Source organism: Myodes glareolus, chromosome 15, assembly GCF_982192425.1.
Source record: "Myodes glareolus chromosome 15, mMyoGla1.1, whole genome shotgun sequence".
Taxonomy (NCBI): Eukaryota; Metazoa; Chordata; class Mammalia; order Rodentia; family Cricetidae; genus Myodes; species Myodes glareolus.
In genome coordinates, this window is record NC_142040.1 from 52393430 (window position 1) to 52526020 (window position 132591).

At 39.3% G+C, this 132591-nt stretch overlaps 1 protein-coding gene across 1 annotated transcript; it reads right to left on the bottom strand.

Annotated features, from left to right (window-relative positions):
- Window positions 1–60404: 60404 nt before the first annotated feature.
- LOC146891563 (uncharacterized) lies at window positions 60405–121450 on the bottom strand. Its single transcript, XM_085676949.2, has 3 exons — window positions 121239–121450; window positions 81834–81942; window positions 60405–62952 (listed from the first exon to the last, which is right to left on the bottom strand). Exons 1-3 carry the CDS (start codon window positions 121433–121435, stop codon window positions 62893–62895), a joined length of 366 nt encoding a protein of 121 aa, XP_085533075.2. The 5' UTR covers window positions 121436–121450; the 3' UTR covers window positions 60405–62892.
- Between the last annotated feature and the right edge of the window lie 11141 nt (window positions 121451–132591).

The following is a 132591-nucleotide window of genomic DNA, read 5'->3' on the forward strand; positions in this document are numbered from 1 at the left end:
TCCCCCCACTCCCTCTACTCCTCCCTCTCCATCCCTAAGAGCAGTCAGGGTTTACTGCCCTGTGGGAAGTTCAAGTTCCTCCCCCGTCCCTCCAGGTCCAGGAAGGTGAGTATCAAAACAGACTGGATCCCCAAAATCCAGTATATGCAGAGGAAACAAGTCCCAGTGTCATTGTCAATGGCTTTTCAGAAAGGCTCCGGGCCAGCCACATTCAGAGAATCCGGCCACATTCAGAAAATCTGGTTGGATCACGTCCTCGTTCAGTCCCAGTCCAACTGGCCTTGGTGAACTCTCATTAGATCAGTACCCTTGTATCAGTGGGTCATCGCACCCCTCGCGGTCCTGATTTCCTTTTTCATGTTCTTCCTCCTTCTGCTCCTCATTTGGACCTTGGGGAACTCAGTCCGGTGCTCCAATGTGGGTCTCCGTCTGTATCGCCATCCATCGTCGGATGAAGGTTCCCTCTGGTCTTGCCTTCTTGCTCACGTTCTCTTTCCTTCTGCTTCTCATTTGGAGCTAGGGAGTTAAGTCCAGTGTTCCAATGTGGGTCTCTGCCTCTATCTCCATCCATCGCCAGATGAAGGTTCTATGGTGATAAGCAAAATAGTCATCAGTATGGTTATGGGCCGAGGCCGGTTCAGGCACCCTCTCCTCTGTCCAGAGAACAATCTGGGGATCTCTCCTTGGACCTGGGATCCCATTTATAATCAAGACTCTTGTAAACCCTAAAATGACTCCCTTAGTTGAGATATATTCTTCCCTGATCCCATATCCATCCTTCCTCCCTCCCCCCCATCCCAGTCCCCCGAGCTTTCCCCATTCCTCCCCTACTCCCTACTCTCTAACCCTCTCCTCTTCCCACAACCCTCCCACCCCTCATGCACCCGAGGTTACCTGGCACTATTGTCTACTTCCAATCTCCAGGAGGATAACTATATGATTTTCTTCAGGTTCACCTTCTTATTTAGCTTCTCTAGGATCACTAATAATAGGCTCAAAGACCTTTAATTATGGCTAGAATCCACTTCTATGTATGAGTGAATACATACCATATTCCTCTTTTTGGGTCTGGCTTACCCATTGTGATGGTTTCTGATACAACCGAGCAGGTTCTGGCCCCAGGAGGAAGACAATAGTGATTCACATCAGTGCAGCTTAGCAAGCAGCCACGAATAGACACTCAGACAAACATTCTGAGAGTGAAGCTTGCAAAACATGGACAAAAGAATCCATGAGCTGGTGATACCTAGAGATGAGTATTCTGCTGGGGAATATCACTGTAAGATGTATTGCTTTTGTTTATGTTGCATTATGTTTAACTCTGTGAAGCTGTGTTACTGAGGCTGTCTAAAACACCTGATGGTCCTAATAAAGACCCAAATGGCCAATAGCGAGGCAGGAGCAAAGATCGGTCAGGCTAGCGGTCAGAGAGTATATAAACAGAATTAAAAATGAGAAAGGGAGGGGGAGAAATGAGAGAACAAGGGGAAGAGGTCATTAGGGGTCAGCCACCCAGCCACCCAGCCACCCAGTCACCCAGCCACCCAGCCTCCGAGTAAAAGGGAAAGTAAGATATACAGAAGAAAAGAAAAAAGCCCAAAGGCTAAAGAGTAGAGGTAATTTAATATAAGAAAAATTGGCAAAAAGCAAGTCCAGTTAAGGCCAGGCATTTATAACGAAGAATAAGGCTCCATGTGTGATTTATTTAGAAGCTGGGTGGCGGGCCCCCCAAAAAGCAAATAGAATAAAAAGAGCAAAAACAACCAACTACAGTAATCAGCCCCAGACAGTATGTAGTAGGTATAGGGCCTGAGCTCCCCTGTTTAGTTATCAACTAATGATATTCTAAATTAAAGGATTTTTTTTCTTTTCAATTCAAAATAAAGACAAAAGTCTAATTGTCAGAAGTGTCTGTCAGTGACAGACACTTTTAATCTCAGCATATGGGCTGTTGAGGCATGAAGATTACAAGTTTGAGGCAATTTTAGGCTCCAAAATGCAAGCATATAAAAATAAATCCTCTAATCCTAATACTCAGGAGACAGAGGCAGGTAGATCTCTGATGAGGTCAGTCTGGTCTACAAAGAAAGTTTCAGGAACCCAGGGCAACACAGAGAAATTCTATCGTGAATGCCCCCCACAATATATGTTAATATATAATAAATATATTAGTATTAATATTAATGAGAATACCTTCAACCCTATTAGTCAGTCATCAAGTAAATACAAGTTAAAGAGGCACTCAAAGACATGCACCAACAGGAAACAGTTGAAACTCAGATGTGCGTGTATGGCCATGCATGTGTGTATCCATGTGTGTTCATGAGCATGCATGAGTAAGTGTCCATGATAATGCCTGTGAGCATGTGTGTTCATGCACAAGCACATGTGTGTGTTTCAGGTAGATTTAATGAAGAAGTTGGTGTCCAGGCCACATCTAAGAAGAAAAATTTAGTAAACAATTGATAGAACTTCCTTCAGCTATCAAACTTACTGCAAAGTACTGTGGCATTAAAGCAAAAGGAGAAAGACAGACGAGAAAAGAGAGAGCAGACAAATACGACAGCATCCTAGTTAAGTACACATATGGAACCAAGATGTGCACATCCAAATGCCAATAGGGAAGGAAAGTACCATCAAAATTTTCATTTATCAATGACATCCTGAATTACACAGCATGCTATTTTTCTCTTTACAAAATTACTCACATATATTTTATTTTGACTGTATTCACTCTGCATAGTACTCCTCAACTCCTTTTCCCTCTGAACCCTATGTATTCTCACTCTTCCTCTCTCTTTTTTCTCTTTCTGCCTTTCTTTTCGGTCTCTGAATTTAATTATGGGTACTTGCATGAACAAATGTAGCAGGTTGATTTCTTTTTCTGGAGCTTGGGAAACATAGCAGGGGCTATTTCGCAGAGGAAAATCATCACACACACAAAGAATAATAATCATACTTCATAATAATAATACATTAGCTTTCAATAGCTCCTCAAGAAGGGGTGGAGCCTCATGGTGACATTCACACCCACCCACAAGCCCCAGTCAGAATGTTGAAGGTCCCAATTTTATTCAGGCTTTGCTCTGAGATCCGAGCCTGTTCTGTGCTCACAATTGCAAATGGTTGTGCTGTGATCAGGTGACAGGGACCCCCACACTCACTTCTCCCCATCCTCTGGCTCTAAATTCTTTCCGGCCCCTCTCCTGTGATATTCTTTGGGCTTGGAGGCAGTGATATTGGCATCCGATTTACAGCCGAGCTCTCAGCAGTCACTTGTTCTTAGTATTTTGATCAGATATAAAGTTTGATTTAACTGTCGTCACCCACAGCTAAAGAGAGGCACTCTGCCAGAGGCTGAGAGCAATACTAGTCTGTGGCTATAAATGAAAACATTTCAAAGGGAGACCGACAACATGACATTTAGAGAAACAACAGTAGTGGGCTGGACTCCTAGAACCTATAACCTCCCGAGCCTAAGACTTTCCAGCAGGTTTATGTACTAACAGGCCTTACACTCTGTCAGCAAGTCATTGACAAGCCAAACCTGTCATGATACGCTTGCACCAGAAGACTCATCATGCCTGGTAGGTTGGTATTGTGACTTTAAGATCTGCACAGGTAAGACTGTTGATGAGTCTTCTCCTCCAGCAGCCTGCACAATACCTCATTATGTATGCTAGTGAGCAGTGAAGAAATGTCCAGCACAATTCCAGACGGATTGATGCACTTATCTACATATTATTTATCAATATAAAATCAGGAGTCAGATATAGAGATATGAACCTGAAAGATCATAGAGCAGCCACCTTGACCTCTTAGCTCTTCTGCTTCTCCATCCAAAGGGTCCAAATCTTCTCTAAGCCCCATATTACTACTTCCTCAGTCTTCCAAAACCTCTGTGATTCATTTTGGTCAGCTGGTGGAGAACTCCACCCTCTGCTTCAAAACAAACTTTATTGCCAGGATGCAATCAAAATATCACACAGATTTACTTTTCTTTTTATTTATTTATTTTTTATTTTATGTACCAAACATAAACCTCCCTCCCTTCCTTCTGCTTTCTCTCCCACCTACCCCAATCCAGGATTCACTCCTCAGAAAAGGTAAGGCCTCCCATGGGGAGTCAACAAGACCTGACACATTTGGTTGAGGCAGGACTAAGACTGTACCCTCTGCCGCCTCCTGCACACATCAAGGCTGAGCAAGGCATCCCGCCATACGGAATGGACTTCAAAAAAGACAGCACATGCACTATGGATAGAACCTGATACCATTGCTGAGGGCTCACAGACAAGGCTACAAAACTGTTGCCCACATGACATGCAGAGGGCTGAGTTCAGTGCTATGTAGGCCAACCAGCTGTCGATCTATAGTGTGTGAGATTCCACAAGTTCTGGTCTCTGTGGGTTTCCTTGTCATGATCTTGGGCCTCCTTGCTCCTCCCTCTTTTTGACTGAATTTCCATAGCTCGCCCTGGTGCTTGGATGTGAATCTCTGCATCTGCTTCCGTCAGGTACCAGATGAAGGTTCTATCATGAAATTTATGGCAGTCACAGGGGAAGGTCAATTCAGGATCCCTCTCCAGTATTGCTAGGGGTATTAGCTGGGGTCATCTTTGTGAATTCCTGGAAATTTACCTAGCACCATATTTCTCCCTAACCCCATGATGACTCAAACTATGAAGATATCTTTTACCTTGCTCTCCCACTTCATCCCTTCTCCAACCTAACCATCTCATCCCTAATGTTCTCATTCTACCATCCCCTCCTGCTTACTGGTCTCACACCCCCAGTTTACCCAGAAGATAATGTCTATTTCCCCTTCCCAGGGTGATCCATGTATCCCTCTTGGGGTCCTAGGTACCTAGCTTCTCTGGAGGTGTGGATTGTGGCCTGGTTATCCTTTGTCTTTCTGAGTCTGGGTTACTTCACTCAGGATTATTTCTTTCTAGTTCCATCCATTGACTTGCAAATTTCCTGACATTTTTTTTAACGGTGGAGTAGTACTCTGTTGTGTGTAAATGTACCACATTTTCTTTATTTGTTCTTCCATTGAGGGACATATAGATTGTTTCCAGATTCTGGATGTTATGAATAATGCTGCTATGAATATTGTTGAGCAATTGTCCTTGTGGTATGATGGCACATCCTACGGGTGTATGCCCAAGGGTATTTAGATATATTGATTTCCAATTCTCAGAGAAACCATCATACTGATTTCCAAAGTGGCTGTACAACTTCACACTCCCCCTAGCAGTGCAGGAGTGCTCCCCTTACTCCATATGCTCTCCAAAATAGGTTGTCTTTAGTGTTTTTGATCTTAGCCATTCTGACAGGTGTACGATGGTATCTCAGAGTCTTTGATATACATTTCCCTGATGGCTAAGGATGTTGAGCAATTCCTTAGAAGTCTTTTGGCCATTTGAAATTCTTCTTTTGAGAATTCACTTTTTGAATCTGTACTCCATATTTTAATTGGATTATTTGGTATTTTGATGTCCAGGTTGGAGACCAGTCACTTACCATTGATTTGTGTAATCAATGCAGTCTGTGTCTCCGGGAGTCACTGATCCTGCAGGGGATGGTTCGAGTTTGGGGTAGGGGGTAGAGTGGGACTTGTAGATTACAGGGTCAAATGGAAAACAATTGATTTTTCAGTATCCTATAACCAAGTGTCTGATATTTTTATCAATAGGATCATATCATATAATTTAAGTGAACAATCAGGAGCAATTGCAACAGCCTGTATTTTGGGGGAGCAACCCTCTCAGACAACAATTCATAGTGAGATATTCTCAACCTTCTGCTGGAAATTTCATTTAAAAGCCCGTGATTTTGGGGAACAGAATTATTCACCCTTCAGTCCCACCATTCCAAGTTCTTTTTAAAATATGTATTTTTAGTTTATTTGCCAAGTAGTAGATTTCTAAGCTTACTCCAAGTCGTCCTTCTTCCTTCCCCCAATCCTCTATACTTAAGTCTTTCATACATGGTATTCTAGCCTCCCTCTACTTTCATAACCAATCTACAGAATACGGTGATAATTGCCAGTTATGCGTCTGACAAAGAACTGATGTCTACAGTATACAAAGTACTAAATAAACAAAACATTAAGAAAATAAACAAACCATTAAAAACTGGGCTGTGAAAGCAGAGAGTTCTCAAAAGAGACAGAGGTGGCTAATAAACACTTTAAATTTTTAATGAAATCCATCATTAGACATCAGGAAAATGAAAATTTAAACTATTAATATCAGAAAGAGAAACTATCATGAAAACCTCAATTCACAACAATGCCGGCAAAGATAGACATATTCACAGCAAGGGCAAACTGTTGCAGCCACTATGGAAATCAGGATGGAGCTTCCTCAAAAATCTAAAAAAATAGCATGCATGTATCCCACCTATATCATTCCCGGTGATATACCCAAAGGATTCTGGAGTCTACTGTAGAGACACCTGCTTGTCCGTGTTCACGTTTATTACTGCTCAATTCACAACAGCTAGAAAGTGGGATCAACCTAGGTGTTCATCAGCTGATGAATGGAAAATGAAAATGTGGTACATACACACAATACAATACTATTCTATCATAAATAAGTAAAATTATTATTTTTTGGGAAATTGGATGGCAATATAAAATATGACTCTGGGTAAGGTAACTTAAACCCAGAGAGATATATATCGTATGCTCTCCTCATAGAAACTTTCTGATTTATTTTAATTTTGAAGTTTTAGATTTCTGTGAACAAGTTTGAATGAATAACTGTAAGTTCAGGAAGCAAGATACAAATTGAGGGAGGCCTTAATGGAAAGGGAAAGAAAGATCCTAATAAATATTTCTAGAAATTTTTATTTTATCCAACTAATAAAATGGATGCTGCCCCATCATGTTTTAATTCTAAATAAAAAATGCAAACATTAGTAGTCATCAGATTAAAGTGAAGAGTAAGGTTTGTCTTACCTTATAGTACAATTGATTTTCTTTAATAAAATAGAATCCGCCTGAAATAACGTAAAAATCAATATTTAACAACATAGAATTTAAATTTTCCTCAGGTACCCAAAGTACTATATAAAAATATGCCAGATGCTTTTACACAAACAAACCAATAACTCCCTTCCAATAAAGAGGGTTTACAAATTGATTACACACAGACAAACACACACACCAATCTGTTTAAACAAATATTTGAAAAAGTAAACAACCTTATTATTTGTAAAGGAAGTATAAAAAAATGAGATGACATTTTCACATCAAAATTAGTCTAAGGCAGTTAGTCCTTATTCATATGATATGTACTTTCAAATATGTAAGTTGAAAAATACCTTCTGTAAAGAGGTATTTTTAGAAAATATAAATGTTTTTTAAAGATGATAGTATATGAATTACTAGTTATTATTATTAAATATAATATATTAAATTATATTATTGTAGCATTGACAAGAACAATCTTTCTGGATGGAGCATGTAAAAATAAAAGCAGAAGTGTAGAGGCTCTGAGTGTAGAGAGTATAGTGTGCACAGTTACATGATCTTAGCACATGGAAGCTTCAGATATGAGAAAATTAAGTTTGAGTCCATCAGAATTGCATAGTGACATATGCACAAAAAAGATAACCAAAAAACTTGTCAATTACAATTACTAAATTTTTTAAATGATGTATTTTTGCTGTAGAATATTATTACACTATTCAATGGTATAATCTCCAAATTGTAAGCCAGTTATTTGAAAACCAGGAACATGCATGCACATGCATGCGTGAGTTTACAAAATGCACGCACACATAAAAAGCACACACTCACTTATGCACACATGCACTTGTGCACACATGCATGCATATGCACACACATACACTTACATATACCGCCTCATGATTTGAACATTGAGCTTGGAGCAACTGCCTTTGAAACCCTTTTGATGTTAACTGAGTCCACGTGATTTATGCAGGCTTCCATCTTCAATAAAGATCTAGTCTATGACCCACACGACAAGATGCTAATCTCAAAAACACAGTATAATCCAACTTGTAAGAGTCTACTCAAACTTTCCCTGAGAATTCTAATAGTGCTGGAATTAAAAGACAAGATATTCAATCTCTTTATTGTAGTACTTGAACCCATGATCTAGTGTGGCCCTCAATTCTATTGAGAAAAGAATGGAGCTACTGTGAGGAGGGTGAGTCACAAGGAAAAGATTCTAAATTTGGTTGGGTGGATTTTCCATCATTAAAAAAATTATGCTTATTGATTAATGTTTATATATTGTGAAACCTGTACCTAAGAAAGTTGAAAATACAATAATGTTAGATGGTTTATACTGATTGCCTTGGTAGGTAGAAGTGGAAGGGGCCAAGGGAAGGCTATTAAAGTAACAGTAATGGTACTATTAATACAATGTTATATAAGTATAATCCTGCTATATCTTTGCTAAAATAGTGTAGTTTTAAATTATTATTAGCACATAAAACATTTGACCTTGAATTCAATCTTATAAAAGATGCAAATGATTAATTTTGGTAATAAATCACCAATTCTGCTATTGAAACTGGAATATAAAATTCAAATGCAAGTTCAAGCACAAAGTTTCTTTCCTTGCTTTAACTTTAAACAAGAAAACACATGGCCAATAACCAAACGTTTATCTCAATAGCAGGATTACAATTAGAGTATTCTGAAATAGTTGGTCTCTTTTGTTCCAAATAAAACATTTAAAGCCCAATGATCCCAGCCTGTGTAGCGTGTGGGATTTCAAAAGATTGCTGTAAAACAGAGGTCATAGCCGATTTTTAAATTCAAGAAGGAAGTGAGGGTGAGGTGACCTAGGACTCTGCAGTGCCTGCCAGGGAGTCTGCACTTCTTCCTGAGGTTAATGGGGAGCTGGGGAGCTGAAAGGTTGAGCAGTAGAGAGGGTCATGGGGAGATGGAAAGCTCCTGTGTCTGTGTAGAGAGCTGTCCTGGACAAAACCAGACCAGACTCCCTACTGAGTGGACCTGAACAAGATTTCTGCTGCACTCAACTCTGATTCAGTGCCAAAATTGATGTAAGTGAAATTTTGAAACACTTCCATGTGTCAACAGCTATTTCTCCTGGGACTCAAATTATTTTCTGTTTTTATATATAAAAGATGTTGTTTTGATATTAAATTGCTGAAATCACTTGTGCCTTCCTAAGTGGAACTATGTGATCAAAGGCATAATTGTTGGTGCTCCTTGTCCAACTCTCCTGGTTCTATTCTCTCTTTTTTAAATCCATAACAATATTAGGAAACAATTTTTGTAACTAAATTCCAAGTTCTCTACCTATTTATTTATCAGTAAGTTATATATTACAAGTAATTCTGCTCTTCCCTTCAGTGTCTTGACCACCAAATAGAGGCATTAATATTTCACTAGACCATTTAATACATATATAATACAACTCATAATTGTTAGGGTCTAGGATAGAAGGTTCTCTTAAAAATCATTTCTCTCATTTATAGCTGATCCCTCTAAGGTGTCTTATTAGCTACATGTTGACAAGTGTGTGAGTATCTTAACTGCCATCGACTACAAATGTAACCTCTCTGATGAGGGTTGAGAGAAACATTAAACAGAGTCCCCAGCTCTAGAAGGGACATTTATGTCACATACCTTTAACCCACACCTTGGGGATCACCAAAGAAGAATGGCAGAAAGACTTCAAGAGCTAGAGATACTGGACACCTGCAGCAAAACAACATTGTGTGGACATGGCAGAGCAGTTGCACCCTTGACCTCACAGAAGGTGGGACTGCTTATATAAGGTGGACACCAGCTCAAATCAGTATGGAAGAAGAACAGTTTCTCAAGTCTCACCTCTACATAAGAACCTATTTGCAATTGATGGCTCCAGGGTGGGGGGAAGCCATGTTGGGTGAGCCTCTGAAAGACTTATCATGCTCCAATAGATGGTCCTGCTTTACACCCAAGTACACACAAGTAGTATGAAGTGGATTCAGTGTGAAGAGAGACAGAGAACTAGAAGAAATATGAGATTGGGAGAACAGTAGTGAGGTAACAGGAAAAGAACTGGAAGGGAGGGAAGGGGGTTGAATTTGATCAAAATTATATACATCTGTGAAATTCTCAGTTTAAAAAAAAGAAGCATCTGGATGAGAGCAGGAGAAATAGTCAGAGTAAGAAGTTGTAGTGATACTTTGTTTGTGATCTAACAAATGAAGCTTATCTAAAGATCAGAGTGTGGAGTTAGCCACTAGTTATACATAGAGGCCAGGTACTGGTGGTACACACCTTTAATCCCAGCTCTCAGGAAGTAGAGACAATCAGGACTCTGCGAGTTAAAGGCCACCCTGGGCTAATACACAAGATGGTTTCAGTCTAAAAAAAATCAAAGCCAGGCAGTAATGACTCATACCTTTAATCCCAGTTCTTGTGAGTCACATGCCTTTAATACCAGCACTGAGGAAGTGGAGACAGAAGGGATATGGCTGAGCAGAGACAGAAATACAAGAAGGAAGGAGACAGGAACTCATTGCATCTACTCTAAGGGTTCCTAGAGACAGGATATTTCCTCCTTGGTTCTGAGGATTTCACAGAGGTAAGAACTAGTGGCTGTCTGCTCTGCTTCTCTGATCTTTCAGCTTTCACCCCCTAATATCTGATTCTAGTTTTTATTATTAAAACCAATTAGAATTCATGCTACAAGAAACATAGAAATTAGTTATCTCTTACCAAATGGTCAGCCCTGACAACATACAAACAAGTAACATTACACAGATTGAGCAGATTATATTTATGTATTTATACACATGTCAATGACAACAAATAATGAAAAATATGGGCCATGGATTTGAAAAAGAGCAAGGAGTAGTGAATGGGAGGGTCTGGATGGTAGAAAGAGAAGGGAAAAGTGGTATAAATACATTATGATCTAAAAAATAAAGTAATTTTAAAAGCCTGATTTTCCTCTTTTTATATGTAGAAGAATTGGACTTCCCAGTCACATTTGGTTATACTGTATGTTTTGTTGCTGTTGTTGTCAATGGACTAGATCCTAGAGTAAGTAGAAGAGACACCTGCCCCTTCTGGGAAGTCCCCATCCAGAAGACCCTGATCTAGACAGTACATTGTGATTGATATTAAGAGTCTTCTATTAACATGAATCCCTAAGGAACTATATGAAAACTAGAGGTCCCCTTCCTGCTCCCACTCCCAAACGTCACTGTAGAAGAACTAGGAAGAAGGAAATACATCCTCGCTTATGCAGTCATCAGTATCCCAGATTCTATTTGTTATTGCAATATTCCTTGCTTACTCTGTGTAATCAAGTTTTGAAGTCTTCTTTGAAAAACTTAATGGCTGTTCTGTGTCCTCTTGACAGCTAGTTTCACAAGCATTTTGTATGAGAAGTATGTATAATTAGTGACAGCATATGCCAGTAATCCATCTATTCCAGAAGCTGAAACACACAGCAACAATACAAGGGAAACTGTGTCAAATAAAATAAAATAAACATATGAATAAGCCTCTACCCATATATCAAAGATTAAAGAATGTTTATCTCTTCATTCATACAAAATGATTGTGTGCATACATAGGAAATGTTGCTTATGTTGTAATTATCCATTAGCTAAATAACTTTGGAAATAAAAGCTAGTGAATACAAGAAAGCATTGAAATTACATGAAACTCATGGTCTGTCAGTACCCCAGCTTTGACCACAATTTCCCTTGCTGCCTGTAGGACAGGAGGACACATCTGGGCACTTACTAAATGGACGAACTTCCTATCGAAGAAAGTGACATTACCTGCTCTACCTAAGAGTTGATTAGTGAGCCGAACAGGAATCTTTCAGCTTGTTGCTTTGCTTACTCAAAGAAAGTAACTTTTTCTCTCTCAGAAGAAGACAGCGAGTGCTCTTCAGAGTCAGGCAGAAACACCTTCTTGACATCAATAGGCTCTTCTCGGAAACTGTTGGTGAAGGAAGTGAAAAGTATCAGAACCCTTAAGGGGATTTAAACATTGAGGGAGAAAAAAAAAAGTGTTTTCTGAGAGTGTTTTCAATTTGCCAACTGAATCTCAAATATTTATCTCATACTTCTGTAGTATTCACTAGAGAAATCAATTACAATTCACTAGAGAAATCAATTACATTTATTTTCGGTGTAGTTTACCAGCTAACACAGGAATATAACATCTGACTCCCATACCCTGTATCGTATGTGTCCCTATTTTGACCTATACTATAACCACCTCTCCGGCCTGGCATCCATGTCTGCTCTTGCCTCCCTTTAGAGCTCTCCTTTATTGAAATTCTTGCAAAGAAAAATGCAGGCTCACCCATGGCTGAACAGAGCAAGGCAGAACTTCCTGCTACCTAATATTCTTCCTCTCACTTATTGAGCTGTATGTATATCTTAGTTTGAATGGTGAATGTCCCTCACAGTCTCTGGTGTTTGAATACTTAGCCCCCAGTTGGTGGCACCATTTGTGTAAGTTTTATTTTATTATTATGTTTTATTGAAAATAGATTTATTTTCTCATATTATATATCTTTATTACAGTTCCCCCCCACACTCCTCCCAATTACCTCCCACCTCCCTTCCCATTTGAGTTTAACCTTTTTCTGACTCTCATTAGAAAGCAATCAGGCTTCGGCAGGAAAATAATAAAATAAAAACAAAAATAAGCACATTGTAATAAAACAAAACAAACAGAAGGAAGAGACCCCAAGAAAAGGCACAAGAAACAGATATAAAAGCAGGGGCCCACTCATTTGCACCCTCAGGAATCTCATAAAAACACAAAACTGGAAATCATAATTTATATAGATGGATCTGTAGGGTAAAAGAGAAAGAAAGAAAGGAATAAAAGAAGATAGAAAGGAAGGAAAACTGGGAAGAAGCAAGGAAGGCAGAGAAATTTAGCCATTGATCTTGATCTTAGCCATTCTGACAGGCGCAAAGTGGTATCTCAGAGTCATTTTGATTTGCTTTTCCATGATGGCTAAGGATGTTGAACATTTCCTTAAATGTCTTTTAGGCATTTGAGATTCTTCTGTTGAGAATTCTTTTAGCTCTGTGCCTCATTTTTTAATTGGCTTATTTGGAACTTTGATGTCTAATTTCTTGAGTTCTTTTTATATTTTGGAGATCAGTCCTTTGATGCGGGGTTGATGAAGGTCTTTGCCAATTCATTAGGCTGTCTTTTTGTTTTATTGACTGTGTCCTTTACTTTACAGAAGCTTCTCAATTTCAGGAGGTCCCATTTATTTGTTGTTGCTCTCAGTGTCTATGCTACTGGTGTTATATTTAGGAAGTGGCCTCCTGTGCCCATGCATTGAGGGCCACTTCTCACTTTCTCTTCTATCAGGTTCAGTGTGGTTAGATTTATATTAAAGTCTTTAATCCATTTTGACTTGAGTTTTGTGCATGGGGATAGATATAGATCTATTTTTATCCTTCTACATGTTGACGTCCAGTTATGCCAGCATCCCCTCAACCGAAGAATGGATAAAGAAAATATGACACACTTACACATTAGAGTACTACTCAGCAGTAAAAAATGATGGCATCTTGAATTTTGCATGCATATGAATAGAACTAGAAAAAGACATCCTGAGTGAGGTAACCCAGACCCAGAAAGATGAACATGGTATATACTATCTCATAAGTGGATACTAGCTGTAAAACAAAGGATATATGAGCCTATAGTTCGTGATTCTAGAGAAGCTAAGTAATAAGGTAAATCCTAAGAAAAACATACATAGTTCTACTGGAAAAGGGGAAATTGACAAGATCACCTGACAAAATTGGGATCATGGGGGTGGGGGAGTAGGGAGGATGGAAGAAAAAGAGGAGAGAAGAAGGGGACAGGGAGGAGAACTTGAGGGGATGGGATAGTTCAGATTAAGGACAGAGATGAGGGCAAGGAGAGAGAGATTTTGATTGAGGGAGCCAGTATGGGTCTAGCAAGAAACCTTGCACTACAGAAATTCCTAAGACTCCACAAGGATGACATCAGCTAAGACCCTAAGCAATAGAGAAGAGGGCACCTGACCTGGTCTTGCCCTGTAGTCAGATTGATGAATATCTTAAATGTCACCATAGAACCTTCATCCAGCAACTGATGAAAACAGAGGCAGAGACCCAAAGTGGAGCCCTGGGTTGAGCGCCCTAAGTCTAGTTGAAGAGTGGGAGGAGTGAGAATATCAGCAAAGAGGTCAAGATCTTGATGGGGACACACACTGAAACAGTTTACCTGAGCTAATGGGAGCTCACCAACTCCAGCCAGACAGGAAAGAAAACAGCGTAAGTCAAAACTAGTCCCTCTGAATGGCGGTGACAGTTGTGTGACTGGGGCAGACTGCGGGGCCACTGGCAGTGGCACCAGGATTTATCCCTACTGCTTGTACTGTCTTTTGGGGAACCTATTCTCTTTGGATGAATACCTTCCTCAGCCTAGATATAGTAGGGAGGGCCTTGGACATTCCCCAGAGCAATGTGTCTTGCCCTCTCTAAGGAGTGGATGGGGGGGTTCGTTGGAGGGACGACTAAGTGGAGGGTAGGGGAGGAGAGGAGGGAGTGGGAACTGGGATTGGTATGTATAATGTTAAAAGCTTGTTTTCTTTTTTAAAAAGGAAAAGAAAATATTATTTTTTTAAAATAAGAGTGGTTTATTTCTCCAGTGAGACTCCCTTGGAGAAGAACTAAATCTTCATTTTCAAGTGGTTATCAATTGGAGATGCTTCTGGGTTAGGAAGCGAGTGTGTGCGCACTTGTCACTTCAGCTTTAGGACCCTACCTGGTGCAGAGCCACACAGGGTTGTGCATGCTTCCCAGTCTCTGCAGGTATACATGTGCACTGTGTGGGTTTCACAAACAGCCTTGTTGGAGAAAGCGTGTCGCTAGAGACGGTAGGCTTTGAGAACTTATGTATTCAATCTTTTCTAGTTCACTCTCTCTACTTCTTGTTTGCAATTCAAGATGTGAGCACCCAGCTTACTGTGCCAGCCATCACATCTGTTGCTTCCCCATGATAGGATCTTGTCTCCCTGGAGTCATAAGGCCAAACAAACCCTTTCTTTGGTCAAGTTGCTTTGGTGATGGTGTTTTATCAGAGCAATAAAAAAGTAATTGATACACTTGGTAGTAGTTGTCCCTCATTATGCTACTGCATTGGTTTTAGGAATCACTTCAGACACTAAAATACATAGTTGCTCAAGTAACTTAAATATAATGATGTAGTATTTGAATGTAGCCTGTGCACATCATTTATATACGTTATCTCTAGTGTCCAAATACAGTGTAAGTTCAATACCATGTAAATAGTTTTTACAGTGCAATTTATGGAAAGCAGCCTCACCATAAGGAAGCACTGGGTAAAGTCATCCATGTTTTCCAGGTTTTAGGAAACACAACTTCAATTTTTAATCCTTGACAATAGTTGAGTTTTCACGCATATTTCATGAGGCTACAACCACAAGATATGATAACCTTGCTTAATGTCTTCCTACCTTCTGTTATTCTCACAGATTTTAGGCGATACATATTTTATCACATTCAATTATGTTGATATCGCTGGATGAGGGAGCAGATGCCTGTAATCCCAGAATTGAAGATTCAAAGCCAGTATTGCTCCAAGTTAAGGCTATCCTGAGCTGCATACCAAGACCCACAGACCTTATTTTAATTCAATTAGAGATGGCCAATTTCAACAGTATTTACCTATGTATTAATTCTTTCCTACATCCTCCCTCCCCACTGAAGTTTTTGCTCTCAGCAAAGCTTATTTTCTCCTACTTTAAACAGCTCTTTTATTTTTTTGTTGTTTAGTTAGCTATTGATGACAAAATCACAGAGGCATTACTATAAGGATGGTCGGGCTCAGTAAAAAGAAGTTGACAGTTAGTCTCATGGTATCACACATTTTTGTATGTGTGTCAGGCAAATACGATATGTGCATTTTAAATTTTCATATTAGTTCTTTGAGAATTTCACACAATATATTTTCATCATACTCACACCCTCCCAGGCCACACTCATTTTAAGTGTAGCTGGTCCTGGGCCTGCGTGTATTGCTTTTGGAGACATGACTACTCACATATAGAAAACATTCAAAAAAATGCGTCTGTACTTCACACCACACACACACACACACACACACACACACACACACACACACACTTTTCATTGTTATTATTTCCTAATCAATGAAACAGCTTACACGGCACACCTTGTGGTCAGTATTATAAGTAATATAGAGAATATTTAAATTGCATGCATAGTTGTGCAGAGATTATGTGCCACTACTGAACCGTTTTACAGGGAGGACCTGAGCATCACAGATGTTTGATAGTAATCTTTAGAATATACTAAGGGATGATTGCATGTATGTGTGCTTCATTAGCACTTTAAATAGGAAGCCAACTGTCAGTATTATTGTGGCCTTTTTTTTCTGAAGTAAAAGTGTATTTTCTTTTTGAATGATTGTCTTTTTTTGTTGTTACTATTGGGATTTTTTTTTGAGACAGGGTTTCTCTGTACTGAACTGAATGTATTGGTATTGTTTTTTTTGTTTTGTTTTGTTTTTTGTTTTTTTGGTTTTTTTGACCATTGGGATTTTTATGGTCTGAATTCTAGCCAGTTGAAGTTGCTCTATATGAATGCAATTCTGTGCCAGAGGCTGATACTGTGGCTCTCAAATCTCCCTGTGTATGGTCTGAGATCTTTCATAAGTTTTGCAAGCTCCTTTACTATTATTGCTTCCAAAATTGCTTCTGCCTTTATCTGTGTCTTATTCTTCTTTTAGTAAATACGATTATGCGTGTATCAGAATTTTGAACAGAGTTCACAACTCATGTTTTTATCCATTTACCCTCTTTAGGTTTCCACCTCTGTGTACACCATTGGCTATTTTCTGTAAATGTTGTTCAGGTTTTTAGTCCTTTCACAATTTTATAGGACCCCGGGCTTTTCACTCAATAAAGATATGGTAAGCGTTTAGTTCATGACTAAGTGTGATAATAATCTTGCTGTTGTTAGTGAGAGTATATACAAAAATGCATTATGGAGGTTTTAAGCATTTGTATATGTTATATGCATTTATGCAAAGATTCCAAACAGTCTTCCTTGTTTTTATGTATAACATAAGGTTTTGACTGCTTCACACCCATGGGTAGTACGTTCTGTTTACTTCCACCTCCTACTCTTCTTTTCACACTTCCTCCTCCCTGTGCGTCCCTTCCCACAGTCATACCTTTTCATTTTGTTTTCTAATGAGCTGGTTTTAGCCAGAACTGTCTGTGTTAGCAAAGGCTTGTAACTATGCATTGGAACTTGGTAGGCTCTCTCTTTCTCTCTCTCTCTCTCTCTCTCTCTCTCTCTCTCTCTCTCTCTCTCTCTTTCCAGGGTACAATCAAAGACGACAATTGACCATACTACCCCAAGAATCCATCAGTAGTCAATAGTTAAGTAGAGAGGGAAGGAGATGGTCTATGAGCACCCCCATGGCCAATGATTTGTTATTGACAGGCCTGTCCTATACAGGATCAGAGCAGATATTAAAATCTGTTAGGAGGACCATGTCTGTACTGGCCAGGTCACTCCTATAATGGTGTGTTATGCTTCAGTTTCACAGCCCTTTCCCTGTCTTTCAGGCCTTACATTCTTTCTGACCCCTTTTCTATGATGGTCCCAAAGCCTAGGAGTAGAATAAATGTCCACTGTGCTTCTATTAGATCTCATTGTTTCTATGATGAGTTTAAAAGTATGATTTACCTTTTCAGTTTGGCTGCTTTTCTACTTGATGTTAATGAGAATATTGGTATGCTGTGACCTGTTTAAATCTCAGTAAGAAGTGGAAGTTTCTATAGCTTCTTACTTATTATAAAATGTCATAGAGTGAGTGGAAACATTTTTGAGAATGCTCATTTCATGTACACAACACATTATTCATACTTGCTTTCATCTTCCCCAAAATAACTATCATCTTGAACTGTACTTTGCATAGAGAAAAATTAAGCTATAATCTACTCACTCTATATTTTTTTTCCAACAGCCACTAATGAAATTATTCTCAGCAGGTAGGTTTTGCTGTTAAATCAAATAAAAACCTCATCGGTCTACTTTTGTAATGTTATAATATATGGTTTTCCTCTGAATTCTCTGATGGTTCTCTTTTATCATCTGTTTGATAGAGCCCATGCCAGTCTGTATTTGGTTTTTATTTCTAGCTCTTCACACTTAGCATTCGCCTATGTGATTGGGAAAATGACTCTTCACTAAAAGAAAAAAAGTGAAAAGCAGTCCATTAAACCAGTAATGAGTATCACAACCCTGTACTAAGAAAAGGTTAGGCTAGCACTCAAAGTATGTTTTGTCCATGTTCAAAGGATGAAAATTAACAAAGAGAATGGGCTTGGTATCAGAAACAGATTAGGATGCTAAAACTCCCTAAGTATTAAACCTCACAAACAAACCAATTGCATTCTGTTTCTACCTTCTTTGGTGACCTTAAATCAGCTAACATTATAATGATTATCCAGTAAAACCAGAAAATGTTAAAGGGAGCTTACATGAATCCATGTCCTGTGCATAGATAAAAAAGGAAACATTATCATCATTATCATGAAGCTTAAAATATGTACTTGGCTAAAAAAAAACTAAATGTTCAACTTTATTGTGGAGTACTCGATATTTTTTTCCACTTAAAACCTCACCTCATGGGTTTTGAACTTAGGCTCAGCAGTTAACAGTACTGGCTTCTCTTCTAGAGAACTCAAGCTCATTCGCTAGCTCCCACATGGTGGTTCACAGCAGTTTATCTTTTTCTGGCCTCTGAGCGTATAGCACACACATGGTGTTAGACATACATGCAGAGCACCCCACACATACAAAATAATAGTATTTAAAAATAACTTTAAATGTTCCTTATAAACATTTATTCCTTATTATCAGCGGGACGTCATCATAGAGGAGTTAGAAGGTTGGAAACATTGACTGCTTGGGCCTGGCTCCATGAATAATGTGTGTGTGTGTGTGTGTGTGTGTGTGTGCACGCAGTGCGTGCATGTGCTCATGTGCGCACATGTGATTTCTATTAACTATATAATAAGCTTTCTCTTTTGCTTGGTTATGTCCCTCTTTATAGTATTATTCTCTATTTTTCCATCTTTGTTTTTTATCAAACCTTTTTTTCTTTTTCTTTCCACTGTTTGGCACTGTATTTTATTGGTTTAGTATTTTACCTTTACCTAAAATAACTTTGCACATCACAGTTTCTCTGTTAATTATTTTTCCATTTTCTGTTCTATAGTAACTGATGGTATATTAGTTATCCTGATTAACTTGAACAATCTCTGTATCTCATCTCTTTCAGCAGCTAGGCTAGTTCCTTCTCTCCTCTGTGAATGAGGAGAAATAGGAAGAGATCCTTTACCTAGTCCATAGGTTTCTGTCTAAGATAGCCAAGTAAAATGGAAAATGTATTAGTTTGCTTTCTATTGCTGTGATAAACAGTGGGGACAGAAGAAGCCTGGAAAGGAAATGGCTTATTTCGTCTGACAGCTTACAATGCATCATGAAGTTAGGGCAAGCATCAGGAAGCAAGACCATGGGGGAAGGCTGAATGCTGACTTACTCTCCTTTGTCTGACTTGCTTTCTTATACAACCTAGAACCACCTACCCAGAAGTGCCCCAGCCCACACTGGGCTGAGCTCTCCCACACCTATAATTACACAAAAAAATGCCCCCTTAGACTTGTCTATAGGTCAATCTGAAAGAGGGAATCCCTCAGTTAAGGTCCTCTCTTCCAGATGACTCTAGTTTGTGTCAGGTTGACATAAATTAGTCAGTATAGACGTAGACATCCATACTCAGGAATGTGTGAATTACAAGACAGGCATATAAGAAACAAGAAAAAGCAAGTCAATATGATGCCCCCAATACATCATAGCATTTCAATTGGAAACCCAAATGTGCAAAAATGCTTGAAATTTTGAACAAAGAATTTAAACATTTACCCGCAAAAATAACCAATGATTTCAGGGCTGGGGAGACAGCTCAGAAGGCAAAATACTTGTCAAAGCACAAGAATTCTGAGGGATTCAATCCTCAGAATCTATTTTAAGAAACAAAATAACCCAGATGTGATGACACTGGGGAAACAGAGGCAGATACCTGGACCTCTGGATAGCCATCTAAACTTACTAGGCAACTCCCAAACCAATGAGATATCTTGTGTCAGAGAAGAGATAGATAGCCTCCAATGAACAACTTGAGTTGTTCCTCTAACACACACACACACACACACACACAGCTACTCACACACTCACATGCAATGATTTCAAAAAGAATAAAAACAAGTAGATGAATGAGATGAGAAAAATCAGTCCAGTTTCTGGATAAGAAAGTCAACAAAAACAGATTAAAAGCTCAGCATTGACCTGTGGGCAAGTCAATGGGGCACCTTTTTTTTTATTAGTTATTGATGTGGGAGGGCCCAGTTCACAGTGGGAGGTACCAACCCTGGACAGGTGGTCTTGGGTTGTATAAGAAAGTGGGCTCAGCTGACAGTGGAGATCAAATGTGAAAATTCTTCAAGTAAACAGATATTTGCAAACCAGAAAGAAATGTTGTCAGTGAGAAGATAAATATAACAAAAAAAAAACACAGTGCAAATATTCACCAACAGATGAGATCAAACAAAAAATATGTAGTACGGAAGGAAAATGCAAGGGGTATTCTGACTTTGGAAATTAACAAAGACAAACGTGTAGTAAGCATGATCACAACCCATTTCTAGAAACTCTAGGATATAATGGAAAAAGAAAAATATAAAATGCAGAGGGTAGAAGAAAGTTTCTTTTTTAAAGGATTAAAAAATCTATTTGGTTAAGTCAGAACAAAATTTTCCAGTCTGGAGAAAGTCATAGACATCTAAGCATGAAGGGCATTTAGAAACCCAAATTTTTATGATCATGGAAAGAGCCTTGAGACAAGCAGTTAAAATGTCAGTGCTAGAGAACAGAATATGCACAACAGCTGGGAGATAGATTTGCCAACTCACCTAAAAAGCAAACACATCTGAGCAACACCAGACCTGTAGACATAAAACTTAAAACCCAAAAGCACATGAGATGATACGTTTGATAACCAGAAAGTAAATAACTGGTGGTGAGATGAATATGCACTGCAAAGTTATCTTTTCAAATCAATCAAGATGTAAAGATACTCAAATTCAAGCATAAGCTAATTTACGATACCAAGTCAATTTTCTGTAAGATACGTAAAAGAGCCCAAAACAGAGAAGAGCAAGAGCAATCTCAAACATGAGAGCATGGAAAAACAAATTTCACCAAAGCCATAAATGAGAAAAGAAAAACTAAAACTCAATCATGTCCAATTCTGTTTATTTGGAAACCTATAAAAACAAATAACAAAGAAAGGAAATAAACCAACTAGTCTTCAAATCAACAGGAAAGAATGATGAAATTATGAGAATAAGAAAATTTTAAAAACTACCTAAATTTGAACCAAAGAGATGTTTAGCCTTTAAAATAGCCAGTCACGCAAGCATCACAACCTCAATGTGATCCCTAGAACATATATTTAAAGTAAAAAAGCCAGGTGCAGTAGCACACACCGGTAATCTTCATAGCCCTGGGGAAAATGGGCAGTAGAGAGAGGAGGCATGTGTGGAAGCCCATGGACCAGTTAGCCAGGTCTGTGCAGGCACATCAGCAGAAATGGGGAAGATCTGAAATCAACAGCATAGGAGAGAACCAACTTCTAAAGCTCTCTTCAGACTTACCCACACTAAAAGTGTGCGTCCACACATATATGTACTCACTCTCACACACACACGTACACAATACACTATTTGTGCCTATACATATTTGTATGTATGTACATTATGTATATGTATATATTATGTTATGTATAAATCGAAAGGTAAATGACCTTTGCTCTCTGTATTGGTGACTTTTCTCATTGCTACTACTGAATAAGTGACAGAAGGCAACTTAGGAGAAGAAGGGGTAATTTTAGCTTACATATTGAGGGGACATACAGTCTACCCTGGCAGAGAAGACATGGCCACAAGTTTGAGGTTGGTGGTCTTAACATGTCACCCAGTGTATAAGCAGAAAGCAGACAGGAGAAAGAACTAGATTGTAAAACCTCAAAGACTTGCCTCTAGTGAGTTACTTTTTCCAGGTTTCATAGGGACTGCCTAAGACTGTTCTGCATAGCAGATATTTACTTCCATTACGACTCATAGCAGTAGCAAAATGATAGTTATAAAGTAGCAACAAAAATTGTTTTACTGTTGGGGGCCAGCACACCATGAGGAACTGTATTAAAGGGTCACAGCACTGGGAAGCTTAGAGAGTTCTGTAGGTAAGTTCCTAAGGCAGTACTGCCAGCTGGAGCACCCCCAGCTCCTCTAGCTCAGCTTCCTTCCGCACACGTGACTTCTCTTTGGGACAGGCTCCATTCTGTGTCAGTGGCTTCCTTTACCTGCCATCTCAGGCATTAGTGGTCTATTTCACCTTAGGATTCAACTTTTCACTCTTGAGATGGTCTCTTGAGTACTTCTTACCAGTTAACTAAGCCTGCCACACAATGCCTGGCCTCAGCAGCTTTGTTGGGGAAAACAGTGTTAAGTCTTAACGTTCCCGACAAGGAACCTCCACAGCATTATTCAATCTTGTACCATTCCTGAAAAACTAGTTGCATGTGGACAGTTCTACCAAGTCCTGGCAGCCCAGTAGGCTCCAGCGGACTCCTTGAGCCACAAACGCAGAGGCACTTTTGTACAGGACACAGGAAATGACTCATGGTTAGTGTTGATATTGGTGGTGGTGTGCCATCGGCTTTTGTCTTGTCTTTTATATTTTGATCAGGGAGCCCTGTCAGCAGCACTCTTGGGCTCTTTTTATATTTCAAATGAATTTGTATTTTTGCATGGTAGAGCATCAAAGGGTAGAGCATTAGTCCCACATTGTCTTCATACTCTTTCATTGAAAATGTAGAGGTTTTTCTTTAATGGTGTTGATATCGTCAACATTTACAACTGTTATGAACTCACCTTCTACCCAAATGAATAAAATAAGAGAAGAAAAATGAGATATTATGAGGGACACTACTCAATTCCAATGAATTATTATGGAGTATTTTGAAAATGTATATGACCATAAGTTAGTAAATACAGAAAAATATATATGAGAATATATGTTTATCAAAATTGAATCAAAGGATATATAAAGTCCTAGCCAGAAATTATTATTATCAACGAAATTGAAGCAATAATAAAGAGTGTGCCAACAAAGAGAGGCTCAAGGCTAAATTGGATACTTACTGACCTGTGCCAAAACTTTAAAGAAAAATTAGTAGCAATGCTTTTCAAAATATTTCATGAATTACAAAAGTAAAAAACTCTTCCTCTTTCTATTAAATCATTTCCTAATAACAAATAAAACTACACAAGGAAGCAATACTAAATAAATATATAGACAAACAAATAAATAAAACTACAACTGGGTTTCTTTGATTAAACACAGTAATAAAATTTCTCAATAGAATACTTGCAAACCAAATTCAGCAACTCATTAAAAAGATACACCGTGTCCAGGTTTATTACATTCCGCAGATGCAAAGAGTAGTTCAACATATACAATTCAATAAATGTCATAGAGACCATAAACTGATCAAGAGGCATAGGTCACATGACCACTCGATAGCAACATAGAAGGCCTTTGACAAAGTCCATGATCCCTTCATAATAAAATCCCTGAAGAACCAAAGAACAAAATGGATACAGTTCAAAATAATGAAAGCCCTGCCTGATAAACCCAAGGCCGATATTATACTAATATAATATAAAACTTATGTAGCAATCATGGAAGTAAGACAGTAATTCCTCAGAAATCTACAGGTAAGGCTCCCATGTGATAGAGATACCAAAACTGAACATGTACCTCAAAGAATCTAAGTCAGCACACACAGCCGGACATCTTCGTCTGCTGCAACATGACATGCAATACTCGAGACATAGAGCCTCAAGTCCATGAACAGATGAACTGACAAAGAAGCTGCCACAGTACACGTGAACACTGGGATTACAGAATTAGGCACAGAGAGGGACAAAAAGGTGGCACAGCAAGGGAAATGGATTAAGATGGAGATTATCATGTTAAATGAAATAAGCCAAGATTAGAAGACAAATAATTTTCTCTTCTATGTGGAAATATTTACATATGCAGTATATAATATATACATATATATGTATCTGAATGTGTGTCTCTGGGTATGTGTGTGTGTGTGTGTGTGTGTGTGTGTGTGTGAGAGAGAGAGAGAGAGAGAGAGAAATAAGAGTAGAAGAGGGGTAACCCTTTTGGGAAGAAAACGGGAATAAAATGAAACAAAGTAATAATAATAGTGCAAGACACGAAGAAAAAAAGCAATAGGCAAATTGTGATCATTTTTATACAGAATCTAGATATATGTGTTAAATAAAAAGCAAAATGGCAATTGTTAGTGAGGAGTAGGAAACCACCAGGAGGTAATGTTGGGAATGTAAACAAAGCATATTGGTATCCATGTATGGAAATGGTGAAATTAAACCACTTACCTTGTATTCTAGCTAAACATATTAGCTAAGAAGAAAACAGACCAGTGGGTTTTGAAAGCTGACACTGTGGCTCTGGGTGAGTGACAATCCTTCTGCTTATGTCTCTTCTGAAAAGTAATAATAGGTTGAAGCTCCCATATGTGCACACTTGGGTGGGTTACTCCATAATAACTTACCCAAAGTCACATCCCTGATAGAAAATAAGCCAGGATTCCTACCCAGATTTCAAAGTCCATGCCTCAGTCAAATATCCAAATGCTGATTTACATTAGATTATAGTATTTCTGATACGTTTAGTTAAAAAGTGACATATATTTGCTTTGATTTCATGACCTTCTCTGAAGTAGTATGGAATTCTCTCATTGTTTTTGGTTTATTGAGTGTTTATGACAAAGAACGAAATATTTAACAATTAAGAGCTGTCAATACCCAGAAAAGGCACCATCTATAGTTATACAGAGTATATTGACTCATTTCCACAGGACCTTGTTTTTATGGAAAGAATACATTCAGACACTAGACTCCTCCCTACAGACTGCTCACTTCACATTAAAAAACAAACAAACAAAAATATAGTCTTTCTCCTTTGCCCTCACAATCTGTTTATAATATCATTTATGATTTTGACATTTAGAGTGGCTGTCATTTGTAGTAAATGATAAGATTATTCTGTAAGGAAAGACAGGGGAATGATTTTGGTGTTATTTATTCTTGTTTCTTGTACAAAATCAGATCTGAACTGGCAATAAAACCCCAGCAACTTGAAGAGCATGGAACACTTTCACAATTCTGTGTGTTTCAGTAACGTTGTCTAAATTTGTATGGAAAAATTCTAGAAGCCGGTGCTCTTAAGACCAGGTCTGTCAGGATCTCCTGAGTAAATTGGGAGCATGGGAACCTTGGGATAGGGTTGAAGGGGGAGGGGAGAGGCAGGGAGTGGAGCAGAGAAAAATGTAGAGCTCAACAAAAATCAATAATAAAAAAGAAAAAAGAAAAAAGAAAAAAGACCAAATCTTTGTTCACAATCACCAATGACACTGACTCTTCGATAGCTAACATTACGAAGGAACAATGACAAACACAGTGTAACTGATGAGGCCATCATTGCTGCAAGGAGGCCATGTAAAAAACCCACTAGCCTCCTCGTATGTACTATATTGTCTGCAAATACCCAGACCTCCCTTGAAAGATAGTAGACAATTTAATTTCCAATTAATCCCCTACTGCCTCATTCCCTAAGCCTGGTTGTCTTTCAGATACCACAACTGGTGAGGAGAGGGTATCAATGATACAAATAATGATCTTATGGTGTGCTCTCCAGTAAATAGTGTTCATGGAGAAGAGTGGGGTCCTTTCTGATCGAGATAAAGTGAATCAAGTGCACGAGACTGGAATAGATCCCCGTAGTTCCTTACAGAAGCTCCAGAGGAATCTTTGTACCCTCCCATCTCTCATTTCCGTCTTTTCTTTATTGTAGTTTCCTCTGTGTGATGTTACATATATATGTTTATATTACTAAATATGTATAATGCTATATATATGTATATATACATATATATATGTATTACTACACAAAAGAAAAGAAGGAAGTGAGTGATGGGAGAATACACAGATCCCAGTGGAGCATCTGCAAGAAACTAGAGATCTATGTATCAGAGGGTCTGCTGCTTCTGCCCCCTGAGTGCTGAGAACAAAGGTGTGCATCAGTACTGCTTGATCTAAATTTTTATTCTTAATGGTTTTTATTTTTTAATTAATGTGTATGATATATGTATATCCATGTGTGAATATATATGTGTGTGTTTGCATATATTATGCATGTATGTTTTCAGGGCTTGCCATTTGATATATGACTTAACTAACCCTAGGTACTTCTTGAGAACATAGTGAATCAATTAGAGAGGCTTTTTAATTGTTTCGGTTTTGTTTTTGTCAAGGTACTTGTTGCCACTACAGCAGCTTTTGGGTTATAGTGTCCTGCTGGTCATTTGTGGTTCATGAGTGTCATAGTTGGGTAGAGCTGTAGGCTGGTTTCTTCTTGCAGAAGCTTGCATGGTGCCTTTGGCTGAGGCTTTCAATACAGTTACACCTCAGGGGACTCTGGACCCTGTTTCTGAAGTACATGATGTCTTCGGCAATAGGGGCTTTCTTCTCACCTCTCAGGGACAACCAAGGGCGGTAGCGATATAGTCAAGAGATGCCGGCTCCTTGTTTCTTTACCCTATGCAATGCGACACCCATAGTCCAGACAAGATTCCTCGTAAAGCATCTCCTCATAGATGAAGGACAGCCTGTGGAAACACACAGCAGAGTTTCCCACCTCTGATGACGCACTTACTGTAGGAATTTGCATTTCATAGGAATCATATGTTTACACAATTAAGCAACGAGTATTATTATTTTTCACAGAATCTGCCAAATAGTACTCAAGAATTAGCTGGTATTCTCCTTCTTTTCACCTCACCCTATTCAGTCCTTCCCTAGCAGTACCAAAATCAGTTTATTATCACTTGTAACAGCTTTATACCCATACTCCAAGGGGCACCTGCTACACGTGCCCCAGGTAAAGGGTAGTTGCCGGATAAAGAGATAATGCAGCAAAAAATATCTAAAGGTTTCTTCTATTTCTCTTTATTCCTTCATCCCGCCCCCTTCCTCTTTCTGAAATAGAATCTGCTAATGTTTTAATGAAACAAAAACTCCCAAAAGACTGCATTTGTTCTTGATGCAAACATATATTTAATTGATATTGGCTATACTGGAGGCAGAGGCATACATGAGTCGGCTCTTCTACCACATACTCTGACTCTTTTCAGCTTGAAAATGTTCTAATTCTTATAAAAGTGACCTGCCAGCCCAAATGATTCACAGATTTTTGGGCTTTTAGATGGGTATTCTTCAGAAAATTTAAATTCACACTTACAAATTTTAATGTTTACATTAAAATGAAAACATCATTTTAATATTCTCTCTACACATTTTTCTTCATTCAGTTCTGAGTTGTTTCTAGTTGTTTGCTCTAACATAGAAAAATTGCTTCTTATCTACCTGGGAAAGTAGAGAAAACCTTGTTTACCTGGAATTACTTTAGCTATGCACTACTATTTCAAAGACTTCTTGAAAACAACCTAAAGTAAAAAGCTTTTGTGCTAGGCCACCCAGAAGCCTTGACATCAGATGAGCCTGTGGATGCCGTAGCAACCACTGCTTTGTTGTCATGGTAACAGCCTTGTGCTCCACAGGCAAATCCAATGAGCTTTGAGCATCACTACATCCTAGCTAAGCTTCCCTGACCTTATCAGAGAGCAGAAAGACCTGTCTGTTCTTCCAAGAGCACGTGCTTCTCAGTGAGAAGAGGAAAATGTTCATAATGTACCTGACATAAATGTCATACTTAGATTATTCAACTCAGTAAACCCTTAGTCTCATTTAATTCAGTAAGCTCTGCAACTTTTGTGAAGTACACTGTTGATTTCAATTACTCATGAGCATTACTACAAAAGCACAGTATAGAGCCTTACATTGTGAACATCATTATAACTAAATATTTTACAGAAATAAAAACATTTATGTTTGCCTTTAGTTTCACAGAGTGGAAAATCCAAGGGACTTTGGAAATAAATTTTAAGTGTTTTGATAAGTGTGTTGCCTCCCCTGCAGAAGTGTAGTAAAGAACAATAAAACCTTCAAATTTATGTGTCACTTCAGGACCGCAGTAAAACGGACTTGGAATTCAATCTCACCTGACTTGATTGAGCATATTATTTCTGCATAATATATACTTTCTCAAACTGCGCAAAGGGGCTATAACCCTCATAGGTTCTTGTTCAGCATTCTCAAGCTTAAAAACATACAGTGAGCAGCAAAAGCTGAACAAATCTTTCTTAAAAGGAAGTAATACTCATTAAACTAATTAGCAGTCCATAGGTCCAGCATCTGTGATTACTTAATCCCGTATACAAATGTATAATGGCAAACCAAATGGGTTTTTCAGCAGCACAATATTTGATTCTCATTTGCTTGAATCATCTCATACTTCGGGGCATATAGTTTTATGACCACTGACACATGTCAGTAGGACAAATCGCTGAGCCCCACTGTAGTCTTTCCATGAAGTATGGATATATCATGCTTTGATATGTCTACTCCTTTCTGCTACTTCTGCCATTATTCATGTCCTTCTCAGATCCTTTTCCTCAGTATTTATTAATTAGCCTGTGGTGTCCGAAAGGAGGGACATTATCATCTTGTTAGAGGGTAAGTCCATTAGATATATATTACACACACACACTTGCTTCTAAAATAGCAAGAAGGATTACAGATGACTTTTTAAAAATATATTTAGTCTTATTTTTCCTGTTATTCTATATTCCCTCTTCTACCTGTCCTCCATTCTTGAGATCTTATTGGGATGTCAGGTTGTGTTCTTGTCTTCCAATTAAAGGAGCAGAGTTGTCTATGTCTTGGCAACTCAACTCCTCAGTTTGTATAAGACAAAGAAGTAGTTCTGGTAAATGCGGTGGTACTGTCATAAAGAGGGTAACAGGGAAGAAAGCTTTGAGATGTTTTGGCACACATTTGGTGAACTGAAAACAAAAGTCCAAGAGGTGAGTTATTCTTCTACATGTTGGGCTGATGATAATAAAGATAAAGCCCATATGAACACAGCACTGAGCATACTCTTAAATATTATCTGATTTAATAAAGGCTTTCTTTGGACCCTAGAACTTTAAGGATCAAAAGACCCATCACTTGGCATTTTATCATCGACTAATAGGTCGATCAAAGGATCCATCACTTTGCATTTTATTCAGTGACCAATAGGTCATTGCAATCATTTCCCTAGCTGGTGACTAGGAACGTTTTTACAAACTTTTTGTTTTATAAACGTACGAAACTGATATGCCTAGAGTGGACAGTGTCACCTAATACAACTTTTTTTTTGTAAATAAAGTGACCAGAGCTGGTAAATTGCCTTCCAGTTTATAATCCCAGATTTCCCTAGTTTTTAATGACCCAGACAACCTGAGTAACTGATCTGGTGACAGCTCCTGTCCAGCAAAAGACTGCATTTGACTTGCCTCTTGTTTGCTTTGCTTCCTTTCTCACTGCATTTTTCCTGTTCAGTTAATTTACTTTTAACTAGCCCACATCAAGGGATGATTCAAGTTCATGGAGAGCCATTTAAAGCACCATCAAGAGTGGTGACTTGTCCTGACAACGAGTTGGGACACATGGGGACAAAATAGATAATAGCATCAACAAACGTTTTAAAATATGCTGAATTTTTCAAGTCTATGTTGTTTTTCTCTGAGGTTCCCTTTCTTTTCTGATGAACAGCATTCTGTGTGCTTGATGTCTAGTAATTTCCCTTATTTATCTTTTAAACTCTCTTAACCTTCTATAAACTGATCATTTCTAGGAGACATTTCTTCGCCTTCAGTTCGTGACTAGGATATGAACTCATCGTTCATATCTGATGCTGCAGGGAAATTTACATGACAACACTCACTAACACTGGTAACAGTTCATTGAAAGGAACAAATCTATGTAGATTGGAAGAAAATTTGTGATTAGAAAAATTTTGCCTCAGCACATCACGATACCTCCATTCTGCCTGAGTGCTCGCCTCAGACTCGATGAGCATGTCAACCATCCCCCATCCCGTCATCAGCACCACAGTCTCTTCACCCCTAGTGCCCTGTGTCCTAAGTTTCCCCCGGCCCCACCATCTGAAATGTACTTCCTCTGAATAATCTAGTCTCAAGATCCCATGTATAAGGCTAGCTACAATTTTCTAAACTATTTGTCTGGAGACATTAATGGAAGATAATGGCTCAATATTCATTTTCAAAGGACCCTTCAGTCCTTAAACCTGAAAGAAAAAGCTGGGAATTTCTAATTCTTCTGTAGGCTGGCTGGGGAAGTTTTAAGGATTCTTTCTCTGCTGTGTTCTTTAATTCATTCAGTGGTTACTTACCGTCCATCATGAGCTCGGCCTAATTTACCCACCTTACACCCTTATACCTAGATGTTCCAGAGCCTGTAACAACTTCTGTGCATCAAGGATCTGTTATGGATCCATATTAGTTTTCCAAGGCTGCCTCAAAAACATGCCACAGACTAGGTTGCTTACGCAACAGAAATTCATTTTCTCTGAGTTCTGCAATCTATAAGTTCTTGGTGTCTGCCTGATTTGTTTTCCTCTAAGGCAGCGCTTCTCACCCTGTGGTTCTCAACTCCTTTGGGGGCAGGGGTCGAACGACCCCTTCACAGGGGTTGCATATCAGATATTGTTCACATCAGATAGTCACATTATGATTCACAACAGTATCGAAATTATAGTTATGAAGCAGTGACAAAAATAATTTGATGGTTGGGGGTCACCACAGCATGAGGGATTAAAGGGTCGCAGCTTTAGAAAGTTTGAGAACCACTGCTGTAAGGCCTCTTTGGTGTGTGAGTTGCCTTCTTCAGGCTAAGCTCTCTCAGGAGTCTTCCTTTTACTCAGCATGGGGATGCTCCAGTCCTGTTGTAGGCACACTGTCAGTTGATATTACGCCCCATGTGTTTCGGCTTCCAGTGCCTCTTTAAGACTGGGTCTCCAAATACATTTATATCACGATTCACCCCTTCTTAGAATTTCATAACAATTTAACCAATTATACACCTGTATACCCTATTGAATAGTGTGTCTGTCGTCACTAATAAATTTCTTCAAATCTAGAGAAGTTCGTTATTATTCAAATCTTTCTGTTGAATAAATGTGTATCAAAAAGTATCAATTTTCAAAGTCGTGTAACCGGTAGGAGGTAAGAGTGGAACCTGAATGGAGCTTCCAGCTCTAAAGCCCATTTTCTGTGTACCACTCTGCCTCCAGCTAAGCTTTAGAGCCAGTCAGTGTAGCTCCAAAATACATTGATCATTTTTCCTAGAATTTTTACTCCGTGGGAGACTGAGAGGCTTAATTGGAATGTGGGCATAAATTCTCCTAGAGACCGTGTTCAAGAAACAGAAAAACTGGTATTTCATCATAACTACTTTCCTTGTCATGACAAGTATTTTTAAATATATTGATTTTTTGTTAGATTTTGACTGATTGATTGGTTGATTAATTGATTGACATATTCATACGATGGAGTCCATACTGGCTCCAAACTCACAAACTCCCGGACCTCAGTCTCCCACATGCTGGAATCAGAGGCATGTGTGCCAGAACCAGCTCAGATTTTAGGTTTCCCCCCCACACAAGTAACAGTTTTAGAAATGTGCATGAAGCCATAAAATCTGAAAGAACAAGTTAATTATGATGTATTTTCAAAATCTCTAACCCACCAGCTGGGGCAAACTGAATGGGTTTGAGATCTTGAATATCTTATGACACAAGCAAGCTATAAAAATTTCAAGCTTTTCTCAATTCACCATGCTTTTGGAGAGCAAAACTTCTTGATACATGATCCAAACTTCTATGCTACCGTCTCTTTATGTCACTGGAAATGGGAACAAAGCGCCTTCTTGATTATTCAGTTTTTTTATTTTCCTCATTTTTTTATTTTTCATGACAAAATTAATGATTTTATTATAAGTCGGTGATTCTCAAACTTCCTAATGATGTGACCTTTTAATACAGTTCCTCGTGTTGTGATGACCCCCAACCACATAATTATTTTTGTTGCTGATTTATAGCTAATTTTGCTACTATTATGAATCACAGCATGAATATTTTGGAGATTGCCAAAGGAGACATGACCTACAAGTTGAGAACCGCTGTTATAAAAGATCATCTGTGACAAATCAATTTTGATTAATTGTCTCAGCACAAAAATGTTTACATAAAATGGATACTTTAAGCAAGTAACAAAAGAATTACAATTCTTAAATGATAATAATGAAATAAAGTTATTTTGTGGTAGTCTATAGTTGAAAATGTTAAGTCTGAAAATGAAAAAAAAATGAATAGAAGAAACAAAAAGTAGAGTTTAGTTAGTAAGATGTGAATTTTAAGGTATATGAGGCTGTTGAAGCTGTGACTTTCAAAGGTCTTTCTTTCTAATCTTAGGCCTTTTGTGGTAAAACAAAAGAAACACACTGTCAGTGGCAATACTTAAACAATGTCACTTTGCTGTGGTGCAGTTAATTCTAGACAGACACATTGCTACTGAAATAAATAATCAAGAGCCAGGTCTAACTTGAGAAACATCAGTTGGATTTTTCCTTTTTAGGCCAAGTGCCATAGTTTTATTATAAAGAATTCAGACAGCATGGCAGGAGCAACAGAGACTAATAGTTACCTTAAAGCCAGCTAACCCAATAGGCACTATTGCTTGCGGACCAGCTGGCCTCTCTTTGTGTCTTTGACATTGACCTTCCTTCTAAATCTGATTAGGCAACTTGATATTGGATGCTTTTAATCTCCAGTGACTGGGTAATACTCAAGAGTTAAGTAAATAAAATTCCATTCATAAAAATTACTAAAAAATATTCCTAATATCTAAGTAGTGGAAGTCAATGATATATAGAAAATCATCGTCTATACATCCATTCCCATAAACATGTAACACATAAGACAAGAGATTTCTCAAAATTCTGTCATGATGATGCTGTGTCAGTATCATAGATGCTTATGTATTTCCACAACCCCATAATTTACTGAATATCAATAAGCTCATAAGGTATATAGATTTCATTGGCTACAATTTGCACAAAGTTTCAGTTTCTCTTTATAGTTGATATTGACAAACATAGTGTATTTTATTCTGTTCTGAATTAGTAACATTCACACCACATATCACAAGCCATACAGTATCTATGTGTGCATGTGGAAAGTGTGTGTGTGTGTGTGTGTGTGTGTGTGTGTGTGTGTGTGTGTGTATGTATGTGTCCGTGTGTAGAAAGAGAGATTAGCAGAAGGACTGAAGAGGCCATATTAGGCTAACGTGGTTCAGAAAAAGCAGAAAGGTACTTGCAGAGAGCTGATATAGATACAAAGAGTAGTCTTTAGATATTAATGAACCCAGTGGGAGAGATACTAGAGACCCAGAGCCAGCCTATAAGATATGCAGGTCAGAGAGTTGAGCAAAGCCGCAGAGTTGAGCAGACCATGCAAGACCAAGGTGGCCATGAAAACAAGATGCAAGTCCACACAACCATAGAGTCAAAGTGCATGACCTGATCCAGATAAATAAATAGAAGGACTTATGAACAATGGTATTTATAATAGGCTATGTCTACATTAGAAGATGAGCTGAACATATATGCCCTGAGATAGTCAGTTCTTTGTCCACATATTCCTAGATATATTACAGTGAGTGGTCACATGACAGGCCAATGGAGGCCATTCCCATGGTGGTATTAAGTGTCTTCCTCTTTATGAGATGGGTTCAAGTGAGAATGTTTCTCCTAGGTTTGGTATTCTCAGGCTCAATAGAGTTTTCATGTGACAGTGTACTCATATGCTCCCATTCTATTTTGAGGCTTTTACAGTGTGGTATTGGTCCCTTTCAGAATGAGTTGTTCATCCATCTTGACCTCATGAGTGCTGTTAGACAGGTAGTATATGGAACCAGATCTGTACGTAAAATGGAGATATCCAGGACAAGGCACAGCATGAAAGTTACTGTTTGGTGCCAGCCTAGTGCCAGTGTTTTCACAGGGTATGGTTTGACAGCAAGGGGATAGAATGCATGGGCTTATTTGCTTCTGAACAAAATTATGAAGTTTCTGCCTTACCGCCCAGTACTTGAATAGGCAATTAATGCAAGAGACTTAGTCTTCGCAATTGAATTGAAAGCATGGATGTGTCTCATTACAGCTAGTTTTGTGCCCAGAAATGAGAACCATGTGAAAAAAGAAGCACTTAGAAATCAGCTTCATTCAATCAATAATTAATTGATTGGCAAATCACAAGGTGGCAATAAGTTAGTTTACACTGAATAATAATGTTTAATCTGCTTCAGGTCTCAAGTACATTCTGAAGCCATGAAATGTTTTATTCAGCAAACATGAAGCATCTAGTATTTTTTATTTTGTGCATGCATGTGTGCATGCATGTGTGCTTGTGTGTGTGAGTGCTTGTATGTGTGTGTGCTTGTGTGTGTGTGTGTGTGAGTGCTTGTATGTGTGTGTGCGTGTGTGTGTGTGTTGCTAGAAACATCAAAGTCATCTTACATCGAGGCATAAATTTCCATTGACCACTCTGTTATTCATTATTCAAATATCACCATTTTGGGACGGGGAAAAGGCCTATTAGATGTCTATACAACACACCCGTCATGAAAACGACAGAAATGAATGTTATTTCATCTCACCCCAGATGAAGCAAAGTTGATCTGCTCATGAGAAAGATTGCATAAAAGCAGTAACTGTGGACGCCTCCTGCTGAGGTGGCAGTAACAAAACTCTACAAAGCCGAATACATAGAAGAAAGAGGAAATCCTTTCTGTGGTCTTAATGTTTGAGCTCTATAAGGATTGAAGATTATATCACATCCTTATAACATGATCCAGATTCTCAACTTGCTAACGTAAATCAAAACCCACATGGCATCATTCATTCACCAAATAATTTTTATAATAGTCAAATATTCTGACAAATCGTCATACACTGTATGTGATTTCTAGAAATTTAAAGATTGAATTCACCAAAGGCATTTACAATTTCAGTTATGGTGTTGGTTTTTTGTTTGTTTGTTTTTGTTTTATTTGTTTTTTTTCTTCTTAAATTATTGAGAAGCCAGCCACAGTGGTACATGGTTTAATTCCAGCACTCAAGGAAGTTGAAGCAGAAGGGTCACAAGTTCAAGGCCAGCATGGGCAACATAATAAGATCATATCTCATTTAAATAAATAAACTGTTTAACTAAGTAATTTAGTACACAAAAGAAATTTCAGACATATCCTTTGAAATGTTTTTTTTCAAAGTAATTTAAGAAAGCTCATTTAAAACCTAAACAAATAACTTAATTGGACTTCTACTACAAAGAGGTCATTACCTATAAAAACCAACAAAGCTTATCCTCATTCTTAATGAACTCATGACTTTCTTGGAAAGATAGGGTAGATAGTAGAAGTCTTGAAGACCTGGTTTCAAATTCTAGTCTGAAAAAGCACTGCTTTTGTCCTGGGGTGAGCTCATAGTACTTTCTAAGGTTTCTCCTTCCATTTTTTCATCAGAGAAAAAAAATAATTATGTCTTATTATTATGGAATGAAAAAGATGAAATGTTAAAATATCTTAACATGAAGTGTGAGGTGACAGTTGTTACAAATACTAAAACAGACATATTAAAATAGTGTCGTGTCTCAAAGAAGGATAAACTATCTGGTGGCCGGCAGAGAGAAAAGAACAGGTTCTGTAAGAGAGCTCAAGTGTGGTTGTGGGGGAGGGTGATAAACTCCTAGAAAGATGGCTGGAGCCCTGAAAGTTTGAAGAGGATTGAGTTTGGGGAAGATACCATGCCAGCTGGGAACGTCACATGAGAGTACAGAGTAGATGCGCCTTCTTCCAATGATGAGTGAAAGGATTTGGCTTTAACAAAAGGCTGGGGGTTAAAGTGGAAATTTTGAGAAGGGTCTTGAGTCATGCGACTATCCAGGGATTGCGAGGTTTCTGAGAGGAGATGACGTATTTCAGAAAGAGTCCTCACATCATCGAGCTGTAGAGAATAAATTATATTGTAGGCAAGGGTGGTAAGAGACGGATGATCTATGGCTCTTAACTGCAAAAATCAATATTTATCGTCAGCTCTGCCGATTATAGAATCACACCTGGAAGGAACTCTCCAGATTAGATTGGCCTGTGGAGGGACCTGGGAAGAATTATCTGGATTAGGTATTGAGGTAGAAAGGTACACCCTAAGTGTGACACTACATTCCCTTGCCTTGGGTCAAGAAGAGGGGGGTGGAGAACCTGACTGAGCCCGTGCATTCATCCCTGTCCCCTCCACATACAGAAGGAGGTGAGCTGCATGAGCCCCTGCCACTGCGCCTTCTCTGCCTCAAACTGTGAGCAAATTAACCCTCGCCTCCTTAAGGGACTTTGGTCAAGCACAAGAAGAAGAGTAGCCAAGGCATTAATTTGAGACTGTTAAGTATAAAAATTGATGCTAACAGCATTGAAAATAACCTTCGTTTGCATGGTACCAATGGAACCAAACCAATGCTAGAAGCATCAAGACTAGAGAAAGAGATTACCCGAAGGTGGTGGTTTTGAAAGGTACGCATTAAAGGATTAACCATGACTTATAGCATCTTAAGAAAGCAAAGACACCAGGATCAAGGTAAACTAGGGAACAGATTTTCTTTAGCAAGCAGGTGAGCAGATATTCATTTTGAGATCTTTAGCTCACAGAGTCAGGAGAAAAATTTTGAGAATGCTATATACAACTGGAATTAAAGTCAAACTCAGAATTGGTGATAAAAAAATTCTTTAAGAAGAGTGTGAGATTTGTGCCATTCTGAAGAAAAGAAACAGATTATGGGTGTGCCTCCATCTTAGGGACTGGCAAACACTGCTATTTGACTTGGCACTTACCATCTCCAGGAAAAAAAAAAAAACCTGCTAGTTGCCAACTACCAGCACCTGCACATTTTACTTGACATCGTTCCTGTCCACTGGACTCTCGTCAGCCTACGTGTGAGGTGAAACGGAAGTAATAAATAGCAATCAAGCTCCCCAACAGCCCTCAACTGCTGACACAGAAGAAATTCCTTTGGCTGAAGTTATTCTGTGGTGTGTGCCACATTCTTTCCCCCACAACTCCCTAGTAAAATTCGTCTGCACAGTCTCAGCATGAAAATTTTTCTTACTGGCCCATCATACATGACCTCCTGTCATTTCTCATGGTGCCATGTCCTATGTGTTCTTCCGGGTAGAAAGTACCGCCTTAATAAACACGAGCACCGAGATCCTGTTTCCACGGTTGGTCTTAAGAAGCCATCTACTGGGTCAATAGGACCTCTCTGCCGCACGTGTTGTCCTGCGGAAGCTACTTCCACTCCTTCAGCCAATAGCCGCTGAGAGACCACGCCTCAATGGGCGGCTATTGGCTGAAGGAGCGGAAGGAGCTCCTGCAGCAATGTTGGTCAAGGTTTTTGCCACCGGGAGTATTCCATATGTCTGGATTATATCTTGCTCTTCAATCTACAACATATGTATTTTTTTTCCAGAAAGGGAACAAAATAAATCAGTAGGGGGCAGCATTAGGTTAAATGCATAGTGCATGGTGGTATATGTAATACTTAGGTGACATGACCCAACACAGAATGGAGGCATGAGTGTGTTCTAGATCCCAAGGACAAAGGTGAAGCTAGAATTGGGGTACACATTCTATGGAGTGGTAATAACCATATTGTAAACCCAATTAGATGAACAATTAATGTACTCTTCATCAAAAGTAGTACACACACACACACACACACACACACACACACATCAGATCAAACATGAAAGATGAAGAAAGTAATTAGAACCAACACAGGCTAATGGAGTTAAGAGAAAGAGCGCTCTATACCTCTGAATCCTAAAAACTTCCGTGCTGGTCTTTGAACAAAGTCGGATTCCTAGGTGACCACTGAATGTTTGAAGGGTTGCTGGAAGATCAAGGAACTGGGCATCTGCTGTCATTTCTCTAAAACCTGACTGTTTCTCCCACGCTCCTCCTTGTCTCAAGAAGAAATAATTGAAGCCTTTCCAACAGCAGCCTGCTGTTTGCTCTGCTTGGTTTCTGTGCTCTTTGGGGCCAGTGTTTCATGGGCTGGAAGACCAGGTCACAATCAGTTGACTCAGAGACTTGGAAATTTCTCAGCTTGGTATCATTCTTGTGGCCCTGCCTTATTCCCTCAAGCTCAGTAGCATATTGATGCTCACCCAACTGAGCCAAGGATTTTATACTTACCTCTAGACCAAGACTTGCTTCTCTGGTTTAACTTGTTGGTCATGGTCTTTGGCAATAGATATTTTCCACGTAGCTAGTTCATATACTATTTTTTTCAATCCACAGTGTATAATGTTTTCCCCACCCCCACCACATTTTCAGATTTAGAGACTGCATATTTAAAATTCTATAGTGAATACTACAATACCATACTTTCCCTGATAGCACCAACAGAAAATATTTGAAATCAACATCTAGAATGGAAAACAAAAATGTGTTGTGCTGCTGCAAATGACACCGTCTCCCTTTCTCTCTGAGGCCAGGATCTACTTTTTGTGTGACCCAAGTTTTTGCACTTTCTCACATTTTCAACTTGGGGAAAAAATAATGTACAGAAAGAACAATAGCAGATGTCATCTTACCAAGCAAATCTGTTTGTTTTTCAAATGTCAAGATTTTGTCTACTCATGTTTCAGTCTCGTCCTTTAAAACATCCTGTACCTGACTGTCTCAACAAAAGACAAAGGTTCCCGATTTAACTCCTTAGCTGCTCCTAGGGAGCTTTTGAAGAGAGTTGAGTAGTTTGCTATTGGTTTAACAATTGTCAACATTGTTTTTAAGACTCTGTTAGGAGATGAAGATCTGGGAATGTGGATTTGAAGTCTAGATATTACTGGGGTATTGAATGTTAACAGACAATGCACGACACTGAGGTACAGCATTCTAATGGAGCCTCAGAGGGTTATAGTTGTTGACTAAAAGATTACATAAATGTCTGCTAAGAAAACCCTTATTCAACAAAAAAACGTGTTTCTGGTATCATATTTCTACGTACCATACTAAGAACTGAAAAACAGATTCTAGCTGAAAAAAAATTAAACTGGAAAAATTTGAGTTGAGATATAGTTTCATTCTAAACATTTTGAAATGGAGTCAGTTCTGATGATAAAAAGATAGGTAGCAAAGAATTGACCCGAGGAAGTAGGTCACGTACAGATAGTATTATTGAAGCATGCCTACTCATGCTCGGTGCACACAAGTGTATATGTGTGTATTAAACTAGAGTGTACAAATAATTACACTAGTCAATTAGTTGTGGTAACCTTGGATTTGTCTAAAACTGTTCTCAAGCAACTTTAGGGAGAGTGAGTCTGGAAAATCTTTATTCTACAAAAGGCCTAATTACAATATCTTTTTTACATTGGATTACAACGATAATTATGTAATAATTGCATTTACATCTAAAAATAAGCAAAAAGCAACGAATAAACTTGTCAGAGAGTCAGTGAGTACATCCAAACTATCTTAAAATCTTTAGTACCTTTGTTGTAATTGAAAACACACTTGGATTCAGAACAAAACCATTACATGGATGACATTTAGGGCTACATTAATGTTAGTTCACATTAATACAGGTAATATCACACAGTAACACTAAACTATGGGATACTGGTACTTAGTAGGTCTTGCTATGTGGGCATGGAACTGAAGACTCAAACATGCTAGACAAATACTCTACTATTGAGCTACACCACCAGCCCGGGGACTAATTTCTTAATGAAGCTAAAGTAAACTATATTCCTGCTTTCAGGGGAAAAAAAATCTTATAACATTATGAAGAGGCAGATCATCAGTGGGCAGGTCGAATAGGGTCAGTGAACCATTAGTATTTGGGTGTTCTTACAATGCAAAAAACCCTGTGATATGTGATTTTAAGATCAGGCATTCCCCACTTAATTTAATGGAATGTGAATCAAGGTAAGAAGTGAAGTGTGACAAACTTTATGGGCAAAAGGAATTCTTTCAAAGGATAATTCCTATAATAGGACCAGAGACAAGGAAGTGATGAGTGTAAGGGTCAACCCCTGATTGGTAGCACAACGGCATGGCTGGGTTCCATTGCTTCCTAACGTCCATCGGTGCACAGTACCTTAGAGCCAATGTGACTGCTCAAGAAATAATTGCCTGCTGTGTGTCAGATACTCTGCTAAACTCAGGAAATCATTGCACTACTCATTAATCCTTAAAACTGTGACGATAAGAACAATGACATGGTTTTAAACTGAAAACTAAGTTGAGATTAGGTAAATAACCTGCTTGAGATCAACCAAGTATTAAGAAGTGAAAACAGGCTTTAAATCCCAGTATTTGGCCTAATAGCCTGCACTATTAAGTCTGTACACACAGCTCCTGGAATATTAGTTCAAACTAAGTTTGCTCCTGTGTTTGGAGCCACTGTGGAAATGAATGCTATGAAGCAGCCCAGTGCTGCTTGGTCGTTTGTATTAGTGGCCATTTTTTGTTGTTATTGTTCCTTTTTAAAGTGGTCTGGTCAGTGGGGTCCAGCAAAGAACCACTTATGTGGATATTGATAAAAAAAAAATGAAACTTTGGCATCAAGCAACTTAGGAGCTCTTTTGGAAAAGGAAGTCACATAGTCACACAAGTCCAAGCACAGACTCATATGACATGTTGGCCTTAGGCTAGGAAATCAACAAAGGATTATGGATTAGGCAGGATAATTAATTTTTCTGATTAATCTTATGTGTGCCGTGCATAATGCACTAAGCCACCATCAGATTATAACATGCCAAACTATAATAAATGCAACTCATGTATGGGTGACTGTAAATGAATAAAATTTCTAGACATGACCAAGGACTTGACTCTTGTAGAGCTTATGGGGTCTGCACCTGAATGCTTCCTAGTGGACAAATATCTTATTTATATGTTTCCTTTTTTAAATAAAACAATAAGTTGAGGTACATTTAACCTGTCAGCATGGAACAGTTCCAGTATGTGTTTGGCATTTGACCATAATCATAACTAATTCAAAATTCGTTTTGAACACATCTGACATTTTGTTCTTAATCATTGATCTATCTGATGAGATTAATACTAAAACATATATCAATCTCAAGAGAATATTACCATGGGTGAATGATCAAAACTTCAATCTCAGCAATACTTTTTGAAAAATTAGAGATGAATATACATTTCAGAGTTCCTCATTGAAAAGACAATTCAACCTGGTGCCAAGTACAGAAGTCTCCATTGAAAACTGAGAAAATGTTCGTTATACCAATCTTCCTGTGACCAAAAGTCATTTTTAAAAATCTTTATTTATCTTTCAGAAATGAAAAGAGAGCCAGGCATAATGGCTCATACCCATAATACTAACTATTTAAGTATTCAAGAGACTGAGGTATATTCAACAATAGCCAGGCCTACATAATGAGTTCAAAACCACTGGACAACTTAATAAGACCATATCTCAAAATAATAAAATTTTATGTGCTGAATGTGATATAGCCCCATTGACAGAATCACTTGCCATGCATATGGAAGGCTGTAATGAATTTCCAGTACTGACTAAAAGGAATAGACACAGAAAGCCAAGGAGACAAGAACAACAAAAAATCCCAAATGTAGAAATGGAGACTCAACTAATTCAACACAGCTTAGTGGTATCAAATATGTTTCAGGAGGCAACATGGATGCGTAGAAGTTCTGCTTCTGAACTATAATGGTGTGAATGTAAACATCCCCAATAGGTTCCTCGGGAGTACGATTATTAGGAGATATGGCCTTGTTGAATGGATGTGGTCTTACTGGAGGAAGTGTGTCCCCAGGAGCAGAGTTTGTGGTTTCAGAAACTTAAACCTGGCTCTCTCTGTCTCTGTCTCTGTCTCTGTCTCTCTCTCTCTCTCTCTCTCTCTGTGTGTGTGTGTGTGTGTGTGTCCATCTTTCTCCCTCTCTTTTTATCTCCTATCTCCTATCTCCTCTTTCTCTCTCTCTTCTGCCTGACAATCCAGATGTGGAATTCTCAACTACTTCTCCACCACCATGTCTGCCTGAGTGTCACCATGCTTCCTACCATGATGACAATGGACTGAACCTCTGAACTATAAGCCAGACACTACTAAATGTTTCTCTTTTTAAGAGTTGCTGTAGTCAAGGTGTCTCTTCGCAGCAATAGAAACCCTAAGACATTGGACTTTGATATAACCTACCATGATAATGTTCTCACTTAAATCTCCTGCTTCTATTATATGCCAAATATTCTGACTTTTGCCTGAAATAAAACAAAGTAATAAAATATAGCAGCAAAAATAAATGAATAAATAAAATTTGCTTGCTTGGGGACATAAACAGTCTATTTCTTTCTGTATTCTTAGTAATAAAAAATAAATCTTAAACCTTTGAAAAATGTGATAAATTTACAAATTTTATATATCATATTTCAGGAAGATTTATATATTCAGTAACAAGAAAGCTAATGTAATCAAATTTCATGTACAACATTTTTTGGTGATGCTTCTGATGACAAAACATAAGCATTATATTTTGGGAGGATAGATGTCAGTTAATCAAGACAGTCATGAAATCCTTAAGAATATAAGGGACAAATTACCTTGTCCTTATATTATATTATATTATATTACATTGTTATATTATTCTATTTTTTCCAATTTATATCCTTCTTTTGCATATGCTGATCCAGATTTCTCATAGCTATTTGTTGAATATGCTGTCTTTCTTCCAGAGAGTATTTCTTGCATCATTGTGACATAACAAAAGATAGAAATTGTATGCAAAAAAATCTTCACCTATCATTTAGTCTTTAAATATAAACCTACAACTTTATAGGAAAAGTTAATCACTATACACCACCTAAACAAGACATTGTCTTCTTATCATATTGACAGAGAGAGAGAGAGAGAGAGAGAGAGAGAGAGAGAGAGAGAGAGAAAGTTTCATTTTTGTAGCTATATTACAAAGTAAATAAATGCAATTAATTTACTAGAAGCCAATATATCCAAAAACATTGCTTCACATACAACACTCTCCACTTTCCAGTACTCAAATACCCAATGAAGCCAGAAATTACTGTATTGGAATCTTGGTCTAGATCCTAATTCTTTATCTAAATTTTCAAAGCACCAGACTTCTTGGGTGATTCTAAAGAATCATTTAAGAAAATGTTAATTATTTTAAAGTATTTTATTGATATAATGCAACCAAAAGTGAAACTCTTGAGACTCTGAAAACTGTAGGAAGATATACAGAAGGGGAAGCTCTTTGTGCCACAGATAATAGAGAGAAGGGAAAGGAAAGCAGGCAGAAGGAAGTGGGAAAGTGTATTATAAGTAGTCATAAGGAAAAAAGAATTAAAATGTGCTTAAAGCAGAGGTGTCCAGCCAAGTAATTTGATGACTAAGTCACCACAAGATATTATTCTGGTTGCAGAGACAATTGCGGATATGTGTAAATGTGTTTGATTAAAATGAATGAAAAGGGCGTTTACACTATTGTTCAGACGTTATGATTAATTCATTTTGGTGTAGTGCTGAGACTTTAATGAAGCTTGGCTAAAAATAGGGTTGTGGGTTTCACCAGCTCTTGTGCTGGTAGGACCTGTTATCATTCTATGAGTAAAGATGAAAGGAACATGGAGGGCTGTCAGAGTGGGAAGAAAAGTAGCCAAAAGGTGACCGTCTGCAATTTCCACTCAGGATGTTCAGCTCACAAATCATGCTTTCTGTTTCCAAATCCTGTATCTCTTCTGGAAATAAGTTAGCTAAGGTGCAAAGTGGAAAAAGAAGGAAAAAAAGGAAGAAGAGAGTATATTTTTAGAAAAACAGGCTAACTGGCTGTATTCACAGATAATTGATAATTCTCATGGACTGGGGTGTTTGGTTGATCTCATACTTCTGTTACAACCCTCAAATAATTTGAAAAGGTGTTATTGTTTATAAAATGCGAGGACTTATATTTAATCACTATATTTTTCATATATAAATTAAGATAGTAATATTACCCATTTCACAGGTTTAAGTATTAAATTAGATAGCAATTCACAGAGTATCTTAAACAGAGCAAGAATTTCAATTAAGCAGTTTGTATCCAGTTCACCTAATGTTATTTCTTCAGTGCCAATAACAAACATGCCTAACAAGTAGTAAATGGTCAATGTTGTTCATATCTGGTAGTCAAGCAGAGTGATTGTCATGGAAAGCATGTTGGTTGTTGTGGTTTGTGCCTGAAATGTCCCTATGGTGGTCATTTTTCAGTTGTTGTGACATAATTCCTATGCAAATCAGCTTAAAGGCAAAAAACTTTATTTTGGCTTAGGGTTTCAGTTCATGTTTGCTTAGCTCCACTGCTGCTGGACCTGTAGTAATGGAGAACAATCCTAGCAGGGAACACATGATAAAACAAAACTTGGAGCATGGGAGCATGAAGAAGAGAGAGCAAGAGGACATGGATCCCAGGATACAACATAACATTCAATAGCAATAACCTCCAAATAGCAATTCATCTATAAAAAGTCATAGATTAATACATTAAGTCGTGTCATCTTGAACTAGTCACCTCATGGCTAGCGCAACCGTTTGGGAACCAAGTATCATCAGCCTCTTGAGAACATATCAAAGGTCTAAACCATAATAGTGCCTAAGAAGGGCACATTAAAGAGTTGATTCTCAATGTGTGTTCAGAACCCTTTGGGAAGGGTTTGAATCATGAGTACTCTTACTTCATTAATGATCAACCTGTCCATGAATTTATAACTCAATGGGCTCTTGAGAGTTAGTGGAAACACCATGAGTGACCCCTTAAGACTGTACCAAAGAAGGGTAGAATTTTGTCTCAAGTTCATTCATTCTCTCTGTTTCTCTGTGTCTCTCTCTGTATCTCTGTCTGTCCCTGTCTCTCTGTCTGCCTCCTCCCTTTTACTCTCTCTCTCTCTCGCTCTCTCACTCTGCCTCTCCCTCTCTTTCTCTCCCCTCATGCCATTCAGCCATGAAGTGAGCATCTTTGCTCTGTGATGGACACATTGATTTACCATAAGTCTGAAAGACTAAAAGCAATTCAGTCAGACAGCTTTGGATTAAAATCTCTGATACAGTGAGAAAATAACCCTTTCTTCCTCTAAGTTGATTTATGTCAAGCGTTTTGTCACAGTGATGGAAGATAATCACATCAATCACTAACACAGACTAGAAAAGAAGCTTACCGAAGGTTGGAGCCTAGGAATGGAATATAAACGTATGGATAAGTAGTGCCTAACCTTTGAGGGTCATTGAAGAATCCAATGAATAATTTAAGACAGACTAATCATAAAATCTTAGATGTATGTCTACACAGATAAGAAAGATCAGCAAGTGTTTTGGTGACTCTTGTGTTATGAATTCTTGCTCAGGAATTTATCAAATACAAAAACAATTAAAGCAAGAAGAGTATTATCATATCTCAAGAGCTCAGATTATTTTTCCTTCATTTTTCTTCTATAAATGCAGTTTAAGTCAGATAGTCCTAAACCAGGAACCCTGGACTGATATTCCAGAGTACTTGGTTAACATGACTGTAAAATAAATAAAGACAAACTTTTAAATAAAAAGCCACAGAAACCCAAATTTTGCATGATGAAGCCCTAAAACAGAGATGTTAATTTATCTTGTAGGTAAGATGCTATATTAAGGTGAAGTCTTAAATTAAAGCGTAGCCTTGGAACAAGGAAAGTATTAAGGATTCCAGTCACACATGAAATGCAGCCCTTCTTTGAGCTAGAGTTTTGAGTGATGGATGCCAAGCTTTTATGGATTTATGTATACTTTAGAACTGTTTGCGAGACGTTGTCCACACTGCTCTGCATGCTAGGCTTTTTGGATTCATGTGTACATTAGAAATGTTTGCTGGACGTTGTCCATACTGCGATGCTCATAGTCTGTCCTTGTCCTCCTTGTCCCTAAGTCTGTGGTCTGCTAAGTATCAGAAAAGCATGTTGTTTTCTAGATATTACAATATGAAGGAAAGATTATTATCTGATGTTATTCTTCCAACCTTGGGAAGGTCTTGTCTGACCTCAAGTGATTCATGGCCCCTCAAGGTTTATTGACTCATTTCCCAGTGTGGTTTACTGATGAGATACTTGAAAATAATATTTATAAATTTCCCTCTTAGAAGTGACCTTGGTTCTTGAAGAAGACAAAGTACTGCTCAAAAGTGTTGGTGGAAAGTAGAGAAAAGATGAAAATGATGTAATTGTATTTTAATTTCAAAAAAATTAAAAACATTAGTGACCTTGAACATCTTTATCGTATTTCCATGGATAACAAATTAGTACATCTATAAAGATATTCTTATGCTGAAGGCCATACTTTTCAATCATTTTCAAAGTTATACATTAACAGTTGTTTTGGGAGAATGTAAAAAGATTAAAGGCATGGTCCCTACTTTGAAATTAGTAATTTGAAAGTTGCCATTGAGATGACTATTCTGAATACAATGGTCCTTAGGGACACAATGGTGCCCTATTGGGTGAATTAGACCAGTACCCTAAACAAGTTTATAGTTCACCAAAGAAACAAATAAGCAAGTGTGTGTTATGTACTAATATGGAGAACAAAGGGGGAAAAGGAGCATAGAATCTAGGAGTCCTAACTAAATTGAAGCTTTCTCAAAACTTAAGTTTACTTGAAGTTCCTACAAATCAGTAGCAAGCCCTTTAGGTCAGACCACATACTGAGAGAAAGAGAAGGTCAATGAATATGTAGAAGAGATAAATGAGTCAGAGTTCAGATGGAATTTGAGACTTTTTTGTTGAAGGAGAAATATTTTGATAAGCAATGAGTAAAATTTTTCCAGCAATAAAATGAGGTTCAAGAAAGAGGACTTTAAATTTTTAATATATATATATATATATATATGACTATATTTACATATATATTAGTTTTTTAAAAAAATGACCAGTCTTACAAGGTGAAAAGAGGAAATCAATGTCTAAATATATCAGAGATGTACATGTGTATTCAATAAAGATTCTTGAAAATTCTTAATAAATTTACAAATTCACCTGCTGAGAAAGAGAGAGGCACCCAAGACTATAAATCAAAAATGATAAAATAAAGATGTTAAAAATCATCAGGTAGATCCTATTGACCAATAATGAATTTAAGAATGTTATATTTGTATCATATTTTACATAACTTGTAATAGAAGAATCTGGCATGTGTAGATTTGAAAGGCTGAGTATCCAAATTGTGAGCATTGTAAACGTGAAACAATACCAGGCTAAGGAACCAGAGCTCTCTTTGATTTATTGCCTGTGAACTAAACAATTCACCCTTATTCTCACTGTAGCTTCCTTTCCAGTTAGATAGAGGGTTTAATGGGAGGACCACATTCGGTGTGGGTTTGGAGAAGACAGAATAAATTTAGATTTCAGGCAGTTTTGAGTTTGCAACTTGTTTTCTTCATTAGTTCTTTGCTATGAACCTCTGCTGAGTTGCCATTGTTTGACTTCCTATGGCAACTTCCCTGAAGAACACATGAAGTTGTGGGAAAGGCAAGTGGTCACTTACTGTAAATGAAGCTGTAAATTTAAGAAAAGAAAACAAAACATCTGATCATCTAGAGAACCCTTCTAAGACACAATTGAATTAGTTTTGTGCTGCGTAGGAAATAGTGAGCCTTTGGGGAATTTTTTCCCATGTCAGTATATCATTCATATGTCGTATGAATTTCAGCAAAATTAATTTAATCAATATTGAGCTAGCACATACTTGCTCATTGGTACTTGCCTCATGGTAACTCAGAATGTAATCATTTCTAGGAATGAGACCTCTAGGATTTCTACTACATAAGAAAGGGTTGTCCTATTTGTGATTGTCTCTGTGTGAAGCATTTAAAATTTCATGAGAAGTCAAGTATCATTTTTGAATTTATTTTATTTTTAAGTGTGTCTTTTAGTTCTTTGATAATTTTTTTCAAATAGTTGCCCATCTTTCTCAACTTTCCCTAAAATTCCCTTTCCTATTCACTCAATGTTGCATTCTTAATTCTTGTTCACTAAATTCATTTAAAAGATCATAAAGCTTTCAGACAAAAAAAACCAGCTACATTTTGTATGTTGTTCTTAACCAATTTTAAACCAACCAAGTCCAATATGTGTTGCTCATGCATTCTTGGATGTACGGCCTTTCTTTGAAGTATGGTCAACTTGCTAGAAGCCCTCAATTGCTAAAAGCGCCTCAGCTAGGGCTGAGACTTTATGCCCAACTTCCCTCTCCAAAATAGGACTTGGTGTGACTTGAACTTTCCTTGTGTATGCTGTCAAAAGCACTGAGTTCCTATGTTCAGGTGCCCTGCTTGCCCAAAGCAGGTATACATTCCTGGTATACATTCTTTCATAAGCTCTGGTTTGCACATCCTTTCTGCACCCTCTTCTTGACCGCTGAGCTTTGGAAGAAGGGGATGTGATACAAATTGCACTTGCAGTTGAGCATTGTAGTCTCTTGTTCTCTATACCTTGACCAGTTGGGAGTCTCTGTTTTAATTAATATCCACTGTAAATGCCAGAATGTCTGATGAGAGTTGACAGATGCATGAATCTATTGGTTTGATGATAGCACATTGGAGGTTAGTTTAGTACCGCTTCCATTTAACAGAATCGTGTTAGTAGTAAGAGCAATCTGGCCACATCAGTCAACTGACTGATCACTAAGGTTGATTTAGTTGACCTGGCTGGCAAGGTTGGTATCCCCTTCCTACATCCATTTTTGTCTCTTCTGAGGTTGAGCACTGGATCAAAGTGACCTTCCCAGAAGAGAGGAGTAATAGTCTTCAATAAAGACAATACAAGCAGGTGTGCTACCCAGCTAGAACCTCCAAATAAGTTCTCAAGCTTCAAGAGTGCATTTATAGTGCCAGGTTTCTTGCTAGCCCCATAATGGTTCCCTCAATCAAGATATCTCTTTCCTTGCTCTCTGTCTCTGTCTTTCCCCCATCTTGACCGTACCATTCCCTCAAGCTGTCCAGGAATCCACAAGGATGACCACAGCTAAGACCTTAAGCCATAGTAGAGAGAGTGCCTGAGCTGGCCTTGCCTTGTAGTCAGATTGATGACTATGTTAAATGTCATCATAGAACCTTTATCTACTAACTGAAGAAGCAGAGGCAGAGATCCACAGCAGAGCACTGGGCTGAGCTCCCAAAGTCCAGTCGAAGAGTGGAGGAATGAGAATCTGAGCAAAGAGGCCAAGACCATGATAGGGTTACCTGAAACAACTTACCCAAGCTAATGGGAGCTCACCAACTCTGGTCTGACAGCAAGGGAACCAACATAGGACCAAACCAGGCCCACTGAATGTGAGTGACAATTGTATGGGTGGGGCAGAGAGTGGTGCCACCGGCAGTGAGACAAGGACTTATCTCTACTGCTTGTACTGGCTTTTTGGAACCCATTCTGTTTGGAGGGATACCTTGATCCACGTAGATATAGTCGGGAGGGCCTTTGTCCTGCCTCAAAGCAATGTGCTAGACTTTGTTGACTTTCCATGGGAAGCCTTACCCATTCTGAGGAGTGGATGGGGTTGGGATAGGGGAAAAGGCAGAGGGAGTGGAAACTGGTATGTAAAATGAGAAAAGATATTTTATGAAACAATACATAAATAAATAAGTGGTGCGGGAGAATTATCCGTATTCTGTCAATCTGTCAATCATATTTTAATAAAACGCTGATTGGCCAGGCAGGCAGTATAGTCAGGAAAGCCAGACAGGAAGTAGAAGTGGAGCAAAGAGACTAGGAGTATTCTAGGAAGGTCCCTCGCCACTCCTGCGCAGACCACCGAAGCAGCAACATGTAAGCTGACAACTGAAAAAGGTACCAAGCCATATGGCTAACGTAGATAAGGATAATGGGGTAATATGTGTCATGAGAACTAATAAGTAGCCTGACCTAATGGGCCAATCAGTTTATAACCTTATGGAGTCCTGTGTGTGATTTCTCTTTGGGATTTGCCGGCTGTGGGGTACCGGGCGGGATGGAAACCCCAACAAGCCGGGCCCCCTTGTGTTACAAATAAGTTTTCTAAAAAAGAGTGCCTTTTTTAATGACCACTTCAGTAAGTCAGCAGTTTTCATAAGTAATGATAATTAACAATACTTACTGCTTTCCAAGAGGGTGTAGTCTGTAAAGCCTGCTTCCTGGAAACAGCAGCTTTACAGTATTTCAAGATTCTCGTATGTAAGTGTTGCATTAAATCATTTTCACCCAACTCTTCCTACTCCCAACTCCATCACAAACTTGTAAAAAGCTTCAAAGTAAAAGAACAAGTCATGACTGGCAGAAAATTTAAAAGTCAATGGTAATAGGCCTGTGGCCAAAATAATCCATTATAAGATTTATCAGATATAAAGGAGTAAATAGTAGTAGAATTTAATGAGTGATTTTTATCTATTTATCTGAAATAACCACTAAACTAATAATATTCTCTCAATAAGTACACATTTGGACAAAAATCTGGAGTTGCTCATAAATCGCCTCTGGGTTAAGATAAAAACTGGCAAAGAAAAAAAGACACCGGAGACTGTTAGTCGACCATGGATGAGACAGAATAAAAGAGCATGGGATTGAAACACATATTCAGAGACAGAAAAGAACTGTGAAGAAACTGGTCAAAAAGGAAATGATTGTTCAATACTTTAGGTGTCACTAAACTTCACCCATAACCTGTTCTTCATTTGGGCCATGGTTTCATAAAATATCCACCCATTATTGACTGTCCTTCAGGATAATAAATTTTAGCATCCTTTTTCATTGCTTAGTTGTTTTATAGCCTTGTTTATTATACATAATCAAACCATTAGAAATGAGAAATTCTTAGCTATGTCAAAAACAGTAATTAGGATAATCTTTAGAGTTGTATTTTAGATTAGGGATTAGAATTATTGGATTATACTTTAGATGGATGAAATAGTAACTGATGTTGACTGTAATACCAGAAGGAAATGTATGTGCACACGTGCACACACACACACACACACACACACACACACACAAAGCATCACACCATACACACAGGAGATGCATTTCTTCTGGCAACACTGGTGGAATGTAAGCGACTGATTCAGTATTAGCTCTAGCTTTGCATAATTCATAAGAAGTTCTCATACTTAAAGCCAAAACTTACTCTAGTGGTTTCAATAAGAATGCTTTCCCCATAGGATCAAGATTTGAATGCATAGTTGCCAGGAAGAGGAACCTTTTGATAGAATTAGAAAGATTAGGAGGTGTAGCCTTGTTGGAGGGAGTGTGGGCCTGGGGGTGGCCTTTGAGCTTTCAAAAGGTCATGGTAGGCCCAGGTTTTCTCTCTGCCTGCTGATCAGGATGTAAACAGCTCAGACACTGCTGGAATCTGTGTACCACCATGCTCCCTGCTGTGACGATAATGGCCTAAGCCTCTGAAACTTTAAGTAAGGCCTCAAATAAATTCTTTTTATAAGAATTGCCTTGGTCACAGCATTTCTTCACAGCAATAGAACAGTGAATAAGGCATCCAGGTTATAATTTAGGGATGATCCCAATAAATTGCAGAGAGCAAATATAAATAAAATTCACTTTTATATTTAGAGGTTTAGTTCAAGTGGATAGATAGCATTAAGATTTTCTATTTTGGAAAATGCAAGTTTGGTTGTGTGTGTTTGTGTGTGTTTCTACTAATGGTATTAACAAACAGAGCTAATACGCACTAATGCTTATTGGTGTGAGTTCTGTTCCATAGTTCATAAATTTAGTTTCTATGATTAAAACAGAGAATGTAAAATTTTTCCCAACTTCAAGCAGTTTTTAAAGCAGTTATTACATGTATTAGCTGTGCTGTGAGTTTTTAAAGCTTCAAGTTCTGTGGGGTAAAAAAAAAGAGAAAAAGCAATGGAATGTGGTAAAAAAACAGATTTCTAATGCTACATGAAAACCCTCATATTTAGCTGAGAATCATCATTTTCTTATGCCCATGGATTATGCTTTAATGAAGAATTGTGATTATGGTACCAAAGTGTTTCTTCAAAAGGCTTATGTGTTGACCACTTGGACCACAGATGGTGATGCTACCAAGAAGCAATAGGATCATAAAGACACTAACTTCATCAGTATTTTAACCTATCAGTAAGTTCATAGTTGGAAGACTATCCGGAGGTGGAAAGTAATGAACATAGGACACTAGGAATGTGCGTTTGAAAGGTAGATGGTTTTCCCAATGCTATTAAGTCTCCATACAATTTTCTTCCCTGCTTTGATATGATGTTTGGTTTCTGCACATGATCCTTGCCACGATGTTCAGCCTTCTCTTGGTTCACAGTCCTGAAGCCAGCCAGTCATAGATTGAAAGCTCTGTCGTCCATTTCTCCCTGGTATTTGTCACAGTGATGAAAAGATTAACAGACACGTTGATTTTATGAATGAATTTCAGAAACCAAGAGTTTGGCTGTAAGTTTTACATGGAGTCCATACTGAGTTGATAATGTCTACCACAAAGTTCATTATAATAATTCTGCTATAAATGGTGTCTTTGTGGCAAGTTAAGAAGCTAAGGATAAAATCATCTTGGTTTTAGATTAGGTCCTAAATATAATGGCTGTTATCTCTATAAGAAGAAAAGAGAGTACAGAAAGCACAGAGAGAAAGGGAGGAGGAGAAAGACAGAGAATGAGAGACAGAAGAAGAACACATGAAAATGGAAGTAGGTAGATATAGGAGTTATGTTATTGAAAGCCAAGGAAAGGCAGGGCATTCAGAAGTTAGAAAAGGCAAGGAAAAATTCTTCTCGATAATTCTAAAGGACAGCATGATCCCTCTGAAACCTTAATTTCAGATATTTAAACTCAATAATGCCTAAAGAAAATATTCGGGGTTTTTACAGCCACTGATTTGTGGAGCTCTATTATGTCAACAGGAATTTCTCTTGTGACTGCAGACTGATATCAGCCCTAGCTACCGTCATCTGAAGCTTGATTGGACTAGAACCGCAGGATGACTCAATGACTCTACTGGCAAGTTGGTGCTGGCTGTTGCCTAGGAGCTCAGCCACACCTGACACCTGGAGGCCTCAGACATTCTCCCTGCTAGCTTTCCACCTGACTACTCAGGTTTCCTCAAACTGTGAAGGCAAACTTCCAAGAGGATTTCTCTGAAGAGAGTGTGTCCTCAGAACCAGCTTCCCAGAGCCTGTGTAGATGTTATGAGAATGTAGATCCCTCGCCTCCAGGAATTCCTGAGCATAACTTCCATGGCATGGTGTTCGTCAGGAAACCATATCTTTAGCTTAAATTTAAGAAAGGAAAATTCAATTCAAACTCCACATCTCCCTTACTGAAAAATGTAGAAAATATTTTATGGTCATCTTAAATCAATCCTAGGAATCTAGATCCAAATTAATATGCTACTATTTTCTATGTAAGAACAAGTCTCAAAATTCTTATAACCTGATATTACTGATAGAAGTTTGTTTCGGGGCTAAATTTGGGTTAATTAAATAATGATGTTTTGTCCTCAAAAATTGCTTTTGTGTATGTGCATGCATGTAGACAATCTATGTGTTTATAAATAATAAACACAGAAACAACTGTGTAAATGTATTTCCTGGATGGACAAAAAACATTAGTTTCAGAAGTAGCAGTTTGGAAAGCCCCTGTTTGTGTAACTGTCACGGTTCCTGTGTTTAGAACTCAAGTAACAATTGAGCTGTGCTCTAGTGGAGGACCTTATTTGGAGAAGTTTAGCCTCAAGAACATTATGAAAATTCATCAGCTAATGTCCCAATCCTGCTTCAGCAGAAGACAAAGGAATTAGCAAGACTCAATTCTCCAGTCTATCAGCCAAGGCTCAATTTTGCGACTATGGAGTATTTCTGAGACACCTTCACTGTGTGGTCCATGGCATTGCAATGAATTCCCACCTTAATTCCATATTGAGGGGTACACATTGAAAGTGTCTCCTCCATTCCTTTGAACTTTTCCAATTAGGGAAAGAAGCTTTGTTTATCTTCTCAGGCTAAATACACATTAAGAGCTATCTTGATGAGGGGCAGGCATGTTGGGGTTAGGGAGAAACCTGGTGCCAGAGAAACTCCCAGGAACCCGCAAGGATGACCCTAGTTAAGCCTCCTGGTATTAGTAGACAGGGTCCCTGACCTGGCCTTCTCCTGTAATCAGATTGGTGACCATCCTGATTGTCATCAGAGAGCCATCAATTAGGAAGTGGTGGAAGAGATCCACAACAAAGCACTGGGCCAAGCTCCAGGAGTCCTGCGGAGGAGAGAGAAAGGACTGCAGGAGCCAGGGGTGTCAAATTCATGACAAGGACCCACAGAGACAGCTGACCTGAGCTAGTGGGAGCTCCGGAGCTCAAGACAACAGCTAGGAAGCCTTTGGGGGACCGACCTAGGCCCTCTGCTTGTGTGTAATAGTTGTGTAGCTTGGTCTGTTTGTGGGGCCCCTGCAATGGGATCAGGACCTGTCCCTGGCACTTGAGCTGGCTTTTGGAAACCCAACCTCAAAAGTTGGCTGCCTCTCCCAGTCTTAATTCAGTGGGAGCTGGGAGCAGTTATTATCCAGGTTTTGCTTAGGCAGTCTTTTCTAGGAGACACAACCTCATAGCACACTTCTGTGGGCTGTGGGGTTCCACCCGAGTCTGCGATGTCTGCATCACCACCCTCCCGGTATGGACCATAACTCCATACTGCCATGTGCTTGAGGCAAGGTCCCTAGAGGTTAAACACAAGACGTACACACACATAGAGAGTTCGGGTCATCCGCCAAGAGGTGAATGCCAAATTTATTCAGTATATGTCAGGTTAAATACCCTTTCCCAGAGGAGAGAAGGAGCCCCTCCCAGCCAGGTGTGAGATCACGGTGTTGATCTCGGTGATCACTGGTTGATCAAGGTGGCAGGAGCTTCCAGGCAGGGGGTACCGACCTGGGAACCCTGACAGACAGATAGGAGGAGATTCAGGGCGCCTATGAGAACCCTCTTTAGCAGGTGAAATTACCATACCAAAGAGGGAAACAAGGTTCTGAACTAATCCCCTTCCCTGGCAGAGGAAGCTAGGCTGGTAGCATAAACAGTTCTGGCATCCTGGCATCCTGTGCTTGGCCTCGAGGAACAGGGAAGACAGGACCTTATACACTTCCTTGGTCCTCTGGTCTTACAATCTTTCTACTCCCTCTTGTGAAATTTACCCTGATCCCTGGATGCAGGAGTTGTGTTAAGAATGGATACATTGGGGTTGATCTCCCAATGATCCAGGAAAAAAGCCTCTGCTTTGTGTCCTGTCGTGGTTTTCTGTCAAAAGAAGCTTCTTTGCTGTGGGTTTAGATCTACACTTATTTGTTGGTCTAATTTTAAGCTTTAAGTTGTAGTTAGGAATTTTAAAGTCTAGTACAGTGGCAGCAGCAGGTTCTTTTCTAAGTTCCCAGACTTCACTAGCCCTGAGTACTGCATAGCGTTCTAATACCGAGCATAATTTGAGTGGTCCTTAAGTCCAATTTGAAGACTGTTAATTATTGCCAAGTTGCAAGTGCCACTATTGAACATGTAGGATATGTGGCCGTGTCTGTCATTGCTGTGGTTTACAGACATCACGCTTGTACAGAGATATTGAGTACTGTCCTCCCTTTGCAGCTTCCATAGTACTGCCTGGTACTCTATAAGCTAGACCATAGGAAGAAGGCTCTCGGACTAGATCTAGTTTATCCAAGTCCTATATACCAAGTGTGTGAAGTGTGTGATATCTTCAGCAACAGGAATTTTCAGCCTCTGAGAGCTAACCAAGGATAACAGCAGTAGCCTATATTGTGTTGGGAGTCTCTTGTACAGCCCCAACAATTCCCGTGGAGGTTTCTTGTGACTGATACTGGGGATTTTGTTAAGTAGTCTGTTCTCTGAGGAGCACTGTCAGCCCAAGTGCCATAACACACACACACACACACACACACACACACACACACACACACACGTATGTATATGTATGTATAAACATATACACTTGCAAACATTATATTGTAAATAATTTTAAATAAATATAAAATAATATGATTCCTTGAGGCTTTATCGACCAACAAAGGAGTGCTCTTTGTCACTCCTTCCTTCTCCTGTAGTGACTTCTCCCCTCCCCAGTTAGAGCCCACCTCTTCATTTTTCCCATTTCCCTCTTTCATACATCCTCAGGCAAATGGCATGCTCATGCGCACTGACTTCCAGTTGTCCCTGTCTGTCGAGCTCTGAAAACGACTCTGTCTTCCTTATAGGGATGTTGCTTTAAATAAAGCTGGTGTGTGAAAATTCTTGGCTGATGACGAGTTATTCAGAGAGATATAAATATTGAACATGGAACTTGACGAAGAAGGCTATTGCTGATGGCACTATTGTTGCTATTGTTTAGGGTAAAATAGATAGTATTTCAGATTCCTAAAAGGAACCACAGTAGTCTACCACAGATAGTTTGGGAGGTCTCTGTGAACTGAGTATCCTAAATCCTTCTATAGAACTGTAACAAGAATGACGACTTCATTGGGATGCTGTGAATACCTAATGTATATATTGTACGCGCTTAACATATGAAAAGAACTTGGAAAATGACTCATTTTCAGTGGAAAATCAGAATGTTGATGTTAGTATCAAATTGCTATATTTAGCTATTGCTAATAAGAAGTCCAAATACTTGCTAGCACTTGTTTGTTGAAGGATGTAGACTCCAGTGCTTCTTTCTGAAGATTTTTCCATTAAATTGTAGATTCTATATATATTAAAGTGGGAATGAAAGCTTAGAGAAGGCATGATGAGTTTTCTCTTGTATTTGCCATAGATTTATCAGTGAGTGGTTTTTTTGGGTTGTGAGCCTAGCCTTTAACGGCTGAGCCATCTCTCCAGCCTAGTGAGTGTTTTTTTTTTTTTTTAACCTTTAGAATTACATTTATTGTTTTCAGCAGCTAATGGTTAAATCTTTTCAAGGCCAATGATATTAAAGATAGTGATCAAGCTATGGAGTCTGGAGTTGAGTCACCGTGGTATTATTACTTTTAAGAGTTATGACTGGCGAACAGACTACTTAAGCCCCTAAAGCATCAATAACCCCAGCTATTAAATAGAGAAAGTAACTCTCTTTGAAACAAAGTGATGGAGTATTAAGTAAATGCGTATTCCTATGGTTATTTGTTGGATTATTTTGTAACAAAATCTGCAGTTCTACCTCTCAAGCTCTTCCAGGGCAGACTGGAGAGTTGAAGTGTGAGGACTCTAAAGTGTATTTAGGGAAACACAGCATGACTCAGTTTTCTGGCTGCTGGTCTCATAGCGTCTCAACTTGCTCAACAACTACTCCTTCTGAGAGAGGAGTTCTGTAAAAGTGGGAAACTTGAATGGACATGACCCACATTCCTTTTCCTTCCAGAAGGTTCTCTTAACTTCATTACTTTAAAGCAATTCCGGGGATGCTGGGGCTGCCTTGTCCTTATTCCTGAGCTGGTCATTTTGCTATGTTGCCATGTTCCTACACAGCCTTTGTCATATTGCAGAAGTCCACCTCAGGGATGTCCAGACTTCCTTCGCAAAGTATACAAAGTATAAAGTGTGTGATAAATACAGTAAATGACTTTTGGTTTCAAGAAACTGGGAGCTTGGCGTAATAGTTGGGTATCCCAGGCTGAACACAATCAAGGATTAATTACTACTGCGGAAGTCTCTGGAAGCTTTATGCCATTTGAAACCTCCCATCTGCTTTCTATTTGAAAATTTTGTCTCAAGTCAACTCTAATGAACTAAAACACAATGGTTATTTTAACCAAAAAAATCACATTACTAGTTTCACAATTATGCTCTTAAGAAGAGTGCACACATTTTGAAGCCTCAGTCTTATATTTTCAATGGAGGACTTTATGAAGTACACCAGCCCTGGTGATGCTTTGTAAAAACCAGTTGATGGCAAGTGTTTCAAAATCTTCATCTTTTGATATAAATTATAATTTTTCATTTTGCTTGTGCAACATGCAAACCTCAAAACATGCAAAAACTCAAACAGTGGGGGAAAGTCCTACAAACACTTTCTGTAAGGAGTGATGCGAGAGGTTAACAGCACAGGCACAATAAGATAAACTTTATTTGATTGTCTTATTTCAATTATCATGTAAACTTTAGACAGTAAAACCTAATAAATATCAAGTTATCAAACTTCAAAGAATGTTATACGGATCATCGGCTCCTCTCAGCAAAGAGACCGTTGTTGGTTTGGTTAGCTAACAAAGGGGTTCTGGAATAGCCTGGTCTTTATATTTGACTCTAGGCATCTGAGACTGAACTCTCTTAGGAGACATCTGGGACACATAGTCATTGTGTTGCTTATGAAAAATCTGTCCCTTGATTAGTGTTCTGCAATCCAATGACTTGAGACCAGGAGGGGGAAATATTTGAGAGGTTGTTTTGTTGTTGTTGTTTTGTTGGTTTTTTTTTTTTTTGCCTTTTTTAATGGATTAATTTGCAACAGGTTAAAAGCAATTTATCAGCTCCACGGAGCTTGATTTAGTGATAAAGATAAATGTGCCAGGACAACACTAGACTGCACAAAATATCTAATAACTAACAGAAGCATATTAAGGAAAGAGGCTTATCTTGTGCCATCACTCTCAGAGGACATAATCTACACAACAGAAAAAGAAAGGGAGGTACAGGGCGGGAAGAGAGCAGGAAGTCTGTGGGGACATGTCATTGGACATGAACCCAGACGATCCACAGAGCTACACAAAGCAAGGCCAAAGGGGAAGAGGTCCTGCTAAGCCCCGCCCTAGGCGAGAAGGACACCCTCCATTCTGGTGAGCTAAATGCATGAACAGGGAGTTGTCACTTCTCGGGAAGATCTCACCAGCTTTACAGTCCCTAATGGAGTAGACAGCTGTGTGAAACACAGCAACGTAGCATAATGTCTGTAGACACTGATTTGCCTGTAGGGGTTTTTAAAAATAAGCCTCTCGTCTGATGTGCTGGGACTGTGAGGTCTCTAGGAGGCCAGGGGCCTGGCAGTGTATTTGCCTGCTACTTGTGCCATCCATTGGCTAACTTCAAAGGAAGCTCCTTATCCACTAATGCTCACTGGAAGGGAAAAAGAGAAATGATCTTTTAATCAGCCCAGTAATACAGGCTATTACAAGGTCACTGGGGTGCCACCCGGTGCAATCTTTTTAGCTCTTTTGAACTCAGAATGGCTGGCCTGGAAAGAGCCATGTGGAATAGCGTCTGTATGGAGGATGTACCTTGATCCCTGATGTTCTGTTTTCCTTTTTCTTACAGCTCTGACTAGACCATCCCAAGATAACAGACGCTTGGGTTCTGGTTTGATTTTGTGGTGGGATTTTGGTTAGATTCGCGACTCCGACCGATCCATGAGCAATCTCTTCCTGGTTAATGCCCAGTTTCTAAGTTTTGATGTGAAACATAGGTGATATTCACATCTGAATATAAAAGGTGAGAAAGGCAGAAGCCCTGGGAAGACCTGGGTGGAGCAGTTATATAAAATCATGATGATTTAACATGACCTCAAGGCTTAACAGGCAGCGTAAGCCCTTACAACATTCAAATGGGTTTCCAAGTGGTAAGGATTCCAAGGAGACATCTGATATCTGTGGTAATGACTAAGAATTATTAATTTTATGGTAGTTTCTATTATATATATCCCAGGGTTTCTGTTAAAATTCCTTAGACTGTGCGATTGTTGGAAATCTACTGTTCTGTGCTGAGGGCTGAAGTCTGATACTAAAATGCTGAGATCAGGGTGGTGTGTATGAACTGTGTTTTCTCTAGTGATTTTAGAGGAGAATTCTTCCCGGATTTCTACCTTATGGTGTTCTGCAGAACTTTGGGTTATTGATCACTGTTTTCACAAGACACTGTTTTTTCTGTGTGTCTTCACATCTTCCTTTCGTGTGTTCCTGACTCTTGTTGCAATTTTCTCTTTTTATAAAGATAGCAATATTATTTTCAAACCCACCCGAAGGGATCACATTTTAATTTGACTACCTCTGTATTGACATTCTTACAATGACATCATATTAAGGCTAGGATGCCAATTTATTTTATAAGGTACACGGTTCCAAACTATAGGTTATACTACAAGGGGTTGGCACTGTCAACTTTTTAACTTGCGTTGTCCAATCAGAAAGACAGGCTATGGTTGTCAAGTTCAGTAAGCAAAAACAGAGACCTAGTTATGCTGGTATTTCAAATAAATATGACTTCATATAGGGTGAGATGTTTCTTTTTTTAAAAAAATGCATTGTTTCTATAAAGTGCTAAATTGACCAGCTGAGCTGTATCTTCTCAGATACACATGCTTCCCTTTCCCTCCTAGTTTCTAGTTACTGCTTCTTCCCATTACAGCAGAGGCCATGGCCGTCCTGCCAAGAATCCTGATCTCAGAGGTGTGTGCCTTGGCAAACAGAAGCCAACGAACGATTGGTGTTTTATTTGATTGAGGCGTTTACCATCTCCAAGACTCAGTTTCTTCATGAGTTAAAAGAGACATGAATATATCTTTCCCACTCTCTTAAATTATTGCTGTAATGGTCAAACAACATTAGTGAAAACCAAGTGTCCCTACACGGCCAGAGTGTCAAAGTAAAAGTTGTCGTGTATATAATGGCAAGTTCGAGAGTTTGCAGTTCCACTTTATTCCTAGGTCTGTCAACAAGACAGTCCCACGGCTCAGCAGACGGCCTCCAGCCATTACCAATCCCTGACCTGCAGTAATTAGTAGTCTTCGAGAGCCATGACCATGGATGCAGTGCTTCACATTAAAAGTACTGAAGAATGGACAGAAGACATTTTAGCTTTAAAAGTGAGCCTCCGAGTTGATGACTGGAACATTTTGCTCTCAGATCTCTGCCTTGAAATACAAAAGCAAATGTTTTCCATCAACAAATTTAATACATCTCTCTTTCTGGATGTGGAAGTCTGTACCAATAGGTGAGAAATCACTTTTTAAATTCAGAAAATATCCCATCTCACACACACACACAAAATATTAATGAAGAAAGATAGGAGACCCTGAAATGCTGAGTATTGACATCACAGATTTTCACTAACAACATGCAACCAATTCTGGAGAAAATTTTCAAATAAGAACTGGAATAATTACCTATACTTGCTAAATAAACACGCAGTGTGGTACAATCAAAATGAAAATCTGTCACTTCTATCCTGACTCTTAGGACTCACAATTAAGAAAGCTTGGCAGCTGTTCTAAATCCACACACCTAAGGAGGAAAATTACATGCTTTTTCCAGTAAGGAGACTATGATTTGTGTTTTAAATTCTGTCTCTAAGGGATTTCTTACCAGAAGGTGATAGATTTTCCTACATTTATTTGAATCGGAGTGTTCTTGTTAGAATTTACAAAATGTACCGTGAATATAACAGTATGTTCTAGGAGATGGCTATAAGCCTATGTAGCACTCTAAGGGGTTTACCATTTCATTGTCTTCAAATAATTATCATAAGTACATACCTACTTACTGGGTGAGTTATCAAACATCTTTGTTTCTCTTGGATATTTAAGTGAGCTACTGTTAGCTGTTGCAAAAATGCTCATTTTGCAAGTAATGTGTACTTCCTGTAAAGCTATTGCATACTATTAGTGATGGACATAATCAGTACCTCCATTAGTAGGCCACACAAAAGAAAATTTCCATAAAATTCATTGTCAAAGATAACAGTGTTCAAATATTTATGTTAGCTAGAAAAGCTAATGTTTCTTCTTCTAATGAAAACTCTAGTTATAATTAAAATTTCTCTTCTTAATCTTCATATGTTTAATTTAAAACATAGCCTGGAGGTATTTTTAGTAGAAAGCAATCTTATAATAACCGGTGATGCTTTCATTTTTCCCAAAGTACCCATCGCCGGAGAGAAGAACGCTGAGGGGAACAGTAATCAATCAGTCTTGCTGAAATCACTTAGAAGTTGGAGAGTAGGGCCTATTCACCTCTGTTTTCCCACACAGGCCCCCAAGAGAGAGAAGGTCTAGAGGGATGAGGGGGCATCTGCCAAGAGGACCCATAATCAAACACTTCCAGTGAAAGGCTTGACAAATAGTTTCTGTCAGAAGCTTGTTTTATAAGCACTTCTTTCTTAACTGTTGGTGAAAAGATGCTGTAGATGACCTTATCAACCAAAGTCATCAGAAATCACCAGGTTTGGTGGCTTAGGGATGTTTTTCTTCTGTAGAATGCCTTTCCGTCCTTTATCTATTCGAAGTTTGCAAATTATTAGCCCATGCCTTGGAACCATACTGTGGCTGAGCTTTAGGACTAAGAAGACAAGTCCCCAATAATGATTACATCTCATCCTTAAACATTAGTCGCTGGTGATCTTTTCATCTTGCCACACTCACCCTTTTAATTATTTCCTGCCATGGTAACAACCAAGTAAGCAAACCTTATACAGCATTTTCATATCAGTTACCAAGAACCTCTTCTTTCCAGTCCAGAGAGAGCGCAAAGAGCAGGGGCCCACGAAGAGCAGACATCCAAGCCTGGCCCTCCATCCGGATGCTGTCACACCTGGCTATGCATCATCAGCGTCACGTCAAAGTTGCCTCCGACTTCTCTGTTCTGTGGATGTGTAGGTAACTGAGAGGGCCCTGTTTCAGGAATGAAATATCTTAATAAAGTCCACACACTAACTTGCCCAGCTAGTTTGCTTCAGAAGCCAAATCAAAATTGTCTTCCAGGGACTCTCATTTCATAATAACCCTTCATTGAAAAGTGCCCAGATTTCTGTAGGCCAAGCGTTCTTGTGTCTGCTGGGAGCAACTGCCATGATGCATGACAATATGCATGTCCCTGCCCTCACAGAGCCTACAACCAATGAAGGGAGATGATTGCAGCATGCACTTCTTTTATAAAGGAAACAGGGTACCACTGAGCAGGTGGGCATCATTACCAATTCGGGGGGTGTTTATGAAGCATCTACCGTGTGCCATTTACCGTGCCATTGCTTTGGAAGTAGCATCATGCTGAATTTTTGCTCAGATCTATGCAGTCACCAGTGAGAAAAGTGAGATACCCAAAGGTAAGCTGGTTTATCCAACTCACAAAGAAAGACAAGGACCAAATTCAGCGGGAATGTGGTTCAAGTTTCCCCAGGTAGAATTTCACCCGGGCCAGCTAGAACCTTCTCAAAGGAAACAGTGAAATATCCCTTGCTACTAAAATACACAGACTCATTCATTAAAGCAGAAAGAGACAGGTTAGTGATTTGAATGAAATGAAATAAATGTATTACGCCCACTAAGTAACTCACAAAACTAAGTTCCATGACACTTTAAATGTGTCCAGGGCCCAGGATTATTATAATGGTCCGATTAACTGAAAAGCTGAAGAAAGGAATGTGGCTACTGGGTTCATTTCTGCGCATGTTTATTTCAGGAGAAAATATCAATCACCAATGGAAATCACCGAACGGTATCACTATGACTACAGATGACCCAGAGGACCAAAAAGATGAATCTGACGTGTGTTTCTACTTAAGAAATGCCTAAGCATCAACTCTATTAAAATGTCGCTTTGAAAGCTGGTACAGAAGCGAGTTTGAAAGGACACATGGAGTAACACGTTCCCCCATTTCCTTCAAGATCTTCTTGAGTTTCATTTTGTACAATCATTTTTATTTTTCAACTCCCATCTGGGCCATTAAAAAAAAAAAACCACCCTCCTAGTCCCATTAGCTTTAGTGCTTTCATAGCAAACAAGAACATTTATTCTTCAATTTAGTGGCCTAAATATTTTCCTGTGCACTCGTTAGAAATCTAAAATATTAGTGGCAATTGAGAAATAAAGATGGCAAACATGTTTGGGTAATAAATAGTAAAAAATGTGTTTTGTTTTGCAGTTTCAAAGAGGCAATTACACTGCTTTTGAAAACGAATGTAGCAGATTTTTAAACCGTGCCATTTCTATTTTGGCCTTCAACTGAAACTCCCTCGGTGGCAGCCAGTGTACACAAAGTGCTATCGAAATCACTCTCAAGCAATATACAGAGAACATTTATCCCATTTCCAATGGCAGATATCGGCAAACCAGAGCCAGCAAAAATGAAAATAGCAGAACTCTAATATATTTTTAGCAAAATGTACATTTCTTAAGTATCCAAGCATGTCCTTCGCCATGTGTGCTGTACCCCAAATTTGACATTTCTCTCATTTATCTCTATAGTATGGTGCTCTTATCTCTATAGTAATGGTGCTTAATGTTCATGAACATTTAAAATCTTCGTCATCCCATAGCTTGATAGAACACTGACAAATCAGTGTCCCAGCTATAAAAAAATATCTGATACTCTCTGTAAGCACTTTATATCTAAAGAAGGTTTTAACCTCAGAAATGCTATTCACTGTATTTCCTTTTATCCACTTTACTCTGAGTAGCTTTTACTTCCGCCCAAGGAGTTGTAATTTTGCATGTATTTTTTTCTAAAATTTTTATTTTAAGGTATTTTAAAAATATATATGATCTCAGAAGTTTTTAAAGGAGGATTCAGATTGATTTTTGAAGTCGTCAACCAAGTATACAGATTTTTTTTCCAAACCAACCCCTATCAAATACAGTTTTGTGAACCTATAGTGTGAATTTTTAAAATAATACCTATGGGCCACCAGCTTTCTCTTTTCCAACCAGGGGGTAAAAGATCTCTCAGAAAAATAGGTTCTCCTGCTATGTCAAGAGCGGGTAAACACAAAGGGGAGAGTCCAAGTGAAATGAAAAACTGAGTGAGTTTACTAAAAGACCACAACACAAGGATCAAACTGTTGTCACAGCGAGAGAAAGATTTAAAAACAAAGCAAAACCAAACAAATGGGAAGACAACTCAGAAAAATAAGCACCCCTGAGCAGTCCGTGCTGGGTTCTCAGGCAGCTTGTAATTTGTTCAGGTGTTTTCAGATTTTAGCTCAATCAGAACACGGTGGACGCTAGAAGAGAGAAGGAACCGAAACACAGAAAAGGGATGTGAGAACTGAAGGGAAACACCACCAAGTAGAAGCGACAAGACACGAGGGAGTGAACCCAGACTCAAGTGGGGCATGGGAATGCAGCTGAGGATGGGGAATGATTGAAAAAAAGTAAAGCCGAGGAATTTGACCTTGAGGAAATGGAGGGAGATGTGAAGCTGGCCTGCAAGTGTCCTTTAGTGTCCTTGGGTAATTCAACAAAGTCATTGTCTGCCTTTTCCCAGCTGGCAGGCTCTACTCTCTGCGGCATGAAACAGACCTAGAAACCCGGTAGAAATCCTCCTTCCCATCTCTCTGCCACACTAAACCCTGGCACCTCCATTTCTTGCCTTGAAAAGAGTTGAAGTCAACCCGTAAATGTGCTCCATTTGCAGGAAGGTGAAAGGAGAAACAAATACAAGACTCAAAATTGAAAGTTGAGGTTTTAGTCTCAACTCTAAAATCTGGCTTCCCTATAGGTACATGGCACCCCTCTCTGCTTTGTCATTGAGTCACATCGGTGCGGAACGGTCTATCCTTGAGGTTCATTTGGGCCCTGATGTGATGCACTCGGCTAGGCTGGGAGCAGGTGTCTTTCTAACACAGGAAAGCTATTGCTAGTGATTTATTCATAATAGGATTCCAGGTTTCAAATCCGTATCAGTGTTGTGGGAACTCTGAAGATGTAAACTCATGCCTGGGGTGTGGATATTATTCACCCGAGGCAGGTGGTAGGGTGTTCCCAAACAAGGACACACAGGCCAGCCGGGGTCACTTCTCAGTGACTGCATCACCACAGCAGAGGACATGACCAGAACAGCATGCTCCTACAGCTACAGCAGAGTCATCTGTCTTACATGAGCCTAAAGCCTGTTAGCTGGAGCCGAATTACACATTGGAAGCTGCTGGGAGAAAACAATGGGGAAGACCTCCCGTGATAGTATCTTGCCACTAGAGAAAGCTTTAGTAAGCCAGATGTTCAAGTCAGAGAAAGCATCCCTTCCTTTGAGCTTCAAGGCAAAGGTGCTCCTGTCTCCCGGCACCCTGCTGGGGACTCCCATGAGGCAGCTGTTGTTTCCCCATTGCTCTGAGGTAACATCCATTGTTCATGGTCTTTTCTACAGTTGTGAGTAAAAATAAATGCAAATTTTCTATCATTCATCATAGAAACTGGGGTATATACAGAAAATATCAAAAGCATAGACCTCAAATATAACCCAAACAGCCTAATTACTTCAGCTCCCCCCCTTTCTTTTTATGAGTTTCCACTTCATAGTCATGGGTGGAATTTTCCTATCTATGAGCTTCCTGTGACTAGACATTTCTGACATGTATTCGAAAAAGGAATTGAAAATTGCCCCCGACCGGTGCTCATCGGTTAAGAGTCTGAGTGTAAATCAATACAGCCAACAGCATCCCTGGGCTTTCTAAATACAGCCTAGAAACAGACTTCCAGGCAGAGTCTCAGCTCCTTTTATCACTCATGCTCTCCTCATCCTTTGGGCCCCTGGACCACTGTCAATATCCCAGAGCATCCCCTGCATCCCCTGTAACTTTAGCAGTTTCAAACCAAAGTCAATTCTGTTGTAAATAAGAAAGTAGAATGACTATTCTTGGGACACTTTTGTGATTGCTGGGTAAATTACCCTATAAAAATACCCTACCCTCAAAATCAACCCAATGACTTAGCAGAAACCCCTTCTAGTATTTCCACATCACTGAGGCAGGCAGACCCTTTCCAGTTTTTTTTTTTTTTTTTTTTTTGCCTCACACCCCCACTTGGTCATCTGATGACAGGCTCATCTTTCTCCCTGAGACTCACGCAGCAGACACTTCATTTGGAGTATTAAATATGTTCCCAGAATGCCACTTTCCTGTGTACTGATGTCGTCTCCTCAGGAAGCACAGGAAGCTAGAGGAAGTAGCGAGGTCCCACACAACTTTCCAATGATATGCATTGCAAATATATCCCATTCGCATAAGGTCAAAACATTAGGAAAAGGAGAGGACCACGAGACCCAGAGTGAACCTCCAAATCTATCTGATATCCTACAATCAACAGTTATACAATATAATCTGGGCCTGTCAGGCAGGGGAAAAGTCATTAAGATGACTTTGGATCTCTAAGCCTCTTTCTATATAGATGCCAGGCAACACGGGCAATGAGGAATGAGTGACCATGCTCCCTAGAGCAGGGGTTCATGACCTTCCTAATGCGGTGACCCTTTAATATATTTCCTCGTGTAGTGGTAAACCTCAGCACAAAATTATTTTTATTGCTACTTCGTAACTGTAACTTTGCTACTGCTATGAATTATAATGTAAACAGCTGTTTCCCAGTGGTCTTAGGCGACCCCTGTGAAAGGGTCTCTCAACTCCCAGAGGGGTTGATTAATATGGTGGTTTCTTATATTGTTTTTCTGAGGAAGTATACGTAATAGTGATAAATAAATATATTAGTTTACGTACACAGAGATTTTTTTTTCAGTCCATAAACATGTTTAACAATAATGTGCAAAAAATGTAAGTATGACCGTTGGAAACCTCCAGCTCAGGGGCCGTATTCCAGACCCCACCCTCAGCAAGCCAAGCAGCAGGTCCCTGGAGCTGCCTTTCCAGACCCCACCCCTAAGAAAGTCTGCCATCTGCAGCACTTCCCTAGGATGCCCCCGACCATGCCTACATTAAGATATGTCCACCCTCCAACCTGCCTTGTGGTTTTCTCTTGTGGGTGTCTTTCCATCCCTTGGGGCCACCCAGGGATGCTATGCTCAGATTAGACCTGAATTTATTAATTCTTAATTCAGCTCAGTTTTATTGGCTGCATATACGGAGATGCTTGTTACCGAGGTACAGAAACCTATCAATGACTACAAATCTCTTTCTTAAGATTTTTTTCTTCTTCTTTTTTTTTTAATGTGTATGTGTGAGTGCCTGCATTTATGTCTGTGCGTTGTGCATGCAAGTGCCCGTGAAGGCCAGAATTGAGTTCAAATTCCCTGGAACTGGAACTACAAGCAGTTAGTTGTGGGCTGCCTGATTTGGTGATGTGAACCGAACCCAGGCCATCCGCAAGAGCAACAAGCGCTCTTAACCACTGAGCCCTGTCTTCTTAATTTTGACCACCTGTGGATGCATAGTCTAGACCACCCACATCTTGAACTTACTTTCTCTGGGGTAGTAATTCTCCAGTGTGACCCCCCTGACTCTATTATCTTAGGGTTTATGCCCTATGTGTTTCCCTACCTTGTTTTATCACAACTGGTCACACAGTTGATGCGATCAAGAAAGTAAAACGTGATGTTGTTACTTCTATGGACAAGCCATTAACAACCTGGTGACTTCTGCCTCATGCCCTTTCTTTCGAACTGTATACTCTGGGCAATAGTTACTCAATATTATGTGACTACTAAGACTTACTTATGAGTAGATTCTTGTGTGAAGAGAAGAAATTGAGGAATTCCATCAATGACCACTTGAATATGGTTGTAAGCTAGGTCACTAGCCCAGTCAAGCCTTGAGTGGTTGCAGTCTTAGACAGAATTTCAGTGACTATTTTGCTAATGACCTTGAACCATAATCACCCAACAGAGGTGCCAAGGAAAGCCTGGTTTGTAAAACCTATACAATAACAACAGGTATTGCCTTCAGCCAGCAAGTTTTGGGGAAATTGATTATGCAGTAGCAGATAAACCAATATGTTTTCTTTTCTGGTCTTAAATGTCTCAAGGTTGATATTTATTTCTATAAACTAAAATAGTATAAAGTAAATTGTTGTGTATTCTAAAATTACCAATTCAGAAATTTCTTAATTTCCTAACCAACTCAAATAATATTTAAGATCTTAGTCTAATAAGGCATGCTGAAAAGAGCCTCCCATTCCTGTTAACTGTAGCATCAGCTCTCAGGCTGTTTTAAGCAATGAGACACTCACATGCACATGTACACACCAAATATATGTACAAATATAATGTTTATGAATCTTACCAAGTTGCCAAGCAGAAGGTTTTATCAAAATAGAAGATAGGGGCCGATTTTTAAATTTATTATCTCTTCAAGAAATGAAAATGAAACCCCTTTAAGAATCTCTCGGTGCTCTGCTGTGGAGAGGAAGAACTTAGCATCCCCTTTCCATGGACTGTTGGCACCTGCAATAATGTGTCTGAATAATTTTTCAGTATCACTGTTCTCTTTATCCAAGAGGCAAACACTGAGCATGACACATTCATTGTCATGTCTCTCTGGTAAATCCTCAGTGCCGTTAAGTAAACTGACACCCAAGAAGGGCTTTGTGGTTAAAAAGAAGTCTGCGCCTGTATTTTGCAATGTTTTGCTAACAAGCTGGCAATGCCAGGTTCCCATTGCTTGAAGATATCCCTCTTGAGAAGCACAGCCCTGGGCCTCTAACTATTAATCCTATGATTTGTATTTCAGCATGAAATCTCCTACTCCACAAACCAAATTTGCCACATCTACAGTCAGAGCAGTTGGTATCCAGGGTGCAATGATGGGAACTCACTCAGGGAGGTTTTCTGTGTGTTCCTGTGATTCTAGGCTGTTTACTAAAAAGGAAATTTGGGGGTAAATGAATTATTACTGATGAACTTCCTTGTTAGGACCTTCTGAAATAATTCTGTAATGGAAATAGGTGGTTATCTCATTAACAAGAAGAGAAGAAATAAAATTGCATCCTGTTTCTTTCATTTGTTAACTGAATGTACCACTAACCACAAGTTTGTGAGGTAAAGTCTACACTAATTAGCTTGATTTAGCCATTCCACAATTCTTATATTTCATAAATTTATCCCATGTATTATGCTTGAGATGCTTATTTGCCGTTTAGAAAAATGTAAGAAGAAAAAAATACCAAAGAGTCATAATTAGTTGTGCAACTTGTGAAATACACACTTCTTTATTTACAGTTTTCCTTTTGCCAGATGAGCTGGTCAACAATGGAGGGAAGCAATAAATCTCAGCTAATACATCAGCACCTAAAACAAGGAGGGAGATGTTTAACACGCTCTAATGACTTCCATATGCACTACCAGAATCCACTGTGGCCAAATAAAGAAAAAAAAGCACTGCATATTCCCATCAGCATTCTCTTAAGTTCTCTAACTCAGGCAGTGGCCACTAATGGCTTTCTCCACCAACCTTCATTACTTAAAGCTTAGACTATTTCTAAGGGAGACTATAGCTGTATAGTAAGGATTTGTACAGTGTTTTCCCTATGTCTTTATTCAGTTTTGCTTCTACTTTGTGGTTATAGAGAAACTTAGTTGGTTATTGGGTCTTTTTTTTTTTTTCATGGCCTTTGCTTACACTTATTTATTTTGTCTGCTTGTGTGGGGCATGCACACGACACAGTGATGTTTGGAGATAGAAGGACAACCTGTGGGACATTGAGGATCAGACTTGTCTTCAGGTTTGGTAGCCAGTTGAAACATTTCAGCTGCTGCCTTGTTCAACCTTCCATAATTTGATTCTCAGAGAGTTAGCCACCACTGAATTCTCACTAATCCAAACTCAAGGCCCAGCAGATTTAATTGTCTAGAAGTTGTATACTCAGGGTGACAATTTAACCTTAGGTACACACATTTTTTGTTGGGAGCTGTGAAGACCCCAGATTCTGAATTTCTAGTAAACAACTTGTAATGCTTGCAGCTGCTCTTAGCCCGAGATCCTCAGGAGTTCCTAATGGCAGGGGAGTGGTTTCTGGTGGGTTTGGCTGGGACGTGGCTATCAGTTAAGAATCTCTATATAAGCGGCTCTGGTACACAATAAGGGAGGCATTCCTGTTTCAATATTAACCCGTGTCTCTCTCTGTGTGTCCTTGTGCGTTTCAATCTCCAGCCCCTTGCCCGGTTCACGAACTGTATGGTGGCGCATAGAGCACAGACAGGCGTGGTGCACTACAATTTTTAATGATGAGAATCCAGCTCTGGAATGTGCTCGGACACCATGTGAACACGAAAAGAGGCTGATAGAACTTTCCAGTCGAATCATGCATGTTAGTAAGAACATTCTATGCTTTATCCTATACGTGTGCATACTTTTATCTATGCCTCTGAGTAGAAGCAGATAATCATACACCATCTTGTTTGCTTGTATGTTTGCTTGCTTGTTTGCTTACCAAGAAAAGATTTCTCACTCTATAACACAGACTTGATACAAGTTCTCTATGTAGACCAAGCTGGTCTCAAGTTAAATTCTCCTATCCCAGATTTTAAAATCCCGAAATTAGTGCCATGACATCTGCTCTCCAAAAGTAGCATCAGAGCATCTTAAATGCGACTTGTGCCTTCTAAAGAACATAAAACACTATTTCATTTTATTTTAATTGCAATCATGTGTTATTTAACAGTGGATATAATAGACATGCCCAGTAACATGCATCCTTAGGCATTTTGTTGTAAAACTGGCATGTGAATACTTAAAATTAGATGATAGGCCCTCCTATGTGCACACCTTGGCTATACTAATGCCATTATAGTATGTGCAACCTAGTTTCTTTTCTATTGCTGTGATAAGACACCATAACCAACACAACATATAAAGGACATATAAACATAACATGGCTTATGCCTTTAAAAAGTTAGAGTTCGTGATGGAAGGGTGAAGCCATGGTGACAGACAGAAGGAGCAGCTGCTGAGAGCTCACATCTCACAAGCATGAGGCAGAGAGCCCACTGGGTAGTGGGTGGGTCTTTTGAAACCTCAAAGACTGACCAAAGTGCCATACCTCTTCCAGAAAGGCCACACCTCCTAATTCTTCCCAAGCAACTCCACTAACTAGAGACTAAGAATTCAAACATGAGTATATGGGACCCTTCTTCAAACTACCACAAATTCATTATCAGCTGAGACACTATAGAGCATGTGACTGTCGTTTAAAGCTGACTGCCTTGTAGGATTGTACACATTGAATCTCATGAATTAATAGATTTGGCCTTTTGACCCACAGGAGCTTCAGAGCTATAAATGCTGTCCCAGGAGGGCTAAATGATGCATGATTATATCTTACAATCTCTTATTGAAGCCTATAAGCTATGTCGGTGTCTCAATATCCACATAAACTGGGAAATTGGTTTAAGTAGTTGCCAATATTGGTATTTTTCTATTGCTACTGAATAAGGCATTCCTATGTGTGACCTGGAACGTACCTCTGAGGTTCTACAGAGAGATTGAGAGTTACAAAAATCTGACCAGTGATGAACCAGGGGTATATTCATAGATGCTTGCTCTGGAAGGTGGCTCCTCTCCAGTATATTTCCCTGGTAACTATGATTTTACTGATTTCACTTCCCTCCCTGTTTGTAAAATTCCTGCTCCACATATGTTAGCCCTTCATTGTGAAAAAAGTGCAATGACTTTTAGCCAAAGGATGTCTCCTTCTCACAACCACTAGGAAATCCTGTAGCACTTCAAAATCTTTCTGTTATATTTCTTCAAAGGGACACCAAAAAGTAAGCTTGAAATTTATGACAATGGGGATTTTTGTTTGTGTATTTATGTGTTTTTGAGTGCTCCCAGCAGAAAGACTCTCATTGTAAAAAGTCGTGATGTATGTCCTCTTATTTCCAGGGTCTTGTCTTGTGTAGAATTGAATATTTTAAATGGTGCCCATGGGACTCTTTGCTATCAGTAAGGACACATAGATGTTCAACACTTCAATAGTTATGTGAGGGCCCAAATTTACTAATTAGCCATTAGCAGATTACATTCGCTTTATGAGAGAACTTCTTGCTTTTGAAGGGTCTGTATTTATTCCCTTCAAAAGTAGCACATATACAAGGTAAATGTCTTATTCAGTGTTCTATTGCTGTGAAGAGACACTGTGACCATAGCAACTTTTATAAGGGAAACAATTTGATAGTGGCTGGCTTAAATTTCAGAGGCTAAGTCCATGATCATCACAGTGAGAAGCGTGGTGGCACATGTAATTGAAATTTTCTTTGGACTGCCAACCAACTCCCAAATAAAGACATGTAAACATTATTAATTATGAATGCTTTTTTGTAGGTTTGTTCCACTAGCTCTTTTAACTCAGTTTTACCTGTTTCTACTCATCTACATTTTGCTTCTGGGATTTCTACCTTTCTTTCATTCTAGATGTCCTACTTTCCTGCTTCTTCCATGTCTGTCTGTCTGGCCTATCATCTCTCTAATATCTCCTTTTCTTTCTTTCACCAAACCTGAATTCTTCCCCCTACTTATTCTCCCTGCCTGGAGGTTTCATCTATACTTCCTCTCTCACTATTGGCCCCGTTTAGCTTTTTATTAGACCAATCAGGAGCCTTAGGCATGCAAGGTAAGACAGCAACACATCTTTATATAGGTAACCAAATATTCTAAAACATAAACAAATGTAACACATCTTTGTATACATATTCTGTAGCTGGTAAGCAGGCAGATACGATGCAGGAAAGGTAGCTGGGAGTTTTACATCTGTATTGCCAGTCAACAGGAAGGAGAATGAACCACTAGCCTGACTTGAGCTTTGAAATCTCAAATCCACCACCCCACACTGACACAGTCCCTCTAGCAAGGCCATAACTACTCTAACAAGGCCATATATCCTAATTCTTTCAAATAATTCCATTCCCTTTGAGCCTAAGGGGCCATTTCATTCAAACCACCATAGTGCATATAAATTTATCTTAGAGCTAATTTATTTGTCCTATTCACTAAGGTTCTAGAAAACTTAAAATTTAATTGTCACTTTTGACTGTTTAGAGCAATCTAGGGAGAAAGGCAAGTTTTCCTGAGTCATTCGAAAACAGCTATGATCCAAATGGTCAAAACTCATACAATTTCATAGGAGGGTGTTTTAAATAATTTATAACAATATAAATATTTTCATAATTGAAGAGAGAGTTTTATATCATCCTTTGATGCCCTCATGATTTAAATAAAGGACATGTGTTGTTTGGCTGACTTACATTTTTTTTCTATACCCAGCCATAAATAATGTCATCTGGCCAAGTCATCAGAATTAGATTAATGTAAACGATAAATTTCAACACTGACATTGTTCCTAGGACAGTTTGTTCTTTAAGAACAGCCAACGTGATGACCTGTCCTCTGTAAAGGTGACTGGATTATCTAAATACCCTAATGTTCTCTGCTACTGTTTGAATTTATAGTTCACCAACTTGCGGGGCTCACACACTTTGAATTAACTGAACAACACTCAAATATATTCCAGCATCGTACCTGAAAACTTTGTTATGAAAGTATAGGGGGAAAAGTTATTCAGATAGAAAAGATATTCAGTCTAAACCAAAGAATATTCTCAACAAGTTTACATATACATAATATTGAAATATCATCACGCAAAGGTAGAACTGACTTTCTCTCCCTAAACAATATCTAAATTAGAATGGTGAAAATATTAATAAATAGTGCCCGAGGTCAATAGATGATACTGAGACACATCTCCAGTCTATCTGGGGGAAGTTGGTGTCTAAAGCATCTTTCATAGTAAAGTATTAGATTGACTCTTTCCAGCTTACATGACTACGTCTCACCCCAGGGAAGGGGATGGAGTGGCAGTAGTTTCTGCTTTCTGAGTAAGAGATTACGTAATGTAAAGAAGACAGTCTTTTTATGCTAGATTCCATCCACTCTGCAATCTGATGCAGCATACAAGAAAACGTTAAAAATTCCTGCTTCACAACTGCTGTTTCTGACTATTTGGTCTCCAGTACACTTGGCGTGCTCCAGGATCATCGACAGACGTGCAGAATAGCATTCTGAAGGCATCCAGGCTCACTAAAATTGATTCAGGGAGAAATTTTAAAAAATACCGAGAGAAGACGTCTTTGGGCATCATTCCAACTCATTAGATCCAGAGAGCAGAGCAGATTTTCAGGGTCAGCTTCAGGGCAGCAGCCACAAAGTCCGTTGTTACCTCTGACACTGCTGGAGACTCAATCTAGACTGAAGCGGAGACAGCGCAGCAGCGCCATGGCAACCTGCAGGCTACTGCAGCGGAGGGAATAGAGCTTCCTGAGACACACAGGTATACAATACCCAGGCTGAGAAGGGGCAGAAGAGTGCGTGTGTGATCCCTTCATCCGGAAGAGCAACGCTCATTCCTGCCTGCACCGTGACAGTTCACTCTGAAATATCAGAAATGAAGCATCGGAGAACACTGTTTTAAGAAAGTAACACAATTGTAGGGCATTCGTTCAGAAAAAATCTGTTGGAGAACTCGTCCGCCCCCCCCCCCCCCACCAAATTAGCAAACTGTGATGGTCAGATTTCCTAATCAGCACGAGTGGATTTAGATTCACCAAGGAACTATGAGGGTGTTTCCAGAGGGTTTAACTGAGGAGAGAAGCCACACTCTGGCTGAGGACAGCATCATCTCACAGGCTGGAGTCTTGGACTTGTTGAGAATAAGAGCAGCTCCGCCAGCGCAAGAAATCCAATTAGGTCAAATCAAACCAAATCAAAATGCCCATCGTTTTATTAAGGATGACGCCCTCGGGTGGCCAACGCATGGCGGGGAGACAGGACAGGATGGAGCCCATGCAGACCCGGAAAACCACGTGTTCCTCCTCTAGGAGATCCCTTAAATACCCTGTGAGACTGGTCCTGACCCTCCCCAGGGAGGGGTCAGGACCTTGCATACTGGGATTTTGAGTCCAGAGCAAAGCAACTCCCAGGCCAGAGGCTGGGGCTACGCCCCCAACTTAACAGGACCCACTGAAATGGGCAAAGCAAGCCGAGCACCAACATCCTTTCTCTCATTCCTGACTGAGGAAGGGACGAAACCAGCTGTCTCACACTCCTGCTCTGCCAAACGGAGGAACAAAAGAAACCTTCCTCCTTTAAGCTGCTTCTCAGATATTGACTCACAATGATAAAAAAGAAACAAATGCACTGATTCAGCGGAGGCTACTGCAGCTGTCTTTCCAAAGAGTACAAGTTTTCTATCAACTGCTCACCCTGCTCATACCCCGGTACTTCTTCCGCGACGTCTAACCTGTTCCTTACACCTAAGACAACAGTGTCATTTCAAAGTCGGCAAGAGCTTTCTCATGTCAAACTAAAGTCTCTACCATTAATTACAATCTTTCCATTCCCCCACTCATTCTTATTGGAGGGACCACAAGAAACCACGTCTAATACTTATTTTATAATCTCTTCACTTCAAGAACTTGCCCATTTGTATGAAAGGACTGGTGATTGGTAACGACTGAAAGTTGTTTTGCATGCTGTGTCTGCAGACAGTCCTACAGAACATGAGACGGACAATAACACGCCATGTGGAAAGAACAATGCCCTGGGGGTGGCAGAACAGCAAAACTGCTTCTAGCAAAGTCCTGTTCAGTCAACGAGCCTTCTACCGTTCGGTATCCTGCAGCAAAGAAACCAAAGTCAATCCTGTTTAAGCTGCCGCCAGTTTATCTTAAAGACTTTCAGGCTGTTGAAACTCAATGTTCTATTTGACTCCTGTGTTATACTAAACAGGAGGAACTTGCATGGTCTAAATAGGCTACATGGACATTGGCCAGAGACTGACTCAAAATTCTAGGAATTTCACTCAGGAAGTCAAAGATCAGAGTTGAGGTTATGAGACGAGAGACACAGCCAGTAACCCCACCCCAAAAGTAGGAAATCAAGATAAAGCAAGTAAATCGATAGATTTACAAAAGTAGTGAGCCCGAGGAGAGCGAGAGCTACTTTGCTCGTGCTGTGGGAAGTCTAACCCCTTGACTCAGTCATGTGGGGTCAGTAATCTACTGGATTTTTGAAAAAGATATCAGGATCCCCTAGGGAACCATGGCTAATCCTTACATTGGAAATCAATTCACTGTTTAATAGGGGACATGTAAAGAGGTTTAAATCAGAAGGTCAGGTACAAAGCGTGATCAGGTCAAATGCACTTAACAGAGTATATCTGTATCATTTACAGAAGCCTGGAAAGAGCCACCACTGTATGACACTGCTTGGCTAGAAAATGTTTGCGTCATTCTCTTCCCCTTGGAGCTCATCTAAGCATCCGGCTTAGATGGAAACAATCACCATCTGAAGGGACAATAGCTTCCCATTTCCATGTGAATCCCTGGGATCCCAAAGAAAAGCATCTCTTTTTAGTGAAATGGAACATTCATCAATAGGACAAACAATGCAGCCTGCAAGCAAGCCTACCTTCTGTTTTTTACCGTTTTCTGAACCCTGTTAAATATTTTTCATACATTTTTGTTTGTTTGTTTTTTGAGATAGGGTTTCTCGGTGTGGCTTCGGCTATTCTGGAGCTTGCTCTGGAGACCAGACTGGTCTCCAACTCTCAGAGATGCCCCAGCCTCTGTCTCCTGAGTGCTGGGATGAAAGACTTATGCCACCACTACCAGCAACCTGTATTGCTTTACAATCGGATACCTTTTTACCCTTTTCTACTGACAAAAGGAAGGATACACTGGGGCTAACTCAAAGCTGTGCAACTTTTTGTACAGAGCAGAAAGACGGAAGACAGGTATGCCAGACAAGAGGGGACAGGAGAGTCGAGCCAGGTGTACACACAGCTGCTGTGCACTTCGAGCTCCTGAGCTGTGTCATTGACCCTGTAGGAGAGGACGCTGAGGACAGGGTTTCATTCCCCACCGTGGGAAAGACTCAGTTACTCTTCCTGTCCCTTCTGCTGCTCTGCCTAGCAGCCTATCTCTACTTTGCTTCTCAATTTTGTGCTCATTAAAGAAATGCAGTCGTGGTGCCCTTGGTGTCAAGTGGAATAGCTTTCCCATCCTGCTTCATTCTCAAAGGCTTCTCATTATTTTTGTATAATTCTGCAGACCTTATTAGAGTTGTTGTGGTGCTGTTTGTGTTATTATTATTATTATTATTGAGATTCATTCTGTGTGGCTCCAGGATAGGGATTAAGTGCTGTCAGAGCACTACTGGATACTATTAAATTCTGAAAACTATAAAATATATTAAGTATCTTTGCCCAAGTATGCATTTTAATGTATTTTTTTTCTTTACAAAAGGAAAGCCACTAGGGATCCAAAATGATTTGTCTCTCTAGTTGGCAGATGTTAAACCTTTTTTGGGGGAGGGTTTAAGTAAAAAAAACTATAAGCCAAGAAGCAAGCCAGGCTGCCTGCATGCTAGCCCCGTTGCTTAGAACACACCAATGACACCTTGAAGAAATCACACTAAGACCACCAACGCTAACTGTTGAAACACGACTCCGTAGGGCACTGTAGCAGCCACAGGTGATGAAAAAAATGTGTGTCAAGATTTTTTTCAATTACAAGACTCTATGAATTCTAAGTAAACCTACAGCCAGGTTCACCCATCCCCGAGAAGGAACAGTTTTCTTGGTGTTCCAGAGTAAGGAGTGATTAATGCATGAGACTCAATGAATTCTAAGGAAATATACAGCCATACTCGCTCAGTCCAAAGAGGGACATGGTGGTCCAGAGAAAGGAGTGATCAGTACAACAAGCACTTACATTTGTGCACTAGACAATGCTGTGCAAACACTGCCTTTCATCTGCATAAAAACATGAAGCCATTGGTGGCAGATAACTTTTGCCACACCCCTTACTGGTTACGTAGGCAGGGAATTTATCTCTGAACCAAATAAAAGGTGTCTCCTGAACGGTCTGTTCTTGCCTGCTTTGAAGCTCTGTCATTAGTACATTTTGAGCTGGTTATTTGAAAAAAGGGACGACTGAATTAACAGCAACCATGGTGACAGTAACAGTTGAGCCCTCAGCAGACATTGTCTAAGGAGCAACAGTGACGTCATTGGAGCTGTGGCAGAAATGATGGGGAACAAAGACAAGTAACAAGGATTGTGATAGAAGGCAAGAAGAGGTTGAGAATCCAGGCTATAGAAAAGGCTGTGAAGCGTCAGCAAGAGGGATGGTAGGGTCCAGTCACAGGATGAACGCCAGGCAGCTGCCAAGAATTAATATCCAAGAGTTCCAGACACTTTAGACCTCAGAACTGCAATACAACCACTACCAGAGGATGGATCTGGTACTCCAGGCCCAAGACTATAATACTCACTGTTTAATGGTGAAACATGAATCTATCTGGCCAAGGATTTCAGAATAGCCTGTTAGAAAGCTGTAACAGTAGAGCCCATACACACTGTTGCTTCCTGTCTGCTGTTGCTGCCCAGTGTTGCTAGAAGTCAGAGATTACAAGAGCTGCCAAGTTCCAGGGACACTGGTAGTTCAACCCCAGAGACCTATGTCATCACTACAAGTGCCCAGAGTCACAAGCAACAGTTCTCAAGGCTCAGGGCTTGAAGATAGAAGCTTCAGGTTGTCCAAGTCCACCGTACTCACCTGGGGAACACAATGAGCCAGAATTGACAATATCAAAAGAGTTCTCCTTGCTTGTCCCCAATTCTGACCCAGGTAGATCAAGAGAATCTCCACCAGCTGACCAGAAATACTGTAATCCATTGTCTTATTGCAATGAAACGTATTTATCATGAATAAATAAAAATACTACATAGTTAAAAGCTGAAACCTAACTAACTGGTTGTTTTATCATGTATAAGGGCATTAAAATGTTATCTTAACTGACAGCTACAAATGTATATGATGTTTTGTGCTTTATACCCATTTGTAAAACACATGACTTGCTCACAAATTTTTTTCAAAGAGATAAAATATTTAGCTTGAGTAACAATTATAACAATGTAGATTTTCGTTTTGTTCCTTTATTCTATTGAGATGAAGAACAAAAATCTACCACAAACTGGAATTATTTTTCTTTGTTTTACAAAATATACAAACTAGCTTTTTGTTACAATGTGAACAGTTTATTCAAAAAGTAATGAGAGCTTTCAAAAAAATTCTTTTAATTACTCATTAAAGATATGCATATTGATTATATACTGTTATAAAATCAAAACCATATTTACATATCATAATGTTTTCTCTCTTCAACACAGATGCTTTGGGAATATTCAAAACATATGGGTATACTAGTTAATTAAATGAATACAGTTATATGGCATCTTGAAATAAAATTGTAGATCTTATGATCATTAGAGATTCCTTGTTAAGTTTTATTTCAGCTTTGATGTTCCTACTTCATTTATTTGATGGGTCATTACAGTTATAAATTAAACAATTTGTGACCAAGTATATACTAAACACTTTAATGTTATCATAGTGTCTGCTTCTTCAGAAATATGACAGTGTAAATATCCTGAGTGGCTTTCATGATAATACAACTAAATGCTAAGAAAAAGTGAAAACATGATGTTAAATGGCTTACTGGACTATTCTAAAAGTATATTCTAAATGTGAGGGGGTCTGTTGATCTCACAAAAGAAAGCAGGACTCCTGGGTGATTGTGTGCCTAAAACAGGTAACTTTATCCTTTGAAGTTCTGCCAAGCCATTGAGACTTTGAATTTCCATTTGAACCCAGTTGCCTGCACAGAACACAGGGTACAAGACATAGGAGTTATCCGTAGCATCTAAGTGAGCTCTACATTATCCTGGAACCTTAAGGAGTAGTATTTTCAGTGCAGAACTGTAAAAAGAAATAAACATTGACAAGCAAAAAAGGCAGCATAGGAAATGTTCGTTTCTACCTAGGTGTCAGAAGTTAAACCTAGGTGCCAGTATCCATTTTCCAGGATGGTTTACTCATAAATATTATTTTGAATTTACAAATTAAGGCCTAAAAGTTTGAATTCACATTTTCACATTTTCTAGGTTTAATCATGGCAGACATACTGGTGTTCACTCAATATTCTAAGGAAATTCTTCTATTTTTTTTTTTTTTTGGTTTTTCAAGAAAGAGATTTTCTGTGTTGCCTTGGAGCCTGTCCTAGAGCTTGCTCTTGTAGACCAGGCTGGCCTCAAACTCACAGAGATCCGCCTGCTTCTGTCTCACGAGTGCTGGGATTAAAGGTGTGCACCATCTTCTGAGGGAATCTTTATTTTTTTTTTCCATTTTAAAAATAATTTTTAAAAAGAAAACAAACTATTATTTTTCATTTTACATATCAATCCCAGTTCCCACTCCATTTCCTCTCCCCATACCCTCCATCTAACCCACCCCCCCCCATTCACTCCTAAGAGAAAGAGTAAGGCACATTGCTTTGGGGAAGGTACAAGGCCCTCCCTACTATATCTAGGCTGAGCAAGGTATATATCCAAAGAGAATAGGTTTCCAAAAAGCCAGTACAAGCAATAGGGATAAATTCTGGTGCCACTGCCCGTGGCTCTGTACTCTGCCCCAGCCATACAACCGTCACCCACATTCAGAGGGACTAGTTTGGACCTATTCCTTCCCTGTCTGGCTGGAGAAAGTGACTGAGGGATTTTTTTATAATTCCTAGTACTCCTCTAATTTGACATGGCTATATAACTAATTCTGATGTAGATGTAAAAGTTATTAATTACTTCTGAACAGAATAACCCTGGAGCTAAAGACACAGGATTAAGGAAAACACATGAACCTGATAAAGTAACTTTAAGGTGTAAACTCAAAAATTCTAGATGAAAATTACATTGCTTCAGAGGATTCCCAGAACATTCAACATACCTTGCGTGAATGGGAAATTGATCCATGCTGTTGCAACAGAAACTTGAGGACTGCTAATCTAAATTGACCTTGGAGTACATATCCCAGATCCTTGACAGACTGCTGTTCACTAGTATTCAAGAAGAAACATAGATAAAATCTGAGGAAAATGCACAGTCTACATCAACAATTCAGCAATATTTTTAAAAAGTAACAAAAATTGAAATCAAGATGAAGTAACTATTATAGTAACAGACTTGAAAATTATAGACATTGTGAATATACAACACAAATCATGCAATAATATTATAGTTACCCTCACCTCATCGGTTCACAAGGGAAACATTCCAAGAGTCATAGGTTCACAAAATCGTAGATAATACAAAAACCTATAGATAATATGATTTTCCTATATACACAACAACTATGATGAATTTTAACTTATATATGAATCCCAATAAGAATCATTGACAGTAGCAATCAAATAGAATATTTATAACAACACATAGACTAAAAGTTATTGAAAATTATAAATTTCCCATATGTTTGTATCACCCATGTATTGACCACTGGAATTGAAGCAGTAGAAAGTGAAACTGTGTGTAAGGAGGGACGTTGATATTATGTTGAGAAAAATAAAGAATAGGGTAATCTAAATGTAAGCATGGAAAAAGAAATGATAACAAGTCTGAAGACTAACATGAAATAAACAAAAAATAAAACACACACTTTGTATTAAATGCCTAGCAGATGAGCAGCAGGTTATAAACAGGCACCAAGAGAACTCATAAAACAGAATACAAAATTAAGTAAATAATGCAAGATATAGTTCAGATAAACATGAAAGGGGGAATTAAAAGGCTTAGAAAATTCCATGAGGAGATAAAACACAATTGAATCAGAGGTTTAGGAAAAGACAAATCTGCAAGAAGAAATAATCAAGTGTTTACAGGCTGTTCAAGAACTGTTGAAATGTATAGTAGCCTTCAGACCTCTAAACTGAATTACAAGCAGGATACATGCACAAGGGCACTGCCACAAATCTAAGGATAGCCAGAAGACAGAGATCTTGTCTACCAGAGACAAGCCGTAATTGACGGATGAGGAGAATTGCTAGCTTCACTTCAATAATAATAAGGGGAAAATAAGGATGTTATTTTATAAGCCTATCTAAAAATACATGATACATATGTATGCCTATCTATGTATACATTGCTTAAGTGGAGTTATCCCATATGGGGTAATAATGTCCACCAGGAGCCACAAGCTATGTGATGGTTTGAATGAGAATGGCCTCCATAGGCTGTTAGATTTTGAATGTTTGGTCCCTAGTTGATGGAACAGTTTTGAGAAAGATGCTGATGGAGGATGTGTGTCACTGGGAGTGGATTTTGTGGTTTCAAATGCCCATGCCAGGCTCAGTCTCTCTCTCTCTCTCTTCCTCCCTTCTTCCCTTTTCCAGCTTGCTAATAATGATATAAGCTCATACGTAGCTACTGTTCCAGAGCCATGCTGGTCTAACTCCCTGCCATGCTCCCTGCCATGATGATCACAGACTCACCCTCTGAACCTATAATCAAGTTCCCAATTAGATGCTTTCTTTTATAAATTACTGTGGTCATAGTCTCTCATAACAACAATAAAAAAAATGTAGCTAAGACAAACTAACCAAAGCACCAAGTGCCAGGCAAAGTACCACCTCCCTTTCAGCTGTTTGTCATGGGAGTCTAAGAGACCCCTCATAACTAATATAGGATATTGCCATTTCCTCTGTTTACCTTCCAGAACTTTAAGGTAAGATGCCACACACTTAACACATAGGACTTGGAATAATTGAATGATAGTGAGGTAGAAGCCTCCCTGGTGGCTCCCTCTCATAGCATTTCAAGGTTATATGCAGCCAGCCAAGAGTTAAATTTTTCTATCCAACTGTAAAACCTGTGAAACACAGCAATGACTAGTTAATCAAGATAATTCAATGATGCAAAAATAGCACTAATATCTCTGGAGTAAGCAACAACTGTCTAATTGAACTTAAGACCCACTCAGTAGGAGGGAACTGCCTGGTACTGTAAACCCAGACAAAAACCTAAGGGTCAAGAGGTCATAGACCCTAGAGTAGAGCATGCTGCTGCCATTTTTCTAAATCACTATAACTTCCAATTATTTTCTAAATATTTATCCTCCTACTCACAAATGAGTGCCGCTATCACCCCTCATCAAGTAAGCTTCTCTTTCCAACAGACAAAGGCGAACAGAACAAGAACTGGAGGCACCTACTCCCAATTGATACATCTACAGTCCAATCCCTACGCCTATCGCTCAGGCACATGATGGAAGAGGAGGCAGAAAGAGTGTAAGAGCCAGAGGAACAGGATTTGCCTGCTGCAGATGCTGTCTTCCAGGTTAGAAATGCTGCACCAATGAAATCCCAGACTGCCAGCACAAGACCTGAACAATGGTCAGTCGGTCAACATGCCAGTGTGAATAAGAGAAAGCTTCCCAAGCTTGAAGCCCTAGATGAAGTAAATCAGGTGGTCAATGACTGCTGAGGTAGGGAGATTGTTGTCTCCACAGATAACACTACCTTATCGGTCATCTAGTAGGAAGTGGTCAGTTCTAAACACATGTACATACAGGCAACACTAACTGGGCACAGTAGGTTATGTGTGTAATATATATATATATATGTGTGTGTGTGTGTATTATACATATATATAATACATATGTGTATTATATGTATATTATATGTATGTACATATATGTGTATAATGCATATGTACAAATATTATATATGTATATGTATATATACATATAATTACATTAGAAGAGGCCATGCTTGTGTCTCAACAGATGCAGAAAAGCGCCAGAAGGAATCAAAACCATCTCCTTGCAGCCTTTCCATGCACTGGGAACTGGAGGACAGCCACTCATTATTTCTTTTTCTTTCTTCCAGTCTCAACCTTGATCTGGGCTCAGCATGTCAAGCCCAAAGGACAGGACTTGGTCAGTATGAATAAGAAACTCAGGGCTGGAGGACAGGCTGGCCAGGCTGTTTGCTCCCTGCAGGTGTTACAGCTCAGAGCATAGAAACAAAGCGTCTATCAGGTAGCTCTAACTCACAGTTCCTGCCCTCCCTGAGCGCGGTTATAGCAGGTCTAGGGAGGTGAAAACACATTTTATTGAGTTCCTCGCCTACCGCTCTTCACACTTGTCTACCTCTCTCTTCAGTCAATAATCCTCAAAACTCTCATCTGATGTATTTTTCACCTGTGCTGTGGAGCATAAACTACATGGGAAACAAGGTTTCCAGAGGACTAATGAGGTTAAAATGTGGTCTTTAGGATGACTCTTTATCCAGAGTGAGTGGTAGCCTCGGGAGAGGTCACAGCTTAGACGTGTGCAGAACAGCCTCTGTGACATCACCGTTTAACTCTCAGCCTTCTGGAAGGAAAGGAAATAAATTTATACATTTGACTACACCGACCATGTTATTCTATTAGGGAAGCACCAGGCAAAACTAATACAGGCAGACCTGATGGAAGATATCTGCTTAAAGAAAAAAGTACAATAAGCAATGTGTTAATAATTAATAATGGAAAATGTTTCTCTTATTATCCATGTCAAAGAAAGACCCCCTTGCATCTTCTGTTCTATGCTGAAGGTGTCTGCTTAATTACATCTGCATCACCTTGACCACAACATCTGGCAGACACAATTAAACACAGGAAATGCTCTTTTTGGCTCACAGTTTCAGATGCCAGCCCATCCTGGCAGCAAGGCCATGATTGAGCAGCTTCAGTCTTGGACAGAGAAGCTGTAGTGATGTTGTTCATGTCACTAAAAGAATAGGAAGCATAGTAAAGGATAGGAACCTGGTTACAACCTTCAATGACGCATCCCTAGAAACATGCTTTCTATGGCTCAAACACAGCCACGCAGGATCAACAGTCCCCAAAGATGGTGCCCCTACCTGGGGAAAAGTTATCACAATGATGATATCACAATGTCATTAGGAATGACTCTAAAAGTTTACACTAAACAATGCTTTACCTAAAGTTGCTTTAACTAACAGTTTTTTTTCCAGGACACAGAAAAGTGATGAAAGTGTTTCAATACAATTATTAATGTGGTCATTTATAATTTTGAATATATAGCAATAGGAAGCCCAGGATTATTTCATGGTCTGTCTAGAAATGAACCAAACCAGGAAGAGGAAATAATGTTTTATGTTAGTATCAAGGATATTAGGAGTTAGTTTATCTATCACAATACAGTCTTCTTGGAAATCTGAGTAGTTTAAACCATTGATGTTAAAATGCACAGTTAAGTCTTGTCTACCTAAACAGTAAAAGTACAAAATTGGCACATGAATTATATTACAAATAATAAAATTGTGAGCATAGTGTAAGAAGATGTACTCACAACAAACGCAGCAATGAAAATGCTTGAAATTTTTTTCTTTTGTGATTTTTAAGTATACTTTAAGCTTTACAAATATTTTATTGATTCTTTAAGGATTCCATAAATGTGTTTTAGTTATATTCAACCCCACCAATTCCTCCAGATTCACGTTCACCCTCTCTAATAATGCACCTTCATGCTCTCTTTAAAAACAAAAACTGGTAGACAAATGAAAAGTTACCATGACCTTAATACAGCAAAGAAAATACAATATCAAGAAATCACCAAACATTTTAAATTGAATCATAGTTGTTAAAACTAACCCACATATATTATGTCTTGAAGCTTTAACAAAGTCCAAAACATATGTGGAAGAGATAAGAACCTTCAAAAAAGACAATATTCTTCTTCCAATAATAAAACGTTATGTTTTAGATTAATATTTAATGTTTTTAAGTTTATTTTATGTGTATGAATGCTTTTCCTGAATGTGTCTGTATACACATATTGTTCCTGGAGCTCATAAGGCCAGAAGACCCCAAGTTTTGAAGTTACAGGTGGTTGTTAGCTGCCATGTGGGTGCCAGGAACAAAATCTGTGTCCTCTGCCAGAGCCGCAAGTGCTCTTAGTGACTGAGCCATCTCTCCAACCCTCATGTTTGTCAGATCAGTTTGTGACAATTTTATTACATTTATTTACTGTGTGTTTGCATGTGTATATGTGTGCAAATCCCAAGGCACACTTGTGTAGATAATTTACAAATAGTCTTTCTTTCCTTTCATTATGTGAATCCTGTAGATTAAACTAAAACTTTCAGGCTTGGCAGCAAGCACCTTTACCTGGCACTGGATTTCAGAAGGACATTTTCATATACATAAATGACTCATTTTTAGTATATTCCTCTACCTTCCCTTTTCACCCCCTGTCATTAGTCCCCTTTGTTCCCTTTGACATCTTGGTATCTATGGACAAGTTGTATTTACCTGCACGAACATGTATCTATTATATGATCTGCAAATGAGAGGGAAAACTGTGATATTTTTCTTTTTGAGTCTGACCTAACTCTCTGAATATAATTGTCTCCAGTTACATTGACGTCATAAATTCTGCAGCTATGGCTATGGATGATTGGAGAATAGAGTGTGAATAGACTAAACCAGGGAGGATGAAAGCATGTGCGGGTAAAAAACAAAAACTATTTATGAAAATATAATTATAATTTATAGATTCATGAGAAAAGACTGATTATCACTGGCAATAGTGCTGAACAGTTAAGAAAAACACATAAAACTGATTTGAAGTGAATTTAAGATTCAATATGAAAGAAAAAATAAGATCAAACATAATTCTAGAAAATATATCTTTCTTTCAGAGTAGGAAAGGATAGTCACTTTATGAGGAAAATCATACTAATCAATTTGGAAATTGTGTTCGATAATCCTATGATTGTATATGTACCTGACCTATTACTACCCAGTCACTCTACTTCAGGATGCATAGCCTATGGAAATTCTTGTGCACACACATTAAGACTCAGGCACTGAAATGCTCCTAAGTAAAATAAACTCCTAAATATCCACCATTAACAAAAATATATCCTAAACAACATATACATTGGGATAACAATGAAGGATCAATTCAACAAGGATCAATCTCAAAATATAATATGTAAAATAAGGAGAAAATCAAATCATGAAAGAATATGCAAAGTCTGTGCCAATTTCTAGAGCATGCAAACTAATGGGCTAATTTTATAATATTTAAGAATATTTGTTCACAAATGTGTGTATATATATACACAAATATATCTCTCACATATGTATATATACCCATATGTGTGTACTAAGTTGTCTGACATATTTTCAATGAAAAGGAATCTTTAGAGCAACACCTGGCCCAGCAGTGCCTTCCAGTAAAGCAAATAGGAATGGATCTGTTCCTGCAGGTGGCAAGTGATTCTTAAAAATGTCCGTGTCAAATTTCTTAACCTTCACACAAGGTGCTCATGTTCACTTAATACTATGTTGTCTTTTATATCACTGCTTGCTCATATGACATATTTCAAAATATTTAAAAATAAAGTGAAGGCAACAAAAAATTATGATAACTCATGCCTGGTATTATCAGCTGATTAGTGCAATCATCTGATCTCCATTAATCACAGTAAATTCTGTTCTTAAGTTGAAATAATTATTGCACAGTTCAGATATTCTTTAAATAGAATAATAGATGTCACTCCCCCCACTCCCTCTCCTCCTCCCTCTCCATCCGTAAGAGGAGTCAGGGTTTTCTGCCCTGTGGGAAGTTCAAGTTCCTCCCCCCTCCCTCCAGGTCCAGGAAGGTTGGGAGGAGGGGCGGAAATGGAAACTTTTATAATTTAATAAACTTTGAAAAAAAAGAAAAAAAAAGAATAATAGATGTCAGAGTAAATGTTCCCTTCATGAGCTCTTAGAACAGTCTCTGTATTGGAGATTTTTACACATAACCCATAGATACACCTTAAGGATCTAAGCAAAGAAACCTAATCAAGCCCATGGTAAGCAAAAGTAATAAAGGAAAAATTATTGGACAGAATTAACTAGATGGGAGAAAAGGAGTCAATAAAGCTAAAAAAATTGGCTGTTTTGAAAAGAAAATTAAGAGGCCAAATCCTAGATTGGTTCTTTAAAAACTCAAGTAAATAAAGTCATAAATGAAGTATGAGATAATTAAAACCAGTGCTAGAAGCATCAAAAGGACCTATAATACTACTGTGTGGCTAGAGTGCATTTCAGTCTTAAAGCACACACATGCCCAGCATATATAGGGCTCTGGGTTTACTACTTAGCAGAACACACTGTAATGCAAACACACACACACACACACACACACACACACACACACAGAGAGAGAGAGAGAGAGAGAGAGAGAGAGAGAGAGAGAGAGAGAGGAACTGACATATGTACACACTACCATTATGAAAAAATATGGAAGACAAACTGGAAAATGAGAAAAGATGAATAAATTCTGGACATAGAAATTCAATCAAAATTCTTTGTGAGGTTATTAAAAATAAAGACATTCCTTTAGTTAATATGAAGATTGAATGAATCATTAAGCAAACAGCTCCAATGCAGAAAAGCTCAGGGTCAGATAGCATCTAAGGTGAATTCCATCAAATATTATACGAAAATATTCCACCAGTTCTTCTCAAACTCTCGAAATTGAGGATTAGGAAGTTCCAAGCTGTTGCTGAGCTGGACGCTCCTCCTTGTGGCTCGTGCCCTCATAGTGTTTAAAGGCCCTGATGCAGCATGCTTGGAAGAACGAGCTATCAACTGCCTTATCCTGCTGTAAGGCCTGCAAGCTATAATAGTTACCAGTCCTGGAAAGATGTGCACTCCTGGCACCACTGTCTTGGAGGCAACCAAATCTGCAATAAGAAGTAACTCATGCTTGGTACTATAAATCTAACCAAGAATCCATGGCTGGGGGGGGGTCATAAACCCTAGAGAAGAACCTACTAAATGGTTGAAGACCACAACCATTTTGCTAGATGGAGGTAGTATTCAACTGATTTCTAAATAAATGCTTAAAATAGAACCCTAAATGTTCACTGAGAGATGAATGGTTATTAGAGAAATTGTGATATGTTAAGAAAAATGGAATATTATTCAGCCTTAAAAAGAAAGTCCTCTCATGCACAGAAAAGTAAGTGACCCTTGAGAATATTACATTAAGAGAAATAAGGCAGTCACATAAACATGTGTGATATGGATGAATGAGAGCTTGAAATAGCCGAGTTCGTCGAATCAACGTGGGGATAGTCGTGCTCTTCAAGATCTTGAACAGAGTAACGAAATTGGCAATTACTAATGAGTGGTCACAGAGGATCAAGTTAGCAAGGTAAGCTTTAGTGATCTGTTCCGCAGCATTGGACGCGAGGTCATAAAGTCATACGTAAATCAAAGAAAACCAGAGAACGCTGGCCTGCAGAGGAGTCGCAAAGATCTTCTCCATTGCTGTTATTCACCCTTTCTTTAGGCTCCTGCCACGCCTGCTGCTTTTGGTCCATATGTCCAGCTCTGGCCTCATCACTTACAGCCACAGAAAAGCATCACTGCATTCAAAGAGGAGTTGTCTGAGTCCCTCAGAGACATCTGTGAGTGGATGCTAGGCGAGGTCTATGTACATCTATATATGCATATAGATGACTACATAAAACAACGTGTGTCTGTCTTGCATCATCATTTTCATTTTTTACTATTGATAAAAACAGACTTTTCTTGATAGTAATAAAACTTGGACCTTGTTTTTTGTTTTATTTTGTTCTGGTTAATGATCAGAAATGTGACAACGAAGTCTGTTCCTTCAGTTCTGTAATCCCAGAAGGCCTTTAATCCCAGCTCCTTGGGAGGCTAGGGCAAGAAGAGAAATACATTCCATCCTTCAGTTTGATGGCAAAGTGCCTGAACACGCTTCCCCTGTGTCCAGATTCTCACTAGTCGACGCTTCTTTCCAGCTTTCCTACTCTGACTACAGTTTTGGATGGCTCCTCACTGCCCTTGACTTGGCATTCACCACTTGGCTCCCCGGGAGTACAGCTCCGGGCAACCATGCTGCAATCACATCAGCTTTCTCAATGTCTGATCTTCCCAACCTCCTTGCCCCTGTTGGAACGAATCCTAGATTACTCTTACACTCTATCAGCTTGGACCGCAAAGTTAAATATGCAGAAGGATGTAACTCAATATGCCAATATCCTGGATTTATTTCTCAGTCCTGGGATGTGGCCCTCCTGGGCTAATCCTGGGTTCTCTTCTCTACCACTGCCTCTCTTGGCGGGGACTCCGGGGTGATAGAGGAAGCAGTATCTATAATGTTCTCTGGTAAAGGGAGCAGAGGGAAAGCATCACAAACACCGTGCTTTCTGTCTCCACCAAGACACAGCCCAAACAGACAGCACACATGTGCTCTGGAAGAGGACAGTACAACCTCTGGGAGGCACACAGCTATCAATGATGCCTATAATTTACTACCCATTCTTTCTCTCCTACTTCTTCTGCGAAAAACTTTAACATTTCTGACTACTCAATGCTTCCTGACCCTCCTAGTTCGTTTGTCTCATTTACTTTGCGACCTAGGCACTTCTTGTGCAACCTCTGAATGGTGTTTATGATAGTAAGCATTTTTGTTTATAATTTTTATTAATTAATCTTATTAAGGTATGGTATACATATTAAAAATTACCAAGGTAAAGAATCAACCAATGTATTCTTGAAGTGATACATAATTTTTTTTGCCTGAATAGATGGTTCAGCAGGAAAAAGTGCTCATTGCTTTTGCAGAGGACCTGAGTTCTGCCCCCGCAACCATGACAAGTGACTCAGGACTGCCTGTAGCTCCAGCTAGAGAGGATCTCATATTCTCTTCTGGCCTCTGCAGGTACTCATACACATGTGGGATATACACATATGTGTGTGTGTGTGTGTGTGTGTGTGTGTTTAAAATTGATCTTTAAAAGAGAAGAAAATGCAATACCTACAACAATGAAAGATTATTCATCTACTCATCTACTAAAACCTGAAATTCAGTTGCTTATAACAGTGAAAAATGGAGTTAGAAAATAATTACATGATGTGAAATATTCCAGGTGCAGACTGTCACATGATTTCATCCACACTGAACTTTTAGAAATTGATTCATGATGGATGTGGTGGCACAAGCCTATAATCCCAGTGACTCTGGAGCCTGAGGCAAGAGGATTGCAAACTTGGACAGCATACAAAGACTAATTCCCAGAATCCAACTGATAAAGGAAAAGCATTGCCTTCACTGAAATTGGAAGTAGACTGGCACTTACCAAAGCCCAGGAAGCACAGAGGAGGGAAGACATGGAAAGAAACTGATTCGCTGATTTTCAGAGAGATGGAAGAAGATATTGGGAATGCTTCAGACAGATACATATGAGTGGCTGTAATGCACCACACATCTCTAAAAGTGGGGAAAAAGAACTTTGAATGTTTTTGGCAAGAGGAAGCTTGCCACGAAGCTCCTTTTCCCGCTTCTCCAAGCTCTCTCATTTCAGAGTCTACTGTATACACGGGGGCCAGAGGAAGGAGGGGTGCAGCCCAGTTGATCTAGCTGCAGTGGTATAATGTTCCTCTTTGAATTTCATTTGAGATTTGTTTATTTTCAGTTATTTAAAGCAAAGAATTCATGGCCTAAAACAAATGTGCTGATTTCAAGGGTCTAAAATGGCGAATTGGGCAACAGTGAGCAAACAAGCACCAATAAACCTATCAAGATAAAAAATATTTCTATTTCCCCTCAATATGCCTATGTCCCCGTGTCATTAATCCTTGTCCCCATCATCTGTTCCCTGGAGCCACCTCTCACTATTACTGTGCCTTACTTAGAATTCTGCACAAAAGGAACAATAATGCATACAAATACAGTGGGACAGAGAGTCTCCAAAAATGAAATGTCTTGTTGCCTGTGACTGTGACCTTATGATGTAGGCTGGATAGGATGAATCCAAAAATGGGGCCCTCCTCTGAATTATGCAGGTAGGATCTGAGTCCAGAGACAAATGTCTTTTAAGATGGTGGAAGGGAAAGTCACAGGAACACAGAGAACTGTCCGTTGCCATCCTCTTGATATCTATGGAATCTTACTTATTAATATATTATGATAATTGTACCAAATAATGAGCTTCCTTATGACATTTTATGCATATACTTTCTTCTATAAGGCCCTTCTCTTTTCTAAATAGTCATTTTTCTATTCTCATGGTTTTTATTTAATCTATGTTCTCCACACAAGGGAAGATTTGTCTTTCTTGGTTTACGTCATTTAACATGAAAATCTTCAGTTTCACTTATTCTCCTGAAAAAAAATCACATGATTTTGTTCTTTGTGGATAAATGATACTCTTGTGTACATTTATTGCCTTTTCTTTATTCACGCATGTATTGGCAAACACCTGCCCTGATTTCGTATCTTAGTTACTCTCAATAATCAGCAATAGAATGGAAGTGCAGTTATCTCCATGCTGTGATGGCTTTGAGTCCCTCGGCCTCCATGAGTGGTGTAACTCGGTAAAATAATAGTTTAATTTTTTGGATACGTCCTTCTCCTCTTTCCTATTAATTGAGGTCTTTATTTCCCATCAGTCTATATGACAGTCTGTCAATTATTCAAAATATGATTGCATGCATATTTTAATCAGTGTAGTTAGACTCTCGCTAATATGGCTAAATGCCTGATTTCACATAAGTAATCTTGTTTACTTTCCCCACTGTTCATTATATCTTTTCTTTCCTACTGCTGAATTGAGCATCTTTTACTGAACATTTTATTTCCTTTGTTAGTATGCTAACTAACCTTTGAAAAAAAATTTAGAAGCGTGTGTGTGTGTGTGTGTGTGTGTGTGTGTGTGTGTGTGTGTGTGCGCGCGTGTATTTTGCCAGCATGGTGTCTTATATTATCTGGGTGTCTGGTGTCCAAGGAGATCAGGCAAGGGTGCTGAATCCCATGGAAGTGTGCTTACATATTGTTGTGAATAGACATGAGTGCTAGTAAGGAATCAACCTGGGTCCTCTGGAGGAGCAGACAGAGCCCTTAACTGCTAAGTCAACTCTCCAGTCTCCTAACTCCACCCATGGGTCCTCTGGAGGAGCAGACAGTGCCCTTAACTGCCAAGCCAACTCTCCAGTCTCCTAACTCCACCCATTTAGGGATTTTAGTGTTTGCTTTAGGCTTTACATTACATATCACTGACTGACCACAGTCAGTCATCACACCAAAGCAGAGCCTCCTGCAGTGATTCAAATCTCATATACCTGCTCCTCCTCACAGCCTTTTGCTGCCATTACCATGTGTTTCATTTCTAGATATTTAATAAACCTCACTGACCACTTGGGTTTTGGGTGATTGACAAAATTTTAAGGTGTTTTAGGCATAAGTATAAACTATATTGCCAACATATGTACTCTATGCCTTCTGCCTGGAAAACACCTACTTTTTAGTTGTACATGTTCACTATACAAGTGCTGGGCTTCCCAGACATAATTTATCTTCCTATTTTATCGTGTGCTATGATCTTACCCTTCCCTTCCGCTTCCAATAGTTTCTTCTTCCTTCCAATCTCCTCTCTGTGCTCATGTCTCTCAATAAAACACAGGCTCCACAAATTAGATTAAAAATGATGATATTGGCCTTTCCAGGTCTGGATTATATTGTCTCATATGATGACCTTGCCCCAGTTAGAGTGGCTATCATAAAGAAAATAACTGTTAATAAGGATACAGTGGAAAAGGAAGCATTTATACACTGCTGATGGGGACTATAAATTAGTTATTGCCACATTAGGAATCAGGACTGAGGTTCCTCAAAATCTGAAAAATAAATTAGCACATGACTCAACTACATCACTTTGGTTTCAAGTCTGATTATGTTTTTTTGAGGTACTTAATTTCTATTCACCCTTCACAGCATAACTGTTTTGTACACTGTAGACCGCACTGCCACACGTCTGTTTTGAATGTCTGCTTTTATTAATTTATTATCTCACCCCTTACAATATACATACTTCTTTCATCTTCTCACACACATAAATATTCTTAAAATACCTGTTTAACCCTTTCAATTACTAGTTATATCACCTGACTCACTTATGAGACTTTTTTTTTTATTTTCCATTCCCTTCTGGCTATGGGTCATATGTTCCTGTCCTTGGAATACTGAGTCATTTCTTTAGGGCACTTTAGATGCACTCTTTTAAAAGATGTTGTTGCATACTTCTTGGGAGAATTTTATTTGGTATAGTTTTATCCTTTCAAATGCCACTTTTAACTTTGATAGATAGGCTAAGACACTGTTAGTGTAGAACTAATTTGTTCCGCCATTAAGGCAATATCCTTCTCAAGATTCCCTTGATGCATCGTGGTACCCTGATGTCTCAAGATGCCTCTTCTGACTCTGGCTACTGGCCAAACAGATGTTTCCTGTTCTCTTAGAGCTATGGCACTACTGTCTCCTACTCCCTCGCTGTGGTTCTTTCCATATTCTTGTTTTCCTTGTAAGATGTGTAAGCCGGAGTTTTCTAGAGTAACACAAGCAGTAGGATGAATGTATAATAAAAGGAGATTTACTTGATTGGTTTACAGAATACAGTCTGGATAGTGACGCAGTGGAGAGACTGAGAACCAGTGGTTGTGTAGTCTTCCCAGCTGAATGTCTCAGTCTTCCCAGTTTGGTACTGGAAAGCTAAGGGATTCCTGCAGCACTGCAGGCCTTCAGCTCCTACTGGACGGTTACAGAAGCTGGGTCCTGATGTAATACTGGAAGCCTAAGAAACTGGAAGAAGGCAGTGATGGAGTAGGCAGACTTCCCGGTGAGGGATGACGCAAGCAATCAAACAGGAAAAGCTCTTCCCTCAGACCTTTGATTTGGAAGATGTCAGAAGACACTGCCCACATTCAGGGTAGATTTTTCTCACTCCCTTTAATATAATAGCGGAACCCTTTCACAGGTGTGTGTAGAGGTTAATGGAATCTAGATTATCCTTCACAATTAGCCCAGAGACTTGCCTCTGGAATGACTGTAGAAGCTAACTAAACTCCCATGTTTTCAGATTCCTACAGATTTTAGAAATGGAAGATAATTCGTTACATCTCCATTGTCAAGGAAAAATGTGATTATGAGTCAGTCTGCTCCATCTTACAGACACAATAACAGAAACCAAGGTCAAAAGTCACAGAACGGTTTTCCCAAATGTATGTGGCTCATTAGTAGCAAAACTGAAGCTCCAATCCAGATCTTACGACTCTCAATCCTTTGTTCTCCACTTTCATCTATGGCAAAGGCAGCTGTGCATGAGCACGAAGCGGTAACAGATTTTTTTTCCCATGTCACATAAATACCAAGGGATGATTTAACAGATGTACAGACAGTATTGATATCAAATTGTTATTAATTATTGCCAAGGGTTTTAAGAAGGGTTCAACATAGTGCACATATTTTCAAAACAGAGCCCCCCATGCCATTCCTACAGTTTTCTCTGGATTGTAGGTGGCACAGCCAGAGACAAGCACATAGGGCTAATATTAGACATGCTTCTCTTTGCTGTACTCTTTTGCTGCTTGCAAACCTCAAACTCCATACATGAAAAGTGAAATAAAACAAGTACCTCCATCATGAATATACTGTGAGGCTTAATTCACAAGCACTCATTGCTAGTGATGTTTTATTAGATTGTGACAATGTTCCCAAAGAGCGTCTTAATGACAGAAGCTGGAGCCCTTTCGCCTATGAGAATCACAAGCAGCCCATTGTTTTATGGAGTTCAGCCTACTTTTGCTTAGGAAAGGCTTCATAGGATTTGGCACCAAAACCAAAAACATAAAATTCTTTGTGCCGTTAAAATGATTCACACTCTATTTATGGCCAGGCACCTGAAAGCAAATATGTACCCCACAGGAATGCAATGCTGCTTTCATTAAACAATGTAAAATTGTCGAAATGGTGAAAGGGGCACAGAAAACTATGAAGTCACAGTGAGAAGCAGCCAGCAGGCCTCCTGTAGGCTGATGAAATTATCCCTCCTAGTGATACTAATTTTGCAATTTTGAAGGATAAACTGTTTTCTACCACCTCCTGCCATACCTTCAAATTAAGTAATCTGGGCAATTTTCTTACCCAAGTGAAAAAAAAAATCAGGCAAAGACTAGAAATGAAGGTGCCCTCTGCTACCTTCTGTACAAGTCAAATGCTGAGGTTATTGGCTCTAAATTATATATGCATGAAGCTGTCATTTTTCAAACTGCTTTAACTTTTTGTCAACCCCTTGAACAGAAACTTCAGTGTGTTTTTTGATTCAAAGATGACAAGAGCTGCCAGAAAGCTTTCCAAACCCTGGATTGCCAAGAGGTACTCAAACAAAATGGAACCCGAATGGCATGGCCTTTTTGTGCCCTAAGCAACCTACTGACCAGTGCTGGCTATTGACGTGCACTAAGAATGGAGGCAATTTGTTCAGACAAAGCAACCATCCTTAACCTTCAACCACTTTCACCAGCATCTTTACTGGAACCATAAGACTGCAATTGTTTCCAAATCTCTCATATTAATCTTACTTCATGTTTGCCAAATAATCAGAGAGCATTAAACACTAGGAAATATAGATGCATCTTGGTGAACATTGATGATCAAATACACATAAGAGCAACACTCAATGAATTCAGCGTGTTGTGTTTACACATACTGGTGTGTATGTTTGCATATATACCAATAATAATCTCAAAAGAGGTCATGAATTTGATTAGGAGCACAAGTGGTCACAGGAGGAGTCGGAGGGGGAGATGGAGGTACAGAAATTTTGTAAATACAGCACTCAAGTATGAAATTCTCTCCACCCCAAAAAATGTAATTTTACAAAATGAAAATATAAAATTCAGATAAATGTAACAAAGTTCTAGTAAGTTCATTTTCTGGCATCCTATCAGCTCTCTAGCTTGATCTGCCAACTCCATCCAATTATTAAATCCTCAAAGGCTATGTGTCCAGTCTTACATCTGGACCTGCATCCATAGTGTCCTCCAGGTGAAATGTTCTTCTGCCCTTCCTTACTGGCAGCTGCAACTATTCCTCCAGACCTCGGCTTAGACAGCACTAACATAAACTCTGAATTGAAGGTCTCAACACTATCCCCAAGGATTCGGGGTTCCTTTGTCACTGGACTGAATTGGAATTCCTACCTGTTTGCTTACACCTCCAGGAGACTGTAACCATCATAGGGCCTAGAACCTGCCCTGCCTGCTTCGTCTCTTTATCTCTGGCATGATGCTCCAGCTCTAAGTGTAGTTAGTTTTCAGTAACTATGTGTATATTCAGAGGACAACTTGAGAAACAAAGTTAGGGGCAAAGGAAAGAAGAGAGGGAGGGAGGAATTTAGGTGTTAGCTGAACTTTTTTGTAAATATATGAATAAGTGTATAAATGTAAAGGAATACATAAGCAAATAAATCCTAAAATCTGTAATTTTTCTATAATGTGCCTCTTTGTTATAAATCCGAAATATAGGGAAAAAACCAAAAAAATCCTACTTTTTTATGTTTGGTAAATCAAGTTTTAAATTGTAGATTTCGTTGAAAGATTGAATACTCAGATACATAAAAGGCTGACATTTGAAAGAATAACACAATGATGAGCTTTTGTAAAGTATATCATCTTTTCTATATTTTTGTATTTCAGTATTCACAAATAGAATCGTTTAAGTGATGTTTATCAGAATTCAGAATACAATACACATCTCATTGCCAAAGAGGTCAGCCCCATAATAAGGTTTTTAACTTTACCTGTATTGAGCGTTTGGAGACTGAAGTGAAGAGAAAATGAGGGGAAGGTTAACTAGCCTTAAAAAAATTACAAAAAGTTATATAGAAACCTTCTACTGTGGAAGTTTTCTAAAGTATAAACAAGCACAAAGTAGAGTTTAAGCAGTATTACCTAATAACAGGGCAACAAAGTTCCTACTAGATGGCCCAGACAAACAAACATAAAGCCCAGCACCAGAAATGGGTTTCCTCATTTGGATTTGATTGCCACTGGGGTCACATAACCTCCCCAAAATTACAGGTTATGGCTATACCCTTCGTAACACGGGGTAAAAGCCTATTGCTGAAGAGACCATATATTTGAGTCATAGAACATGGAGAAATCAAGTTGAAACTGACCTGGAAGCTTCATCCCTTATGGCTGGCTAGCTCTTGTGGTGGATCATGTGTTATGTGGTCCACAGAAGGAGAAAAGCAACCACCACCACCAATCTTATCCAACTGTTTGCCATGTAAGCTACAATAATTAATGATCTGGCAAAATATTCCCATCAGTGAACTAGTGGCATGGATATCCTGGGAGTAACCTGCCACTTTTTGTTTGGATTTAATGGCCACTCCTTGACCATACATAACACCAGTATCAGGAACCTGTGGCTAGAAAGGCCACAGACCCTAGGGAAGAACCTAATGCCATTACTCTGCTAAATAGACATGCTAAATGGGCTTTGACTGAAGTAGCGTTATACCTGTAGATTAGTACCTTTGCCAACCTTCATCAGAGAAGCTTCTTGCCTCAATAGATGGTGATTAACACAGATGCCTACTAGTCATCAAGATTCAGAAAATAAGAGGCTATAACAGAATGCTAAGTGTGAGATAGGCCATCTGTATCCAATTACTTCCTTCCAAAGTTCATGGATCATTGGGAAAGTGAAAACAGAAAGATTTCAAGAATGAAAGAGACAATGGAAGACTAGAAGGAAACAATGTTTTCTGGACACAGCAGGGCATCGACACATATCAGCTCGCAGCAGTTGAGACTTTATGCATAAAGCTGTGAAGACTCAAGTCAGATAAAATTCAAATGTAGAAAGGAGAATTGGGCATGAAGTCCAATCCTTATATAAGATACTATTGGCAACTGATAGCTTCTAAGAGAGGGAAGTCAATTTTCTTTGACATGTAGCCCCTGGTAGAGCAACCACCTTCCAGCGGAAGACCACACAGGCATGAACACATGGGTAGCGTCAGCTGAGGACATAAAATGGGTACAGACAAAGGTGGATATGTGAGGAATGGGGAGGGGAAATACAAATAAAATATGTTGTATAAATGTCTCAAAAAGTTAAGAAAGATGAAAAATAAAGAAATGGCAGCATTAGGTGACATAGGGTCTATATTTAAGTTTTATATTATGGTGTGGAAGAATTATCTGTATTCTGTCAATCATGTATTTTAATAAAACGTTGATTGGCCAGGCAGGAAGTGTAGGTGGGAATACCAGACAGGAAGTAGAGGTGATGCAATGAGAACAGGAGAATTCTGGGAAACAGGAAGCTTCCTCTGCCATTCCTGCCCAGACCACCGAAGAGGCAACATTTGAGCTGTCACACTGAGAAAGGCACTGAGCTGTGATAAGCGACAAGGACTAATAAGCAGCCTGACCTAATGGGCCAATCAGGTTATAATCTTATGGAGTCCTGTGTGTAATTTTCTTTGGGGCTTGCGGGTTGTGGGGTACCAGGTGGGATAGAAACCCCAACAAGCCGGCCCTCATGTTACAATATTACACACAGAGAAAGAGATTAATTTTGTTGCTTCACAGCTTCATAAATGTGCACAATATCCTCTGATTACTCCATTCCTCCACCCTATTCTAGCTCCCTCCCTTCCCTTACCAACTCTACCACTCATTGCTAATTGCTTTAAAGCATTAATTGTAAGATTTCCTTACGGTTGATTTTTTAATATTTATTTATTTATTTATTATGGATACAATATTCTGTCTGTGTGTATGCCTGCAGGCAGGAAGAGGGCAAGAGACCTCATTATGGATGGTTGTGAGCTACCATGTGGTTGCTGGGAATTGAACTCAGGACCTTTGGAAGAGCAGGCAATGCTCTTAACCTCTGAGCCATCTCTCCAGCCTCCCTTACTGTTGATTTTTAAGTATATATCAATGTCTATACCCAATGTACATTTGAGAATAAGCTAAGGGTTTTCCATATGTGAGCCCACGGATGTGTTAATGATTGAAATATTCCAGGGAATGATTATAATTCTACTTTCTGTGTGCTATAAGTTTCAACTGCCATAACATGAGGAGTATAGCCATTTTATATGAAACAGTTTCAACCGTAGATTTCTTCTTCATTGTTCAAAGTCTAATTTTTAGGGAACAGAACCTCAATATGTCCACACAGTTTCCTCAATATGTCTGCAGTTTCCTCAATATGTTCATATTTTCCTATTAATTTGATTTACAGTTTACTCTTATTCTTGTGGTCTTAAGAGCTAAAGACTAGGAACAAAGAATCTCCAAAGTCTGTATCTAAGTGTGTGCATATGTACACACACACTCACACTCAAATTCACACAAACTTTCTCTTGAGAAAGACATGTATCTTACTTAGGGTTTTATTCACATGAATAGAAGTCTTGAGCATGACAACTCTTGTAAAGGAAACATTTGACTGGGGCTGGCTTACAGTTCAGACATTTAATCCACTGTTGTCATGGCAGGAAGCATGGCAGCATGCAGGCAGACATAGTGCTGGAGAGATAGCTGGGAGGTCAACATCTAGATCAGCAAGCAGCAGGAAGATAGACTGGGCCACTGGGCTTACCTTGAGCTTCTAAAACCTCAAAGACCCTCCTAGTGACACACTTCCTCCAACAAGGCCACACTTCCTAATAGTACCACTCTTTATGGGCCTTTCGGGGGCCATTTTCATTCAAATCATTATATTCCATTCCCTGATCCACACAGGTTTGTAGCAATATCATAATGAAAAGTATATTTAGTCCGACTTCAAAAGTCTTTATAGTCTATCACAGTATCAGCACTGTTTAAAAGTCCGGAGTCTCTTTGGAGACTCATACAATCTCTTAACTATATACACCTATAATATCAAAATCAAAAAGCAGATCACGTATTTCTAACATTTAGTGTCAAAGGATATATATATCCATCCCAAAAAGGGAGGAAATGAAGCATAGTGAAAAAATATTGAACCAAAGACAGAAAACCAGCTTGGCAGACTCCAAACCTGTAACTCCATGTCTGATGTCACAATGGTCATCAGATCTCTAGCTCCTCAGCCTTATTGACTGAAGCATACTTCTTTCTCTTGAGCTGGTTCTACTCCCTGTTAGCAGCTTTCTTTGTCAGGTATCTCACAACTCTGGCATTTCCAACATCTTGGGGTCTCCTAGGCAATCCAGATGTCACCAGCACAGCTTCAAAAAATGGTCTCTCTGGATTCCATACGGGGACACCCCTGCTGCAAACCTGACCTCAGCAGCTTACCTTAGTCATAGAGGAAGATTCTATAACCCCTTTCTTCTGTCCTTGACTCTAAAGCCAGAACCATGTGACTGAAGTTGTCAAGTTCTTGTGCTTTCTGGAGTTGGAACATGGCCCCTCATTCAAATATATTTTCACCAGCGTTCTGTTTCTAATGGTTGCCTTCACTGCCTAAGCTTAGCTGTATTGGAATTTAATATGTAGACCAGACTGGTTTTGAACTCAAAGGTCTGCCTTCCTCTGCCTCCTAAATCCTGGGATTAAAGGTGTGGGATACCACACCCAGCCCTAAACTTTTCTTTAATTCCTTTTTATAAATAGGAAATTTACCTGGGTGGTATCTTGCCCTAATGTCAACACTCCCTTTATTCCATCTAGAATTATACTTCTATTTAATCTATGTATCTACTTGAACACAGGATTTAACTGCTTAAAACTCCCCAATGCCATCTTTCTCCTCAAACTGTACATTTTGCATTTTCCTTACTCATCTTGCTCCATTTCATTATAGATAATAATGTATCAGAGTAGGCACTAATAACCAAGCAACACAAATCAATACTAGTCTGTCTGGAAATCTCTTATGCCACAGATAATAATCTGTAACTCTTCAATTTAGCCTCAGGCAACATTTTGAACAAGAGCAGAAAGGAGCCATATTCTTTGCTAAAATATCACAAGGTCAGTTCCCAGGTTGCATACAAATATCATTCTCCTCTGAAACATCTCAGGCCAGGCCTCTACAGCTCAAATCACTCTCAGAACCAGTTTTCCATGCTCTTATTAGTATTACCCATTAAGCCCCACTTAAAGTGTTAAATTTTTTTCTAGTCAAAAGTCTCAAAGTGTTTCATATTCCTTCAAACAAAAATATGTTCAGGCCTGTCGCAGCAATGTCTCAATCCCTGGTATCAATTTCCATCTTAGAGTTTTATTGCTACGAATAGCTATCACGATCATAGCAACTCTTACAAAGGGAAACATTTCATTGAGGCTGGCTTACAGTTCAGAGGTTTAGTCCACTGTTGTCATGGTGGAAAGAATGGTGGTATGCAGACAGACATGGTGCTGGAGAGGTAGCTGGGAGTTCTACATCTGGATCAGCCAGAACAGGAAGAGAGGTAGATAATGGGCATGGCTCAAGCTTCTGAAACCTCAAGCCCTTCCTCAGTGATACACTTCCTCCAACAGGGCCATACCCAATCCAACAAGGTCACACCTAATAAGTCTGCTTCCTATGGACCTATGGAGATCATTTTCATTCAGACCCCTACAACATGGATTCCTGGATTATGCCTTTAGGACAAAATCAGTATTTTAAATATTATTTCTCTAATACAAAGATGTAATAGCTGACATGGTTAAAATAGTTGTTTCTTTCTGACTTCAGAGTTGAATAAAATATTATTAGCTTTTCCATTGCTGATGCCAACAGCTATATTGCCCACACAGAGAAATGGCAAGTCCCACGAGGGCTGCTGAATTTCTCGCAGTTCCCTATTTGGATAGGGAATATGAGGGTCAAGCTGCTAAGCCACATCAGGCTTGTTGGATTTTTGTCATAGATCCCTGATGGTCAGAAGTGAATAAACAGGAATTCAGTCAGAAAGCAATCATCCAAAAGCAAACATTTTTCCTGTCTTAACAACACAGCACGAGAACTTGATGCCGTTCCGAGGCTGGGTCTCAGCTGGATCCAGTGGAGCTCCTGCTTCCCTTCTGGAGAGAGCTTCATAGAGAGCTTAGGAGAAGTTTCCTAACTCCTGACAAGGATTCTTCCCAGGTATCATGTGTGTCTTCCCAAGTTCTAACCCTTTAAAGGGGCTTAACCACTTAAGTGTAATAAGGATTTAGCTGTTTTTAAAAAGAGGGAGACACAATCATGTTAGTTGTATGCACTCATGTTTCTCCTAGGAGAAAGCCCATCTGCTAGCATGATTCAAATCTCACAGAGATTCAGTTAGGTTTGCAAGAACTTTTGTTACTGTCTTTTGCTGACTTAGTTTTGGTAGCTTCAGTCAAATGCTACCCATAGCTAGCTTCCAGCAAATAAGTTTTAAAAGCTTCTACATTCTGTTCAGAAAAACAAATGAAACCAAGGAAATTTTTTCATTAAACTTTGGCTCCTGAGTTTTTTTGGTAATTCTAACCTTGGACATCATTTTTTTTTTATTTTCCTGTTTGTAATTTTTTTCTCTTCTCTATCAAGGAAATGAATGAAAGACTAAAAGCAATAAAGCTCATATGCATGTCCTAAGTGCATACATGTGCATACACACACTCACATAAACACAGCACACACACACAAACACATATACTATAGGCTTATCTTTCCTACCACCACGTGATCTGCTTAAAATAAGATGATATTTTCTGATGTTCTTTACATTCTTTCTTCCTCCTATGATTTCAGTGCATCTTGTATGCATTAATTATTTATGACAGAGAGTTAGCAATGTGTCTTTAATCAATTATTAACACTACCCTAAAATCCTTGTAGAATAAAGTTAGTACAAGTTTATAAGTAAGTACTTAATTGAAAGGTATTGTTCTATATTACATAACATTGTATTACTTCCATGTTACCTTCCTAGCTTGATTTATTTGTATGTTTTCCATAGCTCTATTGCAAGCTCCATGCTCAGTACAGAAAAACATGTGACACAATGAATAGGAAAAAATAACTATGCGTTAATTAACCTGTCTCTTCTCCTCCAATTGTTTTTATTCATTCTTACTTCTTAACTGTGATGACTCTTCATGTACTCCTCTGGAAACCCTAAGTTCCATTTATATGGAGGAATAAATAAGGCATCAAGAAGTAGAGTCAAGAAGCAGAGTTAGTTCTACTTTAGAGTTGGGGATAGAGGGAGAACCCGATGGAATGAATGAGGAAGCTGTAAGAGATATTTTAATGCTAGCTGAAACACAGTCACAATATAAATACAGATTTTGTACTCCTCTAGACATGGCCATAACTCATCATGTCTTCAACGCATTTTAGTTTGCAGATTCCAGAGTCCAAGAGTACCACAGTGAAATGCCCATTATAGGGATATTGGATTTATGGTTCACATGCCTGGTACTATAAATCTGGTGAAGAAATTCAGACAGGAAGCTTATAGATCCCAGTAGTTAACCTGCTGCTATTATTTTTGCTAAATGGACAATATCAAACTAATTTTTTATATTTTCAACCATAGACCAGTGCAGCTCAGAGAAATTTCCTTGCTTAGTGGGCAGTGGTTAACAGAAATTCACAATGGTCAAGGAGCAGAGATTAGTGTCTTTGGAGAGCTCAATATAAACGGCATATCTATTTCATGTCATCTCTCCTCAAGGTATAGGGACCATGGTGGAAGACTGGGCTGGAGGTCTAGGAGTCAGAGGTCAGGGAGGACTAGGGTGAGAAAAGACAAGACCACCACACTAACGAACAGACCCACAGCATCTGCTGTTGCCTGCCTGCACAAGGTCAACTCAGTTACCATTCTAGCAGGGAGCAGGGAAGGCTCCTAAGCACCCACCCCTTGCTGTGGAGTTATCGACAATTGATGACCACTAGGAAGAGAGAGTCAGTTTTATTTAAGGGGTGGGCCTCTGGTAAGTCAAACATTCTCTAGGCAAAGCAAAGTGGACTTGATGTGTCATTAAAGGGGGGAGCATGAAGTTTAGAGGTAGAGAGGGAGGATGTGGGAGGAATGGGGAGTGAACAGATTCAAAATTAATTGTATGCATGGACAAAGTTCTTAAAATTAAAATTTAAAAGGAATATATTGAAAATACCTGTGGATATATCAGTATTATAATAGGAAGTACGTGTGGTTAACTAAGGCTAACACTTTTACTTTCTATAAGCACTTGTCTCTTTGAAGCAAAGAAGTAAACAAACTTTTCTGTTGTACCAAGTTCCCATTCCTACCTAGTTTCTGACTATAAGACCTAAAAGAAAATCTCAATCAAATGTGAGTTCGACTGTAGCTGTGAATACACCTGAGAGCAAAGTCCTGAGGGGACTCTGTAATTACCTACCTTAGGGAGCTGAATCCCTTCAGACATACCCAAGTAGTATGCATATATTAAGGGAAGGGAAGTTGAAAATTAAAGTCTTATGGTATATAACTCAATGTATTTTAAAAGCTAAAATGATTTCTTAACTAACAAATCTCACAAGGAAAGAAAGGAACTATTTGCTTTTTCAGCCTTCAGAAGCCTAAATAAGACAAGGGCTGGTTTATCCAGTTAATGGACTCACTGAAATCTGAAAGATGTTTCAGTTCTTGCCATGACCAAATTAAAGTTTCTCTCAACATGGGAATATGAGGGGCAGTTTTTTTGTGGTGATGTGCACTCCCAGCAGCTGTGAATCAGCGTTCCCTTTTCCCATACCCTTGCCCGCAGGTGCTGTTCTTCACCTTATCCACCTTGGCCATTGTGATTGGGGGAAGACGAAATCTCAAAGTAGTTTTGATTTGAATTTCCCTAAAGGCAAAGTATGTCGAACATTTCTTTAAGTGTTTTTCAGTCATTTGTGTTTCATCTTTCAAGAACTCTCCTTTTATAACATATGTACATATGTACATATGTTAGCTACCAATTATCTATCAGATGAAGAATTGGTAAGGATTTTTTTTTCCATTCTGTATCCAGAATGATGGTGACCTTGAATGATGGTGTCCTTTGCCTTACAGAACTCTCCAGTTTCATGAGGTCCCATTTATTAATTGTTGATCTTAGTGCCTGTGCTATTGGTGCTCTGTTTAGATAAACCTTTCTGTACAATGAGTTCAAAGCTATTGCTTTTTTTTTCTGTCAGATTCAGGGTATCTGGTACTTGAGTTTTATGCAGGGTGATAGACAAGAATTTTTTTCATTTTTCTCCTTTCACCTAGCCATCATTTGTTAAAGACGTTGTCTTTTCTCCAGTGTGTATTATTGTATTTTTTGTCAAAAGCAAGACATCTTTAGGTGTGTGAAATTATGTCTGGCTCTTAAATTATATTGTACTGATCAACATGTCCGTTTAATGCCAAGATCTGTAGTAGAACTTGAATTTGGGATGGTGATATCTTCAGATGTTTATGATCTTTTGTTTGTTTGCTTGTTTGTTTGTTCTAAAATCAGGATTATTTTAGCTGTCTTGGATTTTTTTGTGTTTCTACATGAATTGAAGAGGACCTGTTTTTTAACTTTTATGAAGAATTGTATTGAAACTTTGGTGGGAGTTGCACTAAATCTGTAGATTGCTTTTTTTAATATAATGGCCATTTTAACATTATTAATCCTACCAATCTATGACTATGACAGGTCTTTATATTTTCTGGTGTCTTTTTCCATTTATTTCTTCAGTAACTTTGAGCCTGTATTACATAAATCTTTCACTGGGTTAGAGTTATCCCAAGATATTTTTGAGGCTGTTGTGAATGGTACTTATTCCCTGATTTCTTTCTCAGTGTGTTTGCTATTTGTGTATAGAAAGGCTACTGATTTTTGTGTGTTGATCTTATATCCTGTTGAAAATGTTAACCAGCTTTTATGGTAGATCCTTTTGGGTCTTTCAGGTATAAAATCATATCATCTGTAAATAAGGATACTTTGGCCTCTTCACTTCCTGCATTGATCTCCTAAGCTGTCCTACTGCTGTTGCTAAGACTTCAAGGACTAGATTGAATAGGTATGGAGAGAGTTGTCCTTGTCTCATTGCTAATCTTAGTGGAAATGGTTTGATTTCTCTTCGGTTAGAATAATGTTATCTGCGGGTTTGCTGTATATTGGCTTTTGCTATGTTGAGGTATGTCCCTTGTATCTCCAATTTTTGCAGTACATTCATCATGAAGGAGTGTTGGATACTGCCAAACAACTTTTCTTCATCTAATGAGATGGCCTATGTTTCTGTATTTTACTCTGTTTATGTGACCGATTATGTTTGCTTACTTATGCATTTTAAATCATTCTTGTAGCTCATATAGGATGTGGTGCATAATCTTTCTTATGTGAATTTCAGTTTATTGGTATTATATTGAGAATTTTTGTATATGTGTTCTCAAGGGACATTTCTGTGTAATTTTTTGGCAGGGGAAGTGTTTATGTGGCCTAGGTATTGGAGTAATAGTGACTTCATAAAATTAATTAGGAAGTGATCTTTCAGAAGAATAATTTCAGGAATATTTTTTTCAGGCCCTTCTGTCTTTTAGCATCTCCATTAAGAGGTTGGGTGTTATTTTAATGGACCTGCCTTTATACATGACTTGGTCTTATTCCCTTGCAGGTTTTACATCCTTTCTTTATTCTGTAAGTCAATGTTTTGATTATTATGAGTCATGCAGAGTTCTGGTCTTATCTGTTTGGTATTCCATGTGTCTCTGGTGCCTTAATAAGCATTTTTGTTAAATAATATTTTCTGTTCCTTTAACCTGGATTTATTCTCCTTCCTCTATGCTTACTATTTATAGGTTTGGTCTTTTTTGTAGTATATCTAATTTTTTGGATCTTTTGTGTCTGGATTTCTTGGTTTAATTTTTTTTTAGGCTGAGGTATCCTTTTCTTTTACATTGTCTTATAGATGTCTCCTCCATGTCTGAATCTGTTGGTGAGGCTTACCTCTAAAGTTTTTGTGTATTATCATATATATATATATATATATATATATATATATATATATATTATCACTATGCACAAAAGTGGTACAAACTCAAGCTGGGAAAACCCTAGCATGGAGTAGCAGAGGTAGATAGCAAGTACCACTTTAAGATGAATTGCTATTGGCATCTGATTGCTGCTGAAAAGATGAAATACAGTTTTCTTTAAGAGTTTAACCTCTTCTATATGGTCCACACTGAAGGGTAGGCCCCAAACCTAGAAGTCAGACATTACAAACTGGACTTGATGCTTTTAAAAAGGAAATACAAAGACAGGAGGAAGTGGGGTTAGGAGAGGGATGGAGAGAGCATGAATTTGGGTGGGCGGGAATGTAGGGATGGAACTGAGAGTCATTGGAAGAGGGAGTGAATATGATCAAAATAATTGTATGACATTCTCAAAGATTTAGTGCAAACATTATTAATAAACAAATAAGCATTATTATTAATAATAAAGCATGATTAGTAAACAAAAGGTTATCTTCACAATTTTGTAAAGTTTTACTTTTTATTTTTGAAGATTTTATCTTCAAACTTTTGAAACTTCTCGTACAAATTCACAAGGTTATAGAGGAGGGACTCTTGAGGAAACCATGGCCAGTTCTCTAACCTCACAAGGGAGGAAAAAGAGATACCAACTTACTTAGACCCAATGTCATGCCCTTAACCCATGACCAAGATGGAAATAAATCCTCCCTGAGGTACTGGTTCTGCCAGGCTTATTTTGGTATTATTCACTACTGCTTTTATGGGAGAGCTATTATTAGATAACAGTTGTCAGAGACATAGGGTACAGAGAACCCCAGTCACTGCACAACCTAACATCTCTAGGTAAATAAAATATCCTGAAGAATTGTTTGCTGAAGATTTGTAAGGAAACGACTGTGATCCAGACTAGTGGGAGGGGAACAGTGAATGAAGCAATGGCTATGAGACACTTCAGATTTCCCATATCCTTTGCTATCTGCCTACTTCCAGTTTAAAAATAAAATTTTCCAAAGAGTGAGAGCAACTAGGAAGATTCAGACAGCCAAAGACTTTTTCTGAAACCATGAGGACCTGAGTTCAGCTTTTGAGAACCCACATAGAAAGTCTGGTGCAGCAGAAGTGTTTCTGTAATAGAAGCATGAAGGGACAGAGACAAGAGGAACCCTGTGAATTGCTGGTCAGCTAATTTTGCCAAATTAGTTCCATCAAGGTTCTGAGAGACCCTGTCTCAAACAATAAAGTGAAAAATGACTTAAAAAATACGCCCCATTGACTTTTCAAACACACACGCACACACACACACACACACGAACATGCAGACAAATTAAATTCATCCCATAAGATTCCATGTAAAACCAACCTGCGGATTATTTTCTGTTCATCTGTTAGGGGACTTTCTTCATAAAAATAAAAGTTGGAGAAAGTTTATTTTGTGTCTCTGGAGACTATATTGTCTCTGAATTAATTCCTCCGTGAGAAAAAAAAGCCATAGTTGGGGCCCAAGGTCAGAAGTCACGACTGCTTAATCTTATAGAGCCCAGTCTAATGACTTAATGCAAGCAAGATCCTCTATTCATGCGATTGAAAGTTTCAGACCTAATATCAGCTATATTTTGTTTTCTTTATGTCATATAATGTCAGCTTACCCTATTAAGCAGTGTTCATCTCAGGAACTGATTTTGACAAGTAAAATCCAAGCCTACCTTTCCCACAGAAAATTCCTTGTCATTCATAAGTTCCACATCAGGAGGTGTTGACTCTTACTCTGTGGTTTCTTTGGGAATAAGTGATCAGACACCCATGGCCAAAGGTTTCCTTGGGTCGTTCTCATGACCAGTTCATGAGCTTTTAGTGTACATTTATGGAAGCAGAGTTGGACCAGCTGCAATGTTTTACTACAAAAACTTGCTCCCATACCTCTTTAAGGACCTCTGGAAATGAAAATGAGATATTTGGAAGTCAGTTCCGTGAATTTCCATTTAGGGCTTATACAAGAACCCATAAAACTTTCAAAGATATAAGTTTTCTTTGCAATGTTTTTTGTAGTCTACAATAATTCAGAATTGACACAGGGATGGTTAAGATATCAAAGATGGGTCAAATTTGGCCAACAGTATGGTAAGCTACTGCACAATTAGAAGGCAAACTGACAAAGGAAACAAAACTAGTTACCAGTTTGAAGCGATTTTCTTCTTTGCTATTACAACTGTGTTACTCTCCGGTTAGGACAAAGCAGGTGTAACTCCCTCAAGTGCCCCAAAGTGGCTCTCACTTAAGAGGACAACAAAGAGGTGTTTCTTAGTAGAGAATTTCTATCTCCCTGTTGATTTATAATCTTCAGTGTTTCATTTGTCTAACAAATATTTGTCTAACAAGAATGTATTCCTAGGATTGAGGCAGAAACAGTAAAGATGCCTAAAAGATCTTACAAGGGGACATTTTAAAGGATAACCTATGAGCATTGTATAAGAATATGTTAAACTTTTACGAATTTAATTTTTAAAGCTTTGTCTCGGTGCATTGCCTGGTCTTACAAGGTTAAGTGACCAATTGCACTTCTACAAAGATGCCAAAAATTGAAAATAGAGAGAAATAGGATGGTTGCACTGTGGAAAAACAATACAGAATACCTGAAAGGTACCTGAATGGATTTCATTCTGGACACAAAAGGAACTGAGGAAGAGAACATTCAAACTGGGAGAAACAGAACCAAGGCACAATATCCTCACATGAGGAAGAGACAGTTGTGGTTGGGATTGGTGAATAGGAAGATACTGAGAGAATGGCAAGGTCCAGGTGGGAGATGGGTTATAGCTGTGCCCAGAAGAACAATAAGGAACACCACTACTCATTCTTTTAGATTTTATACTCACTTGCTGTCTCAGTTACATTTTTTATTGTTATGAAGAGACACCATGACCACAGCAACTCTCATAAGGAACACATTGATTTAAGGGGGCTTGCTTACAGTTTCAGAGGTTCAGTCCATTGTGATAATGGTGGGGAGCATAGCAGCATACAAGGAAATGTAGTGCTGGAGCAGCTGAGAGTTCCACATCTTGTAGGCAACAGGAAGTTGACTGACAGCCACGCTGAGGGAAACTTGAGCAAAGACACATTTGAGCCCACCCCCACAGTGACACACTTCCTCCAAAAAGGCCACACCTCCAAATAGTGCTACTCCCTCTGGGGGCCATTTTGTTTCAAACCACCACACTTACATGCTGTGAACAGAAAATTGATGCACTAAAGCTGTGTTGAGGATGCAGAATTTGGAAGGGAAATAAATTGGAAGGTAGCTTATAGAAGGTAAATAAAACAATGATGTGGTTTTTAAGTAGGTTTGTAGATTTGGGGATATTCCTTCTCTCCAAAGACGGAGTCTAATTCTCCTCCCTTGAACATGTACTGAATTATGTAACTTGCTTCTAACAAACGGAATGTGGAAGAAAGGATTGGGAATGACTTCTGAAGTTAAGCAGTGCCTGGAATGGCCTTCATCTCACTGCTGCTCCTCGGTTCTCCACTTGGTTAGAAATACAATCCTGTGTGGGCAACCAGGCAGATTCACAGCGACGTCCACGTGAGGAACAAATTGAGACTCCCTCACCACCCACACGAAGGAGCCACCTAGACAACACACGCTCCAGTCCAACAAGTCTTCATATGATTTTGCCCCTGGAGATGCCTTGACCCTGCCTTAGAGCATAGACTTTACCTCCAGCCTGAGTTAACCCATTTCTGAATTTTTGTGAGGATCACCAAGTATGGACTGGTTTGTCAGAGTGTATTAGATGATGGTTATAAATGAGACCATCATCTAAAAGCTGTCATAGCTCAGATTCTGGAATGGGACCTTAGCCATGACAGCAGTAAAAATGGAATAAACACAAACTAATATAAGAGATAAATCTTGGTGATCGTTGTGCAAGGGAGTAAGAAAAAAAAGATCAAATGGCTCTGAGGAAGGATAAAATGCTGCTACTCATGATTGACAGGAACACAGGGAAAGGTATTAGGGAAAATAATCTTTTCATTTTACAGTTGAACAATACTAGATTACAAAAGAAGCTACAGTACAAATGACAGAAAGCTGAATTTAGAAGATTGCTGAGAGACTGGTCTGTTCAATTACCCCATTTTACAGGCAAAGTCACAGTAGTCCCACAAGGCCCTGCGTTGAGAAGGACCTTGTACTTGGTTTTATGCCCTGCTCTTTCCTTCTTGAAATTCTAAATCAGTTTTCAACAAGAGGCTCGGCACTGTCATTTTGCCTTGGACTCGGAGATTTAGAACCTAGCCTGGTGTATGCTCAGCTTTTCCCCAGTTGATTCTGGAAGAATTATTTGATGGCTGGAGGATTGTCTGTTGTTACTACAATGCACAGATAAGGTCAGAGAGAATGAGATGGTTTAGTTCTTACCACACCAGATTGTTCTCAGCTAAACACGATGTTCCCATTAGTAGCCATTTTCCAGCTGGTGAGTCACCATGATAGCAGTTGGTCTAAGACACCATTTGCATTTAAAGTGCTAATGGGCAACATCCTTGAGTCTCAAATATGGGTTCTGCTTCAAGAAGACAGGGATCCCACTGTAGAAATGCTATCGCACCAGGAAATAACAAATCTACAAGCTGGAATGTTGTAGAATATTGTGCACTTTGTCTCAAACCATACAAGTTTATTGATACTGCAATAACCTGGGGCCAAATATTGAAGAAATGTTATGTTCTCTATGAATTCTACTTCCTGATAGCAAACTGGACTTGTTTTTTTTCCAAAACTAATACCCTCAAGCAAGAGTGAGCTATTATGCCAAAACCACATAGTTCTTTTGTTAACATATAAAATTTGATAAGACTAGAATATAGATATTTAATCTACTCCATTATTCTGTAAAATCTTAATTTCAGCCTCCACCTACTTCATTCTTTCATGAGTAACCAATTAAGTGGAAGAGCTTAAAGCACTGTAACTTTCCATATTATTATAGAATATTTGTAAGTTTATTTTATTTCCAGAGCTCTGAAATTTAATTATTTGATACTTTAAGTTTCGTCTATTGCAAAATAGAAAGAAGCAAATATATTAGCAATAAAAAGCAGTGGCAAGGCAATCGTGTGTTTCAATAGAACCCACAATCATCATTTTCCATCATATTAGTCTAAACAGAACTACAAAACTAAGCATTCAGAAGCAAAGCATGGTGAATGGAAATGGGGCTTATCACAGTGGTGTTTGTAGCTGGGTAATTAGTTCATATAATTAAGTAATTGGGAAGGCAGAAGAGGTTTTATAGCCACCCAGTATTGTGTGCTGCTTCCCAGTCTGTTAGGGAACAGGAACGAAACCTGTTTTACTGAACAAGCTTTCAATACTGCAGTTTCACAAATGCTAGAACAGGGCATCTTAACCTTGACCCGTGGGCTTCCGCGGACTGTAAGAGGTTATTAACTTCCGCTGAAGTTGAATTCAAAGTGCAGTGTTTTGGGCACATGAGGAGCTTCATGGTGTTTCTCAATCTGGAATGGAAGCTTGCCTTTCCACGTGTCTCATTTCCGTCTGGTCCATAAAGCTCATTAAAACCTCACTTCCTCCTGAAAACCTCCGGGCCACTGTGTTCCTCCCCGACTCCCAGCTTTTGGAACACCCTGACTTTTGTTCATGTCATCCAGGTGTTCCTTGGCACATCTTGGCCCATTTCTCAAATTTAATTGCTGGTCCTGCACAGCAAATACTGTTGGATCCGGTTGTCATCACATTGCCAGAATAGTACTCTCTGAAGGGAGGGCTTCAGTGAGTGCTGGGTTGTTCTACTTCTATTGCCAAAAATCGAAACATCTGGAAAACTGCCCAAATGTCTCCTGTTCATCCTGCTTCCATCTTCCCACTGACTGACTCACTCCTACTTCATGTCTGTCATGCTTCGCGAAATGTATCGCATTTGTTAATATCACTGGCACTCTCCATTTATTTCAACAGAATTGACAGCAAACATTCAGTTCTTGATTTTGTAAATAATATTTTTAAGGTCATCATAGTGTATTATGCAGTAACACCTTTTCTCTCCAGGGCTTTAAACTTTTCTCATATCATTGAAAAATATGTAAATTATGTAGATGTGCTCTCATTTTTCTCCCAGGAAGCAGGAACTTTCTAGAACGTCTACTTCTCCAATTAAACTGTGATAACAGGTCTACTGGAGACAACTGATATAAACTGAGAGATCTTGTTTTACTGTGCACATCAGCACTTAGCACATGTGTGCATACGTTAATGTACATATTTGGTACACGTGTGCATTTGTTATGTAAGGTGCTGTCTCTTCACTTGTGTTATAACACTTACTAGGATTTACTTTGCATTAGAATTCTCTTCCAAGTTACTTGCACCCCTTCTCCAAACTGGAGTTCCCAAGAAATGGGGTCCAGAGTTCACGCTTCTTGCAGTTATCTTTTGGGTCTATCACACTCTGGGCTTTGCAGACAGAAGGTTCATAGTACATTTTAGCTTAATTTAGAAGAGGCTTATCATGGAGGCTGGCGAAGTGACTGAGCATATGGCTAGTACAGAGAACCCAAGTTTTGTTCCAATGCACACACTAGGGAGTTCACAGCTGTTTATAACGCTAGTCCTGGGGAGACAATGTCTGCTTCTGACCTCCACGGGCTCTGCATTCATGTGCACAAATCCACACTCAGACACGTACACATATACCCATAAGTACAAATGAAGCCTAAAAGGGATCAGTCATAGTGGCAGAAAACGTTAGGAGAACTACAGATGTGTGCAAGGCAGAACCAGCTGTGTTCTTCCTTAAGCCGCAGCTGACATACAGAGAGTGACTATGAAAGAGGAAACACACACCATCAGCATTTCTGCCCATCTGGGAAATGTCATTAACACTACCAGCCTGGGTATATATGAAGCAGGGCAGATACAAGGTCCACAAGAACTTGGATTGTCTTTTCTTGGTGGAGACTCACCCAGATCTTCCCACATAATCTCTGACAAGGATGTGCCCCTAAATAATCCTGGGCAGACTTTCTTTTCTTGGTTTCCAATTCCAGCTCTCCCCTTCAGTTTCATTGCAATTAGATAGCATCTTTCCTGCCAGAATTCTGCAGGTGCTTTGTTGCAGGGAAAAGAGGTCGCTTGTTTGGCCTGGCCGCCCAGCTGGCTTACACCCAAAATAACCACAGAAACTGTATTAATTAACTCACTGCTTGGCCATTAGCTCTAACTTCTTATTGGCTAACGCTTACATATTAGTTTAACCCATCTCCATTAATCTGTGTATCGCCACGTGGCAGTGACTTACCAAAGATTCTAACCAGCGTCCATATCAGACATAGATCAATGGCTTCTCCAGCTATGTCCTTCTTCCCAGCATTGAATTCTGTCTTTTCTGCCTACCTAAGTTCTGCCCTATCAGGCCCAAAGCGGTTTCTTTATTCACTAACCAATGAAAACAACACATGAACAGATAAGCCTCTTACACCAGTGCATGCCCATCTGTGACTTAGTTAAAGCCTTGGGTAGGGTGGTTTCCTTTTCTGTCATGATCCTGGAAACCAATGTCCCAAGGCAAAGGGGATAAGAAGAAACTCATGGTTTCTTCTTCCATGAGAAGAAGGCACCGATGGCTTTTAGGATGGCCAAAGACAACTTCTTCCAATCACACTTGCTAGAACCCTTTCTGTCTACATTTATTTGTTGGGATCCTACACTGAGTTTTCTGGAACATTTTAAAGACTCAGTTCTAGCTATGGGGAATGCTTCTTCAAATGGAAACTGAGTTTCAAATCTATCTAATCGAAAAGCTTTTCATTTCAAGAGTCTCTGAAAAGTGAAGCAAAGGAAACAGCCAGGAAATAAGCATGAAGTTTGGAGCTGTTTTCTGATTTTATTCATCTATTTATTTTATACAAAGTCTTACTATGTAGACCACACTGGTCTGGAATTCATTGTGTATCCTATGTTGACTTCAAATTTGCAATCCTCTAGTCTCTACCTCCTAAGTACCAAACCACATCTATAGATTTTTAAAGAAACATTAATCTCAAAGGATTTTATAAAATATAGAGAGCAAAATTCTAGCCACTTCCAGACTAAGAACAATTGTCAATCATTGCCAAATAGCTGGTCGTCCCTCATGCTCTTGCTAAGGCTCAAAGACCTGCAAGATTCAAAGATATCATCTTTCTTGAATCATGCCTTTCTCACTTTCATTCTTATGTCTCCAACCTGTTCCATCAATGTATATTTTCACGGGTTGTTTCAAAGAGTACCTGCTGATCTAGTAGCCTTCTAAGTGGCTTCCTAGGCTCATATATACACTTGAAAATCCTCAGTGTGTGTTTTCTTACCTCCCACAGTTCTGTGTGGGCCACTCTATAATTTTGAAATACTTGGTAAATTGCTGTCTATTTAGTTAAGCATCCAACTAAATTGTATTTCACTCAAGCTTACTTTAGGAATGAAAATATTACATCAGTTTTGAGTAAGTACTTCAGGGAATTAGATTGTGGGTGTATCTTAACATATGCTAGGTTGAGGGGAAAAAAAACAAAACTAAATGCCCTTAGCAACTACCAGGAGATTAAAATTGAAGGATTCATGCTTTCATTCTCAAGCATGTCTAAGAAGGTGACTCTCAATAAAACTATGCTAGCAGCAAAGTGGATTTGTGCTTTTTTTATGGGTCATGGTAATGAAAAAAGGTCAGCTCACTTCTTGTGCATAATTCCTCAGCCACTCAGGCATCTGATACCTGACCTCTGTCTAAGGCAGCAGTGTCTACTTCATTGCTTCCCATTACCACAGGGTTGGCAATGTTTACCCTTTGCCCCACCATGGTATAAAAAATGGTTTTTGTTCTTATAAAAAAAAATTCCAAATATAGCTATTTCTGGAGAAAGGATAGTTTTCTAGAAATGTGACATTACTATATAGAAGGGTAGATACTTCCAAGTTCACATAAAGCCCTTGCCAGGTTCAGGGATAAAATGTTGAACATGGATGTAGTATTTTTCGGGTCATTAAAAGGAGTTGATGGAGTCTCGTTGATCTAAAACGTCTCCAAAGGTATTTCACCCAACCCAGCTTTCACTCACATATCAAGCACTGGCTTGAGACTCAAGAAGGAAGAATGATGGACAGGGGTGAAGGAGAACTTGAAAGGTGAAGGGAAAGAAAAGAAGTGAGAAAAAAAAGAGGAAATAGCACAGAAACACTACTGAGATCTCAGTTTTCAGGCACAAAAGGGAAAACTAGGGTGTAGACATGTCAGCTGGTTTTCTCGATGCCATATTCCTGCAACAGCCAAGGCCAGGTTACTTCACTCCATCACACATGCTCTGCCCCCAGCGGCATGCTGTCCAACTTTTAACTGACAATGATAAACTACAAACACAACAACTCCCATAAATAAATACAAATATTCCAAATCCTTTATCCTCTGAAGTACATATCTGTGTGTCATCTAAAGAGAGACTATATCCCATAGAAACCGAGAGTAAATACAGGGTAATCTGGCTCATGCTACATGATAAAGTAATTGTGCTAGGCTTAACACGAGGAAAATTATGAGTGCTCAATAAGTTTCAGCACTAAAGCTAAAAGGCCAGTAGTCTATGATAAAGACAAGGTAATGACTGAATGTTTTGTTTGTTCCCTGGGAGAACATGCTTAAAGGGCTTGCTGGGTATCAGAAAAGGAAAGGGAACCTAGAAACATATTTCTAATATGACAATTATTGTCCCTATTTAACACATAAGAAAATTACAGCTCATGTGATTACAGACATGTGATAAGCTCAGAATTGCTTGTAAGTGGCAATGTGGGTGATAAATCAAGATATCTTTATTACCAAGTCCGCAAAAACATAACTTCTACTTTTACTATTAGCTGGCGTTACACTTAAGCAAGGCAATTCACTAGCTTATGATCTTGCCATTATAGTAGTGGGACAGTGTTGCAAAATGTTGAGCACAATGTACAGAAATTAAAGACTACATTATTGTATCTTGAAAAGCAGTCAGTATATGATACCTTAATGATGATTGTTATTATTTAATTTGAAAATTATAACCTTATCATTAATTATTAGAGAGACAGAAATTACTTAAAATTGTCCTTCCTGCTCCAAAAATAAAGTGAAGTATATTTTCTACTACTAATAACCAAAACACAGTTATTACTGTGTGCTGGGTACCATCCAGAATATTCATGAAACCTTTAGTTCTATTGCTTGGATGAAACTGAGACACAGAAAGTTTAAACAACATGCGCAGTTCCTGAAGCTAGTAAGTACACCTGGAATTCAACCAGAATCCACCTGGTTTCAGAGCCTGTGTTCCTTATTAAGTCTTACTATTAGCAATTGAAGGGGACATATATAAATGTTGTAAAAATAATATACAAAACCACTGGCAAAAACACAACAAAAATATCAGTGTCGTGAAAGTCGGGGTGATTGTTCCATTGGCATTTAGGACATGCTATTCTAAATCTAGTAGAAAAATTAAAGTGATGTGACATTCCAATGCAAATTCTAACTCATTCATGACCTGGGTCAAACACATACACACACACACACACACACACACACACACACACAGTCCATAGCTAGTGTTGATTCCTTTGGGAAATTTTTGCTATAGAATGCTGTGGTGGTTGGTCAACATCACCATCCTCTCTGGACTTGGAATCACCTGGGAAACACTTCTGAGAGTGTCTTTGAGAGTTTTCAGAAATGTTTAACCAAGAAAGGAACAGACTCTGGGGCCGGAGGCAATACATACTGTGATAGAGTCTTGGACTGAAGAAAATATGGAAGCCAGCTGATCCCTCCCTTGGTTTGGGAAGTCCTGTATATGTGTTGCTTTTATTGGTTAATGAATAGAAAAAAAACTGGCTTGGCCTGTGATAGGGCAGAGTAGAGCTAGGCAGGGAAAACTAAACTGAATGCTGGGAGAAAGATGGCAGAGTCAGGACATGCCACGTAGCCGCCAGAGGGAAAATACATGAGCTGCCAGTTGGAACTTTGTGGTTAGTCCATAAGCCTCGTGGTAAATATTAAATAATGGGAAAGGGCTAATTCTAGATGTAAGAGCTAGCTAGCAATATTTTTAAGTGATTGGCCAAGCAGTGGTTTAAATAATATAGTTTGCTTATTTGGGGAATGTGGGTGGCCGGGAAGACAAACAAGCATTCTTCTTACAACATGCCCTTTTTTTTTTTCATTCCACTGAGATATAAGCAAGTTCTCACTGCCACAGGTGAAAGCCACTTGGGCCACTATGTCTTCCCTACCATGTCGGACTGTATTCTCAAGCTAAGAACATTAGTAACTCTTTCCTCTAAGATGTTTCTTCAACTATTCTATCACGGGCATGAAAAGGCAACTAATGCCAGGCTGTGCTAAGTACTACCATTTCCTGGGCCTGACATTCCCTGAGTATCCTCTTGCTACTGAGGTTATTATACAGATGAACCTACGGTCTTAGATGATGAGTGGAAATGTGTTTGGGGTTTTAATCTTGTAACGTTCACACCACTTTATCAAATGATTTGGAATAAATCTGCAGGGTAAAAGATGAAGCTGGTACAGCATATGGTTAAATAATTGATGCATGTACTCATGTACATTTGTTCGTTTGAGCAGATTTCTTGCTCTTATTCAATACAGAAAACAATTTGCTCTTAATTGCCTACTTCTTAATCTTTCTGCAGTCCATATTTGTCTCACAAGCTAAAAACTTGGATATAATTTGTTGAAAAACAACTCTCATTTTAAATCCTAAATATGCAAATTTCTACCTTGAGATTCTAAGAAAACTATTTTCCTAACCTCCCACCGCCGTTGTTAATTTTCCTACAGCTTATCCCATAAAAACCCCTCCACAATGTGGTTCTCTCATGGCTCATTCTGGATGAATCACCCAATTCTGAAAAAGAAGAGGGTTTCAAATGTGGCTGTCTTGGCAAACTCAAGTGCCTTGGTCCCATTCACTGGTGTAGGTGGCACTGAGGGCTTACAATTCCCCAGAGGCTAGCTGCATTGAGGTATTCAGTACTCTGGAACTCATGGAGTTCTCTTAGAGTTCTACTATTTAAGAGACATATACTTTAAATCCCAATTTTCTGAGATAACATTGTATCTGGACACTAGTCTCTCATTTTCTGTTGGTTTATTACTAACAGAAGAAAGGTAGCTCCTAAACCTCACATACCCTGTCCTGGCATCTGCTCCAGAGAAGTTACCCAAAGTTCCTTATAAAATGTTTATATACACATAGAAGGCACTCAGAGCCACCATGTTAGAGGGACCTTGCAAGCTCCAAGGTTACTGTATGGAGAAATAATGCCAACCTGGGTAAGAAACACAAAGTATGTCCTATGCCGTGACTTTCCACCACACAATTTACTCTTCTAACCCATCAACAGTGAGCCAAAAGAGTATGTTTTTATTCTCTTGTTCAGTTTTCTAACTCTGTGAGAAAATGTTTGAGGAAGGGAGCTTGGGGGGAGATTGATTTCTGCTCACCTTTTCAGATGCGCCTGCCCGTGTCCTCTTGTTGCTCCTGCTTCTTGACCTGTGATGAGAGTAAACACTATGGCAGAAAACGTGAGGTAGAGCAAAGCCTCCCACCTTACGTGGACCAGAAAATATGTGGCAGGAGGAAGGAAGGGATGGTGCAAAGGGTATTGCCCTGTGGACCTTTTTATTTCCACTCCACCCATCTTTAAATTTCTATCACCTCCACATAGCTCGTTGACTATAAACCCATTAATGGGCTAGACAGCTGCTGAGGTCAGAGGTCTCATACTCCGGTCACTTCCCCAGTGTCCTGGTGCAGCGTCTCTGTCAACACTCTGCAGAGGCACAGGAGAGAGGAATCTCAAGTGAAAAATTAACCAGATTGTACCGGCCTCTCTAAGCACAGCTGTGTGGCTTGTCTTGATTGTTAATTCAGGAAGGGACCAGACTTCCGTGGGTTGCACCATCTTCCAGGAAGTTGTTCCTACCTGGACTGTATAAGAAACCCAGTAAAGTATGAGTCTACAGAGGATAAGCCAGCAAGAAGTAGTCCCCCATGGTTTCTGCTTTTCGTTCCTGCTTGAGTTCCTGGCCTCACTTCCTACAGTGATTGACTGATCTGAATCATGCTTGCTCTTTCGGGCCACCAACCGACTCTCAGATCATGACATGGAGACTTCTTAGTAGTTATGAATGCTCAGCCTTATCTTAGCTCTTACTTCAATCTGTTTCTCTTTATCTGTGTTTTGCCTCAGGGCTTTTTCTCTTTTCTTTCTGTATGTCCTACTCTGGGTCTTCTGGCTGCCGGCTGCCTGGGTGGCCCCGGGAGTCTGTCTCTCTTTATCCCTTGTTTTCTCCTCTCTTCTTCTCTCATTCTCCTCCTATTTATTCTCTCTCCCTGCCATCCCTTCCTGTGCCTCTTCTGCCCAGCTATTAGCCATTCAGCTTTTTATCAGACCAATCAGGTGCCCTCAGCAGGCAAGGTGAAACAGCAACACATCTTTTCATAATTTAAAAAATGCATCAAAACAGGTGTTACAGGTCTTTACATTGTTAACAAAGGCAGGAGAAACAAATGTAACACACCTTACACACAGTTAAAGTAGCATTCTTCAGCATAAACAAACATAACACATCTTTACACAGTTAAATATTCCACAACAGTGATATATAAATGTAAGCTAAATAAACACTTTCCTTCCTAAATTCCTTTCCATCAGAGTGTTTTATCACAGTAATAGAAGTGAAATGAGGTTGCTCAAAACCATCTCTGAACACTGCTGCATTAGGGACCAAGTCTTCACCACATGAGCATCTGAGGGATGGATGTTCCAGATCCAAGCCATAAAATCTCAATTTTTCTTTTTACTTTTGCTCAGTTCTTCATTCAGCTCCACCCTTATTTAAATTGTGATACTATCAGAAATTGAGAGAAGGCTGTAGGTAAGATAAATAATGAGTTATAGAAAGAGGTGGCTTCCAAGGTGAATGAAGAGGGTTCTAGAACTGGACAGACAATGGTCTCACAGTAGCAAATAAAGGAGGGGAACAAATGACGCCAAATGCATCAGATGGGGGAACGTGAATCAGTCCCACATTAGCTTCAAATAGGGTATACTAAGGGTAAGCGTGAACTCGTTCCCACCTTGGACACCAGATGAAGCAGAATGCATTAGACGGGGGGATGAAATAATCCCACACTAGCTCTGAATAGGGTATACTAAGGTTTTTCTTTATTACAAGGGAAATGCACAGATCACAACCAGGAAATAGAAATAGGGTTCAGCATCTAGGTGTGACAGGCGAGAAGAAGAGGGAGCAAGTGGGCAGGAATATGACTTTTTGGTACCCAAAGCCATGTCCTACCTGGTCCAGCCTCTCAAAGGCCATTGGTTGAAGGAGGTTCCCCATTAAACAGATATTATTATTATTATTATATTCTAGCTGTCTTCTTTCCAACAATCAGAATTTCTCCATGTGTGCTTCTATATCAGGAGCTCAACCCCTTTACTTTAATTTTGTCATTTTAATGTATTCTTGTCTTATACATTACACCTCTACCACAGTTTCCCCTCCCTCCACTCCACACCTCCCTTCTCCCCCAGATCTACTCTTCCTCCATATCCCTTCGGAAAAGAGCAGGCCTCTTGGGGGATATCAACCGAACATGGCAAAACAAGTTGCAATAACACTGGCCACAAACCCTCGTATCGTGACTGAACAAGGAAGAAAAGGATCCCAAGAACAGGAAAATGGGTCACTTTCATTAGGAACTTAGGCACAGAAAAAAAGATAGTTTCTAGATTAAAAGAAAACAACAGTGCAACTGAACTAACAGATAATGTTATGTGTCTTGGGGTAGGAAAAAATATGAGACTCGGGTGAGCTGGAAAGAGCAAGCAGCTCATAGCAGGAAGATTGCTATCAGGAGGGAATGGTAACTAATGTTGACAGCATTCAGCATGCCCCCAGAAGTGAATATGTTGAAACCTATTACTTGCCACAATGGTTTAAGAGGAGGAGCCTCTGGGAGTTTATTACTTTATGAAGGTTCGACTATCAGGAAAAAGGTCAAGGAGTTCCTTTGTACCTCTGTCATGTGTTCAACAAGTATCATCTAAGAGGACCCACCCTTTCCACAGGACAAATTTATTGACACCTTGACCTTGTAAGCCCTATCATCCACAACAGTGAGGAATAAGCTTATACTGCTTGTAATTTATCCATTCTAGGCATTTGAATATATCAGCCTGAACAGAGTAAACAGCATTTTCTGAGATACAAGTTAGATGATGAAACTTGCTCGTTTGAAATTTTTTGTACAAAACTTCTTGGGTCCAAACAAGGTCCAAGAAATTGTATTCTGCAATGCAAAAGGCACCATTGTATGACCTCTGTTTATGAATGATGATAGATCGCATTAGACTCTGACATCTAAACCATTTGACTAAGCTAAATTATAGCAGAAGTATTAGAGATTTAATATTAGGAAGATCCACACTCAAGAAAGGTGTTCGCAAGAGAGGTAAAGTCCAGAACAACTGTGCAAACAGCTGAACTTCACAACAGCAAAATAAAGTCCCATGAAGAAATGCTGATCATGGTGGTGGATGTTGTATCCCAGTATGTAGGAGATGGGTGAGTAAGAAGCAGGAGTTCAAAACCAGCCTCAGCTATGTAGTGAGATTTGAGGTCAGCCTGAACTACATGAGATAATGTCTCAAAATAATTATTTTTAAAAACCCATGATGACCAAGCAATCTTGGTTTTTTGAGTTAAGGAGGACAGATCAACGGAATCCAGGAAGAAATAATTTCTCTTTCACCTCATAGCAGAAAAGGGTTAATCCGGTTTTGGTGTTGCAGAATAGAAAGCAGGTTGTACTATGACAGAGAAACAAATTACTTTATCTCAACAATCATTCAAAATAAGTCTCCTGAGTCTCCTTGGATAGTGTTGAAGTCTGTTCTCTCACATGCACAGTGAGCAGCCTTGTTGGTCTTTCAGTCCAAATGGAGCATATTGTGTTTCCCTTGGCATCCATGCTTTCTCCGCTCTAGAAGCCCTGGCACACCGATTTCTGTGAATTGCCTGATCTGTGCTTGCAGTATTAGTCAATAAGAGGAAACTAATAAGGTAAAGAGGCCAAGGGGGAAGCCACTTCTTTACCCAACCGGATGATCTCTTTCTCTTGCTAGAAACGTAGGTGAGAATGAGACAACTCACGCTGATTCTGTGATTTGGAACAAGGGTTAAGGTCCTAATGTCAGCCAATGAGGGGAGTCCGCGGAGGGGAGAGAGCTCTAGGAAAAATTCATGAAGCCTTTTAGCCAGGAAGCCTTGGTGATAACAGATATCTCGCCCAGCCTGCCATGTCTCTCAGGAGAGCTCAGGTCCTCTTTGTCCACTATCCCCGCCTTCCCTTACCCTACTAGGACGCAGGTTGTTGGGTGCACCTTATGATAGTTAAAATGAAGTTACATGCCCATTAAAATTCTGTTTTCGAAACAGAATTAAAGCATTCTGTTAAAAAAAAAAGGAGCAGCAGACAAAATGTTAATTATGTGGCTGTTGTTGGTGTCATTGCCATTTCTAAGTTGCCAGTGGTGCTGATGATGTATATGAAGTGTGAGCACCTCTCCTTCTCACCACTCCTACCTCCCAAACCTCCAAGTAGAGGAAACCATAGGATGTGTGCCGGCATGAATGTAGGCTGTAGGCAGGACAGAAAGCTCCTGTGTGTGACAAAGTAGGTCTTGGTTATCAGTTTGAAGGCCAACAAACTAGACAATTAAGTAAGAATAAATGGCTGTATTCCTCCACTTGCCCTCCCCTCCCCTGTGTTTTCCAACTGCTTTCCTGCCTCTTTCTGTTCTTCTTTGTCTGAACCTTGAGCCTTGAAGACTAATGAATTTAGAGTGCACTGTGAACACGGTGTGTGGGAAGGGAGGGTATTTTCCCTTCTTACGTGGCTCCTTCAGATCTTTCTGCTACCTGCTAACTGGATTTCCCGGGAGTCTCTGCAGTTTTGCCTTTCCCCAGCCGCGGGTCATATTTCCCCTGCCCACACTCGCCTTTGCTACTGATCTTGGACACAAATGTGTTTCACAAAAGCCCAGCAAATGCTAAGTGGTGTCAGATCGGCAGTGCGCACGGAAACAGCTGCCTGCATTTCTGTGGTTACAAAGGGAACACGGACAGCACCTTCTATATCAGTGGTTCTCAACCTTCCTAATGCTGTGACCCTTTCATACAGTTCCTCATGTTGGGGTGACCCCAAGCAAGAAATGATTTTGCTGCTACTTCTGAACTGTCATTTTGCTACTGTTATAAACTGTGATGTAAACATCTGTGTTTTCCCATGGGTCTTGGGCGATCCCCATGCAAGGGTCCTCTGAACCCCACCCACACCATGGGGTTGCGACCCATGGGCTGAGAAACACTGTTCTAGATGGCAATAGTCAGAAGCACTACTTTCTTAGAACCATATCCATAGAACCTAGAATCTAAAAATCATCCTACATGTATTTTTCTCGCAAAAGAAATCAAGAAGAATGTAAGTGACTGACAAAAAGGGAGACGGCCTCTGATCGAGTCCTTGCTTACAAATAGATAATAAATGAGGAAGATAACAGTGTTAAATTTTCTTTAAACAGAATTCCCTGGTGTTAATGATTTTTTTTTTCAAAAGCTTAGGACTGTGTTTAGGATAACATAGGCCAGGCAAGACTTGGGGGCTTGTGTTTCATGCTGACGTAGAGATGGCATAGCAAGCTGAGCCTTGACCCATGGGACAGGATCCAGTGAGCGGGCAATTAGATGCCACTGGTGAACCTTTTATAGCCAGATCAGCATCTCTGTCTCCCACAGGATCCCAGGGCCTCAGAGATTTGAAACTGGCTTCTTGGATGTGTACATTGACTTCTTTTGTCCCCAAGGGAGATTAAATGGAAGGTTCTGTCTCTTCAGTACAACTTCAGTGTCTGACTGGCAGCTCCTGACTTAGAAGAAAAGTTGTTATTTCATGGGGTGAGCCTTTCTGGGGTCCAACAGTTTCTATCCTCTGGACTTTGATCTCCTAGTCTCTAAAGTGAGCAAATCCATTAGCAATTATCAAGTATTAAAACTTACACTAAAATACACATTATTTCAGGATACAACAGAATAGTTTATACATTGTTTTACTTTAATAATTCTAATGTGTATATTAAATAATTGAAGTTTAAATGTTAAGGTAATGACTACTGTTACTATCTGTAATTTCTCTCTCCCTTTTTAAATGTAAGTTAGCGGTCATTAAATTCATTTGAATACAGCATTCCCAGAGTGCAAACACCATCAGATCTTTGGGCTATTCCATGGACGTGAGATTTCAAGCAATTTAAATGTAGCACACAATTAGACTCGTCCATAGTGACACATGTCAGTAAGCTTTTTGCAAGCCTGATGCTATTTTAAGTGAGTCTGCATCACTATCTCACTAAATAAGCATAGCAGTTCAAGGAGATAAGGATATTTGCTGTCCCTATGTTCTATTTGAAGGTAACATGAAACTCACCAGTCACTAATTTTCCCATCATGCATCACTAGTAAGAAGTAAAGACGAGCCACTTTGTGTAGTGGCGAGTCTGACCCCAGTGTTCTGCTCTCCCAATGTTGCTAGTTGGCGGAGTTCAGACAGGACTTGAACGTTGGCAGAAGGGCAGCCTTGCTCAACAGAGGACTGAAACGTGACCTAGTTCTCACATTCTATGTGCGAGTAGAGACAAAACTCAGCAAGTCTTCATTTTGAACAGGAAGGAAGCAACAGCCTCCAGCCATGGTCCTTGCCACCTGAGGCTGTGGCGATGGCGAAAACTCTAATGAATGCTTCTTTTGTGCCCTGTTTTCCATTTCCATCAGGGAACCGGAGGCTGGGGGAAGGAGAGGATGGCTCCAGTCCACACCCGGAAAGACCTCATCAAGAAAGCAGTCTTTCAGGAAGACTTCAGGAGGCAAGAGCCTACCTCAGAGAAAGAAACTGAGGAGGGAATCAGAGGGGATGATTGTCGACCGTATTTATCAATGACAAAGCCATGATGACCCATTTAAAGTGAAACCAAGCTTGTGTCACTCTGATCAACACTCCTTTCTAGAAGAAGAGGCTGCGCAGTTTTTCCAGTTTGGATCTTGAACATCCTGCAAGGCCCGTAGTGGCACCAGAGAGGCTGGGACTTTAGACAGTAAAGCTAGTGAAATGAAGTCCACCACTCGTCGAGGGCGTGTCCTTGAAGAGATATGGTAATTCCGGTTCCTTCCTTTCTTTCCCAGCCTCCATCCAGTAAATAAGCCCCTCTGGCAGGCATTTTAGACACAATACCCTGTGCTACCATAAGCCCAAAGCAATAGGGCCAGTAACCAGGAGCTAAAACCTCAGATGCTGTAAATAAAACAAATTTGTCCTCCTGTAATTATCTCAAATATTTTGACACAGTAGCAGAAAGTTGGCTACCATAGTAGCCTTTGTTGAGGATTCCAAATGACCTGGGCCCTGTGGTTATACACCTTGACTGGGATCATGAACAAGGGCTATTATGGGAGAGGTGCATCTGAGCCCATGACTCAGTTTGGACTTTATCTTATAGTCATCCTCTGCTTTCTTTTATTTCCAAGCACATAGCATTGGTAATCTGTTTACGTGTGACATGCCTTCCTGTCTCTGGACTATAATATCATGCAGTAGCTCACATACTGAGACTATTATTTTTCTGTGGCAACCTAGTCCCAGAATGAAGACTGACCTTCACTGGTGAAGAAAGAAAGAAAAATAAAAGAAGGAATAATCTTAGAAAGGGGGGCGGGGAAACAGGTGAGTAAAGACTAGCAATGAGAGGTCTTAACCAGTATTGGAACCTGGAGAAGGAGGGGTACAGTCTGAACATGGGACATCAGGAGAAGCTCAACGAGAAGCACTGAGACATTGTGTAGTTTCAAAGACAGGAACATTGCCAAGTGACTACTCACCTAAGGACTTACCTATTTAAATGCCAGTATCTCTGGTTTCCAAAAAAATGAGGGATTCCCACAGCTTCTATTTATTCTCAGGCACACAACCTTTATTAATTAGTCCCACTCTTCTTCCCTGAAAGCAATGCATTATTCCTACTTGGCTAGGGAAGAAAAGGTTAAGCAATTTATTCACAATTGCCAAAAGGTGGAAACAACCCAAATTTCTAGCAATGGACAAAAGGAAAAATAAAATGTGGTCTATCCATGCAAGGAAGTGTTAGTAACCCCTAGAAAAGAACGGGCAATCAATAGTGCATGCTGCTACGTGTACCACCATGCTACACAGAACAACATGCCGCATGCAAGAAACCAGGTGCAGAAAGCCATGTGCTGCATAATGCATTTTATATGAAATAACTAGAAGTCAAGCCATCAAAGTACGGGTTAAGGAAGTGGGGTGCTGATTATTTACCGGATGCATACTGAACTTTAGGAAAGTGAGGCTGTAAAATATTATAAAAGCTCTAAAGGTCGCCGCTTCACACTTTTAAAATGTTGCTTCACAGGAGTGTGATATCAAAAAAATTAAACTAAGCTAAGAAGTTAAACCATATCCAGGTACGCAAGTTAGGAAGGACTGAGGGAGAATTTCCTGGACAGCTCCTAAATCCACCTTTTCAGCACTCTGCTTTCGTGTTTGCAGAGCTAACACAAAGCCTCTAACATAACAGAGCATTGCCTTCAGTGTTAAACTCAAGGCTGACGCGACGAGGACGGGACTTTATTAAATGCAGCTACTCTTTCAGACACGCTAGTTGTCAGGAATCACTCCACTCCCCTTACAAACTGAAACTAGAACTAAAAAAGGCAGCTGGTGTGGTAGTCAGCATACGCCTTTTTTTCTTTTTTTTTTTAATTTTCTCTCATACAATACATCCCATGCACAGTTTCCTTTCCCTTCACTCCCTGCACATCCCCTCTACCCAGATCCAATGCACTTCCATTTCCCTTCAGAAAAGAGCAGGCCTCTCAGGAATATCAACCGAACACGGCCTAACAAGTTACAGTAAGCCAAGCACAAACCCTCACATCATGGCTGGGTGAGAAAACCTAAGAGGAGGAAAAGGGTCCCAAGAGCAGTCAAAAGAGTCAGAGACATCCCATTCTCCCACTGTTTAGAGTCCCCCAAGAACACCAAGCTGCCCAACCATAACATATATGCAGAGGGTGCAGTGCAGAAGCATGCAGGTTCCATGATTGTCACTTCAGCCTCTGTGAACCCCTCAACAAATGTACTTTAAACCTAAGCACAACGAAGAGTTCTGGGATGCCTGTGAGCTCTTTAGGATTCTATTCCAGACTCTCTGTGTAAGAGCAAGCTCAAAGGATCCTATTTTCCAAAGTATCTACAGCGCTAAAAGGCTTGTAACACATGCATACATCCTAGCCCTGCCATTTGAAAGATGGTAAAGCTGAGAGCTGGACACAGGTACGTGAGAAGCACTGTCCGCTTGCCTTTCAGTGCCTCGCCTGGTCCTTCCTCTTACAGCATGGCTGTCTCTCTTTTGGAAAATCACCTTCAGGTTCATTAATGTGGGTAAAAATCTATTAAGTTAGAAAGTAATATGGGTTGTTTAGAATAGCAAACTTGCTAAGCAAACTGGCCAAAAAAAAAAAAAGGATCAAGCAGTTAAATCTTTAAAAAGTTTTGAAATAAAATGGTGTTGCAGAGCAATGCAGAAGTGGGACACTTTGGTAGCATGAGAAAGTGGCCTAGGGAATAAAGTAATTAAAAGTCACATATTTGAATAGAGTTAATGTCCAAAATACATATGCAAGTCCCACAGACTGTAATTGTCAGTTAAAGAAAACCAGGTGTGATGCCACGTGCTTGTAACCAAAGCACTTAGGAGGCTGAGACAAAGGGTCATGAGTTCAAGGCCAGCCTAAGCTTTCTAGAAAGACACTGCCTGAAACAAAAGGTAAACAATGGTAAAGTAATCAAAGGACTTTGATGAACAGCTTTTTAAGGAAGACAGCATCTCGTGTCCAAAAGATTAATGTGTTCATCATGTTCAGTTTTCAAGGAAATTAAAATCACATAGCTGGTGTGTGTTGATGCGCTGTGGTTTAGTTTTGTATTTCCAGAAGATGGGAAGAGGAGGTAAAGGGGAAATTTATTCATCAGATATGAAGGTTCAGTTACATAAGAGGAATAAATTCTTGAGACTTGCTGTACCATGCTGTGCTCTATTTAAGTAATGAATAATGTATTAAAAGTCTTTTAAAGAGGGTAGACCCTATGTTAGGTGCTCTTATCACAATTAAATGTGATAACTGCAATACTACATAATGTGAGAGTGATTTTTGTAATCTATGGCTTGAAATAGATAATGTCTATTTATATAAAATAATGTGTATTTAATAGGCACGTGCACATACATAATATACAACAACTAATACAGTACAAACCCAGTTAAAAATTTACCTGACAGCATGTTCCCATTCATATGATGATAACAGCTTTATAATCTGGAAAGTAGAACCTGCAGTATCACCCCATAAAGGCACATACTATAAATATTTTCCGCAGGTGCCGGTGGGGACTTTAGGAAGATCAGCCACACTGCAAACACCTGGAGTTAGGATGCCTAGCCTTAGCTGAAGCAGCATTTCTCAAACGTTTACGTATCGGTGAACCACCTAGGAATCTTGTTCAAAGCAGATCCAGAACTCATTCTGGAGAGGGCCATGGCTTTCATCATCTCAGGTGATGTTGGGACCTCCAGAACAAATGCGGAGTGGTAAGGAAGTCCACTGCACTTTCAAAGCCTGTGCTTAGCAAGTGTTCGGTTTCTCGGGTCGGCACTTTCCGGGACAACTGACGAAGTGTATTTCCTACAAGCTGATACCAAATCTGCCACCGTGAAAGCAGATATTAAGCCAATGCAGTTTTTATATGCTGTGGTATTTCTTTAAATGAATCTCTCCTATAAAGAAACACAGAAAGCAATTCCTGAGTTGGAGCAGTCGATGTGCTGTGGGGCCACAAAGCGGCATTTTAGCGGCCACCTGTGTGATCCCAATGTCTGCTGTCATAATCATGGCAACAAAGCAGAGCCATCCAAGAAGGATGCAGACATTTATCGGTCCAGTTTGAGCTGATATAAAGAAAAAATAAAATATTATAATGTTATATGGGTGATTTCTCCTAAGGAAAAATTGGACTTTTTCCTGAAGGGAGAAAAATGGACTTTTTTTCCTTAAGGAAAAAAAATTGTTTTCCCTCATTCTCCTAAGGAAAGAAATGGAAATTTTGTCTGTTCTCCAATTAGCTCACCACAAGTCAGAAAGGCTGTAACAGAGAACAGGGGAGTTCGGTAAATACAGGGGTTGCCAGAGTGCCAGGGTTACCTGTTGGCCCACCACTGATGTTTCTATCAACTTGTTTTACAAAGCAAGGCCTTTAAAGCAGGAACATTACTGACATGTCATAATCAGGTAAGCATGGGAATGCTTGGAACCATGCAGAAACTTCCTGTTTCTTTCATAGGAAAGCAATAAGGAGTTGCTGGATGTAAATGAGTTGGCTGCTCCTTTTTTTTTTTTTCTGTGGTTTTTCAAGACAGGGTTTCTCTGTAGCTTTGGAGCCTGTCCTGGAACTTGCTCTTGTAGACCAGGCTGGCCTCGAACACACAGAGATCCACCTGCCTCTGCCTCCCGAGTGCTGGGATTAAAGACGTGTACCACCGCCCGGCTAATGAGTTGGTTGTTTCTTTTAACAAGGATACATTTTCCCCAAATTTGAATCTTTTAAAAATCAAATATACTATTAATTTTTAATGATTTCATACATATATGTGATGCATTT

Bases quoted from the DNA above. Each gene is read 5' to 3' on its own strand.
- LOC146891563 (XM_085676949.2), bottom strand. From the start codon at position 121,435: ATGGGTGGAGTGGAAATAAAAAGGTCCACAGGGCAATACCCTTTGCAC. The intron at 81,943-121,238 runs GTGAGCAGAAAT...CTTGAATACTAG, and splicing joins GGGCAGGCGCATCTGAAAAG to TGAACAGCAGTCTGTCAAGG. The intron at 62,953-81,833 runs GTATGTTGAATG...TTCCTGAAACAG, and splicing joins CAATTTCCCATTCACGCAAG to GGCCCTCTCAGTTACCTACA.